The sequence below is a fragment of the Lichenostomus cassidix genome, chromosome 3, assembly GCF_008360975.1.
Source record: "Lichenostomus cassidix isolate B80296 chromosome 3, HeHo_3.0, whole genome shotgun sequence".
Lineage (NCBI taxonomy): Eukaryota > Metazoa > Chordata > Aves > Passeriformes > Meliphagidae > Lichenostomus > Lichenostomus cassidix.
The window spans coordinates 58,391,557-58,533,162 of record NC_139483.1 but is presented as its reverse complement, the minus strand read 5'-3'; the positions used below and the strand labels follow the sequence as shown (position 1 = coordinate 58,533,162).

Below are 141,606 nucleotides of genomic sequence, written 5' to 3'. Positions count from 1 at the left end.
TAATCTCTGGCACATTTTTGGTGGGAATCTCTTTCATTTCATTGCTCTGAGCAGTTGCACTTTTCTTGCAATTCTCTTTTATCTATTGCCCCTCTTCTTGCAGCTGCCTCTGTGAAGCCTTATCTGCCCTAGATGTAGATTGGTACAGTAATAAAAGTGGTGAGACAGGACTGAAGGCAAAATCACAGAGCTGAAGGACAGCTGTGAGATGATGACCTGTTGACCTGTAATTACAGTGGGCAAATTCCTAGCCTTGATGTCAGCGACAAACTTTCATTGGCATCAAAGGCAAAGTATTTTTCTCCTTGTACCCAGAATGTTCTTTGTTCCTATCTTGGGGCTGTAGTGATACATTAGGTATAGTATGCTTTGCTCACCTGAGTAAGCTAAGGAAAGGCACATAACATGGAAAACAATGAAAATTTTCCAATTGTATCCAATTCTACCTCATTTTTTTATTTGACTTTGCCACAGAAATTTAAACATACATTTTTTAAATCTCAGAATACTTTTTATTTTCAATATATTTTTCCCTTTCTAGATCTTCTGGTATTTCAAAGCAAAAAAACCCCACAAGTTAAAAACGACAGGATTATTTATTATATGTCAAAACAACTTAAAGGAAGAATCTTAGGAAATCACTGGTGACATCAAATGTAAAATTTTATTAGATGCTTCCAAGAATCATATCTTGTAAATGGAACAATGTCACATACTTTGAAATCCTCTTAATAACATGTACGTTGCAGTACTTGCTACCAGCACTATAGTATAAACTATCCTTTAATTTCAGGGCTTTTAGGAAGAGAACATTGAAGAACAAATTAAAGCAGCAGCTCATTCCAGCCCCGCAGCAGTTGTCTAATTCTCTAATACTATCTGGTGACATATACAACACTAAATAAACTCAATTCCCTTTACCTTGGTTTCAGCAGTTTTGACCTTGAGAGCCATTGACACATGATGAGTGAAAGGAAGTGCTGTTGCTATATTCCGTATGCCAACATTAGCAGGAAGAAGCAGCTGGTTTTCACCCCAAAAAACATTCTTATAGGTAAGTGCAGGACAGGGTGAGGTGAGTTGATTGGATTAAACTGACTTGAGACAGAAGACATCTGTGAGCTAAATGTAAGCTGCTGAAGAGCAAAGGGAAAATCCTGCTTGCTCATGCAACGTTTGTGCTTTTGTAGCTAGTCAGCCAAAGCATAGCTACATTAAAACTTGGCTATTTAGACACAACATTATTATTCTTTTCTACCTTTTAATTGCTTTTTTTTTCAGCATTCATGTGATCACAGTTCCTTGGGGTTATTATTACTTCCTACTTTTAATTATCTTTTACATTTTCTACCATTAATTCTATTGACTATAGATGTGGAGTGGTACGTTCTTCACAATGTTCTTTGCTAACATTTTTCTTCTGACTATCACTTTATTACATCAAGTACAATTCACATTAAATTAGGTATAATTAAGTTAAGAAATTACAGACTTATGTTATGACTCTTCTTTTCCTGAGCCATGTTTTGTTCTTTCAGTGGAATGAAATTCAGTACAGTTTAGAGCACATCCAACTTCTACTGAGCAATTCCTTAATGGATTCAAATTTGACTTTTTACAGGCACATTATGATTCAGTATGCTGTGTTATTTGGAATAAGAAGATGCTTCTGAAACTGAACCAAGAAGGAACTTTTTTTTCTGCTGACACTAACATAATATGTGCAAATTTCATTAGGGTTTTTTATGCCTTTTTAGTCATACAAAATAAATTTTATCTGCTCTAAAATGAAGTCTGCATTCGGCAAACAAGAGCTTTCACTCATAGATTTGATAGCTCCAGATTGTGAATACTGTCAGGGAAATTACTAGTAGTATTGTGAGAAATTCCTTCCTGTGCAAAAATAATAGCATGAAAATCTGTACATCAGTAAAGTCCTATTTTGAGGGCTGAAGTGATGACAAAGAAATAGACTAAAACAAATAAAACCCCCTAAACTAAGTTGCTTAAACTGTTGCAATAGCCACAAGTAGAAAACAAATGAAGAAATATTTGCTTTAATAATTAAAAAAATATTTGAAAAGAAGCAAAAGGATTCATTCAAAGAGTACACTATCTACCCCAAAGAATCAGCTGAAAACAGCCATGGCCCACAATTAATCTGCAGGAACCTTTTCTGTAGCTATAACTAGCAAGATAATTGACAAAGTAGTGAATTGCATTAATATAAGATAACTATTAAACATAATAAGAGTTACATTCACTGATTTACTTCTTCACAATGAGTTGGTTTAACCAAAGACCAATGATAGAAACAAAGTCAACAAGTTAGACTGAAATGTAGTGGAAGCTGTAGGCATGAATTTGTTGGGGAGATGGAGACGTTCTTCCCATTCCTATTGCACAGCTAAGAACTGAGTAAATACTCTGAGTGAACAGATAATACTTCTGTTGCACCCTTGCTTCAAGACTGTAAACACCTGAATTGTGGTAACCCAATGAACAGGATCAAATCAAACTTGGAAGTGGCCGAAGGTGTGTGTGACCCAAAATACTGACTAAATCATTCGCTGGTAAACATCTATAAAGATTTTGCTGTTAGCAACATGTTGAGGTAATGGAATAATCATTTTTTGTATTTTTTATTTTCTTAAAATTTACTGGGTCAGCTGTAGGAAAAATGACAACTATTCAGCAGAGAGAGACAAAAGACAACTTTTCATGGAAGTTAAAATAAATTATCTAATCTGGTCTCAACGAGCCCTACTTTTTAAATACACACTTTAAAAAAGTTATGACATTACAGAATTTTATTAGGACCATGAGGAAAAATAGTGCTCCAATAATTTTGAACCCCTGGAGTCTGTGCTAGTTTGCTTTATGGAAGCACACAAGAAACAGTCACTTAGGTAGGATGTCAATACCTGACCTTCACATGCCTGACAATTGTTAGTAAAAACAGTTATCTGACATTTGGCTTTACACCCCCCACCCAACACCCCCCCCCCCCCCCCAAAAACCCCACCCCCCACCCACCCACACCCACACACAACCCCCCCACACTCTGCCTCGGGGAGGTCGTTGGCCTCTGCTGCACCATGCGAATAAGCATCTTCCATGGACACAACGCATAGACCCTCCTCGCCTCCTTTATCACCGCCGGTTGTGGAAGCAGACGAACCAGAGCTAGCCTTGTGGCTCCCTGGCCGGTGACAGCGCAGTGTCCAGCCCTGGGACAGAGGGTTTGGAGCACTGAGGCGCTGAACCGGGCTGGGTAGAGAAGCTCTAGGGTAAAGTCTGCTGTAACATCCTCTAAACCGCAACACACATTTACTTTCTTTGTAGTGATACGTAATGAACAATATCTAAGACACATTCAAAAAACTGTAACAGCAGAAAATTGCAGAATGGAGAACACCTTTTGAAAGTAAAATTGATAGTTCTATAGGGCAATAATTGTTTTTAAGAATATGATAATGACAACTAATAGTACCAAGGCGATACCAAGTTCCTATCCGTGCCAAAACAAAAAGTCAAATATAATAAATGTAATAATGAACGGTGAGAAAAATTTTATAAAGCTCACAGCTAAGTTTGCTGCCTAATCTTACTATATAGGGTTTGTTTTTCTGGGTCTTGTCTTTTTTTAGAATGTTACCATTTACACCTACATTTTGTGATGTTGTCATATAGTATTGCAAAAATAAGTAACAATTTGAAGAACTGTATCATACAGCAATATTACAGGAATATCTCATGGAAAATAACAGGTGATTCATGTTGCTGTTGTGCTGATGGTTGGCTCTACAGCTCTGTGCCTTAAAAAGTAGAGCTAGACCAGGAATCACATTTCTTAGGTAATTCCAAAACCTGAAAGAAAGTTTTAGAATCAGAGAAATTATTAAATGCCAACTTTTAGATTAATTTAGTTTAGATTTATTATCTTGTAATCTTTAAACAAATACAAAGCTCAACCAAATGGATGCTGACTGGATTGTGTGGTGAGAAATTTTTAGTTTACTGGATGATGACATCAAAATATGTGTACTCTGTCTCCATCTGCTGATAGGGAAAAACTACATGTACATTGAGTGTGAGGCTTGAAGAGCTTGGCACAATAAATGGTGGCCACTGTTATTGTGGCCATAAGTGACTGGCAGGATCTATCAATGCAGTGAAGGGAACTAACATTTCTTCACTTAGAACATGTCATGACTAAATATAGCTTAATTGTGTCCTATGAAACACTTGAACCTACAGTTTGGCATTGGTCACATATGCATTGTACAGCCTTAATATGACAGCTTGACTCCCATATGAGAGGAGACAGAACCATGTGAGGTCTAAACTCTACCACCATGAGGATTAAAGCAATTAGATTCTTTCCTTCTTTAACCTCTGTTGCAGATGGATACATTTTAAGGGATGAGAAATCTGAGAATTAGGTGGAAGCAGGAATGTTTTTTGAATGTATTATTAGTTCCAAATTTTGTTGAATTGCTTTTAATAGTGCCCCTATACCTAATAATATTATCTAAAAGAACTTTAAATATCATTGAGTAAATAAGAGGTCAATTTTAGGAACTTTGAGCTTCTGAAAAGTTGTTTCCTTGAATTTCTGTGTTAAAGCTTACAAACTCTAAAATGTTCATAGCACCAAAAGAATTCAATGCAAAAATGGGTATAATTCTCTCTGATTAGCAAACTGCAAATGAATTGGAGTTCTTTCTAGAAATAATTAACCCCAATGAGCTACTTGTATCTAAGGAGTTGGCTTAATTAAAAACAAAAATAGTAAACAACATCTTTTGTTTTGTTAACTGACACTGTTGGCTTTGTGAACAAGTTCAATATAAAGCTTGAAAGTATTGGCAAAGAAACCAATTTAGTAGGCTTTATTTATTCAAACTAGAAATTAATTTTATTGTTTGTGAATGGTGTGGGATTGATAGAACGTAAAATGAAGTCTTCTGTTTATCCAGAGAGAAGCTATAACACAATTGCAGCAATGTAAACTTTTCACTCTGGCCCCACTGTATGTCTAAGAAGAAAGTTTAATTGTCTGTATTTAAAAAAAAAAAAATCAATATTTGGCCTTTCTGCTGAGAAGCTAAATGTGCTGACAAGCCTACATTTTGAAGATATTCTGGCATTAGTGTTAGTGGGAATTTTTGGTGAGTACAGTGAAGCACTGAAGCATCTCTTTAGGCCTAGGCCCAAAAAAACTGAGGAGCTGTAAAAACTGCTACTATGGTTAGAGAAAAATACATCATGCTGGATCAAATGCTTGGAGATAGGAAAAGCTGCTGCATCTCCATTCTTCCAGACCAAACAGTAGAAAGGCTGTGTAAGCACACACAGAGCACACATGTCACATATTTGTGCACTCACATCACATATATACATATATGTACATATATACATGTATGCACATAGCTCACAGATGGGCACACAGACCACTTACACACACAGACAACACCAATGGTCTCATTCTGCTCCCGGCATTGTCCCAGTAGGTTGGAGGCCCATTAGTGAGAAGATGTACTTACACACATGGAAAGCTAGCTGTGACCCAGCTCCAGGAGCTGGATCAGCACACAGTCTGCCCAGTAGTTGGTGTGTGGATCGCAGTTTGTCCAATTGGCAAGACCAGGACATGTTAGCCCCTGTGGCTGCAGCCCCACTCCAGTCTCTGGCCCAGACACTCACACACAAACACACTTTTCCACACCTGCTGCTTCACTAGTCACCTAAATCCCTCCTTTTCCAGCCTTTGGTTCTCCGCCTAAACAGCTCATAATAAGTACTGGGCAAACCCCAAAACCACTCTTCCCCTGCATTCCATACTATGTCCCACCCCTTTAGCCTGAAAGGTGATTCAGAGAGAAGCTCCGAGTGACTCATCTTGATGGGTTTCCCACCCGGGCAAAGGAGCTGAGGCTGTCCTCATAAAAATCTTGAAAGTGTTTGCTCCTCGCAGGATGTAATTTGTGCTCCCGCCTGCCATTGAATGTCAGAGCTCCCCTGGGCTTGCAGAGATGGAGCAATGGTTCTCCTTGATGGGCCTGGGAGCAGCCCACATGGTAGTGTTTGAGCTCCCCCTCTGACATTGCCTCTCACGGGTGTGCAGACAGGCTGTTACCACGTCATCTACCAGCTGCCAAGCCTGGCTTTCCACCATTAAAAAACCCCAAAATCTAGCTGACAGGATATTGCAGGTGATTTTTGAATGGCTGAACAGTTAATGGGATTATCTGTCGTATAATAGATTCAATTATAAATCACATACATCACTTGAAAGCTTAGCACGTAGCCACATTATACACTAGGTGTATACTGGTAACACACAAGGGCTGTGGATGCTCCTGGGCCAAGAGGCATGGCATGACTGGTGTCTCCTCACTCCATCAGACAGAATGCCCACAATTCATATGGGAAACATGACCAAGGACTGTGCCATCCTCACCATCCGTGTTACTCAGCATGGATAAGAAACTTTCCTGCTACCCTTTATTTCAATGTGCCATCCCATTTCAATGCCCAGGAATGTTCCCAGTCACTGTTTTAATTTTCTGGGGTAGATATAACTGTCATAGATGTCACTGTTTTAATTTACTGGGGTAGATGTAACTGTAGAGCCTCTACAAGATGACCTATCTCATTTTTGTTCATTGTAGGCAGGTGTCCCCAGCACAGTAATATGTGGCACTAATTAATGATCTCTTTTTGGTGCTCTTAAGAGAGATACTGGGATTGATTGGGCATGGAAACTGAACTCCTTTTTCATTTGCAGAAGTGTAGCTTCTGATTGAAGGGCTGATTCCAGCATGGGCAAGGTAGCAGAAAAAAATTTGCACTGCCAATAGCTATCATAAACCTGTTAATACAGAGCTGGGGGATTGCTGGGGAAGGACTATTGGGACACTTACATGTTCACACATTTCCCTTTGCTCTCTGAAGGTGGAGTTTAAATAAACCTGCCTCAGTGCTTTTGCACTGGGTTCTTAGCAAAATGCCGTAAATTATTCTGCATGCATGTGGTTCTGTTCATGAAGTATGTCTTTTCTGTTTATCAGTACTCAGGGAAAGGGATTGTTTTAGAAAGAGCAAGCTTGGGAGCAAGAGATGTCTGTACAGAAGAGTCAGGATAAATTATGTATTATCTTATTACATTGAAAAGTGCCACAAATTCATGATTTTTTTTATATCATATCTTTAGTTTGAACTCATCCTTCTAATGTGAGAAAATAGAGGAATTATAAAACTGATCTGATGTGGAATAAACCATATCCAGGGTGAATTTCCATCTGCAAAATTTTCTCATTTATCTTGATTTTTCTGCAGTCATATTTACACTGCATTTGCCTAGAAAATAAAAATGTGTGCTGTTGAAACAGTTGCATTACTTACACGCATGAGTTCAGCAGGTTTGAAAACGAGAGAGATGGCGCTGGGACATTGTCTCTTTCTAGAGAGAAATTTCTTCCATTTACAAGTAAAAAGATACTTTTCCCAGCCTTTTACTCCAAAAGCAATTTTGAATCTTCAGGTCAAGCACTTTAATACAACAGACAGCTTCTGCTCTTGGTTACACCTGTTGAACCTCATTATCTTCTGTTCTGCACTAATTACATATAGACAAACTCATTCACTTGACCTTGTTGACCCTGCCATTAGAACTTTAATTAACTCTTGTGACCATGATTCATGGCCCAGAACAGAATGCAAGTGACTTTATCACAACTAGGTTGGTAAATGAGGCTAAAGCATATTTTCAATGAATTGAGCATTTGTCTGTGATCACCGAATAGGAGGTTGGGTACAGATGCATTCAGTAATTCAATGAAACATCAATGTATATTTATATTTTCAACTACTAAAGTGTAAGCAGACATACCATTAAGCTCTGAAACATGATAAATTTTGTCATCTAAAGAATTTTTCTTGATTTTACTGCTCTCCTGACATTAGATCCTGCTGATATTTGTCAGAAAACAAACAAACAAAATTGTATTTATGACATCTCCAAAATGCATGTCAACAGCTCTTTAGTACAACTCCAGTTTAATAGAATTCATTATTAAATGGTTTTCTACATTTCTAGTAGCTAATGATATCCTAATATGAATTTCAGCAGACTAAAATCTTCCCTAAATCCATTTTTTCCACATTCCATTGCTCAAGTTTCCAGCATTCAGGGGATTCCCCTGCCAAATCAGTATACTCTAAAACTGGAGGACCTGTGTTCATAGCTGACCTTTTGTCACCCTTTGGTTCCTGTCACTCACTGAGGCTAGGTAGTGCTAGCTCTTGGCATGTCTTCTGGACTGACAGACATCAGTTGGCTCTCAACTATTTAATCTCCATCATTATGGAATTGGCTCCCAGTAGAATTTAGACATGCAGGACTCATATCTTTTTACTATCTTAAAATCAGGTCTAGGAACATTGTATTCTGATAACTGGGTTTAATTTTTTTTAAAGTTTCTTATGAAATTTATGGAGATCCTTGTGCAGAAGGGAGGGCAGAAGTCTTTTCCACTTTGAGTCAGAAGCAATTATAAGAGGATAACAGCATTATTCTATGTCAGGTACATTTCCTGTGTCACGATACATATGGTATTAATAGTCAAAGACTAGTACAATAACAAAGACCATTTAAGTACTACAAGCAGATAAATGTCCAGCCACTTTTAAGAACAACTGAATTACCATTAAAAGCAGGGCAAATAAACCCACTCACATAAATGCATAAGTACTACCAGGCCAAACACCACCAAAATGTACATCTTTTTCGCATTTCCTGAGCAGGCTCTGGTAGCTGCTTTGGGTTTGGAGGTACAGCATTTGATCTCTAGCTGTGACTAGTCTTTCTATTAGTAACTCATAACCTTAATACAAACAATCTGACTTGGTCATGTCATTGCTTTTCCCACATGAGCAGCTGCAGTTCCAGTCACTGAGACTACTCAGGTAGAGCCAGTTTGACTGTGTGAAAATTTTCAGTAAGAGCATTTCTTTTAATCCCAGAGAGAGTCTGACAGGAGCGGCAGATGGGTGAATTAGAAAGTGTCTAATCATCATATGTTGTTCCATCTTCTTTTATGTAAAATGCTACAGGTGATCTATATCCAGTCACGCTGTGCAGAAAGTATTAGCACAACTGGAAATGTTTTTGTTAGACAGCTTGAGTCAGGACATTTTTCCTGTCTGAATGTACAATGCTGGGTACACATGCAGTTACCCTTTGAGGCTTCAAAAGAGTTTTTACCTGACAATGTGTGTTTTCATTCGCCTCAGCTGATTTAACACACCCCGCTATTTAAAATAATCGCATACTGGTTTAAATTGCTGTCTGTGTTCAAAATAGTTGCCACTAGATGGCAAACTGATTGTGTGCAGCCTTCCACACAAAGGGAACGTCTCCGCTGTGTGCTAGGTGACCAGGTGAACGTATTGCATCAAATTTATCCTGCCCTGATTCCGTTGAAACCAGTGGAATTACACCAGAGAAACAGATGGCTCTTTAACCTTAGGTACTGAAAGCGCCTACAGTAAGTAAATATCATATTTGTTTCTGTTTGCTTGTTTAAATCAAGTCTCTTGTACTAAGCCTTTTAACTTCACATCACACAGGAAAAATGCCAGAGTTCAGGCCCATCATTCAATTTTAGGTACCAGGTATGTTCCATGGGAATCAAGAGGTAGTGAGGGGAACATACCAACAGAGACAAAAGAGACTTGAAAACCAAAATCCCTTTTTGTATGTGCCCAGTTATACAGGACCTGTGTAAATGCTCACATTTTACAGTGCCCAATCCTTCAAGTGCCACAGATTTCTGATTTAGAGAGTTTTGCATCCTCAGTTCCCACAGAGCCTCAGCTAGGGGCAGGACCTCTTATGATGTTATCCTTTCCTTTTCCCTTGTAATTTTGCAATAGTGGATGGCTTTTCTAAGCAGCTGCTGCACATTTCCATACACAAGTGCTATTTGTGGTCACTTATAAAAACTCATGAACACATTAACATACTCAAGATCTTGTTTTTATCCATTTCACATCAGTGACACTTCACTGTTGCTACCATAATGCAAGGAAATATTTGGTGATCTTAGATTAGAAACAATTGGCATAGGCCTTGTGTCTGATAGTATACTTCTCTATTGTTCATTGGTGTGACATCAACTGTCAGAGACAGAGATTCCTTTTAAAAGCAGGAGCTAGCAAAAAACTATCTTGCTTGCTTATTTTACTTTCTTATATTTCTAATGCGTGTATATATATGTATATAAAAAATATATATATAAATATATATATGTAAGTGTGTATCTAAATATTATGTTCTTCCAGTGTCATTAACTGATGTTGGTATATGTCCTTGATAAGTTTTTATTTGAAATCTGAGTTTTCACACATGTTATTTTGTGGATTAGCTTTTTCAAGATTTAACCATTCTTAAGGACAAAGAAAAGGTGGTGGTACTGTTATTTTCTGATGCAAAAGGCTGGCAATTCTGACTTGGGATTTTTTTTTTTAAACACCAGTTTTACCTTACCAGTGCTATGATATCAAAAATAAAATTTGGGTTCTGATTTAATTTCTATTGGTGTGGCAGATTCACAGTTTTAAAAAATACACAGAGGGTCTAGGACACATCAGAACCTCAAGCAAGATTCATTCTAAAAAGATATGCTTTAATCCAGTTTCTGAGAAGAAGTGTAGTAGGTCCACTTGGCTGACTGAATAGGTGTGCAGTTCCCTCTGGTTTTGCCAAGTCTGTGTCCAGTGAAGTGATGTTTATCACCACCCTTCACAGGCCTCAGGGATATTGTAGGCATCGCCCTCAGCGTGCCTGTTAAATTTCAACTGTGCAGTAAAGCAATCATTGCAATGGGATCTCATGCACAGGGCCGTTAGTTATTCGCCAGCAAGAATCAGCACAGCATTTTTCTGCCTCATGAGCAATTAGCAACGTGCAAGCAAGTTATCCCAAGCTTCTTGATAGTCCTCTGAAGGACCAGGGATCAACTCCACCGGAATATGGGACCTCGGGCAAAACAAATCCATGCTTTAAGGCTGTGTGGAGGATCTCTACTTTTCTTATCCTGCTTAATGTGTCCTCCTTATATAAGCAGATTTTACCAGACTTGGAGGTGGAGAAGAATAACCACCACATTAAATTTGCCAAGTACTGCAGAGGACTTTTCCTTCCTCTGCTGTGTAAAACGCAGCTCATCTTCCAAGATCACATCACCTATTGGGCTGTTGGCTCTTGCCAACAGTGGGCACAAGTGTTACCTTCCATGTCCTGTTTTCCGACTGTGGCTGACACATCTCTTACTCTTTTGGGCTCTGAAACCTTATTCATCTAACTTAATAGCTTAATTTTGAAAGTAATGCTGTAACAGGTCTGGCATAAACTTAATTGTATTCTACAGGAGGTAAAACTACAGGGTCTAATGGCTCCTTCTGGCTGCAGGCTGTGAAAACAAAAGATCATACCTGCTGGAACTTGCAACGTCACCTTATTGCAATGCCAAAAACAATGTTTTCAGATTTTTTAGCCAAAATGCCGGACCATTGACCTGAATATAAAGCAATAAGATTTTTCTTGCAAATGAACTACTGAAAATTTAGCCCTCTCATAGCCTTTTCTTTCATGTAGTAAGTAAGGGAATCCAGTTTTTACATTAAATCATCTCTTTTATGGTTTGAAGGAGCTCTTTTAAATGAAATTAAATTAATATTTAAAAATCTATATAGTGTCTCAGTTTTTTTTTAATTTCATCTACTTGTTTTCAGTACAAGACATTGTCTTGCTCCAAGGAAAATTGCTTAGAGAAAGCTCCTGCAATATTTTAGATCTGTAATCCAAATACAGTGGCATTCTCACAGCCTAGAAGGTTGAAGTCATTTTTCCGTAACAGATTGTTAACTTTTCCTATGAAAAAGGATTTTTTTTTTTGAGACTGTAAGCATTCATCCTCATACATGTTTAAAGAAAAGATTCCTTATTTTTGAGTGACCTTTTTAAAAGGGGAAGGATTGTCTTTGTTATGCTAACAGTTGTATTAGGAAACAGAGCAGGGTCTCATGAATTTTCTTATTTCTCCCTTAAAGTTTCTCTGTGGAATTTAGGAAGCCTTATCTTTCCTATGCATCTGCCATCAGTCTACAGTTATGTGGGAGAATAATATTTCCTGCATTATCAATTTTTTTGGATGTTTGGGTCAGGGGAAGGTGAAATGAGACCCCTTAATGCAAAGTACCACATTGCATATGTTCACAATGGGGAAAAAAGGAAAAAGGAAAAAAAAATTAGACAGACATAGAAAATGACAGGTTCTAGCTTAAGTTTCCACCATTTAATACTCCAAGTGAGTATCAACTTTAAATTCTGTGCTATCTGCAGTTCTGATGCAATTAGTGAATTTCTTTTTTGTTTTGCTTTCTTGTTTGTGTGTTTGCTTTTTCTAATTGCAGCATCATGAGCTGTAAACATCACTCCAGGTTTAGGGATGGCCTGAGCTCGATTTCAGCTAAATGGGGAACACTTAGGGTTTCCCTCATGTAACTCTTTGCCTTCAGTCCTCTAGCCTGAGAAGCTGCACTGCAAACTGTTGTGCTGTTAGGCATTCATCTGAGTGTGTAATACCTGAGTCACTAAAAGATATAAAAGACTCTTCTGAGTTTCATCCTCCCATGCTACTACAAAAAATACTCCTTTTCTACCCCACGTTTTTGGCTCTGTATCTTCCTACATGAGCTGTCATTTAATAAACTCTACTTGGGTATGAAAGGATCACAGTCTGTGTTTCCTGAGTTTGAAAATAAAATGAATACAGTACTTCAAACTATTGTTCCATTGAAATGAATGTCTACATGATATTCTACTGTAACTCCAAACTGTACTCTGATTTCTCTCCAAAAGTTGAAGTCCTATTTTAGTTACAAAGGTTAACCACATAGGTTTTTGTTCAGTAAATCAAAGCTACAGTGATTTTCTCATTCCATAACTATTTATTTTTTTCTTCTTATGTATTTAATTCAAGAACACAGTTGACCCTTTGCATGAGATGAATCACAAGCTAATCAAAATAGTGCCAAAAGCCCTGTAGGACTGAACTAAATGTTCAAGTTGAAGCAAACACATCCATGTAGTTTTGCATAAATAAAAGAGTTGTTTATTGAAACATTCAACTTGAAATATCTTGGAATAAACAAATTAAATTATGTTTCTCTGTTTGGAGGGTTAGCTGGACCTGAAGAACAGTTTGAAGTGAGAAGCATTAACTGTCACAGAATGGGAAAGCCAAAACTTAAAGTCAAAACTTTTCTGTAATATCCAATGCCCAACATGCCAAGGACCCAACTTCTCAAGCTGTTATGTCAGAAGCATTATTCCACCACAATTCAGCGATGACTAGCCACACTATTTCAAACTAGATCTCAGATCTTTGGGTGGCTCTCTGAAAATGTGAAATTAGTGGCCGTCTGGAAGTTACCTGCTCAGTATTATATAAAAACTGTCAGAGGCAAAGAAAGAACCTAATTTTCAGCATCTCCATGCAGGTGGCTTTCCTTCTAGCAATCCACTGCTTAATGCATTTCACACCTTCTGACTGCCAGAGTCAACGAAGCAGGGGCTTTGTAACCTTCAATACATAACCTTGTGGAAACCCAGAGGAGATTTCTTATAATGGGGTTCCCTGGGTAAGGCTGGGTTTCTGTAGCAGAAATAGTCTATCATCATGCCATAAGAGTGTATCATTATGCCTGTGCCCAAGGGTTCAAATTAAAGTTTCAAAAGCAGTGTCAATACCTGCATTTCCTATATGTTAAAAGTTTACATTTAACCTTGCATTGCACCTTTAAAATGCTGGTTTAATGTTTTGTTTGAATCTTATTCTTTATGCCTTTTACATTCCTGTCTTCTTTCCTACCCAATTAGTTCAGCTGAACCACTGACCAACTTCCAAACCATGAGTTAGTCCTCTTGCACTATTTAATCCCTCGTAGAACTGGTGTTAATTTTTGACCCCATCCCTTGAAATCTCCATCTAATTCTCTTCACATATTTGTCCTGACCCTTTGTCTAGCTAACCTCATTTCGCTTCCGTTATGCACCATGGTATTTTGCCATCCTCTAAACCTCACCTTCCACACAAGCTCTCAGTCCCAGTCTCCTGCATATACATTTGGCAATTCATAGTCCCACCCTCTCGCTCATCACACTCCTTCCATTTCTCTCTCCATGTATGTAATCACTAACTCCTAAATTTCACTTTTGCCTACACTGCATTCAAATTAATTTGCTTTCTCCTCTGCACTCTGTCAACTGAAAGGTCCCTGAGAGGCACACATTTTTGTGGAGCTTGCTTGTAATCACAGGAAGAATTAAGTCCCTGCAGCCTTGGGTACAACCATAGCAGACAGACTCTGCAGAATTTTCAGCTTAATATCTAGCTCGTATTTTCTGAACACATGCATCACAAAATTTTTCAAATGTAGATAGATTTGAAGAGAGAAGTTTGAATAATTCTCTAGCATAAAGCCCTCTATTCCTGTCAAATTTAATATTTTTACCTCAATAACTGGATGGAGTAAAACTTTTCATGTAAAACCCCACATTTTCAACATGGGCATCATGACACACTTTTTGTCTAGCTCTGTCCTCATAAAGGCTTACATTATTTTATTTGTAAATTGAGAAACAAACAAGAAAATAAAAAGGCTAAGGAAAAGCACCTGGTAAGAAATTTTTCAGTCCAAAGACCATTTGACAAAGTAACTCTAAGAGCTGTTTTGAAGTGAAAAATGTTGGGACATCTTCACTACACACTGTGCTATCAGATCCAACAATACTGTATACAGTTACAAGCATAGTGTATTAATTGTCTCCAGTGGAATAACTTCCAAGGTGCCAAACCTCAAAGCAACTTCAAGCTTTTGTGTTTAGAAAGATGAATAATATTAAAACAAAAAGGCATGCATAAAAAGTGCCTTCCAAATACTTTTTACCACCTTTACAGATTTACTCAAGGCTAAGGCCCAAAAGGTAGCAAAAATTATGGTGTTTATGCTATATATGAAAACTGTTACATATTCTTATATATGTAATACTTACATGCATAATAATGATGATAAGGTCATACTCCTCTCTGTTTTAAATTAGACTTCTCCTCACTCACTTAAATCCAGATTTCTCAGTAGCTATTCCAGACAGGTCAAAGTGGACTTTTTTTAAATTCAGCTTCTATTCATAGGAATGAGCAATTATCATATTAAAAAGTGAAATGTTTTCTCACCTTGAAGATCAGAACTGCTGATTTTTAAGCTACTTGACAAGACTCAGTATGACTTTTATTTTTTACCTCAAGATATCTGAACGGTATAATCCAAATTTTCAAAGAATCTAATGACTTGCCATCCAGTGGATGTTACTGCAAAATGTTCTGTGTGACTCCTTTGATGTATTTTCCTATGGCAGCTGTCTGGAAGAGCTCACTGCTCTGCTGAGTCCAAGAGCACCAATACTTCCTGCACTGTATCTGTGGCTATTAAGACTTAACCCTTTTTCCTTGCTCGTAAAAGACCAGGTGATTCACATCCTCACAGTCAAGACAGCATGTGTTTGGACTGCCAGAGGGGCATGGGAGATGTTCAGCTTTGCCAGGAAGCAGTGATTCCTGACAATTGGTTTATCAAAAACTACTTTCTTCTTTGTGATGCTGCTTGCTGCAGGATCTCTTCAGTTATGTTGGATTGGAGTAATTGGGGTGGATGAGTGGGGATGGGAGCATTACTGGAGCTGGGGAAATCTCCCAGCTGTGCATTCCAGACCTGGGCGAAACTCAGCTGCTCTCTCACAAGCTTCACAGTTGTGCACAGTCACTGCAAGTTGCCTGGACTGACACTATGCTGCATTGCACTGCATGAGCTTTGAGAGGTGACCAACAAAGGAGCATTTGAGCTGAAACGGAGACCCAGAACATTTGGAAGTTGAGAACAGATATAGCCAAGGAAATTAAATTTTTTAATGTGATCTGCAACTTAATAGATCTGCTGTTAAATGGCCATTCTTACACACACACACACACACAAAATCATGAATACGTTTGGAGACTTTGATTCAGGCTTGATCAATTAATTTCTTCTCTTCTGCAATTTTAAAACTATGTTTTAAACTAGATTACTTATGTATTCTATTTGCCACGTGTGAGATTAATTGCAGGTAAATTTTAATTAAGTGCAGTGAATGGTATGCCCTGGTCAGGTGAATCTGTCAACAGAATTCCTACTTTGCTTACAGATCAGTTTTTGAAATGTTTCCTTTAAGGAAGTTGTTAGTTAAGGTTTCACAAAGCCATTGAGTCTAATAGGAAAGATCTATGTAAGATCAGATAAATCTCTATTGCTCCCTGCAGTCTGTAGAGAGGGCTACCCACAACAGTTTCATATAAACACTACTGCGACATTGTTAAGTTGCTTCAATTCACATAGCTTATATTTGGTCTCAGAGATAAATCTTTTCTGACACCAAGTATATGTAAAACACAATGACTTTTATTTTCCTTAATATTCACAATGTCAGAGATATTGTCGCATCCTGAAGTTCCAGTATAATCCACTAAACCCATGACATTTTGGCCCCAGAAATAATCGATTTGTTTTTAGACTCGGGCAAAATTTTCAAAATTACATAAAGGTTTTTGAGCCCAGTTTACACTGAACATTACTGTGCTATAGATCTCTGTGGGCTTTTGACTGACCAGTCACTGAGTGGACTTATAAGGGCACTTTATCTTCTGAATTTTATTTCAATTGTAAAAACATATATAATGACCACACTGTTGCAATTTCACACAGATATACATAGAGAATAAGGCAGTCACATTGTTTGAGGGATCAGTGCCCTACTGACTATAGTGCTGTACTTGTTTTAAAACATCAGCATTGCTATCTTACCCTCTAAGCATATGAAATATTGGCATGATTTCCCAGTCTATCTGATCATATGTGCTAGCAGGACAAATCACCAATTATTATGCAGAATTGATCTACTAAATATCTTACTGATCTTGAAAGACTGCAAATTTCTGATGTAGGATTCTCTTTTAATTGGTCTATTTTGGAACAGAAGCAAGAAAACTTATTTGGATGGTTCTTCAACAGCTAGTGCAAGATTAACTTGTGGTCTTGATTAGTTTTAAGAACACTAGGTTCTACATAATGGAGAATGCTTGGGTTTGGCTCTTATTAACAGTCAGGTGAAATAGATTTGAGACAATGCACACTGAAATGAAACTCTCAGCTAAGCTCAGGTAGCAACTGGTGCCTAAGTTTGCCTCAAGTGGCTACTTTTACATCTGTGTTAATGCAGATAAGCTAACCAGTGTAAGAAAAAACAAAACAGTTTTTGCCCTTTCTGTGCTGTACTTGATTTATGTGTTATTGGTTAAGTAAAACTACAAGGGTGAAAATGCAACAGGGTTAGAAATGGTTTTCATTATAATTCCCTATTTTCAGTCACTCATTATTTAAACAAGTATTTTAGACTGGCATTTTCCATGCTTAGCTTCTACCAACATTAGTTTTTCACCTGTTAGAATATTAGGGACTAGTTATGAAGGAATAGCAGGGAAAATTTCTCTGTTATGAAAGAACTCTTGTGACATTAATAAATAAATGAATGCTAGAGACAATAAAATTAAGAATTTAAAATAGAAATTGGCATGGAAATATTCATTACTTTGAAGTACATCATGCTCTTACTGTGAAGAAAACTAATTCTGAGTTAACTGTTAAGGATTAATAAATAGGCTTTGAGCACCAGTAATGCAGGCTATAGTTAAAGAAAGGTGTTCTTGTTGTACACAGTCTGTTGGTTTAGGAACAGATATGGCTTGATAAAACTAGTCGGTGAGAATTTTAAAGTATTAAATATTCACAATTGCCATGTTATACTTCCATCTTTTAGCTTTGAAGAGAACTACAACTTAAAATATTTGGAATACACTGTGTCAGCTTGTGAATTTGCAAGCTGTGCAAGAGAGGGGTGGCAACAGCAGTTGTAAATACACATTGGTTTGAATTCCAGCCGAGCACCTACCTTGTCTGCCATGCACATATGCATGTGTCTGTTTCTATAAGCATGTCTTGACATATTAGCTACTACAACAGGAGAAGCAGCATGTGCAGTAAGTTTATATAATGTTTCTTATCCTATTTAAATCTGCAGCTGCTGATTCCCTGATGTGTGCAGAACTGTGCTCTGTAGAGCCCTATTCTGATGGGTTGTAGTAACTTAAACAAAATTGTACAGCACTGGGGCCTATTCCAGAAATTTTTAAAAAAATCTTAATTTTGCATAATATTTTTTGCATGCAGCTTCTTCTTCTTCTCAAATCATATCATCTTATATCTGTCTTCTGATACTAATGCAAACCATGATGCTCAGGCCTGAATACCCATCTTCACTACAGAACAGAGCCACACCAGAAGAAAAACTGTTCATGTTTGGCTCACATGCATGTAAACCAACATACAGGCCAAATATAACATGACTTTCTTTACAGAAGTTCATTTATATAGGTGCTTTCTGACTTCAGGAAATTATACAAGAAATAGCATGTAATTATAATATGATCCTGTTGTTATAGATGTGGGTCAATCTATTTTTATATGTTCTTATATAACTCAATTATTTGTTCTCAGCTGAAACTTAGCTTACATTCCATAGAGAAGAGCAACCATGTTACTTACCAAAATATTAAGTAGTTTAATATTAATAAATAAATAAATATAGAGTATGTACTACTCTTGCTCATTAAGATATATTTAGGTAATAGCTCCTTCTCATTGGATTGATGCTCAGAACTGTCTCATCCAAAACAGGTGAAGTCAGAAATATTATGAATGGAAAGACATCATCATCACGCAGGAGATAGTTTTTGACAAAAATTTCTGAGCTGAAAATTGCAATTCAGATATTCACATAGAATGTAATGTAAGGTGCATATCTGAATTCACTGTAAATTCAATAAAAGCGAAAAACTTCATGTACATGTTTGAGTCCTACTCTAAAGGACATTCTTCACCCCACTGGCTTTCTATAAAGCCTTAGCTCCAAACTCAGCACGTAGGAGAGAAGCCATAAGTTAGTCATTGAGAAAGCCCCAGGTGAGGTTTGTGCACTAGCAGTACACTTGCACATCACCATGACTGTAATTATTTCTGTGAGTAAGGTGAAGAATATGCATGGTGCTTTCAGGATGAACAAATATTTATGAAACTGCTACTTACATCCATGCGTCCCTGGATGAGTGGTGAGAGGGGAAGAGAGTTTGGAGCCAGAAAATCCACTGTCAGTTTTAGCCAGTGATCTTAAAGTCCTTCTGTGTTTTCTTGGGTGCTTGCAAATTCGAAATGTTCCCTGGGAACTCATCAACACCCCTGAATGCAGTATCTGTGCACTGCAAATCTAAAAGACCTTCAGTTATAACTTAATTTTTCCAGTTTAAATATTTGGAGCTTATGTAAAGAAGAGCAGATATGGTTCCCAGAACAGTACTATAATGATATTAATGCTTATACAGTTGATGTTCCCATGCTGCATCATTTTCTTTCTAAAATTTAAGGCACAGAGGATTTCAATTTGCAAAGAATTCCCTGGGGGGTAAGAAGCTAGGAGGGCTTGATGTAAAGTGTCACGTGAAGCTTATCTTGGAACATGTGAAAATGAACTAGCTTCAGCAAAAGTATCTTTTCTGAAGTTCAGTTCCTCTTGAACGCTTAAGAGCATGCATCAGTTCTGTTATCAGTGGATATTGAAGTCAAATCATGTTGTGGGAAACTGCAAATGTAAACCAACATGAGTTGGTTCTTCCACAAATAGGCATCAGCCTGCACAGACTACTAACATATACAGTTCTGTGCTCAAAGCAAAAAGAATATCCTGCCTGCTTTGTTGTGGTAGCCAGGAGACCGAGTTCTCCATTGAAACGTGTTTGTCGAACCTTGAATTCTATAGCAAACAGGTACTCCCACCTCTCACTATTGTGTGCAATTATTTTACTAAGAATATTAGTTCACACTTGTAATTATTTTCTAGATAATAAATGAGATTTTAGCAGATTGATTTACTAGCATGAAGGGTTAGCATATAGCTTAAAAGTTCAGAACAAAAACTCCCTTTTACTTACTGAAGCTACTATTTACATTTGCATTTACATATTCACTTACATATATAGATCAATGAGAGCACAATGCCCACTATGCCAGCACAGGAAATGTATGAGTTGACTCCACAAAGCCTGATGACTCAGGATCATTGGCAATGGAATATAAATTTCTAAGATTCTGAATAATCCATTCGTTGTCAGTCTCAGAAACAGGCCCCATTAATTCTCTGTTGCTTGTCAAAAGAGGGAAATGCTATTGCTGTGTATCCATATGACACAACATCACTGGAAAAACGTTATAAAGGACTCAGTTCTTGTTGTTCTACATGGGTTGTCGGACCTAACAGCAAACAGGAGATGCTTTGTCTGTTGCTTTAATTGCAGTTACATTTGGCAGGCCTAGTGGATACCTGTTCAGCTGCAATCCTAATTCTGAATTCTCAGGTAAAGAAAACCTCCTAAGAATGTCCAAAAATGCTTTGTTCAATGTTTGCTGCATTTCTGCTTTCCTTCGTTAACCTTTAACCATTGGCATCAGGCTTTTGCATTAGCCGCTGTAAGGAGAAATCTGTTTGCTCAGAGTAAACCTGTGCATTATCCCACATACATCAAGCATGTACTGCCTGTTATATGCAATCTTACACCATCAGTACTAAAAAAAAAAAAAATAAATGGGTGTTATTTACTTGTTTGAACACACTAATAGAGAAAAAAAATTGAAAATAAAGAAGAGTTTGCATGCATACTTCGAGTCATTTGCTTTTATGTCTAATACAAGCAATATTTGGGATTCTTTCCTCTTCATCTACTGCTGGACCAATTTATATTTTACTAGGAATGTCCACATGTGGCTGTGAGTCACTAAGTCTGACACATGTTGCTCTAAAATCTGTTCTATTGCTCTCCAGGGAGAGCAAGTTAGAGCAAGTTCTCACCCTGCCATTGTGTTTTAAGGACCTTGGATGGGACTTCCTCCTCTTTTCCCCATGCTGCCAGGCTTTGCCGTCCAAGCGGACCCACAGGATGAGCTATTTATTCACTTCCAGATATTTTTCAGCAGCAGTTATAGATCTAAAAATTCTACAAACAATTATTAAAATAACCCCTGCTTTTGTTGCCTATTTCAACAGAATTGTTTTCCACCTAAGAATTGAAGACTGCAAGCCTTTCTCATTCAGCTTCTGTTCCCAAGAGTGATGTTTGTTCTGTGCTGCCTCATCAACTTGCCTTCTTTGTGCATATTAAAAATACAGCCTTAGCTCTCAGAGTGACTACCAGCTTTTGGACGACAGGTCTGGAGTATCCAGCCTGAACAGACTGTCCAATGTAATGCTCTGCTGCAAGGCTGTTACAATCTTATCCACAGTTGGAGTCAAAGCCTTTCACTACAGCAAACCATAATGGCCCTCATAAGCAGAGTGTGCCCTCATACCCTAGGAAAGAACCTGCATGAATACAGTTCTGTGCCAAAAAGAGCCCTGCTGGGTTGCCCTCTTCCCCACAAATAACCAAGATACTGCTCATTACTATCCCTTAAAACTACATCTAGGAAGCTCCATTTTTAAAGACTGCAAATCCCGTTACCTCCAGTTTTGCCTGGCACAGGCTCCCTCCCTTCTTCCCTCTTTCTTTCCTTGACCCACTTATATACTGTTTGCCCCTTTCCATAGTACTTGCTGTCCTCTGTGGTGTCCCTCTTTTTTCTGCTACCCCCTCCTTTCCTCTTCCTCAGGACCTTTATTCTTACCCATTTCTTTTGGCCTATCCATTCCAGACTGCACAATCTCTGCTGTACCTTCATAGCTCTTGCATCTGGTGCCACCTCCTGCATTCTTCAACTGATTTAAGATTTGCCAGTGCTCCAAGCCCTTCCCCAATGTCCAACCCACATGTCCAAGCTTCTAATTTCATCCTTCTCCTGGTTCAAGAGTCCTCATCAATATTCCTAATTTGCATTTGACTCACTCTTACAAATTACTTTTTCTGCTTTTACAACTCATTATTCTGGTCCAATCCTCCCCAAATTCTTCATATGCAATACTGCTCTGGATTCATTCCTGAACTGACAATACCATAGCTTCCCTATCCGCCTTTGAATTTCTTAAGGATGAAGATCAACTCTGGAAAGCTCTGTAGTGTTGCAACTTTGTGAAACTAGGACTTTCAAAGGTTTCATCAATGTCTCAAAATGTCTAGTCTCTAGAAACAAGCTCTCCAAGGCTGCACCTACAGTGCATCCAGGGCACGTTGGGCTGAAACCTGTCTGGAAAACACTGCCATTTCTTTCAAGTACTCATGCTCAAGTTTCCTTTCCAGGAAAAAAAGGCTGTTGCACACCCAAATCTCACTCCAGTAGGGAATTGGGATGCAGCTAGGAAGGCACACATTTGAAAGCTAGGAAGTATTACTGGCTCTCCAGTTTAGCGTGACATTTGAATCAACTTTGATAATTATTACAGGATTGGCAGCAAAACCAGTTGATTCTATTGACAAAAAGTCTGTTGTTATTTCTTCACGTGTGGACATCAAGTTCTCTGGACAGGGAGACAGCATTGTTGAGAGGAACTGGAATCACCACAGACTGCAGTTTGCTTGCCTTAATTGGTAGATGAGCACATACAGCTTCTCTCTTCATTCCCAACTTCTTAAAGGTTTCACACTTCCATTTTCCTGGCTTAGTTTTATATCACATATACAATTTTTTTTCCACACAGTGATTGCCCTCAAGCCCTTTTTCTGTCCTCCAGGTTGGAGAAGAATCACATGGCAGACTGATGACTGCCACTGGTGAGAAAGGTCACACAATGAGCTGCACAGGTTACTAGAAGTGCGATAAAACACCCATGCAGGCTATTTTTGATTAACGAGGCCATCTTTAAGGTATGTTCATCTGTATTGTAGAAATCAAGACCTCAGAATACCAAATAATTTGCTAAAATGTAAATACTGATTCTTTTTCTCAGTTTATATAGATGCTTGCTGAGGAGCCATTAGATCACATGAACCCAATATGCAAACTGAATGGATAATGTACATTACTTTGCTTTTACCCCCTTAAATGGTACTCAAGATTTGGGATTTGAAAGCCATGTATATGGATGTTCATGCACATGCTCTTAGACAAATAATCAGTATTTGGCTACAGCACAAACACCTATTCAACGAGTTACAAGAATACTTAGAGAGAGACCAAATTTAGCTACTCCAAAATCTGTCATTAAACATACTGCCAAAATCATATTAAATGCCATACTTACATATAGAAAACAAGTGTTCAAAATTCTCTGCCTTTGGAATACAGATGGAATTCTAGTATTAAATAAAATGGCAACAGAATTAATGTTTAAAGAGCATATGTGAATAATGTTTAATCTATTTTTACTCAATAAATTTTTATTGACAAAATAATGGGTTTATTATACATCACAAGCTGACACTATGATTAGGGCAAGGATCGAAGAAGAGACAGAGAACAGAAGGTACCTTTATTAATTTCATAGGTCCTTTTATTTTAATCAAAGAGTTATCTGTTTGATCCAATAAAGCAGCTATGTGCTATTTCACATCCTTAGTTTCAGTTACTACTTCCAATGTACATCCTTCAAGGAGCTTTTCCACCTTTGTCATCACTTTCTGTAAGAGACTACACTCATATAATAGTCACACATATGACTATATTTCCCTTTAGGATTCTCAGAGGAAAGGCACAAAGTCTTTAAAGCATAAATAAAATAATGGCAGATAACTAGTATTTTCTTAACAGGGCATGTTACACCCTCTCCCCCAAAACATCAATATGATCTGGAGAATAATCTACACAGGTTGAGCATCCTAAAGAGTTTGAAACACCATCAAAATGTACCATTCTTTGAGTATCTTCTGCAGAGCTCAGCTAATTTAATGCTACAATAGAATAATCTAGTTATTTGGCAACTGTCTGACTTAAAACATTTCAACAACATTGAACATTGGGAACATTGGGAAATAATTTTCAAAAAAGTGCTGAATTACTTCAGTTACAGTTAATTCTTTGTTTCTAACACATAAATTTCCTCAACAAAGAGTTCAGTGGTGGAAAGTAGGAATTTTCTCATCCTTTATTATTTTCTGCATCTGTGTTTTAAAGAGTTAAAATGTATATTATCACTAATTATTACAATTAGGTTAATACTGTTTTCTGTAATTAGTTTCTAATGAACATATGTTTATTGATGAAAACTGCAGCCTTTATGCAATGCCATTTGAGCAGAAGGGGTGTGAGAAGTCTCATCATTGCTCATCATAAAACAACTATAATGTATTTTGCTTAGGCACCAATCCTGTGAATACTTAACTGTGAGCCCCATTTTACTGCTGTGAAAAAAAGTTAATTTAAATAGATAGAAACTGTCAAGGTAGGATGGTAAAAGCCCGATTGTCTGAACTGTTTGAACATCGGTATAGTTTAGGGGAGCAGAGTTGTCAACCTTGGTTCTTAAATATTTTAATGCACATTCTGAAGTAAATACCCTACTGAACAGAAGCTGAGGCTAGGAAGCCCCGTGAGAGACAGACCATGGCTATCCCGTGTCCAGTGTGATGCTGTCCCGTCATGGGGGTCATAGGGTAATACAGTATGTATCCATAATACCAAAAAGATTGTACTTAGTCTTGCAATTTGTATTTATTTCTATCGATATTCAGCTGATACGTACTACTGGCTGCCTATTAGTATTTATTATTATTTCTGTCCTAGTAACCTGGGCCAAAGTTGGAAGTGTAACCACAGAAGGCAGCATATATAAAAGCAAGACAAAGTTTGGTCATCTATCATTACTGGGATTAACAAAAGATATATTGAGATTCCATAGTTATTTTTAAGAGATATGCAATAATATGCCAAACTATAAAAACATCAAAATTTACTTTGCCAGTTTTTGCGTTTAGGACAGAATGACTTTAGGGAGATGCTGTGTGGTCTGAAAAAAATATTTATGATTAGTATAATTAAGATTGTGTTCTGTGTTGTTTTATACTTCGCCTCAAACTACATATATGTATATACATTTACAAAAGTATCATATATACATCTGGTCGAAATTCTCCATCCTCCCTCTTCCGCAGTACAGTTAGGCCTCATATAGGTCTATGCTATGTAATGTCCTTTTGCCAGCAGATCTCCTTGCAGGTGAAGTCCACCCTGGGAAATCCCATGCAATAACAAGGGCCTCCAGTTTTCACTGTTTTCTTAACCAGTGACAGAAGGTAAATGAAGATGATATTTGTCTTTAGGAAGACGGGGCACCCATGGAGAGCATTCAAGCAGGTGGCACATCTGAGACCAGTTTTATTTTGTAAGCTGGCTAGGTTGTAAACGAGATGAGGCCCATCACGAGGAATGTGTCCATACCGAACGCACCCCGTATTTCGGGAGCGCAGGAGGAGCCTGCTCCGAGCTGCCCGGCTTCAGACCATCTCCCCAGGGGTCCCCTCGACGGCCGCGGCGGAGGGCAGCCCCTCTCCCGCAGGACTCGCACTTTCCTTACTGGTGCCCAGCTGTTGTGCCTCTGCCCCAGGTCAGTTCTGCGCAGAGGATGAGGCCAAGAGCCGCAGACAGGCTCTCCCCGGTCCCCCGGCGCCCACCACGCAACCTCAGCAGCACCTGGCGGGACCCCCGAGGACCGGACCTCTCCCTCCCCGAAAAGTGCAAGGCGTTATTTTTGAAAGCGCCCAAAATAGCGCGCGGCTGCTGCACAAGTCTCCTTATTATTCCTCCAGCGTCGGCAGTAAATCACGGGGAGGATGCACCTCCGCCGGAGCCCTTGTCGGCGGCCGCGTTTTGGGTGAGGGCGATGCCCGCCGCCGGTGGCGGCTGCCGGGTGCCGGCTGCGGGCGGCCGGGGCGCAGCGGCAGCGCAGGCGAGGGAGGAAGAGGAGCCGCGGCGGCGGCGGCGGCGGCAGTTTCCCCTTTCCCCAGCCCTGGCTCCGCGGGCGCATGCTCACTGTGCCCGCAGCCCTGGACCATATTTGTCAGGACTACTCGAGAGACGGAGAAAGAGAGAATTTGGGGGGGTAAGGAGCGGCGGGTTCCGATCTGATCCGCAAGCCGTTTAGGGAGCCGCGATGGCAAAGGCTGGTGACGGGTTTTAATTTTCCCCCTAGGTGAGGATGAAAGTTAGAGAGAGCGCGAGAGATAAAGGGAGAGACGCACCTCCTCTCCCTCCCTTACGAAACGTATCTGGGGAAGGGGAGGGGGGCTTCTCCCCGACCACCTCGAGCAGAAAGGATGGAAGTTAATGCCGGGGAAAGTGGGCAAGTGACTCGCAAGTGGCTGGGGAGCGGCCGGGGCACCGGGGATCTCACTAAATCATAAGTGTACGAGTGTGAAAGAGGAACAAAAGAAAGAGAGAGGTGCCTGGTATTTCTTTTTCTTTTCCCAAACACATGAAGGGAGTACATGTATATATATATGCGCTGTATATTTATATACATACACGGGCACGCACGCACGTATGTGTATGTACATATATATATACACGGGGGAGGGAGCTGTGGAAATGTGTTTGGGGGGGCCTTTTTTTGGGGGGGGGAGTGGGTTCCGAAGGGAGGGGGAAGGGAAGGGGAGAGACATTTTGCAGACTTGCCCCACCAATGAGCTTGTCAGTTGGCTCCATTTAATGACACTTACGGGGCACCGCCGCGCTGTTGGGAACAATGTGATGCGGGTGCCGCGGCCGGGCGGCGGGGGGGAAGCTGGGGGGGCACGGGTGTGCGTGTGAGCGCCGGGCGGGGAGGGAGCGGAGCGGAGCGGAGGGAGGGGGCTCGCTGCCAACCCGAGCCCCCCCTCCGCAGCCCCGGCTCTTTGTTCGCACAGGCTGAAGGACGGGGAGAAGTGCGGGCTGCGAGGGGGCAATGCGCAGCGGAGAGGGGTGCGAAAAAGCCCCGGGTTTTTCGGTCGGAAGCGGCGAGAGGTGGCGGCTGCCGGGATATACCGGTTGAATGTGCCGTGGGTCCCCGTGTGCGAAGGCCTCTACCAGCGCGCAGCGGAGAGTTTGTATTTTCCGTCGCTCCTGCACTTTGTGTGATTGTGTGCGAGAGATATTTAAAATATAATCATCTCCCAATTTCCGCCATTTTGGGGAAAGTTTGCACACACATACACATTCAAGAAAAAAAAAAAGGCAAGCTTGTAGCAATTTTTTTTTTTTTAAAGAGACGAAAAAAAAAAAGTCTTTTGCTCGAGTGCTCAGTTCCTGCCTCTGTGCGGTGCGTGCGCCGCGCTCGCTGCGGCAGACATGTGAGGCGGCGGGGGAACGGCCCCTGCCCGCTTCGGGCTGCGTGCGGCGGCGGGGGCCGGCGCCTGTCACCGCCGCCGGCTCCGCGGGCCGGCCTCGGGGGGCTGCCGGGGGCTGGCCCCGGGCTGCCGGCGGTGTGTGTGAGCGCACATACACGTGAGTGCGTATTTTGCCGACGACGGGGGCAGGGAGCGGGGGGGGAGGCAGGGGCAGGGAATAGGACGCGGCTTTTCTGTTAAGTTGCGCGCTCTCGCCTGAAGTGCGGCCGGGGTGGGGGAGCGGCCCCCGTGCACACGCCCGTCTCTGCCTCCCCGTCTCCGCAGCCGGTGCATATAACAACAGGATATAGGCACACTTGTTCTCGCTAGCGCGTGTGGGGCGGTGTTTTTTCGGTGGGGGGGCGGAAAGCGATTTTTTTTTTTTTTTCGGAGGGGGGGAGGGAGCGGCGGCCGACGGGAAGGCGCTCCCGCGGAGCGGCCGCCCGCCCCCGGCCGGGGCTTGGGAGAGGCTGCCGGGGCTGCAGCGCCCGGGGCGGGGGGCGCCGCGTCGGGGCCGCAGCGGCGCCCGCTCCCCACCCCCATGGTTTTCCCCCCTCCCCGTCGGAGCGGGCGCACGCGAGAGCGTGAGAGAAAAAGTTGCAGCGCGGGGCCGGGCGCTGGTGGCTGCGGGGCCGGGCGGGGGCGAGCCCTCCGGGGGAGCGGCGTGTGCCGGCCCCTCCCGCGGGAAGGGGTGACTTCTCCGCCGAGGGATGCCCGGAGATCGGCTGCGAGCGGCCGACGAGCGAGCCCCCGCAGCCCCCTAGAAAAAAAGAGAGCTCGCCCCCCTCCTCCTCCTCCTTCTCCTCCGCGCTGGGGGAGGGGAGGAGGGAGGAGAAGGTAACATTTTTTAAATTTTTTTTTCCTTTCCAGTCGGAGGCAACCTCCTTTTCCCGGATCCCGGTCCCGGAGCGGGAGGGGGGGCGGCGAAGGGGGTGGGGGTGGGAAATAAAAAAAAAAGCGAGGGACCCGGTAAACAAGCAGAGTCCCTCTCTCGTTGTGCAACTTCCTCAGGAACACTTAACACCCAGTTCCTCTCCCACCCCCGCCCGCACCGCGCTCGCCCCCACCGCCGCCCCCTCGCCGGGGCAGGGGGGCACTCTTCCCCCGCTCTGTTTAATTGCCCGGGGCGGAGGCGAAGGAAAAAAGGCAAATTCGGTAGGGAAACGCAGAGACTCGAGAACCGCTTTCCCCGAGCGCTGCTCCCGAGGAGCCGGGCGGGCGCTTTTGTCTCGGTGGTTCTGCCCGAGCCTGGGGAAGACGCGGACCTGAGCCCGGGTTTTCTCCAGAAAGTTTCAAGTGCAGCAAAAACACGCCGCAAAACTGGCCAAGGAGGGACCTCTGCTGGTAGGCCGCGGGCTGCCGGCGCCGGGGAGCGGCGGCCGCGCCCGCCGGGCCTCGCCGCAGCGTTCCGGCCGCCGCCGCGCTCCGCCGCGCCGGGCGCAGGGCAGCGGGCGGGGAGCGGCCCGGGCGGCTCCGGGCGGGCGCTGCCCGGGCTGCCGTGCCCCGCCGGGGGGCATGGCCTGGGCGGGAGCGGCGGGGGGCGCGCCCTGCGGCCGTGTCACTTGTCCCACTCGAGAGCGCGGCGTGAGACCCAGCGGGTTTTAGGTTTGAGGAGCGCTGCGTGGGTAGGAGGCCCCTGGAGATGCGGCAGCCTCCCTCGGGGCGCGAGGGTCACGGCCTCTCCCTTGTCTTTTAATTACCTGTGCTTAGCTGCGCGGTGTGAAAGCTTTACAGCGAAAGGCAGCGTGAGTTACATTTTTAGTTTTGTTCTATTCTTAATTTCTTCCGTGTAGTTGAGTGGCACTGGACCGATCGTATTTGCTGTTTCTACTCATGAATGGATGCTCAGTCGTGGGTGCTAAAAATCAGGTGGTGAGCATAAATAAAGCTCATGATATAAAAAGTTCAGCCTATGTCATTTTAGGAAATAGTCTGTGCTCGGGATTGTAACACAGTTTTCTTAGTGCAAATTTGAAAGCTGTTTGGGAACCGATGCTTTTTACTGAGAAAGTTACCGCATTCCCAGAAGTGTATATGATGAACATCTGTAAGAGAGAAACTCCCTGAAAGTAGTGGCTGAAGGCAGCAGAGCTTTCCACTTTAAGCTGGGTGGTGCCGGGTAGACGCTTTTTCCTGGTGAGACTTCAGCAGCTTCGGCTGTGGTCCAGTTGGTCTCATGAACTGGTGCTCTAGTGAAGGTGGCTGAAGCAATCGTCTTGGATGGTGTTTGTTGCCAGTTGGGCAATTGTAATAAACTCTGGTTTAGATTGCTTTTGTGGTGTATGTTTCACCTTCAGTTTATTGAGTTTTTGAGTATTGCTTTAAAAGTTTCAGTAACTTGTGATGACTCCTTTTCCTCTAACTTGTTGAGTTTTGTTTGGCATCACCTGTTCTGTGAAGAGAGATGGTTGAGTTTTTGCGGGCTGTTCAATTTGCTATCTTGTTTTTTTAATACTGCTGGTAAGGAGGATGATGGATTGTGAGTGATGGGTGTGAGGAATCAGTGATGAGCTGGCATGCGGCTTACTGAAGAAACTGATAGCATGTGTGTAGTCATAGCTTGTTCGTGCTTCGGTAGTAGGACCGCTCGTCACAATGGGAGATGCCAGCAGCTCTTTATGAATGGCAGAGAAGGGAAAATCTGTAAATGCAGTGACCTGCTGAGTGTATTTAGGAGCTAGAAAAGGTGAACTAATTGTTTATAGACAGCAGAGCTTATGGAAGCTGGTAATAACTGGCAGATGAGGAAGAGAATGGCATGAGTCAGACAAAAGGGATGCTCAGATGTATGTTGAATTGACTTTGGGTAGGAAATAACAATTCGAACAGATCGGGTGATAGGAGGTGTGAAGATTCGGTGCAGGCAGTGTCTGCATAGGGGAAGGAAGGAGGCACAAATAAATAGAGAAGTTTTCGGTAACTTCCTGTGCCTGCAATTTTAAGCAATTAAGAGAATTTAAGGCATAGGATTTCAGAGTTGTTGTATGCAACTCTTACTATCTGAGCAGGTTAAATCTCCACTCAGGCCTGCACAGACAATAACAGAAATAAAGGAGTCATGAAAGCTTTGCAGAGGAAATACTTTTCTGGTGTGAGGTACAGGCTGTTTATAAACAAGAAAAGGCTGTCGGTGGTAAATTTCATCAGATGACAGAATAGCTTTGGTATTGGGTAACTATTGTTGTTATGGTGTCTTGTGGATATTTGAAAATGAGGCAGTAGGTGAAGGCTGCGTGTAGTTGTTACCCAGTCTCTAGCAATGGTACAGCAATAACTCTGGTACCTTGCTGACAGAGACCAGGCTCGGATGCGGACAGCATGAATCTCCTTTAAGCACTGGTGCAGACTCAGGGTTCATTGCATTTTGTAATGCATTTGTGACCAGATTCTTCCTGTGAGGGAAAAAGGTTTAAAGCCAAAGTGTTGGGAAGCAGGAGCAAACATACCCAGTAGCCCTAGAGAATCCAGTAGTCAGAAGAGTAGCAACAGGTAAAATAAGAGTAAATAATGCTAAGGGGACATCATCAATAGGAACTCTGGTCCTTTTTCTGTTAAAAACATTGAGTGGCAAAGAATTTTAAGATGTGTCCCTTTGTGAATACATATAAAAGCTACATGTCTCATCTTTAAAATACCTTGCTTGTCATAAACTTCATGAGCAACAGGCAAAATAGTGAAATTTACTCAAAAAACTTTTCAACACAGAGAATAGAAACATGGGGCAGGACTAGTGAAGTAGTTTCCAAACAATGAAAAACGAGATTTTTGAGGAAAATGTGTAATTGTAAATACTTCTTTTAATGAAATATTAAAATAATAAAACCTTTAAAAAAGTACAAGAAAAAAACATATCAAAATATGGTGGGTAGCATCAAAGAATTTTACCATTTCCTGTGCTGTTCCTGTTGTGGTTGTTTTTCTTTAAGCGATGAGTCTGGTGCAAAAATATGAAGGGTGAGAAAAAGGCAAGTGTGGGGTGTGCCCAGCTCAAAGATAGGACTGTGAAGAGAAAAGGAGGGCTCACCCCAGTAGGTTTACAGTCAATTTGCTTTGCTTTTGCTTTCTTGAAGCTTAAACTTACTACTGTCGTCAAATATAGGGAGCTTACACTGTGAGTGGTAATTCCGCTTCATGTGGCTTTGGGAGTGTAACAAGTCAGTGCTGGTAGTATTCACATTCTTACATGTTAAATAAAACTCAGCTGAATATCCACTTGTCCCTGGTGTCTGGAAGTTGGTGTATTTGCAGCTCTGGTACACTGTGTTGTTCCCTTCAGATCCACTTTGTTTTCCTGATTTAGGGTTAGGGAAGATGTCTCCTTTTAGCTCATGGGTGCTACCCCAGGCAGCCTTGGAGATGTGTAAATGTATACAATGTTAGGGCAAAACCGCTAACCTGTTGCCTTTGTTTCTGAACATCCATCAGTGCTGGTGTCACCCACTCCTGTGGGGAAGAGGGACCATGGCTTGGCTCCAGAAGGATATCATCTCTCTTGGGATCTCTATTACCCTTGGAACTCTGTTTTGGTGTCACTCGCTGTGACCTCCCCTAGCTCTGTGTGCAAAACTGTGTGCCCAGTTTTGCTTCTCCTCCTAAGAGCTGTCAGCTGGGGAGAGGATCGGTATGGAACAAATCTGCTAGGCTGTCTTGTCACAGCAGCTACAGAAATCCTCAAAAGGAAAAGTAAAAATACACAGGGATTTATAAGAAGAAAAGACAAATTACTGCAAACATGTTGTGCCACTCTGGCAATGATGACTGGTGGCTTTACTGCTGAAATCTGTCTCTGCTGCCCAGTGACCAGTGTTGAGCTGACCCCACTGGTTAGAAATTGTAGACATTTCACAGTTAGCATCTTAGACTTTAAAAATTTGGGTAGCGGTCAAGTAGTTTTCTCAAAGCATTGACTGGAAGAAAGACTCCTGTAACTACTTTCTGATGTATTCAGTATGTAACCCTATAATTACTTCAAAAACTACCTATAAGTTAATTGGCTTATTCTGTCCTGTTTGTTTGCTTTATATCATTAGACAGTCTCTCACCAGATTAAACTATCAATTTTTAGTGCTGTTATTCTCAGTATCTCTGTGAGGTACTTATTTATCATGGAACCAATTGGTAAAAATGAAGGTTTTTCTAAAAGATGTATCTTAATCTTATTTAACAAGCATGTTTATTTTAATGAATTTATTGTATATGTCTGAAACAAAGTTAATGTTGAAATATTAATATGCAGCACACTTCTGTTATGACTGTGAAGACTGAGATACAGGTACATCCCTAAAAGCGGATTTTGGAGATGCTTTTGGAAGATGACTTCTCCAAGTTCTTACTATTATCTCCTTTCCTTCGCATCAGCTGGCATTCACTGACAGGCATTGCCCCATATTCATCTAGTATTTTTACTACTTTTCTGGCAGCGCAGCAGCAGAAATGATAGCAGATGAAATCATTATAGAAGGAGTTATACTAGTTCAAATAACTACATCAGAGCTTTAAAAACAAAAAATAAAATGAGTAGATAAGGCATTCTTTAGTTTTCTTTGTTCTGAGATTTAGATGTAAATGTTGCAATGATTTCATCCTTTTTTACTACCTCATTGCTGTAACCATTTTATTGGTCTGTATCTCCTTTCTTATTATCATTAGTAGAGGGATATAGGCCTATCTGTCATCTGTTCAAACTCAGAAAAGCTGGAAACAGATACTTTGTTAAAAGTAATTCCTTTTTGTAAATTAATTTCTATCTGCATTGCCCTGTGACCTTTTCATCCCCACCAAGAACACTTCTGAAGGCTACAGAATGTGAAACGTATACAGATTGTGAGTTTGACGCTGAGTTAATTTCAAAAGGAAAGCAATAATGAATGTCTTTAGACGTCTTTAGAATGTGTCATTATTGCTGTTTGTTACCTGAGGAAAGTTTCTTCGCTGCAATTAAGTTAGAATTTGTATGTTTTCTTGAGACAAGTATGCTCTGAACATTTCTTTTTCCAATTTTTTATTACCTTTCATGGCTTACTCCCTGCCTAAGTAGGCTAGACTCTCAGTTTCCCACCCACCATGTAATTTTTGTGTCTATAATGAGACTGGCACCATGGGACATGGCAACATCTGATGGAGCAGCTGTCCTGTCCGATGCTCCTTGCTCCGTGGTGCAGCAGCTGCTGAGAGGAAGCATTTCCCCACAGCCTTCCAAGTCTTTTCCCGACTTCTGTCATACCTTCTGGAAAAATCATTGGAGCATGTTTTATGTAATAAACCACAGGAGGGTTGAGTGAAGTGTCCTCTGAATAGGATGATAATGTAAGATGACTTAGAGACTTCAGTCAATGCAGAACACAGCTTAGTGTTTGCTTAGCCAGGCTAATCTTGGGAGCTTTTTCCACCAATGTGCTTGAACCAGCATGTTTCATGTCCCTAAAACTTCATGGGTATCTGGAGAGATCCAATTTTTCAGGTACTCCTTAGCAGCCTGGGTCTTGTGTTCTTGAGGGAAGCCCTGTGCCTCTGCCACTGTGCTGCAGTTCAGTTTGGGGGAAGCCTGCTTGAATTGGTTTGCAGTGGTACTTGGTGGGGCTGAGCTCTGCGGTGTCCTGCTTGCAGATCAAGCAGAGATCTCAGCTGTGTTGCAGGAGCTTGCCCTGAGGTAGGGTGGGGGATTTGGCCTGGGGGTGATTTTAAAGGATGAGGTCTATGGCTTTGGGGAATTTCTCAGTTTTCACTGATTTAATGACTTTTTTAAAATGAATTTTTGTACATTGACGTTACGGTTTTCAATACTTTCTCGCAGAAAATTACCTAATGGTGGGGAAGACACATTGCATCATGTGGTTGTTCTTCAAACTTGTCATGTGAAATACGTAAATATTTCTCAAAGAGCTTTCTGTGAACCCTGCATGCAATATGAAATGACGGAGAATGCAAAAGCTTTCACTCTTAGCGGTGGATACTCCTGTTACCCTGTTGATGCTGTATAGTTGCTGTAGTGTACAGAAAGTACTCATGGAGTAAGGTATTGCTCAGGGTTTTAAAGACTTCTGCTAGAAATGAAGATGAAACTAAGGAGAAATACAAGGGACTTCACATTGTGTATCCCAAACCAGAGTAGTACCTGTCTGTAGTGGTGATGTTACAGTCACTGATACTATTTTTCTGATGAATACAATGTAAATTCAATTGCATTTCATGCAACAAAGTTAACTAAGAATTTTCCTCCTCAATCTTTAAGAAAAAGCTTCTAGATGATCTGAGTTTACTTCTGCTTGGTTTGCATCATTTGCATCATTTTGCTGTTATTGGAGTGAACAAATAGCACCTTTTTTTTCTTTTTTTTTTTTTTTTTGTGAGAAGTCAAGATTTCCAGAGAGTATTTGCAGATTCAGAGTAGATCCTATGTTAGAAATTAGATTTTAGAAAGCAAGGTTAAGCTCAGAGAAAGCTCTCTATCTATTTGAATTTCAAACACCAATACTTGCAGCAAAAGTTTGCAGTCTCCAGACCTGGTATGAAGCTTAGAAAGGATTCGTTTAAAAGTTCAGAAAGTTTACATTTCAAAAAGTTTTGAAAGTGTGAATTTCAGAAGTGGTGAGATTTTGCTAATAGTTCACAAACAATGACAGCCAATGTTGCCACTAGTTATTTCAGCTGCTAGGCGTAGGGCAGAAGTTCTTCAGAAACAAAGTTAATAAGTCAGGTTCCATATTGAACAAATTAGGTGCCAGGCCACAGATTTAAGGATTGCTGGGTTTGTGAGAAGTGAGAAGGAAGAAGTTGGTGGAACTCCCAACTGGCTGCTAGAGACACTAGCAGTTCAGTGCATCTGGTGGTGTCTTTGTGGCAGTGACAAGTGGTGAGCTGAAGCCAGGGGCCAGAGACAAGGGCTATGTACTTCTGTAGCTTGTGCAAATTTTTTGCCACAGAAGGGGATGTCCAGATGTACTATTTCTGAAGATAAATATTATCTTCTCTCTATTCACTGTTCTGAGAGGAATCCAGTAAAGTCTTGCAAAGCAATAGGTTTCTCTGGTGTATATGTGCTTCTCTACATGAAAATAAGTTTTTACAAAGGCAATTCAAAATTTAGTCAAATTTTATGGAAACAGATAAAGAATATTGAAGTGTCCTGAGTCAGATGGGGAAGCTGACAGTTTCAAATTAATTTTGAAATTTTAATTTGAACTTGGGTAAAGCAGTCACATCAGCATGTTATCCAGTATTAAGGAAATGCAGTTCTGTTAATCAGTGCTTAATGTATTTATTATAGGCATGCACTCATGTCTTGCCTTTCCCAGAACAGATGTTTTTAAGTGTACTTGAAATGTTTTCCTCATGTCAATTTATTTGCAGTTTAAAATTTTTCTTTTCTCTCCAGTACAGCCTCATTGCCTCCTAGTGTGGGAAACAGGTATTATTTTCAAAGTTTTAAAAAGATTTCCCCTTGCTTTTGTTACATCAGTGTATGTGAAATGCATTAAACCAATTACAGAATTTTCAGATAATTTTTTTTTGTTTGTTTTTAGTACATGCATCATGAATGAATCTGCCTCTAGTGGAAATGGTCAGGAGTTTGATGTATTTAGTGCAATGGACTGGAAGGATGGCATAGGTACTTTGCCAGGAAGTGACCTAAAGGTAAGACATGTAATTTTTTCAATAAGTGAAATAAAAGTGTTAAATGACAAAAGAATGCATTTGAAAAGCTGGTGTGTAGGTATCTGCTTTTATGAATAAAACATGAATCTGCAGTTCTGAGTTAAGAGACTGTAGCCTGTTAGGTTTTATCTCTGGAGTTTCTTGATTCAGTTTGTGGTGCTGGCACAGACAGCCATCATCCCCGTAGGAAGGCATAAATTAGCACTGCCTCACTATACAGACAGAATTAATCAAATGCACAAAATCCCAAAGAAATCTCAAAAGTGTGAAAATTCAGTCCACTTAGAGCATTATATTACTGTATCACTAAGAATTTTCATACTGTCAGTGACTCTCGTGGTCTTACATTCTTAGTTCTTTCTATTTCTAAAAATAGTTTATTTTTGCTGTGCTTCGGCATGTGGGTGCCTAGAAAGATGAATAAAGTGAGTACTTCTGGGCTTGGTACAGTTTAGAAATCTGAATTATATTGGAGTAGTAATTTTGCTTACATTTTTCACACTGGTTGAGCTTCCTGAAGTAAATTGTAACTATTTTATTGTGTTTTCAAATTAATTTTATTTATCTCACACTTTTTACTGTGTCGTCAGAAGGTGTCCTTTGCTGTGCTTGCAGTTTTGGTATTAGAGACTATCTTGTACCTATTTCCTGTTGACTAAAGTCACTATTTTCATATCATTCAAACTGATGTAGTTTGCTCATAGTTTGTTTTGAAAGGAATCTAAAAAGAAAATCTGTAGCATTTAAAACAACTTTTTTTCTTTTGGTGGCTGATAGGATTTCTGTTGTTGAAGTAAAGAGTCAAAAAATGTTTGAAATTCAAGACATACATGTTGTGGACGTGTTTTTCTATTGGTATTTAGGTTGTTTGTTTGATTTGTGGTTTTGTTTGAATTTTTTTTTGTTTTAGTCACAGAACAGTGCAATAAACTTGTAGAATAATTTGTTTTGCAGAGAACTTCAAGCCACCACCCAGACTGAGTACCCCAGACCTCAGGGTTGCCTCAGGGCATGTTAAATCAGGTTGCTCAGGATTTGGTTATCTCCAGGGTTGGAGATACCACAGTCTCTCTGGGCAACTTGTTCCAGCATTTGTCTACACTCATAGTAATTTTTTCCTTTCATGGATACATTGTTGGAATTTCTCCTTTTGTAGCTTATGCTTGTTGCCTCTTGTCCTTCTACTGTGCACATCTGAGAAGAACCTGGCTCTTTCCCCCTTTATATCCGCCCATTAACTGCTGGAAGACGGCAGTAAAATCTCTCCTTCTGTTCTTAAGACTGAGCAAATGGATTCACTCAGCTTCTTGCTGTCATGTGCCACAGCCCCTACCAGGTTTGGTGGATTTGCTCCAGTATGTGAATGCCTTTCTCCTGCTAGACACAGCAGCCTGCATATGCTCTCATCAGCATTATTAAATGGAGGAGAATGATGCATTCCCTTGTCCTGCTGGCTGCCCTCTTGCTCAGGCAGCCTGGGGTGCTCCTGGCCACCTTTGCTGCCAGGGCACATTGCTGACTCGTTCAGCTCACTGGTTTTCTGCAAAGCTGCTCTCAGATAGCCAGCTCCTGGTCTGAACTAGTGCATGTGGATGCTCTGTTCCAGGTGCAGGGCCTAGTGCCTGCTTTGGTGGACTTGCATGGTATCTTCTTAGCCCATTTTCTTCAGTATGTTGAGGTCTATCTGAGCAGCAACACTGCACTTCGGGTTATCAGCCATTCCCTTCAATTACATAGTTTGCTCTTCCTGCCTGCACACATAGGGAAGCCTTTCTTGTTGCCTTTGCTTGTTTATTCTCTGATGGAGCTTTGGATTTCCTAATTCTATCACTGTACACTACAGCAATATCACTATATATCTTGTCTATAAAGTTTCCTGTTCCACATTCTGCTTACCTTCTTTTCCTTTTTGAAAAAAGTCAGGAGTCACTAGTCATTCATGCTGGCCTTCATCTGTGTTTGCTTAACTTCTTGCACATTGACATGCCTCATTCTCCTGGTGTGAAGTCCCTGGAGAGGGAGACAGACTTCCTGGGCCTATTTACCCTTTAAAACAGTCTCCTATATGATCCTGCCAAGCAGATCTCTGGACAAGCCAAAATACGCCTTTTCTGAAGTCCAGTGCTGCTGTTTCCTTTCGTTGGCTTCTTTCAGAATTTCAGACTTCATCTCATGGTGATGATGATAGCCAAGACTGTGATCAGCTTCTACATGCCTGAATGGTTCTGCATATTTTAAAAGAATCCAGGCTTTTAAAATTAAGCAACATTGTGTGAAAGGGAAGTGTAGTACTGGAATATTTGAGCAATAGAGAAGGAAACAGTGCAAGAAAATATAATAATCTCATAGAAATCACTGGTTTCTGCTTTTTTCAGTTGTGGTTACCCTATGTCAAACAAAACTGAAGCAAAGTTTGAGTCACTAATTAGTAGAGGAATGGGAAAGTTTCTGTGTAAAGTGAGGGGAAGGAGCTGGGAGGTAGCTCAGGGTAACTTCAAGAAAACATGTAAGAAGATTCTTAACTATGTCCTTTTCATGAAAACATGAGCTTCATTTTAAAGCTGCTCTTTTGTTTCGTTTACATATTTATTTTAATTTGAAAACAAACATATATTTGATTCTTGGACAGAGATTCTTTCTTTGATCCAAGCATTAGGAAGGGTGCATTCAGAGGTACAATAGTAGTCTACCCAGAATGGTGAGAGATACCGAGTATTGGCCTGGCAGCTTCTTTTTTAGGTTATTATCTGGGGGGTTTGTTTGCTTGTTTGCATTTTTTTAAATACAAAAGCCAGGGGTTGAAGAGAAGAAAGGGATGAAATTGAAATGGAGCCATTTTAAGACTGACTGAAGGAAAAATATTTTCTAACAATGCAGAATTAGCCTGAGGAGGTCACTGTACCAGGGAGCATCTAGATTCAGTGAGTGGCTAGGTGTTTACATGGATAACAAAACAATTTGAGCTGTTAAAATAGTAGGGACTTTAAAGCTTCTATGATAATTGCAATAACTCATATTTCAGGACTGCTTCTAAATACTGATGGTTAAAAGGGTGACTAATCACTTGAAATTGTGATCACGGAAGGTATGTTATGCTCTTTGTGGAATTCTCAGAATGGGGTGAATGAGGATTATTTACCTTAACTGTCCTGACCACACAGTATTTTACTATTGTGTCCTGAACCTAAGGAAAATGACATTACCTAGCACTTGCTTATTGTAAGCCTGCATGTTTCTTTCAAAAATTATAATAGACTTGTTTCACTAAAGGTATCAAACCATTGTCATGTATTTACATCAAAATGCACTCGAAAAATATGGTGAAAACACTGAAGAGCAAGATACTCAAATGCAAATATTCTATTTTTACAGCTTGGAATGTCTGAGGTGTTTTACAACAAATAATAAGCAATAGCTTAAATATCAATTGCAGACAATGTGTTGCCTAAATTCTCACATTTAGTCTTTCCCTTTGTAAAATGTTGGGGGAAAATGTCTTTGAACCGTCAGATTTGGTTAACTATATTAAGCATATTAAGTTAAACCACTACCAAAATATTGAAATACTGATTTTTAATACAGACTTTTTAGGGAGTTGTGTACTTGAAGTCTTTATTTTTAGTCATATAAATCATACAGCATTTGCTTGTCTTTACTGCTTGCATGATGAAGCTTCATGCTTATTTTAACATACGCGTGTTTTAAGAAGTCTCTTTTCTTGTGTGCTGTATTAATATCCAGCCTGGGATTATCAGGCAATACTTTTTAGAACCACTTCATTTTTGTGAATATGAATTCCTGAATGACTAAAAGTTGGTAAAACACTATTCTAAGTAGAGCGAAATGTTTCTTGAAACATTTAAAAATAACTTTTCCTTAATTTCCTCAATAATTTCTTAAATCTAATTTTTTTATGATACAGAAGAACATCTAAATTAGATATAGATACTTGGATGTTTTGTTTCTGTTGTGAAGTCCTATAGGCAGTTTCATGCCTACCAGACTTCAGTGAGATGAGCTGCACCAGGGGGCACTCACTTCCCAGTCTAACCAAAACAAGGGAGCCAAATCAATACCAAGCTTCCATTCTCAGCCATGCCAGTCTCTTATTCCTGCATCTGTTTCAATACCACTAAAATGCTGAAAGTGTTCTTTTCCTATGACTTTGGGCACTGTTAATTGTTAGGGTTTTGTTGCTTGTAGTTGGAGAAGGCTGTGGGAGTATGTTCTCATACAGATTTTGTTAAAAATCTTCAGCAAAAATAGTTAACACTCCTTGAACGCTGCTTTGAGCATGCTGTGTGACAGATAAGTAGTGAGTAGTTGTGGAAAATGCTAGAATTTCAAATTACACAGGCAGTAGGGAGAATTAAAAATTGTACAGTATGATGCTCTGAAGACTGTGAACAAAAATTTTAGCATTGTATATTAGTTCTTTCAAGATGTTTAAATAAAACAGAAAACTTGAATTCCAGTGGAATTTAAAATAGTTTACAAATTACAGAATGCCTTCATGTGGCAGGCAAAGTAATGTATGCTCATCTGAAAAACATCAATGCTTACCAGTTATTCTGCATGGTGTGAATGTAAATGTGAAATACTCCTCTTTTCTCTCCCTCTTTTTATTTTTATTTTTTTTGAATCTCTGTGCTGAGTGCACACAGTAACACCATGGCTTCAAGATTTAAATATACTCATTAAATTGGAAAAGCTGTAATAATTTACAGTCACTTCCTACTGCAGTGACAGAAGTTTATGAAGTACTTCTTAATGCATTTTCTAGTGCTGTGTTTGGAAAGTGAGCAGTTATATACTGCGTGGACAGAATTTTGGTTGTTATTTCCAGCTTGCCCATTGTGCTTGAACATAAAGAAAAAGAATTAAGATCTGATGATGAAAAAATTAACCTGTAAATAAGGTTGGGCAGCAAATATTGTAGAAAACAAACTAGAGAAGTGAAACTGAATGGTGCAATAATGGCCAGTGGTGTTCGGTATTTCCAGCAGTGCTGTAAAGAAGGTCACAATGATTTGGATTGCTGTGCTCTTGGATGCAGGGGTGCAGCAACTCAAGGCAGTAAAGTACATCCTTCCACCTGCCTGTTCTGAAATTGCTTTCAGGCTTGCCTGAGGTAATTAACAATTTGAGAACAACTTATTTTCTCACACTATTACAGAAACATCAATAGTATCTCGGGCAGTAACTTAGTACAGTGCTTCTTCAGTGCAAAGCTGTTTCTGTTATCACATGGTGGCATGTGCTGCACTTGGTGTCTGGAGAGGCAGGACAGTCTGTGAGAGTGGTGTCCCTGGGGAACATCAGCTGCTGGTAACTGGTGAAATCACTGCCTGCACTGGGAAGGTGCTGTTCCAGAGAGAAGATGGATTCTCTGCAGGGAAGTTGGTAAGAAGTACCATAGCGAGCAGAAAGCAAGGTAGATGGGCACTTTCTCTGACTATGTGTGAGCCCCAGCTGATCTACCTAGTGGCTTGGTCCTTTCCTCATGAAATTAACTTTATTCTGTTGCAATTTAATGTAATTCATTAGCTCTTGCTCTGCTTCATTGCCACAGATTTCTGGTTGAAACTTTGCAATGTCATAAGATGACTCAACCTTATGTAAGAAAAAAAAAAAAACCCAAAATGGAAATTTCACTATTAAAATTGTTAAAACTGCAGAGGCAAGAAATTTAGGTTTGCCTTTGGATCATTATTTGGGTTTCCTCATGTGTAGTCATGGTAGTCTTCCCTTAAGCGATCACATGCTATTTTACCACAAAATCTCCTGGTACCATTTGCTGTAGATGCTGTTAAACTTGTAAACAACAGGGCAGAGGGTTTCAGGAAGGAAAAGGAATAGCTTTGTGATTATTGCAGGTGAATCCCACACAGGAAAGCTTAGCACTTGCTTCTGCCCCAGCCTTCTTGCGCAGTGCTGAACAACTCACTGGAACCAAAATTTTGGCAGGTAGCCATTTTTTATTTGTTGCTAGCTTGGGCTTCCCATGAGATATTAGTGTTTTGTATTTAGAAATATTCTGGCCAAAATAATTTGGAGCCAGGGTTGCCTTGTAGGTCAACTTCTGGATCAATAAGCGTCATCTTGGCAGGCCTTGACTTCTAGCTCTGTTGCTGATTTATGTGTCACCTTAAGAAAGTCTGTTTAGCTGCAATTTCCTACTCAAGTGGAGATAATAAGGCAGACTGAGTTTGCAGTGTAGAGAAATCAGTGGGAAGCCCTCTGGTACCAAGATAATTCTTGAGCACTTGAAGCAGGATGGAGGGGTTTGGAAGAGCCTGAGGAGTGTCTAAGAATAAAATAGATAAACATTACTGCAGACAAGACTGAGGTATTGGTATATGCTGGGAAAATGTCAGTCTCTCTTGCTAAACGTACATGTTTTTTGATGGTACCTTAAGCTTTCCATTCAGCAGTGATGAGAGAATGTTCCTATTATTTTTATTTTTGGAAGGATATGATTTGATAGCAATCCCTTCCTGCCTGTGCCTGTCCAGGTAGGAAAAAGCCCTTTTGGGTGCAAATTGCTCTCTCATCTTTGTTACTTAAGGATTAGCCTATTGCAGTGTTACTGAAGCATCTTAAAACCAATCCAAGATTGGTGGATGTGCTTGACTTTCTTGCTGACAGCATCATTCCAGTGAAAGTGGGTCTGGCCTTGCCCTTTGGTCGTGGTGAGGAATTTAATCTCTGCTGTTGATGATTTAGGGAGCCCTAGATACCTGGGATCCTATTTAAGTTCTTTGTCTTTTGCCTTTCTTGCAGAGTTGCAGTGTGCAGGCAGGATCCCTTCTCATCATTAAAGAAATGGAATTATCAGGTGCAGGAGCACATTTCCCTGAAATTCTCTATCCCTGAAAGAGTCAAAATTTTGTGAAGAGACAAGTGTAAGGGATCACATGCTTACTGAGTGCTTTAAAATAAGTTGGGAGCAGAGTACTCAGAAGGATGAAGAGCTAGCAAGAGAGGGCTTTTTTTCTTTTTTAAGTGGCTGAGAACAGAGATTTTGTTTCAGGAGTTATTTGGCACTGTATTGTAACAGTAATTGCTAGACTGCCTAAAGCTTTTTTAGATACATGTTCTTTGCTGTTGGTTTGTTGTTTTTTTTAAAGAGAATAAACAGTCATTCTGCTTTCAAATCATGCAGAGTAAATAAGACTGGCTTTACTGCTTGAAGAAAGAGTATAAAAATACCAACAGTTGCCTCATTTTTCTGAATGCTGTCCAGCCCTTGCCTGGGGCAGGGGTTCTGTGGAAAGAATAGTATGTGATTGTGCATGTAAAGAGTGTATCACACACACAGGGAAGAGGGATCTGGTTAAATGGACAAGCTCTGGCATTTAATAACCTATTCAACTTAAGTAATACGTAAAAAATAGTTCGGCATGTAGCAGGATGTGGTTGGACAGTTCAATGGTGACAGGCAATTCCACTGCTATAAAGAGACAAGAAGCTGTGAAATGCCAGAAAAGCTCTGATTTTCTGCTGATGAGCAGTCCCACTGAAACCCCTGTGACTAAATGGTGATTAACATCAAGAATGATGATAACATTTTGCTAGCCAGAGATCAGAATGTAGTTCTTCGGCTTGTATCACTGAAGTTCCAGGTGTCAGTCCTCTTGAGAAACTGCTGTGTAATTCTGCTGCTTCAAGCTTAGCTGCTTCATAGGCATAAAGAGCATCAAGCGTTTACCCAATTTACTTCTGTTTTGGATAATAAAAATTTTGCAGGTTTCTTCTGAGTGTGTCCACAATCACTGTTGAGGTGTCAGGATATGTTTTATTGCTGAAGTTACTGTCAGAATGCAGCAACAATTGTCTTTATTGCAATAAACTCTTTGTCCTTATCTTGCCCAGTAGATGGTAGTGTTGGCTGATTTTTCTAATTTATTTTAAAGCTGTGCATTAACATATGTGGGGGTTTTGTTTTTTTTTTTTTCTTTTGCACTTCAGTTGTTCTTCCTTTTTCCCCATTTAATTTGTCAGTTCTCCCAAACAATAATTTTACCATATATAAAATGATAGCAACCTTTATTCTGATTTGCTGTCTGTGGGAACTGATGAGATCTTTCACATTCTTAAGAGGGCACAAGTAACAGCAAACACTGATGGTCTGATTTCTGTTGCTCTGAATTGGACATATGTAACAATGGGGACTTAATTTGACACTAGATTGTATTTATTTGTTCCCAACAGGTTTGAGTTTGTAAGAATTAATCTGCAATATGATAGACATTTTGCATTGTTTGCAATTTTTTTTCATCCCATGTAGAGAAAAATGCTCAAGAGCACTTTTATGAAATGTGGAGAAAGAGAACCAAAAGCTCTTTTAACATTTAATTACCCCTACATAAAACTGCAGCATATTGCAGCCAGCAGGATAAGGCAAAGAACTTCCATTAGAAATGGAAATGCTCTGGAAACCCACTGGAGGAGAGGCAGCAGCGGTCCACTTTTGGTGTTATGCTTTGTCGTGTTCCCTAGGACTTCCCTGGCTCAGCACAGTACAGGGTGGGCCAAGAATAACGGGCTGAACAAGAAGATTGAGCACAATTTCATAAAAACAGAAGTAGCTTGTGCTTAGCTTAATAAAATCAAGTTTGAGGAGGTACATAATTCCTTGCTTTATCATATACCAAGACAGTAAATGTTAGGGTACTATGGCTGTGTAATCCATAGGGTGATGTGGCTTAAGAGAAAATGGGTACAATGTGACTATGAATACATGGAAATTGAAACACAAAAGGAGGTTTTTCAAGAAAGAAATTCCGGAATGTACTTTCAGTCCAGTGACACTGGTAACATAAAATCTCGCTGCTTCTGAAACTACTATTTATGAAATACTTCATGTGTTACTATTGCTTGCAATAGACAAAGGCTTCATATCAGTGACTTACGATAATTGTTCCAGTCCTGTGCAAATTTTCATACAATTTTAATTTTTTTGAAAATGTTAATTGAAAGTGATTTTGGTCCATGTAGAAAAACTTGGCACGTGGACAGGCAGAAATGGTTCAAAAATTATTGATAATGTTTGATTATTATTTATTTAAGCCTTGGCTCTTTCCTCAGTATGTTTGTTATGTGTTGAATGAATATTAAAATGTTCCTGGAGATAAAATTAACAGTCATATAAGCTGAAATTTTAGTATTGTTTCCCGAGAATGTGAAAATGTATTTCAGCTCTGACTGGAAGGAATCTCTAATGGTGTTTAAATGGAAGCTACTGTTCTTAAAGTTACTGTTCTTGTGGAAACTGCAGACAAGGCAGCTGAGTAAGCTCTGTGTTGTATATTTACCTGCTAGCAGTTGGACTCATCTTGCCAACTCAGTTACAATATATTTGTGTAAAAAGAATTGCAGTTGCTTGAAGCACATGTATTTTTGCCCTCGTTGTTCACCTATACATGAAACTTCAGAAGTTAAATTTTCTATCCAAATGTTGTATTTATTCCTGTTTATCTTTCTGTGAATTTGCTCAGGAAAGCGTTGAGGTTTCTTTCTCTTATTTGTTGCTGTCTGATCTTTTAAGACTGTTGGCTCCATAGGGTGGGACAGAGAATTATCTTAAGAGGTTACTTAAAATTTGCCAGTAGGCATTTGACAAAAGTCAAGTGGATTAAATTTGTACCCAACAAGCCTTATAATTTTTTCTCTTTAAAACATTGAAGTGACAAAAATCAGGGTTTTTATGAATTTATTTGTAAAGTAATTGGTAATGATTAGCCTGACTTAGTTTCCGTCAAGAGGAATTTTACTGTTTGATGCAATGAATGCAGATTTAAGGGAAATCCCTTCATCCAATGCAAGTTTCTGTATTTACTTGGGGAGTTTTGTGACTTGAAAATAAATTTTTAGTTCTCAGAAACCTATGGATCCATCCTCAGAAGTTAGCTCAATGGCACTGTTTCTTTCCTTCTGTGTCACCTGCTGTGAAATTTCAAACTGTCAAGACACCTAGGGAAGTGTCTGGGATGACTGTTCTTACTGTATTTTGGCTTGGAGGAACTACTATGATGAAACCTTTACTTTTAGGTTTTCTGTTGCCTACTTTCTAAGTAGAAGAGACAAATGTGTTGAATTTTTTTCATAGACATATAAACCACCATTAATCTAGATCCCTTTTTGTCATGCTTCCAGCAGTAGACACGAGTTGGCATGTTGCTCTGGCAGCTCTTTTCCTGTGATGACTTTGTGCAGCATGCTGCTTTGTACATCTATTTATATTGTTTTTAAGCAATTAACCTTTGTCTCAAGTTGTTTATGTCTTTTCCTCTCCCAAACTAAAACCAGAGTATGGCTCCCCAGGTCTGAGGCGTTGTTCTGGTTAGCTGCAAGGAGCCCGGCGGATGCATTAGCACTGATGCTGTTGCTGGGGGAATAGGGAGTGAGAGCAGATGTGAATTCAAGTTTGCATCGAAACAGGGGCCAGAGGCCTCTGACACTGGTAAAGCGGAGGCTGCAGGCAAAACCAGGAGTTACAGTGGTCAGTGAGGCAGTGTCCAGTTGGACTCTTGTGCCCTCCCGCCTGCTAAGGCAGTAGCAAGCTGTTACTCCGCATCACTGAGACCATCTTAGCATGGTGGCCTGACTGTTGAAGAGCTTTTCCTTAGTGGTTCAGCTCTTGCTGTTGTTAACAGCCTCCAGGGAAGGGGTAGCTGGGAGCAACCTTCCTTACAGTCATCTGTCTTCCATTGTTTGGTGCCTATCAGTCAGTCCTCTGGAGCCAGAAGGGCTGGCAAGTCACTGCTTCACCTGGGGTGATGCCCTTACATACCATGGGAGGCCGTGGTGAAGGAGGAATGTGTGTGTGGTGTCAGGGCTGGACGTTGATCAAATCATGCAGAAATATCCCAGGTATTTAGGTATCCCAAGACTGTTCAGAAACACCTTTGGTGTATGTATGGTCCAGCTGATCTTGTATGAAGGTGTGGGAGAGTGTTTCCTGTTCCCAGTCGGCTGCTAGGCTGCAGCAACCTGCAGGTGTCTTGGTCCATGTTCACAGCTTGCCTGCTGTGAGACAGCTCTTGCAGAGTTGGAGCTCTTGAAAGCAAGGAAGGTTTTCCTCTGGCATCCACCTGTTGCAGAGGCAGCAAAGCACCAATAGCAAAAATGAGCTTAACCAAAATAGGAACAAGACTGAGTCCCTAAGTCAGCTGTAAGACTCTGCCAAATAGTAACTCTGCTGCTTTGTTCTGGGTGGAACAGCATGGATGTCTCTCCACAAACTGAAGTATCAGCACGTGGTGTTTACTGCATTTGGTTGCCTTTCAAAGTTGACCTCGTGGTATTTCAGTCCAGATGGATTTATCAACACTTTGTCCATGCTTTCATATCTGATGTGAGCATAGCTGATCACAGGTTAGAATCTTAGCTCCAGACATCATATGGTTGTGTGAGGGCATCTTCTTGCTTTCACTCCCCTGAGCGTATTATTTCTTAGCTGTTCACATTCCTTAGGAACTATTGGCTCATTGCAAATGGTAAGGCTGCAAGGACTGTATTACTGAAAGCACAATATTGTATTATGTGTATTTGGGTGTCACCTTTGCTTGCAGCCAGAATGGCTTTTTTTCAGTACTGTACCATAGCAGGGTCCAAAGTGAATGCGAGTGATGTGTTCAACAGCTTTTGGAGGCGCAGAGAGGGCCAGTGTAATGCCAGGCAGTTATTCCCTTTCTCATTTTCCCAGGGTAAATTTGCCTGACCAGAGAAATAGTAATAGGCTTCATGCTACTGCCTTAAAGGAGTATTCTCTCTGGTGAAGCTTTGAAAGACTCTCTCAGGTGTAATTTTTCCTGTTGAAAGCCGTTGGTGAGAGTACCACACTGATAAAGACCTGTTCTCTGTGGCGAAGGCACCCATTTGCTGTTCAGAGCAGACAGTCAGGGACAAAGCACTGCCTTGAGCTAAACCCCTGCAAGCAGCTGGGCCTGCAGACCACGCAGTGACTGGGAAGCTATTTTCATGTGGTAGTGCTGTAATCACTACGGCATTGGGAAGAAACTTTTCTGCTGGCAGCAGGACTGCTATAACTCGTGGTGCTCCAGTGTAAGCACAGCATGTGGGGTATTGTTGAGCCTTGTGTCTGGCTGACAGTAATATCACATTCAGCGTGTAATTAAACACCTCATAAACTGCCTTGAGATGTTTGTTTATGTGCACTTTATAGTGGTGAAGTACTGTGTTTTCAGAGGATGCTGAAATTTCTGTACTCTGTGAAGCATTTGGCGTGTGTTCATTCAAGTCCCTTGTCCTCAGAAAGAATACTCAGTGTCTGGAGTGTGTTATTCTGCTGGCAATGAAAAACATATGGTTAGAAATTCAAATTCCCATGAATTTCTGTTCCTGATTTTATTTGTGTGTGTAAGTTAGATACTGATCTGTATGTGGAGGCATCTGTATCAGTATATATTGCAAATTAATATTTATAGATATCAAAATGAATTCACATTTGACTTGATAGAAACAAGAAAGGCTTGTTTTGAATTCCACGGGGATAAGCAGAAACACATAGAAAATAGGCAGTGTGGTGAGAACACCATGTAAAAACTATATTGAATAGAAGATAGTCCAAAAGACTTCTAGTAAATTTTCACTATACTCTATGCCATTTGCTTTGTCTTACAGTTTAGAGTCAATGAATTTGGGGCCCTGGAAGTGATTACAGATGAAACTGAGATGGAAAGTGTTAAAAAGGCAACTGCTACCACAACCTGGATGGTTCCAACTGCTCAAGAAGGTCAGTTAAGAGGCAGTAAACATTTTCTGTGGTAGACTGTAGTTTCTTTAATGTATCAGTTTTCCTTAAAGCTTGCCTCCAAAATAAAAAACCAACAACTTACTTGGCTTTAATGGGTGCAGTTCATCTCTGATGAAGTAACCTGTTTCTTGGGATGTAAATAAGTATGAAAACTAATTTATTTCAAGTTAAAAGGAAATAATTCCACTGGTAAACGTCTGAAGTTCAATTACAGACATGATTTTTTCCCTACAGTAATTTTCTCTAAATTTAGAATTGGTATTTTTCCTCCATTTAATGTGCGAAATAGTAACTTTCTTTAAATTATTGAGAATTTTTTAGAGGTCATTTTTGTTGAGCTGGTTCTCCAGACTGCCCACAGACTTTACTAACTGCCTAGAGTTCATTTGTGCACTGCAAAATGCCTTCATATGATCTGCTCAGCTGCCATCACCGATGTCAGTGCTAGATGTGGAGTGTGAACCCACATAGATGCCTTGCTCCTGCCCACAGTGCTTTTGTGCAGTATTAAAATCAGTCTGTAGAAACAGCTTATGTTTCTCTTAAATGATGACATTCTAAGAATTGTAGTATCTGTCTACCAGATAAGGTGTTTCCTCAATTTAAAATACTGGAGTAAGAAACATCTGTTTTGTTCAAGGAAGGTTGATTTACATGGTCCTAAATTACTGCAATCTTTTTACACTGACTCCAGTAATTATGGAGTAGTGGGAAAGAGAATATCACAACTGGTTTTGCAATTGTCTACAACTACCTAGTTTTTTCCTTGTTGACATTACATTACATCAATGTTCTTTTAAAATATGCATTAAGTCCTTTGAAAAGCAGACTTAACAATTTTTGTTTAATAATCAGCCCTATAACGGTGAGAAGCAAAGCCAGTGATAGTTTTCCTTTGCTGCTCCGTCGCCATTAGATCATAATTGTCGTGTAGAACATTTACACTGGTGGGAAAGTAGTCTGGGCCCCCCCCGATGTCTGAAGCTCCAGACCACAGTTAATGTGTTCTGTAGCAAGGCTATGATTGTTAATTCAAGTTTCAAGTCTGCGATGAGAGCAGCAACATTGTGATAGTGTAGTAGCTCAACAGGCTCTCTGCTTAGACTGAGAGATCACAGTTACTGACAGTACAGTTTGACAAATCAAAACAAAAAAATTGTGTTTCTACTGAATTCAGCTGTGTTTATGGACACATAAATACATCAAGTAAGAATTCTGCTACTGCCTTACACTGTTCTTGATTAATTTAGTGTTCCCTAAAAGTAAAAACATTGCTAAAATTTTCCATTGTGAGAGGAAATAGTTTTTTTGAGTCACTTATGCTGGTGTGTAAATATAACACACATTATATATTCTTCTAGGGGAGATAGCCTGCATGCAAGAGTTCATTTGACTCTGCTTTCAAAGACTGTACAGTGCTTAAGCAAAATAAATAGTTTGTGACTTGAAATTTGCCTTTCAGGGAGGTGCAAAGACAACAACCTGCTTTAGAGGTTGGAGTACTTGACCGTGCTTCATACTTGGGAGGCAAAGGATCTGTATTCTCTCCTTGATATAGCCTCTCCTAGGCTATATGTCTGTTGTGGGGATATTGCAGCTTAGGATGACTGAGTAACTTAGTATTTGAAGGTTGCTTTGTTAAAAGTTCTGTTATTTTTCGCTTCTGGTGGACCTCAGGGAGGCTGAGCAATAGCTGGTGTTGCTAGAGACTGCAGAATGCAGTCAGTGATTTGCTTCCAGAAATAATTTCACCTAATGAAAGGTAATTGCCCCCAATCCTTTTCTCCCAAATATAGGTATAGGCGTGTCAGCAGGAGATGCGGTCATGGATTCTGAGCAATGATGACTCTGAGCAGTCAGTGTGGTGCCTGTCACAAAATTCAGTCCTTCTATGAGCAGCCACATCAAGCAGTGACAGAATTATAGAATCAGTGGGTTCCTCTCTCCTGCTGCAACATGAAAACCCAACTTGCTTGTCAGTAATATGGACCTCATACAAACACGAACTCCTAGTTCTTCATTCTGACAAGAGTGGTGTGGCTGATGTTTTTCTGTTTGCTTGGCAAGGTTTGCTGAGGATGGTTGGAAATGTATCGCCTCTACCTAAGTGAAGTTAACTTTTGTCATTGTGCAGCCTTTTCAGAAAAGACAGGGATCCCCACAAGGTTGAAGGAAACTGCAAAAGTGGATGGACTTGTTTTCTGTGAAAACTGTTACCACTATGGTACCATAGAAGAATTTGTTCCTGAAGGGAAATTTTGCAGCCAGAAATGTGCCCAGCAAGTAAAAAACAAGTAGGTGCTATAATGAAGCATAGAAACAAAGAATTTGGCATAAATGCAGCATGAGAAAATGAAGTGGTGGGATAAAATGTTCATGGTGGGACAAAGGGTGATATTGAGCAGACAAATTTTGGTGTCACCATTGGTTTAAAATGTTCTTTTCACTGTTTTTTGTGTAAATGCCGTAACAACATTTGGTTTTGTCTAACACTGACATTGAAGGCAGTCCTTTTTACTCAGAGTGTGCTATGTTCTGCTGTCAGATGCAAGCAGTAGAACAGTCTATGGGATGCATGAATCAGTGTCAGACTCCCACCCTGTTTCATAGTCTTTGGAATTAAGATAATCAGTAATGAGATGGTTGGGGTGGTAAGTTAATTATAATTAAGTGCAAGAGCTGTTTTATAGATGACAGTGAGTGAAAACATGAGCATACTGCAGTTTCTCAGTTAATTTTTTTCAGTTAGTGCATTTCATTTCATCATAAAAGCATGTTTGTGTTACTATGTCTATTCTGTATTGCATATTGCTAGATTATGGCAGTTTTTAACATTTATGATTTTGTACATTTTCCTTCATTTTTAGCTAATTGCTTCAAAGTTTTCTGATCTGATTTCTTGTTTAGCAATTTGTACAGTCACATAACAGCTTTCTCCAATTGGATTTGTCAGACTTAACAATTACCTTTGCCTTCCTATCTCTAAACTGCCCTGCAGTCTTAAACATTTCACAGTTTGCTTCTCCAAGAGACTTGATGGTACATGGAAAAAGACACACTGTTTAAAACATGTAGAACTTGTTCAGCATAAGCTGACAGCTTTCCTTTTGCAGTTGCTATTGTGTGTCTTTCATATTAATTCTTTTGACAGACTTAATTTTCAGTAGTATTTCTAGAATATATTTGGTATAATACTGTGGGACCCACACATTTACTTGCTTTTTTTGCTTGTTTTATGAATATGAAAAGTAAATTAATACTGGCTTTGTGTCATTGTCTTACTCTTGTGATAGAGAACCAAAGGAGGAAAATCCCAGCATGGAATGCAATGGGGAAGATGATTCTAAAGGCATTCGGAAAAGAAAAGCCAAATTACCTCTCAAAGAAGAGTCCCGAGATAATGGGGAGAAGAAGGAAAATCCTGATGAAATTGTTAGTATGCATCATAAACCCATTCCTGCAAGTATTTTGTTAGGAGTTTTGCCTTGTATTGCAATGTCAGTAGCTACATCAGTCCATAAAGAGAAGTGACTTCATCACTCTGTCAGAGCCACAATAAGTAGTTTGTTCATTTGCCAATTTAATTATGCCTCAGCAGTAAATTGTAATTATTGACAATGCACTGATAAAACTGTTTTTATCTCTTTTCCCTTCTCTTTTAAGAACAGAACAAAAAGAATTTAAAGGAAAAGTGATGCTAACCTAGACTTGCCATGTCTTCAGCATAGAAAAACAGAAGTACATATTTCCCAACACCTGTTACTTTGTCATTCCGCACATGAATAAATAACTACAGACCAATAATTTATTTACAAAGAAAGCTACACTACAGTTAAAAAGGGAATGCTTTGCATTTTCTTAGTGTAATTTGCCTTTGTAAATCGTAGCCAAAAACTTGGTTTCCTCTTGTGTTGCAGTGTATTGTGCTTTGGGGCACCTGTTGAGTTTTTTCCTTTTGGATTTATTTTTCATTTTAGAGAAAGCTTACCACAGTGCTTTCCCATAATGTTTGTTTTCCTGTAACATTTGTTTTCTTCCCAATAGCTGTGACACTACCTGGAGGGAGCACAGTTTTCAGGGAGAAGGGCAGAGTTCTGCAACCACTGAATTGTCAAAAGGCTGAAGACACTAGAGTTGTCAGGAGGGAATTTGCAGCTCTTTGTGTAGCAGTATCTTAGGCAAAAGTTAGGGGACACCTTCTTGTCGCCATGCATCTGCCCTCCCAGAGAAGTACTTACTCTGCTCAGCTGCTCAAAAAACTGTTAATACACAAACAGTGAAATAAATAAAAAGGATTAGTGCCATTTTGTATTTAATAAAGGAACTGTACAATTGAAAAAAAATACACAAAATCTGTAGATAGGTTTTTCTTTAAATTATTTTGGAAGCATGAACATACCAAAGATACTGTTATCTATCTACTACTACTATCTACTGTTATCTCAGCAAGGCCTGCTGAAGGCTTCCTGATCTGTCCCTGGGTCAGGCAAGACTGACTGGCTGAGTGCCAGGTGGTGAGAGTCCTTCTGCCTGTCATTTTCTCTGTCTTTGCTGTGATTTGTCACTGATGGCTCACTTGGCTTCTTTTAGACATCTGCATGTTTGTAGGTAGGAGAGAGCTGGGTCAATAGTCTTTTAAATGAAGTCACAGCTTAACCTTCAGTGGTATCTCAAGTTTTCTCATACTAGACCTCTAAGCTAATGAGGTTACTGTACTCTTTTTTTTTTTTTTCCTAATTTAGGAGGACAAACCTGAAGGAAGGATTTTGAGAGTCTCACAGAGAGCCAGGAGAAAAAGAAAAGGGGAATTAACAGTATTGAAACAGAGTAAGTTAGACTATGAAACAAAAATCTCAACCATCAAATCTTTAGGTAATATCCAAATCTTATTGTGAATTGTCAGCATTGTTTCACAGAATTCGTATTGCCTATTGAATTTTTTTCAATACTGTAAAAAGACAGTGCCAGTGTTATTTATAGCAATTAAATTTTAAGGCAGCATTTTTAGTGAGTGTAAATGCAACTAATGTACATTCTAGGTTTTTGCTTTTCATCCCTCTAAATGGTGAGAGTATTAGAGGGAATCAGCCCCATTGAGTTCCCAGATGTTGAAAGACATGTATCAAGCAGAAGTGAAAGTTTACTTTTGTTTCCTTGGGGATCAATTTTACATCTTCATTATGTGCTGGAAATAGACACATTTATGGAACTGTTTAGGAATAATTGCTATAATCAATCCAAAGGGACATACACTGCATCAAGCAGCATAATAAAACATATTTTAAACGAGTGCTGTTCTTTCAAGCCTATTTGTATGATAGATAGTTTTAGGAAGAATTGGAGAATCAGCTGCTATTATACCTCACTGGTACACCAACCACAGACCTACATCTTGCCCTCCAGAGTGCTTCTTGTGGTAGATGGGGAGACATTAACAGAGGTTGCCAGGCCACTGATCAACACAGAACTCCAGTTAGCTCTGGTGTACACTAGGCAGATGAGCTACCAGTTGAAGATGCAACAATAAAAGTTATGGAAGATCCCCCTCCCAAGACAGAATTACTCCTGAAATGTTTCTACAGTTGCTTCTAAGGCTGAAGAGATAAGAAACATGTGAGACACAAGCACAAAGCTGATGCTGTGGTGAAATCACTGCTGCCATTGACAGAATGGTCATACAAATTTTTTCTGTTGGGTTTTTTAAATATTTTTATTTGGGAAAGAATCAGTATAAAAGTATAAACCGGTATAAAAAAACACTCTGCATTCAGAGCCAAGCACAAAACCCTATTATTGTGCTGAGCAACTAATTTCTTATATGCAATAGATAAAAACAAGGTAAATCCCAAATAAAATGAGTGTGCTCTAATAGTGTTAAATGATCACTGTCATTCTGAAATTTCTTATCTTTTGGTTACATTATCAGCTTTCTTCAGGAGAGGTTGGCATTGCTATTGTGGTTCATGTTTTAATCATAAAAATGCTTAGCCAGACTGTTACTTAAGGGATTTATTTCTGCTCTGAGTAGCCCACAGTCTGGATCAAGCCAGAATCGTAGTGTGGACTGTGATGAATCCTTCTGCCAGTTTGAGCTTATGGTCTGAAATGCTAAGCTGCCTGCGCAGAGGAGGCATTTTAGGTGGAGATCAGCAGAGCAGAGTAGAGGTGTGTGAAAGTAGATGCTTACATGGCCAGCCTCACAGGCTTCTCTGTTCACACAGAGCTGTGCTCTTCTCTTCTCTTCTTGAAATTCCTGGCTATTGATGGTGCAAGTAGTGCCTTATTTTCAAGGCCAAAAAAACTGTGTGACTGTAAGCAATATTGCAGTTACTATGCAAGTGTATGTGAGTGTTCATGCTGTATGAGCAAACCTGAAACTGGAGGTTTCTGTCATATGCTAATGACATGATGGGGACAGAAAGCACTGGTGACAGTTCTGAGAGCTTGGAGGAAATACTGTTAAATCACTGCCTTTGTACCCAAAACCATCAAACTATAAAGTGATGGTTTATAGTTAAGATGAGATTAAGGTGCGAAACATACTGAGTACTGCTAAAGAACAGGGTATTACAACTGTGATGAAAAAAACCTATTAGGAGTGGTGTCCAGTTGAAAATGCTTTCCACTAAAAGAAGTACATGGGGGGAAAAGAAGCCCCTTAAAATACTGAGTTATTTTGTGATTTGAACTCACTCTTTTACACATTTGCAAATTGTATATCTTAATGCTTCTTAGGAGCAATAAGTAAAAATGGATTAGAGCAAGACTTTGTAAGCTGTTCTTGTCAGCTGAAGGAGTTTTTTCTTATTACTTACCAAGGTTTGAGCTGCTGGAAATGTTTCTGGACAAACCAGGAACCTTCATGTTCCCAGTGCCTTTAAACTTAGAGAGCTTCTCCTTTTTCTGAAATAAATTCTGAACAACACCATGAGTGCATTTCATAAAATGTAGATTTGAGATAAGTATATTTTAAGTTTCAAAATGCTGTGGGGCTTTTTTTTTCTTGAGACAGTAACAGCTACAGAATTATTTCACTGTTTTTTGCTTTTTTGTAGCTGTACCCTCTAAAGGAAGGCAAACATGGTGTTGGGCATCCTATCTGGAAGAAGAACGGGCCATTGCAGTACCTACTAAGCTTTTTAAAGAGGTATGACCTTCTGAAATTGAAGTCAGTCAACCACCTAAGATCATTAAATTTCTAGGAAATCAATAAACAAGAATAATTTGAAGATTTTACACTTTTATGGGGGAAAACCTGCATGATGAAAATAATGCTGTGTTCACCAGCAATTATGAAAGTAGTTATCTTTCTCTGTTTTTCAGAGAATTCTGTTTTTGTAAATGAGTGCTGTCAAATCAGACTGTAGAAAGCAGATGCTTTTCTAAAATCTGCAAATTCTAGCATTTCCTTCTAATCTCTGAAGCTAGAAGTGTGATACATACCCACACTTTTTCATGCCATATCATTTTCTTTAAATATGTTTAGAAAGGTGGTACAAAGGTCATCTTTTGCCTTGTTGCTTTGGTTATATTACCTGTCTTTTCTTCAGCTTCTTCTGACATTATATTTTGTTACTACATCAGATGCTACTTTGTCCTGTTCTCCTTTTGCCTGTCATCTGACTGGATGTCACGTCATCATGTCCTGCTTGTCTTTTGCCTGCTATGGTAGCCTTTGTCATTTCAGTGCTTTCATTAGTGCCACCTCTCTTGCTTGGAAGAGAGCTCTGTATCCAAATCCACAGGGTTTCAGTGCTGTCATCTTCTCTTGCAAAAACCTGGTGCAACGTGAACATGTCTCAGCTGCTGTACCCCTTAGATGTGTTACTTTTTTTTTGACAATTCTGCTCTGATTTGTATTCTGTTTCTTGCATTAATTTCTTTCTGTATGCTTCATACTTCAGCTATTAAATCTTTTGTGCAGGAATTAACTTTTCAGCTTACACATGCATGTGATGCTGACCTTTAATTGGTGCTTTTAGATGCTATTGGGTTAGAAGAGTGAAGAACTGGGAGTGAGGTGTGCAGAATCCATAGACTGTAGGTGCAAGAATAAGTTTTCTGACTGTCTTCAGTTATATCCCCCTGTGTTCTATATTGGTTCAAAAATTAACAAGAAAACAATATGGATAAGGAGTGTCCTAGTGGGAAGGTGGATTTACAAAGCGTTGTTCTGCCTGTCTGAAGGTCCATGAAATGCTGTAGCAGCACACAGGCTGATATTGGCTTTGCAGGGTGCTGCACATGGTGGTAAAGTCTGGAGTTACGCAATGTTTCCTGTCTTTTTCTCCACATTGTGCCTTTCTCATTCAGTGCATCTTAATTTAGTAGTTTCATTCAAAGTCTTTAGCCCCTGGGTAAAGCTTGATTTAGTGTGCAGTATTTAAAGTGTTTAGCAGAAAGAGAATTCTTAATAACACTCGGGATTGTCCAGGTAATATTTCTCCATTTTACAGAGGAACAAGCAAGCCACATAAACAGATAGGTTAAAAAAAACCCAAACCAAACATCACCACTGTTTATGAATCCTTGAGTTGTGTTTGCATTTTGAGAATTATTCTTTTTTTCTTTTTATTTTACCAGTTCAGGAGCAGTACTTTTCACTGTGTTGTTTCATACCCTTAGTTAGGAATAGTCGGGATGATGGAGAGTCCTTGCCATTTCCTGGTACTTAGAGTGATTTCTAAGGTGTGTCTCACAAGGTTTCCCTTCCTTCCAAGTGGGTGATACCTCTCTGAATGCCTCCCTTGGTACCCTTCTCCTCCCATTGGGTGCAGAAGTACAGCAGTTGACTTGGGAGCATGTGTTGCTTTTAGACAGAAACAGAAGGAAAAGGGAACATTCAGGATGCTTTTCCTGTTTTTTTCTGTAACCATTTGGGACATAAAGACTGTCTGGCTCTGAATTTGCTAACCTGTGGAAAACTGTTTTCTTCAGTTTTTGTCACTTATTTTTCTGATATTCCCTCCAATTTAACCTTGATATCTGCTACCTTCCTTCCTCTTTATGGAGGGATGCTGATGCCTTCTGGTTGAAAGCATCCATCCTGCTTAGCCTTGTTTTCTCTTTCTGTTTTTTGAAAGATGTTCTTCTGGGTTCATTGTAATGTGATGTAAGGGTAGTCATGTTCCTGTGATGCAGAAATTCTCCTGGAAGACTACATAGTCTGGACTCAGCGTATAAAGTATAGCAAATAGGCCATCTCTATATTCAAACAATATTCAGTATTTCTGCCTTTCGGTTAATCTTTCATGGCCTGAGATGTGGAACTGAAAAGGCAAAATAGAGAATCATTGTTGTGATTATTATAGGAATACACCAGCAAGGTGTCAGTGTCACTGTACAGGCTGAAAAATAAATAAATAAATTGCTAAGATGTTTTATTGACAGTGAAAAAGGTTGGACACAAATCATGCCATCTTCTTTCTCTTGACTCTCTTGCTAATTTTTCCTAATTTTCTTACATACTCTCAAGTTTTAAGTCATTCTAGTTTTTCAAACAATCATCAATTTCTCTTTTCCTCTCTATGTTTATGAAAATATGAAACTTAATCTAAAGTGATTTATTAGTTCTTTCAGAAACATGAATAGTAAATAATCCTTGTGCTATTCCTTGTAAAGATACTGTGTGTTATACTGCTTCTGGTGTGTTTTCATAAGTATTGAAACTGTTCTTTTCCATTGCAGTATCAGTCTTTCCCATACAACAAGAATGGATTCAAGGTAGGGATGAAGCTGGAGGGTGTGGATCCTGAGCACCAGTCGATCTACTGTGTTCTGACAGTGGCTGAGGTAAGTAGAGGCTGCAAGCAGCCATGCTGTGGGGTTCTAGCAGAGACTGAAATCAAACAGCAGCAACTGAAAACCCTCACTCTTACCTAACAGGCAGACAGAAACTATACGTAGGAAGATGGCCTTTAAATTAATAATGCTGTATTATTTGTGCCTGATGGACATGTAAAGAGTGTATTCAGGGCCAATGCAGCAGTGCCTATTTAGACATTTTTAACATACACAGGTGTAGAAAACAGTGTTAGACTAGTTGGATGATGTGTGGTTTTATCTGTAATCCTGTAGTTTGTATTTAAAAGAAAAAAATTAATAGAAAAGTAACATTTGCAGTTGCCCCATTCACTTATACAAATACCTAAAAGTTTCTTGTGTTGCTGTTGTGCTACAATTTATCTAGGCTGATCACCACAGGAATTGCTTGTATTGCCATCCTGTGCAAGTTAACATAAAAACTCAGTTTTTCTTTTTGTTGTGGTTCGTGAAATAGTTTTTCTGATTAACAGCTTCTTTGCTTTCAATAGAGAACCTTCTTCTCAGGTATATTTTGCATATCTTTTAAACCTACCTTTACTTTAGTTTTTGCCTAGTCTTAATGAGTTTTATTTCATTTTTGAATTGCAATGGGGCAACTGGAAGTTATGTCAGTACAAATTAAATGCAAAACAGGGTGACCTGGATGTCAAGATTTTTACTGATGACTGCAGTACATTAATGGCTTTTGACACTCAGGAATATGTGGAGAACCTTTGCACAGAGAGAGTATTGTATCCTGTTTTTCTCTTCCTCTCAGTGGTTGACTTATTACTTCATTAAATAATGAAGTTCTGGAGAATACCTCCGCTGACTTCTCATCTTCAAACAGTTCTCAGTATCTCTCTGGAGAGTCTTTCAAACACACTTATTGTTCAGTGCTCCCTTGCATATCAGTTAACCAGGATAGCTTGAGAACCTCATTATTTGCACTTTGTCCTGGGTTGTATCAGGTGTATTCATGCTCTTCTGTAGGGCTTATGTTATACTCTGATGCTAGGTTGAACCATTTTCAGGTTTTTGAACACTACTGGCATATCCAGCTTTTAGTTAATTCTTTTGACCAGAAGAGGAGGCACTCAGACTGAGAATAGTTTTGCCTTTTAATTCTTTCCCTTTTATCCAAGGAATTTATTCATCTAGTGTTGGATTGAGCAGAAGTAAAAAGCTGACTGAAAACGTGGAGCTATTATACATAATATTGAATGGAAGCAGTTATGTGTAGGGCAAACATCTTAAAACATTGTGTTGTATGTTGTCAATTCTTGCTTTTAGGTTTGTGGCTACAGAATACGACTCCATTTTGATGGATACCCAGATTGTTACGATTTCTGGGTGAATGCAGATTCTTCAGACATTCATCCTGTTGGATGGTGTGAAAAAACAGGTCACAAGCTTCATCCACCTAAAGGTATTGTTTAGTTTCAATCTGTGTGTCTTACGTAGTTCTGAGACTGAGACTACCTGTGTAATGCTGTAATTTTTTTTTTTGCAGAAATGTCTTAGTTCATTTAGTCAAGAGCATTTGAAAGTAGCAAATTAAACAGTGACTCTTGCCTAAAATTTCAAGTTCAAAAGCATACCCCTTTTATTCAGTGGAAATTCAGAGAAACCAAGTAAACAAAATGGACCATAAGAGTAATTCATAAGTCATTAGGAAAGAAAACTGAGCAGCAAACCTAGACCCCAAATGAATGCTTATTACAAGGAAAATGGCAGCATACTGGTGATATATATGCTTAAACTGAGGTCTCACAGCCAGCTGAGAATCCTTTAGTGGAAGGTCTTAGTTCATTTTTGCTACTGCATATTGATCACCGTTATTGTATATGTGTCAGTACAGACTAATAAAACCTGCTCTTTCCACAAAAAGTAAGTTTGAAACAGGGACAAAAAGAGGAATGAACAGATCAATAGGGAGAAAAAAAAGTAAGATTGCAAGCCTGAAAGTGTAATTTGTACATGGGTTATGTAAATGGTATACAGGTGTTGAAATGTGTGTAATTTGCTTGCATAATTAATTTCATCTCACATTATGCAACTCTTCTTTTGGCAATTGGAGGGCATCTGCCCTGGATTGTACCATGAAAAAGAGATAAATGTGGTCCTTTTGGAATGCGGAGGGAGTATGTAGGGATGAAGGGAGCAAGTCCTGAAGTCAGGCAAGTGAGAAATAAATGAATGTGCTGTTTCAGTGTACACAGTGAGAGTAATATGATGTGATTTAGAAAGGAAATGAGGAGTGCAGAGTCAAGAGGATGTGTTTGCAGAGACCTATAAAACTGTGGATGTAAGGGCTCAGGTGTGGAAAGTGAGAGTAAAACCTCTGGAAGTGTAGGGGCAGGGGACCTGCCAGTGTGTGGAGAGGATGGCATTTCTTTGGGTGAGCTTTGGAGAAACATGAGCTGCTCTTCTGAGTGTTCTGCAGCTCCACTCTGTGCTGCCACTTTCCTTGGGACACAATTCTGCATAGCTGCCTGTATAGATACAGCAGTTTCTTGAACATAAATAAGAATTCCTTAGAAGGTTGGCCTTTGCTTATGTAATAACTTCTGTGTAGCAAAATGGGTAGTCCCCGGTTAGAGTGTTCCTGATGTTATTACAGTGTGCTTAGTAAGTTTTGTATCTGTGACAAGGGTTTGTCACCTTTTGCATCTTACATACCTGGCTTAGAAAGCTTTTGTTACTGTGAATTATCGCTGCTGGAAGAACTTTGTGGGGTTCTGCTTTTCCAAGGGGAAGGTTAGTATGCCAGTTGTAGGTTGTTGGGTCTTCTGTTTTTATTGGGTTGGAGACATTGTTTATGTTTTGCTGTGGTATGACATTTTAATGATTTCTGTAGTGCCCATTGCAAATCGTGTGGATGCTAAAGCCAATGCAAGTATGACATAGGGCACAGGATTTATATAAAATAGCACCTCAGAGGCGAACTCAAAGGTTTGTATTAGTAGCCTTTCATTTTCCAGCTAAAATGCAAATTTATGGCCTTCATGGTATAAACCCTAGATAAACCTGTTGGTCAGACTTGGAACGGGGTGCAGGAGGGTGGGGAGTGAGGAACATGAGAAGGGAAGATTATTATTCCAGATGTTTACTGATACATATTTCTATCCTTGTTTCTTAAAATGGAAAGGCTGGGTAGCTCCTAGTGCTGCTGCAGGCCAGGCCTTGTGCTGGGATGTCTTCCATCCCCACTGCAGTAGAGGCAATAGGTGGCTGCTGCTGGGCTTCCAGCAGGCCTAGGGGAGAGAAGCGTTCTCTGGAATCAAACTGGGTTTCACAGAAAGAAAAAAAGGTGGTGTTACAGGACACTATTCAATTTGGGTAGAGAAGGTCACTTTTTTATCTCACAGAGGCAAAATCTGCAGCAAGAGAATGGAGGTGCATGTGTATGTATATGTGGAAAAATTCCATGGACTGTTCTATATCTCCAGTGAATAAATCACATTGACCTTTCGTCTTGTCCTGAGAGATGAGTTAGGAGCTAAAGATCTCCCTTTCTCACTTGGTGACAAGAGGACCTACACTGCCCAGAATTTCTCACAGTCTACTAGAACCAATTGTTTTTTCATCAACTTTGTCCTTGTCCCAGTACCTGTTTCCATCACACATGCAGTAGGTGCAAGCTTTGTGTTGTCAGCTGTGAGTTTGGACTTTAGGTTTGAATACTCTCCAGAATTACAAAGGGAAAATTAAAAGCCTCAGTACCGTATTGCTTTAAAAATGGTTTCAAATGGTCTATAGCTACAGTGCATCAAGACAAGAGGCAATTGGAGTATAAAGAAAAGTATCATTATTTGGACTTGTAGGTTAATTTATGTTGACTAATATTTAAAATGAAAAGTGAGAAAGCCCTATGCAGAGAAGGTGAAGATAAAGTGCTTTAAATTTGCGGTTCCTGGGATAATATGAGAATCTTGGGTTAATCAAAGCAGTTATCTCTGGCATATTTGAGTAATACTTCAAGTAGTGAAGAGGTGACACATTTCAGTAAAGGCAATCACTCACTGAAATTTGTTGTGGTTTTGGTCCTGCTTTACTGGGTTGTAACATATTGACTAAAATAGATGTTTCTATAACTATTACGTAACAGAAAAAGTGAAGGAGGATGTCTATTTGCTTCCAGCTCCTAGTATTGTTTTGTAGATTAGAACTAGAAGTGGTTTATTGTAGATTATTTTGTGCAGTTCAATATATTATGAATTATTTGTATTTTTTTGTATTTACTTGTTCTTTTCCCCTAAGAAACTGAATATTAACAGAAATACAGATTTCTTTCCAGGTGTGGTATACACAGAATAAAAAATTGCATAAAGTCCACGCAGGGGCTAGTTTGCACTGTAAATGCATGAAGGGTCCTGGGGCATTGATTCTGTAAGCAACTGTTTTGATATAACCTAGGGGGTTTGTTTTAAAGCTAGTAGTGATGATGCTATATTAGTGATAGCCTGGTGATGTAATAGGGTGAAGTCTGGAGGAAGAGAATTTTTTTTTATTGGACTGACTGGCATTGTGGGAAGAGCTTTGGGATCTGTATGTCTTCTGCTGATTCTGAAGTAGAAACAACAGACAGAAAAGCAGCTGGAGAACACTTGTTGGTTGTGTATGTGTCAGTGAGACCAACAAAGGGAAATTATTTGGAACCTGTAAGGCAGACAAGTGGCAAGATGAGGTTTTCTTGGGGAGAGACAAAGAGGTGACTTGTAGCCTGTGCTGTGTCTGGAGATATTTGTTCAAAGGGAAGAAGATTGTAGTATAAAATTGGTCTCTTATTGATACATGCACCTTGTGTCTCATACCTATCATTTCTTGCCCTTCTTTTATGACCCTCTTTTAGGATATAAGGAAGAAGAATTCAGCTGGCCCTCCTACCTAAAGGCATGCAAGGCTCAAGCTGCTCCTAAATCCCTATTTGAAAACCAGAATGCAGTAAGTACTCACTTGTTACTAATGGTGTAGTTGTGAGTATGCTCATGTGTGTGGTAGAGACTCATAGCACGTTTCAGTGATGGCAGACTTGAGACCTGAAATTTAAGACAAAAACTTTTACAACAAAGTGAGCAACATTCTCCACTGCAGCTAACCTCTGCAGTTCCAATTCATTATTTTTTCCAGTGCATTCAGAAACAGTATTTTAAATTAAAGTTTTATTATTAGGGCTGTGTCTTGCACTGTAATGCTGTGGAACAAGAATGGTCTTTCAGAGAGAGTATCTAAGACAGAGTTAAAACTAACACATTTGATTTTAGCAGCATGTTTAGGACTCATTTTTTCACAAACCACAACTCTCTATGTTTGAGCATCTCTCGTGTCAGCTAATTAGGCTGCTACCAGTCTGTTGAGACAGCTAATTGGGAAACCTGGAAATGGCGTGAATGTATTGATTGTGGACACTGGGGAGATTCCTGGATTTATAGTATTTATCTTCAGTTAAATGTCTTTCTCTATGTAGACAGTGATTCCGTCGGGATTTCGAGTGGGGATGAAGCTGGAAGCCGTAGACAAGAAGAACCCGACTTTCATTTGCGTTGCCACGGTAACAGACATGGTGGACAATCGTTTTCTGGTTCATTTTGACAACTGGGATGAGAGTTATGACTACTGGTATGATGTTTTTGTTTTGTATCCTAGTGAGATGTATCAGAAATGTGTTAGCTTTAAGTGCTGTTTTCTGTGATACTTTCCAGACTGGTCATAGAGTTACCATACCAACTTTTGTAAGTAACTCTTTCTAGATTTGTAACTATGGCCACTAAAGTATGTCTCAATGGCAGACTGGAGAAATTAAATTTACCATGTCAAGTTGCACATAAAATGTGCTGAGATTGTGCTAAATGAGTGCTCATGTGTGCTGCTGCATCTGTAGTTGTGGATTGATGTCTCATTTGCGTTACATATTATCCATGAGATTGATATCTTTAGTGGAGAATATGCAGCATGATGACAAGACTAACTGTACTTGGAATTAGTTTTACATGTAGTTGTAAATTGAAGGAAGGGCTGCATTTATTCATAAAGTTCTTGATCCTCTCATGTTGTTGAAACCAAATCATAGTCATCTTCTATAAGGCAGCAGGATAGTGGCAAAACCTGGGCTTAGTCTTCTGTGTTTTACATTCCAGTGAAAATTGGGATCCTGCTATCATGATGTGTGTTAGAGATGACCTTTCTTCTTGTTGTGTGGTGGAGGGGCTTTGTGTGTATCTATATAGGAAAGTCAGTGAATGGAGTAGGACATACTAGGATGCATAAAGATAATGAGGGAGATTTAGGCTGTCACAGTGCAGGTTTGCCTTTGCACTTCGATCTTCATTTGACAGATCATTTGGAGCAATCTAGTTTACCTCACAGTCTTGGAAGAGTAAGATACTGCAGAACAGGTAGAGCATTGAATATATCCCCCTCATGTCTGTGATTCAGCAGTGGCAACTTAATTGTGTAGCTGAGCTTATAAAAATAAATGAAGAGTGTTTTCTTCATCTGTATTCGATGACTACTTAGGCAATATGTCAATGAGAATGTCAAAAACTACTGAAGTAACTTCAAAACTTTGTGAGTCCATCTCTTGAAATAATAACTTTTCGGCCAGCATGACAAATAAACTGAAGCGGAATTGAGTTATTGAAGCAGTGGTGAACCGTCATTTAAGTGAAGTCAAGAATTTTAGACCATATGAGTCAAAGACCAGAAAGATTAGTAATTACTTCCATGGAGAAGTAAAACAAACCATACATTTTCTCCACAAAGCATCAGGAAATTGGGGACTGGGAAAATTTGCTCTGGATTTCCTGATATTTGAATGTTCGCTAATAACAGATATGACATAAATTACTAATTAAAATGGCAGTTAGGCAGTTAGGGAAAACACAGTGTGATATAACCTATAGTTTGTTCAGAGGTAGCATTGGTATCTTTCTGAAATGCTGCACTGTATATATTAGAAATGTCCTGAATTTCAGACTTGTTAATATTCCAATGTCAACAGGAACTTTGCCCACCAATCTTTTCAGATGAGCGAGAAGCAATTCTTAAGTACATAACCAAGGTTTACGTTTGTAGTATTAGTTATAGTATTCTGAAGTGGATTTTCTGAATTTTGTATGTAGAATACATGACATAAAACCCTCTTAAAGGATGAGGAAAATTTGAAGTGGAAAATCTATGGGTTTTCCTGTACATTTTGAGAAATCATTTGAGCTTTGTTTATACTGAAGTCAAGCATAAGTTTTGTTCTTCTGGTGAAATTTTGAAATATCTTTCTGGAAACAGCAAGGAGATGCTCCTGGAAGTACTTTACATGGAAATTAAATTCTAAGTAATGTGGCCTCCTCTCAGCATTGCATTGAGAAAAGTGAATAGAGAAAGAAGGAAAGAAAATGGGAGCAAAGAGTAGCAAATGAAAATTGCAGTTGAATGTCCGACCGAAAGAGAGCTTGAAAATACAACCTGAATGCATCCCACTTACATTCTTAATTTTAGATACCAGGTTTGTAGGGGCCTTAAAATATCTTAGGTGGATAAATTTCATGTCTACCAACTGCTGTCTGTAACTAAAAAGGAAAATGTTTTTTGAGATAACCCAGAACCCAGCCTCACAGTTTCCCTGTGCCTGCATGTAAGTTTCAAACTCAGAATTATAATGAAGGTGAAATGACTTATTTTGTGCATGTTGGCTATTTTCAAACAAGTACCTCTTTTTTCTTTATACCTTTTGTGTTTTATTTGGAGTAGACTGAACTTTCACATTGAGGTTAAAAAAACCTTTCCTATTTTTGGATACCTGAAGGAGAGTTTACTGATTTTACTGACTTCAGGCAACAGAAATCCATTATCAGCACCTGAGGGTTTTTAAGCTTAAGGCTTTCAGCCTGAAGATACTCTTTCTTCCTCTCTTTCTGTGCATTAGAAAATATGTTTTTGGTTGAAGATAAGTATGCTGGCTAGAATTAGTCATTACAGGAGCTCTTTAATGCATCGTCATGATGCTTTCAGTGTATTGTAAGTCCTATTTAATTTTCCTTTGATAGTGGCTTTTAGATGGAAGAAAAGTGAACGAAATTGCCAAATTCAGGCCTTTACTTAACGAAGGAGAATTTTGACCTGTATGCCATAAGCCTGCAGGTCCTTTCCATCTGCTCCATCTCTTTTGATGAAACATAATACTTATTTGAAAGCTAAAGGCATTCTCTTTCAGTGGAACTTCTGAATTTTCTTACCATTTTCTGAACCTGGAAGTAGCATTGGGAATCTTTGAGTATGTCAAAACTGCAATTTAACTAAAGGTCCATCCTGTATTCCTCCATTCTCTTACATCAGTTTCGCTTACACTCAGATCAGTGTTGCCTCTGGTTCCTAATTCTTTTGTGACCAAATGGAAACACAGCCAGAGCTCATGAAAGAGGTGAAAGTGTGCCAGCTTGTTGCTGTTTGCCCACAGGAGAAGTGGAGCAATGGCGGTGCTGGATGTACTGCAGCCCAAACTTGCTGCTTCAGAGTTCTCTGGGTGCCCTCACTCACCCTTGGCTTGGTCTGAATTCCCCTGCAGAGAAGGAGCTACAGTCAGCCTTTGGGATCAGCTTACCAGGAGTGTGTTAAAATACATTGCCATGCATTGGTCATTGCTCTCTTCCTGTCTGTCTTGCATTGAAAAATTATTTCTGAAGCCTCCTGTGAAAACAAACTAGCTTTTGATTTTTGGAACCATCTTCTGATCTGTATGACTTTTGGAACAGACTGGATTTTGGTGTGAAACTAAGTAAGAGGCCAGCCCTCTTCTCCATCAGTATTTACTACTTCCCTTGCAGCCAAGTCCTTAAAAGTTGCACTCTGCTTGTTTCATTTTTGAGATAATTAACTTTGCTTCACTCAGTCTTTGAAAGGAACAGTCATTTTGGAGGGGTTTTATTATGTCAAAAAGGAGATAAAACAATCTTAAAGAACCATGAGTCACAGTGCATGCTTTTAACTATTTAAATGGATAATGAACCTATATCTGACCCTAAAGCTCTAAAATTTCATGTGAATCACCATGCAGCTTTCTTATCAGGCTTTAAATATAAAATATGGTAATGTTTAATGGTAATGTTATGCCATCTCTGGATGCATGCCATAACCTCCTGGATTACGTTTTGAGAAGTCCTGACCTAAAATTATACCAGCTTTATACTTGTCAATGATGAAGTATTCTCAATTATGCACTAGATGGGGCTGCAGGATGGTTTTTATGTTTTTTCTTTCTTTTTTTAATGCACTGTTAGATGACTGACATCTCACAATCAAGAACTTGTACAAGTAGCATTCTTTAGGGTATATTATTATTTGTGGGTGTATGGCGCATGTGTGTATGAGTGGTTTTTGATAGATAATATTTTCGTTACCGAGACTGTTTCTACACTTAGTAAAGTGAAAATCAAAATATTGAAAGGTTTGTTTCCCAAGAGGGAAAATCAGAAATCACTTCAAAACAGAAAATTGTTACAAAACACAACTTACTCTAAAGACAACACTGACCATTTAATAAAAAAATCTGTCCAGAGCTTCATGTAGAGACCTATTTTGGAAAATACTTTTCTGATATAATTGAATATTAATTTTTCAGCGGCAAGCACTGTCATCCATCTCTCTTGATCTAGTTATAATGAGCTGTATATGTGAAACAGATTTCTGGGAAAAATTACCAGGAGACGTGAAAGTCATCAATAGAAAGAATACTAAGTCTTCTTCCATGTGTGTCTTCCATTGGGATGTGCTCTCCTGCCGTGAGTTAAGGGCTGTTGAACCTTACACGTGTTCCTCTCATGCGGTGGTGCATGCACCAGGGGATGGTGTCAGCTGCCCTCGGTTTTCCTTATTGCAGAACTATTTCCTGGCCATTTACATCATGTGGCTCTTCCCTGCTTTGATGTTTTTTCTGTAAAGATGTCCATAATGCAGCAGGCTGTCACTTGTTCTGTCCCTCTGTGTGGCTCTCTTATAGGTTGAGCTGGTGCTCTCTGCTGCTTTTGGCTCCACTTCAGAGCTTGCTGGATTAGCTTCAGTTTCCAGTACGGATATTAGATTTCTTTTTCTGTCTGCATGTTCTCTCACAAGAGAAAGCATTGTTCACAAGTGACATGAATTGTGTGGACATTGTAATCTTATTTTATTAGTCGAGCATGCATTTGTCACGTTCCTACTGCTTGGCAGAAGGTGGTGTTAATGCTCTGGTATTGTCCAGGGACAGGTAGTTTTGGAGGTGCAAAATCCTTCAGCTCCTGCTAGTGTTGGTAATCTTTTTTGGCCTAGCAAGCATCCTCACAATTCATGGATCATCATGTTTTATGAGGCATGTGAGCTGGGTGATCTGCCTTCTGTTTTGGAACAAAGGAGATAAAAAGCTGTGGGATGTGGCAAATTGATTGTGAAAGGTCAGTGTGTGTAGCCTTTAGCATTCCATTTGACAACTCTTGGGCTTAGTCTGATAGGCTATTGTTGTTCTTCCAAACTAGATGTATGTCCATTAAATAACACACATTAAAGCATAATAGTTTTATTTTAGATTGTGTGTGACTTTTACTGATCTCTACTTTCTATTGTTAAATGAGCTGTTAGAAGCTTAAAGACTGTGTGAAATCAGTAGGTGAAGATGAACTGTATGATCTGACTTTGCTGTAACAGGGATCTTTCTTTTTCCTGAGCCCACTGTGGTGGCAGAAACTTCTTATGGTCTTGTGTGTAATGACTGCTTTTCTTTTAAAGCAAATCAAAGTTTGAAGATGTTTCATAGTGCTATCTTGCAATGCTGTTGAATCACGTGTTGCTGTGTGTTTCATGCTCACTGTAATGTCAGAGCATCTTGCAGGAATGCATCTTTTATTGCAACATTCCTTGATCATTTGCTTCTTCTTGGATCTTCAAGGCAAGAAGTGTGTGCAGTGGCACTCACTTTTCAGAATTTAATTAAAATGTGTGTTCAGACTATGCTGGAAAAAGCAAACCAAACCAAGTGCATTTAGAAGGTTTGTCCTGGTAAGCGTTTTTACACATCTGCTTGATAATTTTAATCATAATACTGGTAATACCATCCTGGCCTCAAACATGGGTCTTGTTCCCAAATTTACCTCAGGAGATTTTGAAAATAATTTGTGAACTTTACTTCAAAACATTTTAGGAATTGAGAGGATATGTCTTTTCAGTGCAGAAGTATACCTCATCCATGTAAAACTCCCAGGGTGGGAGGCATCAAAGAGAGGAGTGCTGCCTCGTGCTTGTTAGCTTCTCTTCATAGTTACTGTAAAGGGAAAAGAGGTGAGAGAAAGCATGAAGGGCTCACCTTCTTTTTTTTTAATTTGTTTGGAGCAAAATGTTTCTAGGAGTCAGGTGCTGAGTTTTAACAGTGCCAAATTGTCACAAAAGTTCTTTTGCTTCCTTTTATTGATGGCAACTTCAGCAATTTAGAGAGTACCTGGTGTGATACTATAAATACTAAACACTTAGCTTTATATATCGTAGAAGGACAAAAGGTTGGTATTTTTGAACTGAGTTAAATCCTTGGCTATTGTCAGAACCATTACGGAGTCTAAGATAGGTTTTATCTGCTGGGAATTATCTGATTGGCATCATTACAAAGAAATACTAGCAGAACTGTTTCATATATATAACCACAAGATAATTATATTATGTTGGCCAGTATTTTTCATCATTAGTGCTTCACTCTGTTAAGGTAGAAGGCTAGAGGAGAGCTTGTTGTGAAACAATGTTTTGAGGCACCCAACCTGCATTTCTGTTGTTGAAGTATATCCAGAATGAGTTTTAGACATCATACAAAATTTTTTTCAGATTAAAAAAATTGTTATTCCATATATTTAAAATTTGATGTACTCCTTTGTTTTTCTTTTATGCAGCACAGATTCAAAACTGCAATGTGGTATAGCCTGGAGTCTAGTCTACAATCTTTTCTGTTCTGTGTTTCCTTTTGCAATCCCTACAGTATGTTTGTGTTCCAGATCGGCAGACCTGGCATTTTGAATCTTAAGACTATGGAGTGCCTGCATAATTTACCTTTAGTTTCTTTTTCTTCATACACAGTTCATTGCACCCTTTTAGGTATTGCACATTATCAGCATGTGATATTTTAGAAGTATATAAATTAGTATTGCTAATTAAGGGAACTTAATTTGAACTTCCAGCATGCTAATTAATACCTTCTGGGTAGATACAGATAATGATTATATTATAACACTCACAGAGAGCAGCCTGCCAGTGTTCAGATATTTTGCATTAGTAACTCAAGTTGAGGGAAAGTGGAGAGAATACTTGTTATTCTCCAGCCTAATAACAGAGATATTGACTTCAGAGAGGGATTAAATAGAACCTGGGTAATGAGTGGTTTGGTATTTTACTCAGTGATTATTGTATATGAAGGATGTGTCTTCATGCGTGGTTACTCTCTGCTTGTCTTCTTTTCTTATTAAATATTTACAAAGTGTTTTGGAAACAGCAGGAGGAAGGCATGGTGTTTCAATCTAGGCTAGTGCTTGGCTGCTTAAGGTTGGTTTCTTGATCCTCCCTGGGGAACTGAGAATGAAGGCCTTAGCCACTTCAACTTTCTCTGCCTTCAGTTTGTTGGTCTCACTGGGTCCTAGAGAGTGGAACACTCCCTAGGCCAGTGGAGAGATTAAAATGCTGGTGGGATTCTCCAGAAGAGAGAGAGGGAGTGCAGCTGGAAATACTTAATGTCAGCTACTGAAACATCTTTTGGGTTGGGAAATAGTGGAGGAGATAGTGCACTTTAATACTGAATTTATGTAACATGTAACTAAAGAAGAAATTGGGTGGAGTAGGTTCCTGAGAGAAGTGAGGTCCTTGAGGGCAGATCTGCATGGGTATTACATGGTTGTAATATACGAGTTTTCAGCTCAGTAGTGGCAAAGAGCATGTTTGCACAGCATAGTGCAGTGCCATGCAGAGTGGTGTTGGCCTTCTGTGTCAGCAGCATGTTTCTTAGTCATCCTGGCTACATAAACCCTTAAGTACTTCATTAAAAAAGCATTGTCAATTTTTCAGCCAACTCAAAAACTATCAGTAAGTATTGATGCAGACACAGGGATGGTGCATGTTTCACAGCAGTATCTGATAGCTTTTTACTTTCCATGTAGATCAGTCATACTTTTGGCCTTTACTAATAATACTGAGTTATAATAATTTCAGTATATGCATTATTTAGACTGTGTTTTATTGTGCAAAATGTATTATGTTATGAAATAATATGTAGTAAGGATCTATAGTTCTGTACCTAATAATTTAACATTACAGAGGGCTTAAACAGGTTTTCTCTTGCCTGCTTTTATATCAGGGGTTTTTATTGTAATTTGTGTCTTTCTTGTTTGTTTTTGTAAGAGGGCTTGATAGCTGGCACCTACTGCCGTTTTCTTCTGTGCACAGTTAGCTTACCCAGTGAGCACAGTGAGAGGGATCTCTCACTGCTTCAGACAGATGCCAGCACGTGTCAAGTGCAGCTCACCCTGCCTCTGTTAGTCTTCTGTGGCTCTTGTGGCATGCCACAGGCAGCAGCAGTAGTGCAAAAAATGATGCACTTTGCAGAAAATACAGGAAGTTTTTAACCCTTGGAGTAAGATTGTTTGATCAGGTTTTTAGAGAAGTTTGCAGTCTTGGATCACTAATTCTTTCATGTAGTTTGGGGCCTGAAATGCTTGTTTTGTTGTTCTTCGGGGTTTGTGTGTTCTTGCAACCAGCCAACATGATTGTACCAAGAGTCTCTGCTTGTGAATTTTTCACATTCAGCATTATGGCTTCTCAGTGGAGATCTACCACTAATTTAAAGGACTTGATTTTTTTTTTTTTTTATCTTCCAGTGAAATTGTAAATAAAGCCTTATCCTTGTATAGGTGGCAACAACTCTGTGTTAGATGTCTTTATATCTTCACGTTATGCTCTAGGCATAAGTTGAAAGTGTCATGGGTTGTTTGGAATTCAGGTCTCTCTTGTAGGTTTTGGTTTGTAAGCATAATAGGGTGTCTGAATAGCTGAATTTTCAGGCCCTTTTTTCCTCCCCTTCCTCCAGGTGTGAAGCAGCTAGCCCACATATTCATCCTGTTGGATGGTGTAAAGAACATAAAAGAACTCTCATCACCCCACCAGGTTTGTGTCTTGTTACATGTCTGAAAGATTTAAGGAGATTTAAGGTTTATAGTCAGCTAGCATCATTAAAATTTACAATAATCTTTGTTACCTTTGCTGATCTTTTTCTTTCTGTATTTAGGAGTTAATATTTACAGAGTTGTAAATTTTCTGACAGGACTTAATATACTGAAAATAGAAGTATAAGACATGTTAGGTGTCAGGAATGCAAATGTATACTGGTTTAGTGAAGAGACATCTACTCACAAAAGATATCCATTGAAATCTAAGCAAGTTTATATTTTTGGCTGAATTCTGAAAATGCTGATAAAGCAAATTCCAGGTGTATGAGGTCATTGCATAAGAAAAACATCTTCATGTGAACTGAGTATGCAAGGTAATGGGTTGATAAGAAAATTGCGTTATGTGATTACAGAATCAAATTTGTAAGGGGTCTTTGGAACGAGGGAGGGCACTATGAGAGAGATGATGTAGAAGAAAGGAAGTGTGTTCCTTGGTGTGAAAATTGAGACTGTTTTTCAGGACTGCTGTGTATGTCTGGATGACCTAAATTCCCTGTTGCAGAAATTGGCATCTCTGGTCTCAGAACATGGAAAGTTTTAATTAGTGAAAACCGACTTTGACGAAAATTCTAATAGCCCGGAATCTTGAAAAGTTGTAAGCAGTGTGTCTGTCAGGAGGTTAATTGCAGCCTATTATTCAGTGAATCCCTTGTAAAACAAATTAGAATTGGTTTTGTTCTGTTCTGCCTTATGAATAATAATGTTTAGACTTCAAATTAAACTTCTGGTGCAGAGTAAAGGCGAAGGACAGGCACTCCCTTTTCTTTAAGAGCCAAGCTCTCATTGTGTTTAGTCCATAGGGTGTTTATAAACATGTATTGTAAACAGTTTCTGAGAAAGGCAACATCTTCTTTCATGATGTCTATAGATCATTTATAAATGTCTAGGGTATTTTGTTAGAAATTTAGTTTAAAATTGCTCACTAAAAGAGTAACAAGTAGTCAGGTGTGCTCAACTGTGGTACAAAGCTATCATTTGTTAGACTGCTTACCAGTGAATGACTGTTTATTATGTGAATTGATTTTCTCAATTAAGTGGGCAGATATTTCCAGTCCACATTATTTATATTGCAGAGGGAATCACAGAAAATTCTCATATCCAAAGCAGTTGTGTACAATAGGTAGTTAGTAGTGTATATGAGAGGATTGTTGGCTCTTTCTAACCTGTATAGTGAATTTATCAGAGACAATTTAGAAGAGCCTTTCTTGGAATTATTTTTTAAGTCCAAAGCATAAATCAAAATAGTATTGTAAAAGTGCTAGGCACTCTGTAAATTAGACATTAACTTCATTTTTTTGCACTGCTGTGTTTAATATTGCTCGTATTTCTTCTGTGCCAGATTATCCTCACGCTAAGCATTTTTCTTGGGAGAAGTATTTGGAAGAAACCAGTTCATTACCTGCACCTGCAAGGGCTTTTAAAGTGGTGAGAAAATGTTTAAAATTTTTTGTACTTTTAAGTTCATATGACCGATTAGTTTAAGAAGAGAGTATGTATATGATGTTCCTATGTTTTCAAATGTATCCAGTTAATTAGTTGCATAATAGGCGGTTTATTTTTATGCAAATTTGCAGTTCACTGTTAGAAATCAGATTATTATAAATCGCTATTAATGTGTTATTTTAATTATTGTAAATGGGATTAAATGCTACAAATATATTACTAATGAGTGTAATTTGCTGTGGAAAATTACTGCCTGCTTATTACAAATAATGAGATAGCTACTGAGTCATGATAACATATTTTGAAGATTTGTATTTCTGTACTTTTTATGTGGTGTAATAGATGCAGTGTAAAAAGGATTGTAAGAAGTTAGTCTGCTTGTCCGGCTAGTCCATTGCCTCAGGCAAGAACTTTTTTTCAACACCCTTTAGCAGACTTTTTCTTCTACAAACTTGCAACTGGGGCACATGGGCAGCATCCATGGGCAGCTCCCCAGCTTAACTATGGTCTTTGTGGGCAACATCCTTTTCTTTTGTCTTTGTACTTGCAAGTTTCTTTCAGCGATCTTTTTGAGCTCTTCATTTCAGTGATGGTCACTAATGCAGAAAGAAATTACACAGTGGCTTGAGCTGAAAAGAACCTTAAAGATGATCTAGTTCCAACCCCTCTGCCTTGGGCCAGAACACCTTCCACTAGACCAGGCTGCTCAGAGCTCCATCCAGCCCGGCCTTGAACACTTCCAAGGACCAGACATCCACAGTTCTCTAGGCAACCTGTTCAAGTGCCCCATCACCCTCACACTAAAGTGTCATTTCCTAATACCTAATCTAAACATGCTCTCTTTTAGTTTGAAACCAATTCCCCTTGTCCTGTCACTACATGCCCTTGAAGAAAGGTCCCTCTCCATCTTTCAGTTTGGTCCCCTTCAGGAACTGGAAGGCTGCAATTAGGTCACCCCTAAGCTATCTCTTTTCCAGGCTGAAAAAACCCCAATTCTTTCAGGCTTTCCCCATTGGAGAGGTGCTCTATCCCTCTAATCATTCTGGATTGCTGTTGGGAGCCAGTGTCAGGTGGCCAGTGGCTCCCAGCCCTTGTCTTCACAGCACACTGAAGCACATTTGCCTCAGCTTTTCATATTAGGGACACTAATTCTAAGTAACACTTTGCTAAGAGCTGGATTAACAAAAGCCACAATGTGGTGTTCCTGGGGTCAGTAGATTACCAGAGTTTATTAATGACCTGCAGTTTATCACCCCAAGGGGTGTCTGGCTTAATAATGTTTCTCAATTTGACATTCTCAGCATGAATACCCTGAGCAAGGATTAGGAAGGTATTTGGTTATATCTGAGACAGTAGCACTGTTTTATATTGTATTATGAGAGAAAATTGAGTTCTTAAGTTGCAGCTGAAGAAAAAACACCAATACTCTGGGAAGTCCTATAGGGACAGATACATTATTTCCTAAAAAATTAGCGTAAAACCCATAAGTTGTGAATATGTTCCTTTAAAATGTGAATAATTTTGCTTTAGTTTTCATAACTGCAGATGACAAATGCAAAATCTAATACTTTTACCAAAGACACCATTTTTGTCAAAATAGTATTAAAACCACAGGCATTTGGTCCTGTTTGTTACTGTTATACTGTGGATTAGTTGTGTTTTCAGCCGGAGACTGAAAAAGAGTTTTATTCATGAAGCGAAAATACATACTAAAAAGCACAAATATTTTTCCTGTAGACAATTTCATAGACATTTCAGGTTGCTGGTATGTAATGCTTTATAAAATACTGCATTGAAACTGTTGGCCAAAATCTCTAGGAAAACTTTTCTAGAGAATTTAGGAAAAAAACTGGTTCAAAAAAAAGATTCCCATTTACTTGGGTGGCTTGAATCCAGTTCATTCTGGGAGAACCTGGAATCCTAAAGTAGTTACTTTGTTTCACTAGATTAATAACACTACTTTGAATTATGTCTTTATGCTTGAATTTCTAGTAGAGGGAGGGCAGATTTGAAAAAATAAAGGCAAAAAGTTTTTGATGGATTATATATATTTTACAGCTGCATGAGATTTTGAGGTTTTGTTCCGTTTCACATAGTGTTGGTCTTCTTTTCTAGAAACCTTCTCATGGCTTTCAGAAAAACATGAAACTTGAAGTGGTTGACAAGAGAAATCCAGTGTTTATCAGAGTAGCAACCATTGTAGATACTGATGACTATAGAATAAAAGTAAGTTTCTCTGACTTATTGTACTATCTTGCTTAAGTAACTGATGAGGACTTTGTAAAACCAAAATCCTATAGTTGTAAAATTAACCATGGAAGGAAATGGGTGGCATTGCTCTGTCCTGCTAAGCTTTTGCTCTTGCTTTTCACTAATTAATATATGTATAATTCCTTTGGAATGGGTTGTTTTATTGTTCTTAGTTGAGCTGACATGGGTAATTAGAGAGCAGAGTTGAATGTATTGGAAAATTGCTTTGGGAACAGTTGATAGAAGAAAATTGTCTATTCTGTCAAGAAACATGATTATTTAATATCAAGTGTCAAAAGGCTGCTTTGATATTTGTATTATGGACCATAAAATATTTGGTCTAGATTAATTGAAGCTGTCTCTGTAAGCTTGCAAGGGGAAGGCAGAGATATATGTAAGATACAAAACAAATGGCCATGATCTCTTGTCCTTTTTCAGTGATTTCTGCAACTCTGAAGTTTCTGTTAATTATGGGCTTTAGATTGGATTAATCTAAGTTAATGTATTTTTAATGTATTTTACAGAAGTTGTATACTTGAATTAATTATTTTTATATTGTACAAAACCAGTTTCCACTGTGAACTCCTTAGCTATTGGAAGGGCTAACATATACCAGATATCCAGTTAGAAAGACATGAAGGATGTATGTGTGCTGTTTTTACAGATTTATTAGGCATATCTGTTATTTCAAGTAGGAGATGCAGCTGACATTTCATTTTGAATCATCTGAATTAACGGCTCCTAGGGAGTCATCAGAACTAATATCTTCACACCTACATGTTTTGTACCTTAAGTTGGACATGCAAAACAAACAAAAAAACCCAAACAACACAACAAAACAAACAAAAAACCCAAAAAACTCCAAACAACAAAACACCCATCCCAAAATAAAGACCCACTCCCCAGTCTAATTTATTAAATGACAGGATCTGTAACTTCTAGGCTAGTAATTTGACTCCGTAGTGTATGTTGAAAGAGCTCTGTACATATCTCTGTGTTTGTGCATCTACATGTGCGCGTGAGAGATCCAAGGATTTACTAGTCCAGAGGTCATGCAAGACTTGAAGATATTTAGCTTTCACATGAAATAAAAAAGTGTGTATAACCCGTTCTGGTGTTTTCCTGGCAAGTCACATACTTCATTTTCTCCTCAGTTTCAATTCTTTGTCCTGAATAGTCTGATTCTAGTAAAATTGTGTGTGATGGGGGGGATTGTTTGTTTTTTATAGATAAATTCCATTTTTTCAGTTCTTCACTTCCTGCTCTGCTGTTCTTATATCCAGTTCAAACAGGAGATTAAAAAACATTTGGATTTTTGTTTGTGTGGTTTTTTGAGAGATGTAAAAGACAGAAATTCATGCTTAATTTAAGTATTAATGTGAGAACTGCTTTATTCCTGGGATTTGAGCGTGATAACACAGTAAACAACCATATAATGGTTGTTTACTCTTTACTTTAGTGAGAATATGCCTGGGTCCAGAATGTAATGTACATGTATTTTCTGTGTAACAAATACAGTTTTCTGAAAGTGACTTCTGCAATGGACATGTCATTTCTAGAGATTACTCAAGTAAACAGGTTTTATGGAGAATATTCCTGCTCTAAAATGTACTATTTTCCATTTTGTATTTTAGGTTCATTTTGATGGCTGGGATAGTATTTATGATTATTGGACTGATGTTGACAGCCCTGATATCCATCCTGCAGGCTGGTGTGCAAAAACTGGACACCCTCTTCAGCCCCCACTCAGTAAGAGAAAGCACACTGTAATGTAATGTAATGATGGTAAAAGGCGTGTGTGCTGTGCTGTCTTTTTTCCCTGCCAGTGCCATTCAAGGAAGAGAAGCCACTACGATATGCAAAATAATTGCAAATGGGACATTTAGTGTAAATCAACAGTCAGTAATTAATCACTTTTTAGTAGATGGCTTTATTGACCCTCACTGCAATGGAAATACAAGAACCACAGTGAAGACCAGAAGTAATGTGAAAGATCTGTTGTGTAAAATCCTGGCCCTCTCAAAGCCAGTGCTGAAACTGCTGTGGCACTCAGTAGGGATAGGGTATCACTCTTAAGATCCTTTGTTCACATCTCTCTTGATGGTTAGCATGCATTTTGGCTCAAAGGAGTACAGACTACACTGAGAAGGCACTGCTTTCAAATGCTGTGGCAAATCCTCAAAAACAACTAACTTCCTTTTCTTGTTCAGCTGAGCAGAGAGGGATTAATGGTGCCTGCACTGAAAATAAATCCAGCAGAAGCATGGTACCAATAATAACACTGTATTTACCAGCTTGCTCTCTCTGGTGGATTTTGTTTTACTTGTTGAAGAAGTGGGAGGTAAATGATAAATGAGACTGAAGGTTGCAGGGAGAAGAGACTTTATGGTAAATATATCCCTGCCTAGGCCGCTGTGTTTCTGGATAACAGCAGTGAAATCACTTTAGCCAAACTTTGAACAGATGAGTTTTTAAGTGAGTGCTCTTCTCTGAGATTTGTTTATGTAATGACTCTGAGGTATTGTTTGCACAAGTGCTGAGTGTTTGCAGCTGTAACAAGATCAGAAACAACTGTGCTTGGAAAATAAGAAATGCTGAGCAATGCCAAGTACTCGGAAAAAAATTAAATGTAAAATAACTGGGATAAGTCACATACCGTGGGAATGTCTTACCTGAAAATCAAAGTGCCTCAACTCAATGTTCCTAATGTCAAGAAGAAATGATTCCTATCCAGGGTGTGATCAGAGTGTATTCATTAGTTTTCTGAGCACTCCAGAAGTACAGTGATGACTGCCTGTTAGGAAGTTAATCATTCTGCCTTCAGAGTCTGAATAGAGTGCCGTAAGTGCCAAAGCACAAAGTGAATAATGAGGGGAAGACAGGATGCCGCATATCTGCATCTTGATCTGAGATGTGCTGTCCTGTGTGCTGAACAAGCAGCCCAGTGGGAAAAGTAGTCTGTGGCCACATAAATAAAACCTGTATCACATGACAAAAGAGCTGAATCAGGTTGCAACATTTCTATTATGTGAGATTGATTTAGAAATAAAAATCTTAGCCTAGGTGGGAGAATAAAATTCATAAATTCGTTTTTGAGGAGACTTTAAAAGAAACAAGGTACAGGTACCCATCACATAAAATACATCATCTCCTCTCGATGGTGGCTTGGGAAGCACTGTTGATCCCTTTTAAGTTGTGACTGTTAGCAGTAACTTTTGGTTATGCTACAAGAATCACGATGGACAATATGACAGGAAAGGAAGTTGACCATCTATTAAATAGGAAAAAAGTAATAAGCTACACAAATACCTATAAAATACAGTGGGTACTGAACAAAATATTATTCCAACAATATGACTGTTTTACTACCATATAAAATATTATAAAAATATTAATATTGTTTCCATTTAAGTTAAAAAGCATTGCCAGACTTCTGCAAGGGTTTCATAAGGAGGGAGGAAAATACTTTACAAGATAGTTTCTGCCTCAGTCAGTATAATAGGACTTTTAACGAGATCCCTGTCTTTAACACTAGAAGCTTTGTGTGAATGCTGTGCAATATTAGCAGTATTAGTCTAGAGCAGTTACCAATATTCATATATTCATAGTATTTTCACATATAATGAAGTCATCCTGATGGATTATGACCTTTTTGATAGCAGTTAGGAAATTAAGAGCCATGTATTGGTGTTGATTTTAATATAGTTTCTCAGTGATGCAAACAGCAGCTTCTTCCATAAACATGAACAACCACTTGCAGCTCTTCTAAATTACATTTGTAACGAGTTTGAATATTTTAAGTGAGAACATTTATAGGGAGCTAGTTTTTACAAAATCAGAACATCAGTGAAGCAGGACTTCCCTTTACAGAAACATCCCTATTCAAATAACTCTTCCTCTGAGTGCACTTACTTGTTACATTATAAGAATCAATTTTGCATAAAGGTAGAATAGGTGAAATTCCCTATTCTCTCACCCATTACACTCTTTAAAGGTTATAGAAGTCTTTGGACTTCAGTGTAGTCATAATGTAACATTTGTATAGTTGGAACATTTCATAAAAAAAGCTTTTGGACTGCTCTAATTATACATAATAGTTCTCTGTCTTTCATTATCCATCTGTGAGCAAGAATCTTATCTTTCAGCTAGAAAAATCTATTTAAAATGACTTTTTCATGTCTATATTGTTATCTGCAGGGGGAGATACAAGTTCATGTACTTTTCAAGAAGAACTGGTACTAGAGGGCGACAGTGTATGTTTGCAGAGGTGCAGCAGGCGTTCCCAGTGTCACATACTGGAGTTCTTGCTGTGAAACTGTGGGTTGTGTACTATGTTTGCTTGGACCTCAAAGCTCGTTTGGGCATACATGCTTTAATGTCTCTGCAGGCATCGTTACAGGTTGATGAAAATCAGATAGACACATAAATTCAGAGAAGTGAAAACGTCAAAAATCTCATGGCTTGGTCTTTTTGGCAGTATTTTCAGCCTTTGTTTTCACATCTTGTTTACTGGAAAACTTCAGCTAAAATGTGTCAGTGCACATTACAAACACATCCCTTGTCTTCAGGAATGGGGATATGGTAACTTACTTTTTCTGTGGTCTTGCAAAATAACCAGGTTCTAAATAAATGTAGATATAGTAGAAGTGAAATCTGATGTCATGCAGCTCCTCCAAGATTTGTGTTCTTTATATAGATCTAGTTCTGTTGTAGAGATTTACCTCACACAGAATAAAATTACTTCTCCAGTGGATTAAGTTTAAATCCATCATGCTTTTACAGAATGCATTATTAAAGTACTTCTGTTTACTTATTTCTTCATGCTTGCTACAATGCACTGGTATTTGTGCATATTTATATAGGTTTTAAATATTAAATAATTTTTTAAATCTCATTTGTAATTTCACCTGGCATGCAGGTCCCTTGGAATTGGTGGAAGCTTTAGAGCATGGAGGGTGTCCTACAGCCGGATGTAAGGGAGTTGGACACATTAAAAGAGCAAGACATATTGGCCATCATAGGTATGTTCTGTGAAACTGATTTTATTCTTTCAATTGAGGGATGTGTGCAGATGTTTTTTTTTAAATTGTTGTTCTCAAGAAAACAGATCAAAGCTAGAAAAAAAATAGGAAATCTTGTAAACCTAAATATGCAATTATTTCAGTTGCCATGGTGAGCATGCTGAAATAAACATTAGCAATCTGTAACTTCATTTCACCAGGGTGTGCTAAGATTTGTCATACATTACTTTTTGTCACAATTGGTAGATTCAGTTACTCTGTATTTGGTCCTATGAGGATTCCTCAGCTTGCTGTCCAGATTGCTAAATGTTACAGACAGATATGTATAAAGCAATAACTTCTGAACCTTTTAAAATATGAGGCCACTGATTTTATTATGGCTTGGATGTTTTTGTTCTGCTTGGTTGGCAGGGGTAAGGACTTGCTTCTTGGCTTGGAACAATGCTAGTAAGGAAATTCCGATTGACATATTCCCGAATGAGAGCTTGCTGCTTCTGTTTAGCGTTTCTAAAAATGCTTTGTTGAACACCTTCTGGAGTATAATATAGAAATATAGATATCTCATCCTAGAGAGTAGATAACATTAGCATGGGAGAATGGAAAGGAGGAGACAGAGAGACAATGAGAGAGTAAATGGAAAACATTTCCCAAGTTGAAATTTTATTATTTTAAAAATACTTAGAGTGTGAGGTGAATCTAGACTATTTCAGTGAGGGATATACAAATAATACAGTATGTTAAGTTGAGAATTAAGCATCATAAATATCATCCAGTTACCTTGTTTTCAAATTAGAACTTCCAGAAGTTGTCATTTTTCCATCACACAGTCATAGAATTCTCAAATGTCATGTCACTTTGTTCTTCCTGCTCTCTCAATTGGTTAGCGGATTGCTCTTTGGTTATTTATCTATACATTTTTAAAAGTATCTTTTTAAATTACTGTGATTGAAGAGTGAGCTCTGCAATCTTTTCATGTTTTTGATGAGACAATTATGTCCTGTTGACTAGAATTATGCTACAAGGTTTTGATGGTGTGTTACCACAATGAACCATGGGTTTCAGCCTAAAGTTGAAACTTAAAATAAGAAGAAAAAAAAAAAAAGGAAGTGAATGTGTCTGAAAAGTTTTTCATTTGTGATCACTCTAAATAAAGATTGACTCTAAAAGTTCTAATGTTTTAGATGGAAGGGATGAGTAAGGGCTATATGTCTGTTTACTCTGTGTAGCCTTTGCTTTTATAGCTACATTTTCCGTGCTATTTAAAGATTGTTATACTTACTCATCCTGAATATTAAGAAAAGAAACAAACTCATGGCATTTCATTGTATTTTATTTTTACTGTAGTCTTAGTAATCGTGTTATATTATTTGCACATTTACTGATAGTTCTAGGGTATAAAAATATAACCAAGGAGATTTTGTTGATCATAAGACAGATATTTGCCATTTCATAGCAAATAAATTATACCAGTAAGTATCTTATTCACTAGCTATTGATTTGCCCTCTGTGCTGATATTCTAGTTCTGTTGTTTTGTATTTCTGAGGAAAATTATGAAATATGTTATTCATCTGGACCCTACAAACTTGAGGGTCCAGGTTGCCCCAAAAATTCTAACCTTGTACCACTTCTTTTCTCCTGAATTAACAAAGAGAATTTGAAATTTGTATAATTTTCCACATCAGGTAGCATTCCCATGGCTCTTTTATCTTGGCAACCCTGAAGTGTATTTAACCATGCTTATCCTTTTTTTTCTGATGAAGTGCAATGCACAAATGCCTGTGCGCAGAAAAGATGATAATTTAAAATGCTAAGTAGTTCTGAAATAATTTTGAGAGCTTGTTCCTTAGGAATCAGATGAAAGCCTTGGTGATTAATTACATAGCAGGGGTAGAGCATTTACTTTTTGGAAAAGCTGATGTTAATAAGGACTTGGTATCTAGCAACAGTTAATCTAGGGTTCCGTGCTGTGCAGTTGAAACAGCCTGATGTACAGACCGTTAGCATTGTGCAGATCACCTACATATTTATGATTGTATACTCTGAAGTTTTATGCAAGCAATAATTCTCAAGTTCAAGTAGTAATGCAAAGAGGTCAGTTGTAAGTTGTTCATTAGAGTTTTGAGTCAGCCCTTTATGAGCGAAGATTTTTGCCAGAAACTTCAAACTTCACAAGTGTTACAGCTAAGTTGAAGTGAACTGAAGTGCTGTGGTAGAGGCTATGTTGTAAGACAACATTTGTATAAACATGGAAACCTCAGCTCAACAGGACATAACATCTCTTTGTTCAGTGTCTGCTGAAGTAATTATCAGCTGATTTTTGATGGCAGTCTCAAGTTTTATTTTATCTTTCTATAATGTCGTTGGCACCAGCCAAATCAGTTCTAAAGTACACTTGATTCAGGTTTAGACTGTTGAAGCAGCTTTCTCCTAAAAATCAAATGCTTTGATGATAAACATGCGCTGTAATTTGTGAAAGAAAATAGTTGTATTGCTTGTTTTGAGACTACTTAAAAGTGTTTTCATAAAGTGTGAAGTAAAGAGATCACTTAAGAAAATCCATCAGCACAAATAGAGGAACACATCCCTCTGATGTTGTCTGAAGTTTTGTGGCTAATCATGTATGACCAGATAATGTGGTCATCAGGACATAGATTGCTTTAGATAGTCTAATCCATCCATTAGTCCAGGTGAATTTTCCTGGAGCTCTAATACAACCTCATCCCTTGGCAGTGCTTGGCAATAACTTGCACCTGAAAAGCTCTGAGTAGCTGGGGTCGGTAACATTTCCAACCAGTACAGCTAAACCAGGAGACCTGTCTGTGGGTTGATACAGGTTTGCAAAATATTCCAAGTGGTCATAAAGACCACTTAGAAGTAGTCTTTAGAAGTACTTCATATGCAAGTTCTTAAACTGAATGGAGTGCTGCCTTACTCTTCTTAGGTATAGCTGAGAGTATTCCTTCTGGATTCTGTGCTTCAGGACATTTGCATACTGCTGCAAGATAGGAGCATCTTCAGATGTCTGGAGAAGACTAAGGTCCATGCCTACCTATCAGCAGCCTAGTTTGTCCTCCTGGCCTTGAACTTTATAGAAAATAGATGTGTATGTAACTCCATTTAGAGATAGGTCTTGAGTGTGATAGAAGAGTGGTTGCAAAATAACCACGGGTGGGATATGCTGCTCAACACTTCTGTTCCATCAGACAGTTCTGGAAAGGGCTGGTTATGTAAAAACCTCTGTTGACTTGAAAATACCAGGCCTGTGATTAGAATGGCACATTGCCTTTTTATCTATTCATCTTTCATGATTCAATAAAACCAGAAACTTGCTTTAATGCTCAGTTTTTACTCAGTGTATGCAGGACTCTAGAAACAGTGTCTCCCTTTCCTCAGAAGACTGTCATGGACACACATACTGCCAGCCAGTCTGCTGCCAATTCAGTAGTGCCCTGCAGACAGCTAATTGTTGTGCAGTGCTGATCCTTCAACATTTAGAGAGGGCTGATTGCTCTCCTGTGCGGGGGAAGGTGTGTGTCAGGTGGTATTAATGTGAGTGTTTGTTTGCTGAGGCAGCTCAGATGGTAATTGAGATCTTCGTGTTGGGCTGGTTTCAAAGCTGTGGAGCAGTGCTGGAGGGTGTGCAGCCCTGTCAGGTGAATAGCAGAGGTTTCACATTGAGTACCTGCTGCTGCTTTTGATCCTGCCTTTCTTCCTGAGCCTCTGGCAGACCTTGGTACCCCCAAGCCAAGGACATCTGATCATTTTGGAAACTGACTTTTGAACTTCTGCTGTTTTCAAAATGGTGTGCTAAAGCAAACTGTAAGCTGGAGCAGAAACCCAGTTTTAAGGTGACAGAAGAGTTAAAAATCCTTATTGAATATTAAATAACCTAAACATCAAGACTTCTGAGCCCTTGAGATGAGTTGTGTTGGAAACTTCATCCTGTATAAATCAAATACTTCTATTATGTAGGAATAACAAGATTAATTTTTTTCATTCTCTGTAGTAGACAAGTTAAACTGAACTGAAGGCTGGAGGCATTGAGATTCAGGAGGATTTACTGATTGATCCAAAGCCATACACAGGTTCATTCATGCTGGGTTTTGTTGTAACAAAACTAAGAGTGGAAACCACGAGGGTTCTTTTTGCCTCGAGTAACAGTAACATCAAAGGACTATCAAGGAGTTTTTTAAAAATGACACAGCAGCTTGAATGATTAATTACAGAGAAAAAGTCATCTGAATCTAGTGTTCCAAATCGGTAATATTATAACTATTGTTGACTAAAACTGTCATTCAAATTCATTTTTCCAGAAAATACTTACAGAAAAGGCAGTATATGAGCAGGCAAGTTACAATAAAAGACTGAATTTTGAGGCTTTTTGTTGGTTTTTTTTGTTTTGTTTTGTTTTTAAAGCCTATTAGTGGTGCTGGTAAACAGAAAACCTGTTGCAGTCTGCCAGTCATATTGTCAGATTTCATTGTGGTGTAAGGCTTGCTTAATAATGCACTGCTGAAGTTAAATACCACATTGGTAGTGTTCAATGTTTTCTTGTGACTGCTCAGAAGCATTGTCTCAAAACACCCCTCTGAGCCTTGGAAGTAGAAAGAAGATTACATGCTTTGCCCTGTAGCAACAGCAGAACTGAGATTAGCCAATATATTCATGAATTTCTGATAACTGTATTTTATCACAGTGGTATGTGTTTGTCACAGCAAGAACTTAAATCACACTAGCATTCGTGCCTTAAAACCTTTTTTCTGAGCAGAAGCCTGTATCTTTCATCTTGTGTTTCATTTGAAAGAGAATAAAAGGCATCTTTGTGATAGATGCAGCAGCATAAGACATCTGGCAGAGGCTAGTCCTAAGACACACAAAACCAATAGGGTGAGAATAAATGTAAGTAGACATATGTAAACAGATTTAAAATAAAATGCCCTGTTCTGTTAAAGTAGAAATTAAAGGTGAATGCTCCAAGTTAATTATTATTTGTGTGTTTTGTTCCATGTCTCTAAAAAATGTTATTAACAAAAGCATACCATACTTCAAGTGTAGTGTTTTATAGCCAGTGGGCAGCTGGACTCTACCTTATTTGGATGTGTAAACAAAAGATGAAGAAGGCAAAGATGACTGTTCTATGCTTCATTGGATCACCTGGGGATATGGCTGCATGTCCCTTTAAAGCACTCTACAGACTGTTATAGATCAACATCTGCTTGGAGTGGCCTTAAACAGGGATCTCATCTTGGTTAGAAAAGCAGAAAATATTCTATTTTTTTTTCCTCCATAATTCAAGTTCAGCATAGCTACTCAAGGATTTAAAAATGATAATTAAAAAAAAAAGTTGATACCATCTTGTTTTCGAATGAGCCAGCTGAAGAAATCAGACATGCGGTCAATCTCCTGTCTTGATAACCCCAGCAAGGTCTGGCTGACTTGGCCGTAAGGAATTTTCTCCTTTTATGCAAGTGCTGAGAGAAATGTAATTCCCACCAACTTTTTGTTCATGTTGGCAACATCAAAATTAGATCACCAATATTGGTCCAACCCCATTCTAGGAGCTGTTATATACTCATACTGAACCCAGAGCGTCATTGGTAAAGGAAAAGGAGAGTGTACAGCATATTTTGAATAAAAGGCCTTTTTCTTTTTTAATGCTGTGCTTTTAGAAAGAAAATGATTGAGAAAGCTGTTGTTTTTCTATTTATTTTTGTTGTCTGGAGGTGGCAGGGCATATGGCTGTCAAGGTAGCCTTGTTTATATTAGAGAGCTCTCTTTGGAAATCATGCATGTCACTATCAATGAAACAAGTAAAACATTGCTGCGATTTATGGAAAGATGGGTAGTTGTATTCTTGAAAAGAAAATAAGCAAAATTCCAGAACACAGGCTTTTTACCTTTTAACATTATAGAAGTCCTTGTAACAATACAGGTGACTAGGAAAGCATAATTTCAGAATATAGTTAGTGTCATATCTCATAAGACTTCAATAGAGCATCATATTTAGTACAGTGTCTCCTGTATCTCACATAGAGTTTTGAAAACTTGAGAGTGATGTTATTCACTGTTGTGACATATATATACTATTCAGAGTTTAGGGTATTACCTTTGATGTGTTGAGTATGCAGTCTGGCTGACTAATCACTTGAACACTGCAGAGCATTCTTCTAAAGAAAAAAATCCTGGTTCAGCCCCATGTGTTTTGGTTTGTGTTGCTGTTTTTCCCTTTCCTGCTTCTTCTGCAAACACGGGTTTTCTTACTTTTGTACAACTTTCACATTTGTTAGAGTAGTATTTACAAGTCATATCAATGCTCAGTGTCAAATTCTTTCCCTAGCAGGAGTAGGGGGAAATAAGGAGTGTTGAGCATTAAGAAAGACTGTGAAAATACCACAGTCTCTCAAGGGAATATCACGAAATGGCATTTGCAGCGATGGGGCACTCACTGCAGTGAGGGGATGTGCACCATTCCTCATGTTGTGCCCTTGCAATGCAGCTTCTGTATAGACATTACATAATAGACACACCCTCCTTCACATGAATAGGTAGCCATGGTAATAGAACTCTATTTGGAGTGACATGGGTAAAGTCAAAGGCATCCTGTGTTGTATGCATAAATGCCATTAGAACTATGAGATAGCAGGCTAGACATTCATCAAGCAACTTTCCACAATGAAGGTTGTAATAAAAATTAATGCAATTTGTGTTATACAAGTTGCTATCAAAAGGAAATGCAAAGTTGAATTTTTTTAATCAATGGATTTATTAACATTTTGAAGTATGACTACTTACAGCATTTTTTTTAATCTTTTTATGAAGTTATTGCATCTACTTCTAGAGAACTCCAATGTCATTTTGTTTGAAAAAAATGAAATCAGTGGTCTGAGAATAAAGAGTCATTTTTTCTTCTTCAACTTCTAGTGCAGTCAGCTGCCCATATTCAGAGATGAACTTGAACAAAGAAAGCCTCCTACCTGACCGGTTGAGTGGGGAGATGCCTGCAGCCAGTCCTATCCCCAGAAACAGAAAAGTGGAAGCAAGTGAAAGATCCACCTCTCCTGTAATCAAGTAATTATGATTGAGGCGATGTCTGTGACTAACAGCAGTACTTTATTTCTGCGTTCTGCAATGCAAATTGTAATTGTGCAATGGCTGAATGATTTCAGAAGGGCCTGCGTATTTATCTACTTTTTCATTTACAGGGAAGAAAAATGGTTTTTTGAGTGCTTATCAAAAAGATCATGGAGCTGTCAAAGACTGATACTAATTTACCGTCTGTGGTTTAACAAGAGTTTGATTTAATCTTCAGTGTATCTAGACTACTAAATGGTTAATTGGAGTTTAAAATTGAATGTTGACCAGTTGTTTTCACTTTAGAAAATTATTTGTGTTTCTTTTGTTTGCTGTAGTGGCCTTATTGATGTGACTGTAAACTAATGTTGCTCTTTAAAGAAGAGCCATTATTCTGTCATTACAGTGGGAGTGGGGAATCAATTTACTGGGACTGAGTTTTGCAAGAACAATGCTGAAGTTTGTGGCTGAAGCGTTTGAACAGCAGCACTGGGAAAAAACAAAGGAGTGTGATACCAAGATGATTATTTTCAGATGATTATTTTATCTCAGAAATTTGCAGATACTGATTCCTGTGTGTATTTTGGGCTATGGGGAAAAATAGAGAGTTTAGGAAGCAAAGGAGAAGAAGAGAGGCTTTCCATTCTTTTCAAGGACTATGTTAATGTAAATGTGAAAATGTGAATGTTTGCAGTGAGATGTCCAGTTCCCACTGTAACGATCACATATTTTCTATAGATGATATTTTAAATTGCCTTCTCAGAGGCAGTTTCAGCTTCATGCTTTAAAAACCAAAATAGTCCACTGACAAAGAGTTCTGCCTGATTTGATTGTTCTTATAAATGTAGGGTTTTAGAAATCTGACGTGACTTAATTACTCCCTGGCAGGTAGCCTGAGTACCATTACAGTGAATCCAGCAGCAGTTTGAGCAGTGTCCTCAGTGGCAGGGACTGTGTCAAGTGCTACTTTTTTCATTGTCCCAATTAAGAGGCTGCATATAACATTTTAAAGGCTGCACAGTGATATATCATGGGAGAGAAGGGTTAGGAGGAAAATAAGACCTCAAAGTGTTCTCATGTTACAAATACTAGAAGTGGGTAGCTTATTATCAAAAATAATATTAGACAAATTCTGTTCCTGTTGAATTGCCTAATCATTTTACCATTGATTTAAGGGAGAAAAGAGTTCTGTATTAGGATATCTGAAAATCCCAGATATACAGTTTTGTTAGTGGCAAGTAAAAAACTTCTCTGTGTTTCTTAAACAAAAAAACACCTTGTATGTCTTAAGCTGCACTAAGGACTTTTTGTCCATAGAGAAAATAAATTAAAGAGCAGCTTAGCTGCTTCCACTTTTAAACATTTTGTTAATTTGTTTAAACAGTGACAGAAAATGCCCCAGCCCTGGTCACGTGGGTATGAAATCTTCACCTCCCAATCGACCATCTGGGAAAACTGTACCAGAAACAACCAAGCTGGAAGATGTAGAAAGTAAATCTCCGTGCAAGAAGCCCCCATTATGCAACGTGAAAGAAAAGAAGGCACCTGGGTAACTCTCAGTTCCTTTCAGAGTATTGGTTGGTTGGAGTCAGTCAGTTTAAAATGCAACCTACCAGGCAATGCAGCCCAGTGATTTGTCTGTGGAATTCTAAGAAGCAGTGGGGAAGGAGATGGAAGATCTTCAGCTCTCTTCATCTTAGAAATAGAGGGGATAGGAATATCCCAATGTATACAAGAAATAAAAAATGCATGTCAGAGGGAAAATACAATACAGATCAATTACTGCAAATTGACATCCTTCTTCCTAGGTTTGTGTACAAATATGTTATTGTATATGTACAAATATGAACAAACATGGAAAAACTAAAAGTAAGTCCTTTCAGCATCTAGCATGCATTTTTGACAGAAAATGACATGACATGCCTTTTTCATACCATAAATTTTATTCTCCAGTGCAAGTTTGGAAACCATCTTTGAAGCTAAAAATACACAATCAGTGTTTTCATGGGGATATGTGGAGCAATAGGATTCCCTACATTTTTAATTAGTCACAGTATCGCTACCTTATTTTATTGACCATTTTCAAACAGAAAAAGATGCCACTCTGGAATAAGAGGTGTCATTTGTTATATATTTACATGAGCTACATTATTTTGTGTTCATAATACGTGAACTGTTTTAGCAATGATAGTGTCTTGAGAGACAGTCTAGAGAGTTGGTATTGTATGGTGAATACCCTACAGTGAAGCTGATTATTGAAATGTAACTGTTTTCTTAAGAATTTGACTTTGCTGATCCTTATGGGTCCCTTCAAACTCAAGATATTCTATGAATTGAAGCCTCTGAAAACACTGCAAGATTTTTAAAAATTTTTTTTTAACTTTTTTTCAAATTAGACTAACCAGATCTGGTAGTGTTTTATGATTTTCTTCCTTTTTCCACTAAAAATTTTAACTATTATTATTTGTTTCCTTTATTGCAAAAAACATCTGTTAAATTAAAAAAAATAGTGTGTAGCTTTTTGCATCTTTTTAGATTTGGCCAGCTTTTTTATTTAAAATGTTCTTTCATGTTATTTCAATCAGGTTGTAATGTTCAAGTTATTTCAGAAAATATCTACTCCGAGCATCAAGCAGTGTTAATATAATTTCTATACTACTAATAAACAGCATTCACTAGTCATACTCTAGTGAATTTAAACAGAAAAGAAAAAGATGCCTTCAAGTATAATTTTGAAATAAATTAAAAAGTAGTTGTTATTAATCATTTTAACCATACTTATAATAAATTCACATTTTTTAAAAATATATTTTGGCTTTACAGACTATCTTTTAAGATTAATTGAAGAAAAAAATTTTTGTCTTTTATTTTTTTCAAGGGTGTTACCTTTGGAAGACTTGACATAACCAAATACATCTGCTATCTGTTCACTGTGTTGAGTCATTTTCATTAAGAGAATAAGTCTTGTGCCAACTTCGAACTACCTAGAGACTTTGCAGTTTGCATTTCAACTATTTCAATATACTGATGACTGTCTGCATTTTATCATCTAGCTTTCCTCATTCGTTATGTATACAGCAAAGTCATAGAGGACTTTCAGCTGAATAATATTCCTTTGAAAAAGGCATGAAAAATGATGTTCACAACATTAGGTATATATGAACTGCTGGGCTTATAAAATATTGAGCATTTGGTTATTGCAATACCCAGTGGATCTTTTTAGATGTGTATTCAAAGTACACATGCATAATTGAAGACATAGATACACACACTTGTATTCTCTTTAGTTGCTGAGCTCATGGTGTGGATTTAATTATGTTTGACTTCAGTTCAATTGTGTATACCTTCACATTCCAGGTAATCTTTTGTTTCATAGAAGTCCTTCATTGAGGAACTGATGACAAACGAACCCAAACATGTTTTATTTTATTGTGTTAAATCTAAGTGGTACTCAGCTAATATCCAGTTTCACTTACTCATTTTCTTTTCTTCTTTTTTTTCTTTTCTTAAAGCTCTTGATGCATCAAACTATACTAGAAAATTTTGGTTTGCAAAAATATAATTATGTACATAAATACTGCAGTGTGTCCCTCTGGAATGTTCCTGAGATTAAAAGTCAAGATGAAAATTACATGCCTATAGCATATTCATTTTTATTTTGAAAGTATTTACAGAGTTGCGAAAGAATTTTACTGTAATAAGAATTCTGCTCTGGAAATCTTTACAATGAAGGAAGGTGAACACTCAGGCTTGGGAATCAAATGATACTGGCTCTTAAAAGACAAATCAAATATTCTTCCATCCTCTTCCCCATAGCCTTCAATTCATGATGCTGTCATATTTAACTAATGACATAAAATTTCTGGATGTGTGTTGCTATGAAAACTGCCCTCGAGAAAATAGAGAGGTACTTGTTTCCTCACAGGTTTTGGTGATCTCTCTTCCTTATATTGAATTACAGCTATAATTTCCTTTGCCTTTGGAATTAATTGCACTAGTTTGTAGCATGTTGCTTTAGAAGTTTTCTGTGTTTGTGGAGTTACAAAAATAATTTTAAAGTAAATACATCTTTCTGAGGAAGATATTTTGTGGTACAAGAAGTTGTGCCTGCTGTACGCATTCCACTGCTATTGCTTGTCATACCATTATGTTTTGTGTCCTGTTGTACTACAAAAGCTGGATTTTCTGATGTGAGGTGATCATTTTGCACCATTAGCAGTGTGATGGTTATATTTCTGTGGAAGTCAGTGAACTCGAAGCTCCTACTTGATTTTTTCACAAATGTTTTCTTGTATATAATATAGAAATGGTATTTAGCAGTATAAATGTAAACAGTGGAATTAAACAGGTCTGTTTCTTCTGTGGATTTGTGTTTTGAGGTTAGCTAATCTTGATGTCTAACAAGATGTTAGGTGTAGATTGGCTTTTTATCTGTAACATTTGTTAGGGGGTTCTTGTTGTCTGCTTCTCTGGTAGGTAATAAAGCATCAGTTCATATAGTAGTGGGATTTCTTGTAGTCTTGACTCTTAAGAATCATTCTGTCTGGTGCCTGTTTTTAGAAAATGCTCCTCATTATATACTTGGTATCGCTAAGTGCTCTGTGTCTGTGATGGGTTAGTAAGAATTGGCTGAAGTGTTCTGGAATTCTTAAAAGCAGAACTAAATGGACACATAATGTCAGCAAATTCATGTCGTTCCGCATCTGTAAGAAACCAGGCTGGAAATACCTTCTGAAGGCATAGTTTGAAAAGGAACTGGGGACTGACTTTAAGATGGAAATGCTTACACCCACACCCATGTTGAGAAATTATCTTATTTCCCCATCTCTTGCCCTATTTTTCTCAATATGGGGCAGACATTCCCTTTTTTGCAAATGTTTGGGCTGGCAAAGCTGAGGGAGCAGCTGGATAAGAAGTAATGCAAAAGCAGATCCAAAAGAATAGAGGTATTTTTGGTGGGATCATTAACAACTGCACAACAGGGTGTCAGTAACTATACTGATAAAGAGTTGATGTTGGGTAGAGATGAAGGTTGGGCAGAGAAAAAGGAGTAGGTGTTATTTCAGACAGCTCCTGAAAATGGCCTGCATAACCAGTAAGGCTTTATAGGATATGGAGCTATATATGTGGGTTTCACTCTCCATCTTCTGCTGTGGACACATCCACGGCCTTCATTCATATATCTTTCGGTTTCAGTTGTGAAGTCAAGTGTGTTGGTATGGTTTGTTACCTTAGTTTGCACTATTCTTGAGCCTTCTTTGCAAAGTTTGTGTCAGTAATCATGCCATCTATGTAAATTAGAAATTAGATATTCTCTGTTTCTTTTTTTAATGATGATTCAACATCCTTTGTGTGGGAATCCTGGTGTTAATAGCATTGCTAGCAAGAGATGTCATCATGCTTAGTGATTTTTATGATATATTAATAAAAATTGAACTTCTTACTTTCCTCAGTGGAATACTACAAACAAAGGACGCCATAAAGAGCAAAGAGTGTGAAGATGAGGAGACAGAAAATAAGCTGCTCATTTCAAATGAAATTAAAGGTAAATGGACAATACTTCATTTGTTTCAAATTAAAATCTGCAGAGGTGAAGAAGGGTGATGTTTCTTGAAATTCTCATGAAACTGCATTACAACTTCTTGTCCACATTCACTATTTGTGTCCAAAACTTTCCTGACAGCAGCATTTTTAGTACTGTGTTTCTTTATCGTGTAATCATCGCTGACTTTAAAAATAGGTTATTAAACCAGTCTAAGTTGTAAAGGTAAAACATTCACTTATTGCCTCGAAAGTGTATTGAAAGTTAAAGCATTACACACGTAATGCAAAGTTAAGGTGACTTACCCAGCCCAGCCTGAGTCTTGTTGAGGGTGATGGCCAGGCTGTGGCTCCTCGTTGGTGAGACAAGAAAGATCTCATGTTGTCTCCAAAGGTTTCTTCCAACACAGGCTTTTCTTCTGTTCAGTGATTCTGTGTGGTTGTAAGTACTGCTGTATCAAAATTCTTGGCTGCTCACAGATCCAGTTGGACAGATTGAAGAAGCCATTAATTATTAATTTTTATCCTCATTGTTTGCACAAATCCAGAACATCACAGTTTTATATTAGATAATTATTTTACATGTGTGAAACTTAGTATGTCAGGCTCATAATTAGACTGAGTCAGTGCATTGTTTCAGTGCAGCTTTTGCTGCAATAATTTTATTAATTCATGCAAGGTCAATGCAAAGTTAAGTGTCTTCATCTCCTAATCTTAATTCCTTGAATTTTTAGATTATTTTCTTCATCAGTTTGTTGTGCAACAGCACAAACTTTGTAAGGCTTTCATCAAAATTTACAGGACTTGAGTAATTGTGTTTCTTTAAGAGCTACATACCTTACCTTTATAAATGAGCTCATCACTGTAAAACGCAGGAAATTCTTTGAGACTAGTAGAGTTTGCATATAGGTTAAATTAAGGTAGTGGTTTATTTTTAATTATTAACCTCTGATGCATTTCTTTTATCTTAAGACGTCATTTGTCTGCCAGCACTTTTCAGATAGATCTGAGGCACACTGATGAGTGTGTAAAATTTGAGAGATTCCATCTGTTGTAAGTGCTGTGACAAAGCTGTATTAGTGTTTTGAAACATGCTGTAGTTCAGAATTCTAGAGAAAATGAAGCATTAAAAGAAGCAAGTCTCTAAAGCAAATAGAAGAGAGGTTTTGTTCATTTTAAGTATTTTGTTTCAGCAGGAAGGCAACTGGCAGTTTTGGTGATGACCTTTGCATTATAGGACACAAACCAAAAATTCAAATATTTGGGAGAATTTTAAATTGTCTGGAATTCTTCTTTTAATTCTCAGAAAACTGTGAAGCATTTTGAGTTTGACAGAATTGACTATTTGGATAAAGTTACCCACACTAAACCTAAATTTCCTTTTGTCAGTGTTGTGGTTATATCTCCGGCAGGGCTAGGGACTTTTATTTTTAATCTCCTTCATCTGGTTGGGTAAATTGGCACTTTACATGCTTCATTTGTGCTCTTTGCCTTACCTGTGAGGCAGATACTACACAGACTGAGAATGGTGCTCCCTATGCCTATACCTACATGCTGTTGTGTGTACAAATGTTTAAAAGTGTGAATAAGGGGTGTGATTTGTGTGGTATTTTCTTCACAGAGTACTAGACTCTGCTATTTGTGTGGCACTGTCAAAATATTACATGTTTTGTGAATGAAAGGAAAAAAAAAAGCTGAATACTTATATATTCAACTCTTAAGAGACTTTTTCTAGAAGGAAAAGATCAGAGGATGAGGATGGGGAGGGGATTCGATGGAATACTTAGAAAGATACTGTTCAGTAAAATACACTTTACATTCAGCATAATTGCTGCCTGACAAGACACATTCCTTTCTCACTGAGATTTTTATTAGTATTGGAGGCTCTAAAGAGCATTTGCAAAACAACAGGGAAGTAAACAGACATTTAGAGAACTCTCTTTGAAGAGTGAGAGTGTACTGGTAGTAAAATATTAAGGAATCTATTTTTAAAAGATTAGCGAGTAGGCTGACACTGCTGGCTAAATGGCTTAACAGTCAACTTCTGAATAATAGGCATTAATATAAAATAAGGATAAGCCTTGAAGTAACAAAAAATTAGTCTAGAAGAGCAGAACAATGCAAGCAAATGTAATAACATCCTATGTTAGCCATGTTATAGATCAGCCCCACTGTGCTGGCAAAAATCTATAATGGGAATTTGTGCCATAGTTGTTGGGCACAAATGTGTGAAAACTAGAACAGTAAGGATTGAGAGAATTTGTGCTTAACAGCACCTTCTCAAAAATGGAAGTAGAATGGAACTGCAACAGAAATGAGCAATCCAAACAAAAATAGCATAGGGATTTGTGAGTAACTGCATGAACCATGTTATTAAGGAATATTAGGCATTAACAGCATACTTCATTGGCTGTTCCTTCAGAAGCGAATTTCAGAGGTTTTCCACAATTTTAATTGGCAATTGGGAAACACTCAGGCCTGAGTTCATGTAACAGGCATGTTGCTTTTGCACTTCCAATGGATCTAAAATAACAGGGATGTCATACGCAGTTTGCCATCACTCAAGGCTTGCCTCTTCACTCCTTCCTGCTGCACACATCTACAGCTGCTGCTACTCTCCAGACAACAGCAGCATGTGACTGAAGACACCCTCCCAGCAGTACATTACCTTTGAGGGCAGTGGGATGGGAGATCATTCCTTCCATTATGGATGAATGAGATAAAAAGCAGCACAGAGAAGTTAAATGTTATTTTCCAAATAAAACCGTAAGTTAAAGTGGAAGCAAAGAATTTGCAGACATTTGCGTTTTTTCCTCAGAGGAACTGAAAAACATTTTGTTGTGGATGAGCCATAAATGTTGTGTGGGCTGGAACTGTATAACTGATTCACTTGGAATTTTGTAGCAGTGCATTGCTGCTTTTGATTTTCTAACAGCTCAACCCCAAAATTAAGTTAATTCTTGTATTGCTGTACAGCTATTAAATGTGGGTGTGATTTATTGTACCAAAATATTTTAAATTATTTGACCTATGGTGTGTTATGCTAAAAGCTCCCATGGCATAGAATTGTGTTGCATTGAAAGAGAATTTTTCCATGTAAGAGTAGTTATGTTTGTAGAGAGCCAATATAATGATAGTCATACTAGTGGAAGAACAGTCATGGTACTCTGATTCTGTTGTAAGCAAAACTGCTTGTGTGGGGAGGCCCATCTGTATGAATAGAAATGAATGTGCTTTTACTGTGACTGATCTCATCACTGACTGAGGGATTTAATTCTTGTTTCTTGCTTCCTGTTGCTGAAGATGTTGAAGAACCCAACACGCAGAGGCTTCTCTCTCAACCAGTTATTGTGTCTTCCAAGTTGCAAATCCCTGGCCTACCCTTGCGCTGGGAACAGCAGAGCAAGCTCCTGCCAAGTGTAGCTGGAATCCCAGCCAGTAAAGTTTCAAAGTGGAGTACAGATGAGGTAGGTTCCCTCTTTACCTCCTGTTTTACTACCACTGTCCTTGAAGGTTTATTCAGAGCTTTAGATTATCCCCGCAGATTAAGAAAAATACATGAGTACTCAGAGGATTAGACTCAGCCAGACCTAATGTAACTGATCCCCAAAATGCCCATTCTGCTGCCATCCAGCCCTGGAAGCAGAAAGATTGATTCATATGTGTATTGATACAGATAAATAAATGTGTGTTTATGAATATAAACATTCACTATGTAACACTGCTTGGACAGACAGAGTCTTGTCGTCGCTTTACTTTCAGAAGTACCTCTGACTATTCTCTGCACCTGAGGCAGTTGGATCTCATTTAATCAGAGAAAAAAAGAAGCTTGACTCTATGCACTTAAAGAAGGTGGAACACCTAATATGAGACTGTAAAAACAATAGATAAAAGACTGTCAGCCTTAAAGACTATTTTGAGAAAACATGACTCTTACTAAGTCTCTTGTTTTATACTTTGGTGACAGGTCTCTGAATTTATACGAAGTTTACCAGGATGTGAAGAACATGGCAAGGTGTTTAAAGATGAGGTGGGTGAATTTTATTTCAAAAAGACAGAGACAACAGAGCTTGGTAGAAATACATATAAATTAGTAGGATGAAGTGTGTGGAATCATAGAATTGTCAGAGTTGGAAGTGATCTTTAAGATATTAGGTCTAACCCTCCAACCCGGCACTATTGCTATAACCCCTAAACTATATCAACCAACACCAGATCCAGATGCCTCCGAAACATTTCCAGGGATGGTGACTCCATCACCACCCTGGGCAACCTATTTCAATGCCACAAAGTCAGATGCAAATGTATGGAAAATTAGGTTGGTTCTGAGGTTGTAAAAGTAAAGAGGAAGCTAGCCAAGTGTCAGCCAGGTGCTTTCCCAACTTTTCTCCTGCCAGCTGAAATTACTTATGAACCTCATGATTTACCACTGTACTCTTGATCTGGTTGGAGGAAATTTATAAGCATGTATTTTATTTTAGTTCTGCAGGATGTAAATAAGTAAAATAAAGCAAAACGGTGGTTCGAGGTAACCACTTCTTAAAACTCTTTGCATCTTGTCTGAGCACACTTAGCTATTGATGCTCTTCCCCCTCATATAGCAAGTTATGAACATGATTTGAGTGAGCAGGAAGTGAGAAGATCTGAAGGTTCTGATAAGGTACAAAAGGGCATGTCCTCACCTTTTTAGCGTGCCAGGTGTGCATTTCTGTCATCTGAGAAGATTAATGTTCCAAAGCTGCCATTAGGAATGGATAGAGTTTTTAGGTGAATTAGGCCAATATAAACTGGTTTGGGTTTTTCTTTTCTGCTCAGAGGTTTGTTATTCCTGTTAATGCTTCGCTTCAAGAAGGCTGTTTGATTATAGATGTCAGAGTGAATACTTCAGGTGCTTATCCGAGCCAGACGACCTAAATGGGCAGAGTCAGCCAGCCTTTCAAGTGAAAAATAATCGTGGTACTTAGACTTGAGAAGGCACCTCCTGAGGAAAATGCATACAGATGGCCCTGCTAATCTCCTGCAACAGAAGTTTTCAGGCTGTGCTGTAGATTGTAATGACTATTGCAGCTGCATATCAAAGGGCCGACAGGCTGCATCTCTGGGCATTTTACACTTGCTCAGATGTCTGGCATTTTACTATTCAAGCCTAGATGGTCGCCTATGTCACTTAGGGTATATCATTAATGACTTAAAGAACAGAAGTTGGCATATTGCTAATCAAGTCAGCAAATGGCAAATGCCACGGAGATGGATGAATCCTTAACACTTTCATTCTCAGAGGTGTGAGAAAATACTTTCTCTCTCTAGGATTCAGCATCTCAGGCTTTGTCTGTGACTAGTGAATTAAACCTCCCCCACTGAGGTCAATGAGGTCATTGAGGCATGGGCTGGCTGACGTCAGGAGGTCTTTCAGTAGGCAGAAGATGCTGGTTCAAACTTCTGCTGTGGAAATGAACCTTCATCCTGCTTCTGTTAAGACGCTTCAGCTTTTTAGTTGGGCACCCCCAAGTTCACACACTTCAAGTTCGGAGCCCACTAAGTCTGGCTTTGTGCACGAAATGAGTAGAAGGTATTTGTGGGTGACCACATGATGCTGTTGTGACTGCAGTGTTCCTTGAGTGCTGGGGTGTCTTGTGCAGCATGTCTGATTCAGAAAACTTGTTTTCCAGTCCTACAGAAATTTAGACTCTTTTTATCTCAGATTTGTGTCTTTAAGGCTAAGTGCTCCCAATTTAACCACAGTTGCATATTATGCATAGCTATCCACTGAAAGTTACCTATAGATATGTAAGTGACCCGAAGTTTACATAGGAAATGTTGGCACCATTGAAGCCCCTGGAAGTCAGGACCCTGGGGCTCTTCGTGTTCAGATTTAGCATTCCTGCTGAGAGGCTGATTTGCTTACAGGAGACTGTTCATTTATAATGTTCAGTAAAACAGCAACACTACAGAAAGTAGTGGCAGAAAGAATATTCTGTGTTTTTAAAAGCTCTGTTGTGTTTGTGTCAAAAAGGCAGTTTTATTAGCCTGGCCCCTGTTTTCATCTGGGATCAAATTCATTTAAATTTGCTATTTAGTGAGCAGAAAGTGGTGGCCTGAAGGGGATTCCAACTCTGTAGCTGGGAGCGAAATCCAGAAGCTTTCCCTATGGATGCTTGCATAAAAGGAATAGCTAAAATGTTTAAAAGCATTCCTGTGCTTCAGTATAGTTGAATTATACTTAATTTACCTACTTTACTTTTCAATAGGTTTTATACTGTCAGAATGAAAATAAGAACTGTTTAGCTAAAAATAAACCAGATGGTTGTTTTCAAGCAGGAAGAAGATCATCCTGTTCTCTTGGGCTAGCTGATCTGTCTAAAGGTTGAAATCAAAGCTCTTCTGAAAGCATTTGAAAGTGCTTCTATTCAGCCAGTCCTTAACTTTGTCTGAAATTGCTGGGACTTTTCATGTTTTCTGAAACGTTTATACTGCTGCACTGTCAGACCTATTAATAGCTTTGTGTGTTTTTCTTTTAAAGCAAATTGATGGAGAAGCATTTCTGCTAATGACCCAATCAGACATAGTCAAAATAATGAGCATTAAACTGGGACCAGCCCTAAAAATCTTTAATTCCATTCTGATGTTCAAAGCTGCAGAGAAAAACTCACACAATGAACTTTGAAGATAATGGAAAATGTGCACGAACCAGCTTTCTCCACTGGAGCTCATGTTTTATTCAAAGCACAAAGACTCACTAGAAATGTTGAGTAAGGACTCTCAGAAAGGAAGAAACATAAGTTCAGCACTGGTGGACTATTTATATTCTCCTAGAGCCAGTACACATCTGAATCCTTCTGGGAAGTGTTCAAGCTTTTGAGAAGGTACCGTGTAACAACCGAGTCAGCTGGTCTTATTTACCAAACTAATGGCGCTAATTCTCCATGGATGGTTAGGATCCCTAACTCTCTCTGGACATCAAGAAAACCTTCATTAATTATTTATGCTGTATTATATAAGGGAACGTTAATATTTTCTAAGGATCCTTGAACTGTACTTCATGTACCCATTTTACTTTTCAGAAGCTTTTACTTCATTCTATCAAAATAAAAACTGATTAGCCAAAAATTAGGCTACAGGTAGCCGGATGAGACTGTTATGGCTAATGTGTATTTGTGCCATAGTTTAAAAATGAAACACTTAATGTTACATATGTGACACTTTATGCTACAGCATATTACTTTACAGATAATAAAACTGTCTGTTTGCTTGTAACAAAACAAACCTTGTTGGGGTTGAAATTATGCTTTTTTGATAACTGAATGTTTTTACTTTTGCACGATTACAAAAATGTTACGTGAGTTTTGCCACCAGCATCTTTAATGTATTTTATCAAAAGACCAGTACAGAGAAGGCTGCAACTGAAAAATAAAGTTTGACTTCATAGAAGACTTTTTGTTTATGCTGCACAATACAGTCCCAGCCATTTACATGGGAGCCTGCTACAGTCCTTCAGAACATGGAAGAAAATAGGAGTATTTTGAGGCAAGGAGATTAGCAAAAAAGAAATTACATTCGTGTCTGCATTTCCCAGTCTTCAGCATAGTTACCACAACAATGGAGAAAAACTGTGCTCAAGCTAGGTCTGCTGCCCTGGCTTCATATTCAACAGAGGTTTGTTTTGCCAGTGGTGGGAGAATTATTTCACCCACCACTTTCTAGCTGAAGACTCTCATTTGTAAATGAATAACATAGGGGGAAAGGCAAAGCACGAGGAAAAGGATACTTAAATGCTTTAAGGTGCACCAGCACATCCTAGGTGTAAAATACATGCATTTCACTGGGTCATTAGCAGGCTGCAGAGTCACCAGCAGGTACTGAGGTGAGACAACCTCCTTTCTTGGAGGATTATTGTAACGATTTGTCAGGGAAAGTCGTTGCACTTGGTATATATACAAGTAAGATGTAAACCAGATGCACTTTATATGGGAGAAAGCCTAGCTACCTCGACACTGAGGACTGCTCCAGAGTGTTACTTTTGCAAGAAGAGAGAGAAGAGTTGGATCAGGCTTTTTGGCAGCCCTCTGTTTAGTGCTGCATTGGCCAGTTTCTCAGCTTTAGAGCTGAGAACAAACAGAATATTTCCGTTGCACAGAGCTGGGAGAATGTTACATCTTCCCACGGATTTTGCTAGGCTTTTCTTTGGCTGGAGTTCTTAAGTTTTCACTCTGTGTCCCTTCCAGATCGTGTAGGTGACTGGTACCTGCCATAATATGAGGTGAAACAGGGTCAGTATGAAGTAAGTTGCATTGCTCTGTTAATTTCCTTCCATAGCATTGCATAAATAATATTTTTACATTTTGTTCAATATTTGTACATTCAAATTGCACTCTTATTGTACTACAATACAAATAAAACCTGAACTGGAGCCTCTGTTACCTTTGTGTGTGCCCAGGATTCTCGGATGAACCCAGCTGCTCCTGATGGGTGTGGTGTGGAGTAATTCCTCACTTCTGCTGAGCGTGGCCAGGAGTTTTAAAATACCAATTTGGCTACCGCTGCGTGCCCTCTCCCGTAACACTTACTCCTAAGGCTCACATCCCCCTGGCTGTTACAATCAGAATCCCATTTATAGCTCTGGGCTTTGTCACTGGCAGCAACTGAAGTTGCACATGCAGATCAGTAAAATGCCAAATTCTTCTGTTTTCTTGCATTCTGTCCTTCCATGTAGTGTATTTTCCTTTACCCTCTGTGTTATGTGCCAGGTCTGTAGCCTGCAGTGATAACCAATGAAGAGATTTGCAGCTCAACAGAGATTACTTGGGGATGTTAGCACCTCCTTGAATTTTTACATACAACTACTTACCAAGGACTGAGTCTGTGTTGTGTTGGTGGTAAGTGAGCCATCACACTGGTGAAGGTTGTATTCCCTGCATTCAATGTGAAAAATCCTAAGCCTATGGCAAGAGAGTTTGGCCATTAAATGCAGCCATCTCCTCTCATCCTGAAGGATCTCCCACTGTAATCACTGCCTTGGAGTCAGCACTGTACAGCCAAGCTTTAACGAAGCTTTTTTCATCTTCCAGGCTGTGTGCTTGTGTGTTTAAACAAGTGCTGCTTTGCCTGCACTGACGTTTTTTGAGCTGGTGGGAGGTTGGTCTCTAATAGAACGTTGTGTTTTAATAAAAAGCCATTTTTTATTTCTAATTAATGCAATGGGTCCTCGCTGCTGGCTGCTGTTCCTGTCTATCACCAGACAAAGCTCTTGTCCAAAGCCATGCACTGCCAGACAGTATCCCCTGGGATTTTCAGACATTCAGGAGTTGAGAGTGTTGACAAAAAGAGAAGGCTGTGGAAGAAGAGAGAACCTCCACTGTGTGTGGGTAGACAGAGAGTCACCACGTGGAGCAGGCTGATTTGTTCTGGGGAACAAATTCGGAAACAAAACGAGGCGTTCCCGCTCCAGCACCAAAGCTGTGGTTACCCATGCACATAGCAGCATCCCAGAGAAGTCATTCTTGCTACTTTGAGAGCTCATCTTAGAATCCCTATTTAGTAAATTCAGGATTAATGTTCAAACAAAACAAAATGTTTCATGCAAGAAGAAAGCAGTGAAAAGTCATCATCTTGCAAATTAAAAATTGGGCCCACCATTTTAAATGACCCAAATTATTATATTAGGCTCTCAACAATCATAATATTATGAAGTAATGGTAATAAGTAAATGTTTAATTTGTGCCTTTTCAAAACATTAGCTGTATTGCCATCTAAAGCAGCAAAGTGCTCACACTGGCTCACAGTGTTTTTTAATTCTGATAATTGAAATACTATCTGAATTTGTCAAATGCTCCATATAGAGAAATAATACGTAACACATGAAGTAATCTAGAAAATTTTATTCTCTCTAGAGTGCTCTAAAGTCTACATTAATGAAACTGCTTGAGTTTAAAATTTTTTTAAGTAGCCAGTACAATAAAAAAAGAAGGGCATTACTAAACATAACTTTTAAATATACATACACATTCACTAAAAAGAATGGCACAAGTTGATTTATTTTTACAAAATATCAAATGCTCCTGAGCGGAGTGCTGGTTGCACCATCAGATACTGGATGCTTGGGTGCCTCCGGCCCTGTCTTTACTAGGGTGGGCAAGGATGTTGGAGTCCTCACTTCAAAGACCAGGGACTCCAGGAAGTTTAGTGTCCTGTGGATTCTCCTTGGGCAGGGAATACTGAACACATGAAATGCAGCCACCAGTGCAGCCAGAGCCATGGTGCAGTCATCAAGCTGGGCTAACTCCTCCCTTTCTATGTACAGGGCAAACTCGCATGAATTCACATCAAAGGGATTTTTCACTTTCAACAGCGGTGTCATTGCCTTTACCTAAATTTTAAAAAAGGATATTGCAAATGATGCCACAGCATTGCTATGGTGAACAGGTCAGAGAATTAAGTAAGCCTGATAACACTGCTTTGACGATAGGTAGTATTTCTGTGAGTATTTCTACTCAAAAGACAGGCTAATGTCATTTGTTCCCAGGAACTAGTCTGAGCCACCAAAAGGCCAGGTGATGTGCCTATCAGGTGATAGAAGAAAGAGAGACCAAGGCTGCTGGTGCTCTGTCTCCTACCTCCTTGTTCACTGCAGCAAACAGACTGGAATCATCTCCAAAGACCTCTGGCAGGACTAAACACGCAGCAGTCATTTTCATATCTGTCAAAGGCAAGAATTTACGATAAATTACAAATGAAAACTTCCTGTCACTGCACTGTCATCCTGGAAAAACAGATTGCAGCCTATGTAATAGTTAACAGCTCCGTAGTGGAGCTTTTGTTCAGTCCACTTTGAAAAGCAGTTTGTACCATAGTGAATATTTAGACACCTCAGCTGGTAATGGACCCAATCATTCACGAAACTCTGCTATTCAATACTATGATTCAATTTCTCTTACAATAAGTAAGTTGGCCTTTGGTTGCTTTTAGTCGAGTTTGTGAGCTAAGTAGTCTTCCTGCCCCCACTGTCCTTCCCCAAACTCCTCTCTCCCCAGTAAACTGGATGTCTGGGGAGTCCTATTGCCAGAGGACTCTGCTTTGAAGGCTGCAGTAAAAGCTGGTGCCACAGAACCTCCTGGCACCTGATATTCCTCTGGTTCCTCTGTTACTGACTGTAACATGTCTTTGTAGGTCAGGCTTCTGGTGTCATGTGTTTCACTGAACTTACCTTGCCATGCATTTATTATCTAGGTGCCAGGTCAAGTTGTTTTTGAGAGAAAAACAAAGAAGTAAAGGCTTTGGGACTTTACTAAGATATGGGTCAAAATCTCTGTGGATGCATTGTATAAGAAAAGAAGAAATTAGTTACTATATCCATAGATTTCATTGGCCAAGGCTATGAACAGAAAGTCCATAAAGGCTTTCTGGATTAGATTATTCGTTGAAATACTTTATTCTCTTGTGAGTACTTGTGTTTTTAATCTTAGTGAAGGAAACCTCCAGTATTTTAACCTACACTGCTTGTGTCTTTCAAAAATGACCTGGCAATAAATGGAGTGAAACTGCAATAGGAAACGCATGTATTCATATAGTGTACCCTTGGATTGACATCCTGGCATTATGCCTGTTTGATAGAAAGTGAGTCTAAGGAGCACTTCTCAGAGAGGTAAGTTTGGGCATAGGCAGCAGCAGCAGCAGAGGAAGATCAGCAATTCTGAGTGACTGCTTGAAGGGTTTTGTCCCTGCAGCACCACAGCCTGTGCCCTTTTCCCTTCAATGTGTCTCTGCAGAGATGAGGTGCCTGAAATGGTTAGTGGGAATTACTTCTTTAATTTTACTGGGATGAAGATTTTAACCATAGAAACTTGCATTCTAAAGGAAATTGTGTCTTTTTATCTGCCATTTCTAAAGCAGAAAATTGCTTTTCTGTGGGTATTTTTAGAGAATAATAAGCACTCTTCTATATATCTCAAAATACATACTTCTGCTCATTTAGCAATACTTATTTTAAGGTAATTACTAACCTTATCAAACCTGCAGTCTTTTATTCAGTAGGAAAAAAAGTTTCAATACTTGACTGACTTAATTTTCCTACTAATTTATTAGCTTGTATTCTCAATGCTTCCCCATCACTACATATTTTCAAAGAAACTAACATTTAAAAAATATTTTGCATTACAATTGAAACTAGTTTAGTTACATAAGTAAGAACAATTAGCTACAACACAACTCTGATATTCAGAGCATAGGAGATTTGTACTGACATTTCAGAAAGTCTTCGTCTGTGTGCTGCTTCAGATTTTCTTGCAGCATAATGTTAATTGGATTATTCCTCACCACATACAAGGACAATATGTTTTCTGAATAAATCTCCAAAATCTCGGCTGTTTTCTTATAAATGTCCATGTGTGTGAGAAGCTGGAACTCCCTAAAAAGCTAAAAGGAAAACAAATATTTGATATTGCAAATCTTAAAACCAAAACTGTAAACAATGCATGCACTTTGAAGACAGGATAAAGCTAGCTCAGTTAAATAAGATTATAAACTCGAGAGGGTGATTTCATTTCTTTGCAAAGCAGGGAAGAAATACATCAAGGAACACCAAAATACTTCAAATAATCCACTGAAGGTGTGTGTGGCACCTCTAACACAGAGCTGGTGAACCTTTCAAAATGGGATTAGCTGCAAAAATATGAGTTAGATTAAAGAGAACAATGCTGATGCATACCTTGCTGGAAGCATCCCATAAAATACATTAAAATACATGCCTACAGATGTATCACATCTATAACAAAGAATTCAATGTCATTATTAAAAATAGCTCTGTTACCTGATAAGGGCATCTTAAGAAAGGAAATAGTCTAAGAATGTCTTTTAAAGGTGCCTTATCACTGATCATCTTTCTCCGTATTTCTATTGTTTCATTCATTCTGTTATCCACTTCTTCCCAGTTCCTCTGAGTTTTCATATATTCTTGATTAAGCCACTTAATATGTAAATCCATTGTGCTGCCTTTAAGATGAGCAGGTTCTTCCTATCAAGAAATGAAGGGCAGAATTTTAACAGATCAGCCTTTTTATCTGATTATTTATCTTTTTTGGCTCATGTCATTTGATGTGACCTCTGTGATTTGAGTGTAGTCAAGCTCAGCAGAAAGTATAGTGTGGTTTCAGTTCCAGCTCTCTGAACCTACACTCATATTCTAATAGTTAGACTAAGGTCTGTTTTCATATAAAACTGTACCTATCAGCCAAGTCCCCCAAGCTCAAATTGCATGTTTGAGGCTATTCATGAAATTCCTGTTTCTGTGTCTGGTTTGTCTCATTGTGGTTTATTAGAAATAAGTAGGCAGTTCTAATGACAACTCAGCATTTAGCAATATTAACTCTGTATTACCAAGAGAAATAGTATTTTCCTCTAACCCACACAGGTCCTAAAAGCAGGAAAACTGACTTTCGCATTTATGCAGCTGGAGTTTTTTTGCCCCCGAGGAGACCAGCTGACCTAAGAAAACTCTTATTGAAAACCATTATTTGAGCAGTTTGACTGTTAGTGTTTTCAAAAGTATTTTTGTACTTGAGGATGGTTAACAACCTTCCTCGAAATTATCTTTACTGTCCCTGATGTAATTCCAAACCCAGTAATTACTAAGAGGAGGGGCTATCCAAAGCCCCGACGGGAGTAGCCTGAGTTTGTGTAGCTTCTCCATCAGAGGGAGCAGTGAATTTGCTCATTGAACCAAGCTGAGGGGACACAGAGATGCACAGTCAGTACAGTTACCATCCTCAGGCTGCGTTGCCACTGGCTTTTCCTGTCTATTGTCACTGATGCGGCTGTGACTACACTTATGGGTGGCCTGTGGGTCAATGCCAGAGGGAGTTGAGACACTTCATATTGCTCCCCAGAACATTTCTGACACAGAGCTGTGAAACACAACATCCCAAACCACTTCTCAGTGCTCTGCATGTGCAATTAAACTTTCCAGTTTAATTAACATCCTTCTTTAAAATCATGCATGTGATATTCCAAGAATGGTTGCACAACGTACATAGCAAAAATAACTGTCTCCCTCCTAGTATATATCCGTGGATTCCAACAGCCATTGGCATCACAGAAGAAAATAAGCTCTGAATGCAGGACAGATACCTAACATGACCCCTGCAGGTACTCCCTGGCCCTTGCTAGGGTTCTGCATCAGCACAGCCTGCACTCTTTCTAATAGAGGATTTCAGTCTTCACTCTGTTATAAAAGTGATGTTTGTTTGTGACCAGCTTGTGCAGGCATTCCTGGCGTCTTCCCCAGTGCACAGGAACAGAGGTGGGGGATCAGACAACTTAGTACCATACCATACCATTCCCCTCTTGCCTGGGAAGGGTACTAGGAATATCCTTCCTAGTATAAAGGATGAGTGTATGGTGGTACTTCCCCTGAGTTCTGTCAAGGCTTCACCACACTGGGGTTTGTCAACTCCCAAGGGTTATGTCTTTATATTTATTAGCCTTCAGTAGATTTTTTTTCTCCTTCAATTACTTCTCCCAGTCATTTTTCCAACTCTCATAAAAACATATCTTCCACAAAATCCTGCCTTAAATTTGGCACTTTAACTGTACACTGTCAGAGGAAATGGATTTATTTGTTTTTCTCTTGGTACTTCTGCCTTCTAATTATCATACTGGATTTGAAACCTATTCACCACCTCCTTGCCACTGTAGTTTTATAGACATGTCATATTTTGTCCTCAGCCATCTCTTTTCCAGCTGAGACCATCCTAAGCCATTTAATCATTCCACATATGAAAGCTGGTCCATACTTTCAATTATCTTTGTCTTTGCTTATTTTCTAATTTCACTGTAGCCTTTATGAAATAGGCACAGTATGACTTAAAGTGATTGTTGAGATGCTGGGACACCACAGGGGCATACAGCAGAATAATGCATTGCCTTTTGTTTCTTTCTTAAATAATTCTGTGTAATCAACATATTTTTTCTAGACTGCTGCTTAGGATTGTGCCAAATCTTCTTTGGCCTAGTATAAAGATAGCATTTGTGAATGGTACTAATAAGCTCAGAGCCCATCAATATAAGTATTGTTAGGGCTGGGTTTTCGTCTTGTGTCTTATTTTTCATCTGTCAGAACTGAATTTTATCTGCTGGGATTTTTTCCCCTGGAAATCAGTAGCATGGAGTCCTTCTGCAATTCTTCAGTCTTTGTCTTTAGTATCCTTGGTAGCATCACAAAATGTAATCTGCCAGCTATTCTACTTTTTCCACATAATTTAGAAATATACTGAACTGCTTAAACTATACATTCATAATCTTTTCCATTGTAAACCCCAACTATTTCTGCATAGCCTTGTTTGTTCTATCTTTTACCTGCTTATCCATTCAAGGACCTTCCTGTTTATCCCCTCAGATTATATCCTCTAAGAGCCTCTGAAAGGCATGCGCTAAAATCTCTTCTGAATTTAAAGTAAACTGTATCAGCTGGATTGCCTGTGTCCTCAGGGTTGGTGAATACTTCAAAGAACTAATGAATTTGTGAAGAATTATGTTTGTTTACCGAAACTTTGTTGATTCCTTACTAATGTGTTCATCTCTTGGGTCTGCATTACAGTTCTTGCCAACTGGGGCAGTGAAGACAGAAGGCTTCTTGGTCCATATGTTCTCTAGCTCTCTTCTGAAACTCTAGAAACTGGCATCAAATTATCTACTTCCAATTATCTAGTATCATGTTTCATGACAGGAATTGTGCATTGCAATTAGAAAATTACCTGTTTTATCCTTGGGCAGGACTGAAATTTTTGCACAAATACTTGATCCTGGAAATGCTCATTTTAGTGAATTATTCTGTTACCTCTTTACTGACTTGCCAGTCTGAGACAGATGCCCTGATGCTGCCCATGAAGAATGGTCCCAGTTCAGATCATCTGAACTCATCTACTGTGAATCCATGCAAAATCTGTCCAGTTTTTCTGGTATGGCTTTATACTCTGCCAGCCCTCCTGTATCTAGGGAGTACAGCTTGAGCACTCCTGCCCCTTAGCAGCATCAGGCTTCTTGCTTCTCACCTGGGTGAGAAAGCCTTTATAACCAGTGCAGAAAAGGCAGAAAACCACGAAAAGAATTCTGTGTACATCTCCATCAGATCACTCACAGTCATTAGAGTTTTGTTTTGTTGCTGATGTGTCATTTCTGCAAGCTTCCTGCATCAGCCTTTGATGGTTTCTGGTATGTAATTTATATTGGTTACTACTGTGAATAGCAGCCTAGTATTCACACACTCTCAACTGGGCCATCCAGCTGGTCCTTACCCTGCTAGCTTGCCCTAAGCAGGACAGGCTGTCCCTTGCTTCACCATAACCACTGCACAGAACCAAGGGATGACCCATTCTTGTCATTCTAAAGATGCCCACACTTTCTTACATATGCAAACTTGGACAGTTGTTGGGGCTTTTTAAGTTACATTTCTGGTTTTTACACTGTGCAAGAGGTAGCTTGATGTCTCTGACTCCAAACAGCTTTCAATACTGGTTTCTCCTGTGCGTCTGCTTTCAGGCCTTTTGCCCATAAAGCAGGAAATTCTTCAGGCAGCTGATGTGGAGCATGGTGGCTCATTCCCTGAGGGCCTGTCACCTTCAGTGTCTTATTTGCAGAGACAAGAAAGCAAAACAACCACAGACTCACTGGGTTGCTTAGAAACAAACACCAAGAAGTTGTGACCTTTAAGCCAGCTTGTCTCCATCCCCCTTGTCAAGGCAAACACTACTCAATTTGATGGATTTGCCATGTAGTCAGCTCTGTCCTAGAGAGCTAGTTTAGCTAATAACATTATTAATTAGCTAAAGGAGACCATTTGACATTTTTGTCAGTGGCAATGGCATGCTACCAATAGAAACATGGCAGTAGTATAAGCAAGAATTGCTGTCATACCTATCCATTAGGGGGAAAAGTAGCAATGGAAGGCCAAACTTTGTAGTGTAAATCATCTATTACCTGCAAGTAATACGAGCAGAAGTCAGTGTTAGAATTGGTTTTCTTGCAGTGTTCATCCTGCTTAGAGCAATCACTACCTGCAAGCTTTCCAACTTCTTAGTTCGTGAACACATTGGTTTTTAAGATAAGTGGAAAGGTGGGAAGTCTCTTTCTTTTAGGGGAGATAAGTTATCTCAAGTGTGATTTAAAATATTTTATAGTTACCTTTAACATTGCAGGAAGAATCTGGGTTTGGGAAGCTGGTTACTGAACATGCTTCTTTAGAGAGGACTCTAGATCCTCTGCACTTCAACCATCAAAGCAAGAAATCTAGTTACAGCACCGCAATACTTCCATAAAATTTGACCATAAGGTTAAAGCTCAGTTATTTCAATACCATTCAAAAGCAAGCATATCTAGACCAAAGCCAGGGTCTCTTGTGTTAATATCTGAAGAAGCCACAGCAGACTGTTCAGGATATATGCTGGACAGAACTAAAAAAAATACTCATTAAATGAGGAATCCTTCATTCCTGAGGTAACCTAACTCCTCTGGCCAGTTTTCAATTGCGTCACCTGTAACATCTATTTCAGTTGCGACAATAAGAATGTTGATTGGTGATATTTAACAATTTTTGTATACAGAATTTTGTCTTATTTAGCAATATACATACTTAGTTTAAAATGTAAAGGATTTCCTTTCTTTTTAAACAATAAAATTCTGATTTAAAAAAAATAATTCTGAAACAAATGAGAATTTATCTCAATGTCTTTAAATAAGAAGCTCCCTTTTCATCACTCATGAGACACGCAGCAGAACAGAGAAAAAGGCAAAAGGATGCAGAAAGGAAGTTAATGAAGTAAGCAGAGGACACCCAGTACTTGTCTGTCAGGGTAACCTAGCCCTAGCCTGCAGGAGGGTACTGCCGAGGCTCCTGCTCATTCTATTGGATTCACACTCAGAGGGTGACAGCAAAAGGGAGCCCATTCCTTAGTGCCCATGCCTGCAAACACTCTTGACTTCTTGGCAGCCACACAGGTTGTAAGGCTCTTTGTGCTGCAGATCCCTTTTGACAGTGACTCCCCATCTGACATTCACAGTTCTACTTGGAACCACATACAAGTAGATTGTGTTAAGATGATCACATTAAAACAAGAAAACATACAAACATGAAACTACTAGACTCCAAATCCCCAATTTCTCCGATCTCCCTGAAGCAAAGAGGATAGTCATTTGGTTGGAGGCAGATTTCTAAATAAAGGCCCAATTCCTAAATGTCCTTTTGATGGATCTTGATTCATCCCAAGACACAAGATTGTATTAACACGTTCTTCTAAGAAAGCCCCAGCTAGCAGGGCACTTTCATAAAACAGTGTCACACACAGCCAAGGCAGTGAAACTGCTACATCACTGTGCAAGGCGGAAGGGAGAAATTCTTATGCATGATGTGATCTCCAAGGTCTAAGCTTTCAGTCACTGTTGAAAGCCAGCATCATAAATCCTAAAGGACATGAATGTCAACACCAAAGTAACATGACTGCCTAATCACAGAGTGATGAAAGTGCCTCTGGTGTGGACAGCAGACACCTCATGCTCTTTACATGGGTTTACACCAATTCCTGAATGGTAAATGCAAACTAACTGTTGCTAAGGACAAAGATCAAAATCTCCTTTTTGAAACATGCCAACAGGACCTACTGGCTCCTCAGTTTGAGGGAGTGAATTCAAATAGGAGCAGTGGAGTTAAAGAGATAGATATGAGGACACTATTCCATGCTGTCAGTCTGCTCACTGCCAACCAGTGGTCCAGGTTCCTCACCTGGGATGCTCTGGGAATGTTTCTTTGAGGCAACACCTTTGGATGGAGACTAATCTGCTTGCTCAAAAGCAGTGTAAAAAGCATGTGATGGTAGTGAGAACCATCTCCTGGAACGACAGTGCTGTGCACTGTTCAGAGGTGTCAGAAGTGTCAGGTGTCAGCACTGAGTGGGAGGTCCTTTCACACCATACACTGGGACCAGAACGCTGACAGGTAGTAGTGTTGGTACAGCCATTGTCTTTCATTACTATTGCTCTTGTCAGCTCTGAGCAGCTACTAATAATATTTTTGGGAAAAAAAGTTTCAAATTTTCCTTGCTAGATGCCAATGCATATTCCAACTCACACCATTGCTAAGAGCATTGATGCTGCTAACACTTCTTGGTTGCTGAGTCTACCTGCATTAGTTCTCATCAACGCTCGAGGTACTTCCACAAGAAAGCCTGACAGTAGTTAGGACTGTTGTTAGGAATAATTGTTGCCATTAATTGGCTTTTTTAACTTCTTCAGGGTGAGAAACAGCTTTCACGGTTATTTAAGCGAGCATAATCTGAATCTTTTTTCTTGATTTTTGAATACTGAAAAGTAGGTCTTGCTATTTTGGAACACATACATACAGAAGGCATCATAAAAGCAACAGTGTATAGAACAGTTTTTAATACCACCCTTGTAAGGGACAGTCCTTTTTTCTTTGGTGACAATTAGGTTCATCAGAATGGCACTTACTATGATAAACATTGGGGGTATTTTATATCAGGAGGAGTGATCAAAATAGGCTACGACAATTATAAAGCGAAGATCTGCTCAAAAAAACCCCAAAACACTGGAGACTGATCTGGAACAAGTATGAATCTGAAAGGCAGGCTGTAAACTGGATGCTGCTCAAGACCCATTTTCTTGCTCTGGATGGAGGGAGAGAATTGAGAAGGTGTCACAACTGTGCCTCACCTCTCTCATCCAAACACTGAACACAAAGATAGGTGAAGCAGCACGGACAGGCTGCTTTCGAGTAAAATGAGCGTGTAACTATCAGCAGGATCCACACTGACTCATACTGAAATGAGATGTTTAATTAAAGCAGGCTTTGCTTAATTACACATAATTACCCTTTTGAGCCAGGCAGGCAACTTCAGACCTAGACTTACATCCCAGTGCTATCCAAAAACTTTCCAAGCCACATAAGTCAGCCTATTTCTGATCACAACAACTGCTTTCTGGTTTTGTAGGTTGCATAAGGAAAATGAGTGAAATCTGTTTTCCTCTACCAAGGGACAACCTGTACTTGACAATTTCACTCACATAACAATGGAGATACTGGATGACATAAATAAGAAGGTGAAGTGCAAGACGTATGCCAGGGATTTGTGTTTAAAGCTTTTGCTTTGACTTAAAAGCATTTTAAAATATTAACTAAGCAACACTACACGCTCAAAGTTTGATGTATGCACATCAAAGTTTTAGTGGAAAAATCACATTACAACAGTTCAGTACAGCCATTGAATGATCATTTATATAAGCATGCTCACATTTTCTCTGTGCAAACATTCAAATGCTTGATTTGGAGACCATTAATCTTAGAGGAAAAGTGCTATTACCCCTGTTTCATCTGTCTATGGCATTCTCAGTATAGAGGCACCCAACTCTGTACCTGCCGACAGTGCCATAAAATTGAGCCAAGAGAATTTCTGCATCTCATGCACAAGCTGTTCATCCTATGAGAATGTTACAGACATTTGGTTTTCTTTTTCCCTTGCTGTTGCTGTTCCCTTATGCTGTTGCCTCATTCCTCCCTTTTTCTCCAGCCATCACTTTCCAAATCCTATTCTTTCTAGACTCCTTGCAATCTTGTTTCAAGTTTCTGACTCCTGCAGTGTCATGGGATCATTGACAAGCATGATGTTGGTTATCATCTCAAAGAAAGGCATATCTCTAGGAAATGTCTAACTTGCCAAATTTACCTAATCTAAGGTAAAAGAGACTCTGTCTTACAGGGTAGACATCACTTAATCCTGATTCCTCCTTGCATCAGAAAAGGCAATTTCCAGATAAAACCAACAGGGTAAATGTCACCATTCTGGTACTGCATGGTACCACCAAAGCAAGCACATATGATGTGCCTGCTGGGTCAGGGGTCTTCTCTGCTTTACATCTAGTCCTCTTGGCACAGGATTTGCATATTCACCAATTTCAAATTCCTGCTTATCTTCCCTGTACAGGAATAATATCAATGATGTCCAACTTTGTGTGTTAAAGTTTCTGCAGAATCCTTCTGCTTCTCCCAGTCTACTTACCCATCAAAACATTTCTTGTCTCCATCCCATTGACACAGAAAAAAGATGGCCTGCTGGTGCCCCCTCTCTGAATTGTTTTCATTATGTTATTCCCAGCTCTGCTGGGTGTAGCAAATACTCCCAGTTACCCTCAAACATCTACCACTATCTTAGCTGACATCCTGTCAGAGTCTATTTTTCCTTTTCACACCTAACTCCAAATTTATTTGTGTGACAGCTTCAGAGGAACCCTGATGACCTCACAAACAGCCTGTCATAGGATGTAAAAAATCAAAGGCTTTAGAAGAGGGACTGTACTCTCTCTCCATTTTTATTTAAGAACTACTAGCAGTCCTCTAGCCTATTATATTCCCTTACAGTTCAGATAATTTAAGAGACCCTTGGGTAGGTAGTCCCTTTGATGAGATATTTTCTCATTTAGTGTCTGGGATGGATTGAAGGAACTTAATCCAGTTGCATAGATACAGCTATTTAGTGGCATTTGTGCTATCATAAGGGTATCCCAAAAACCTCTGAAGTAGCAGAATATGATACAGGACCTATGGGAAACACATGCCTTTCTGGATTGGCAGTGGAGCCATGCAGGATATCTGTGGGCTTTTTAATTTCTGTATCCAACTTACTGAATTGATTGTGAATTCTTTCCATGAACAGCACTGCTCAAGACTGACAAGATTTCCAAGCTTAAAGTTCTGAAAGGAACAATTTTCTCTTTGGTCACTAGCCCAGGAAGACTAAGATAATATTTGAGCCACAAACTCTCAAGATATGCAAGATAATGATCACCTCTGACCACATTTCCCTCTCCATCATCTTTTGCCTTCTGACAATCCTTTGGCCAAGGAACAGGAAGGTCCTGTCTTTCTATTTCTTCTGGCTCCCCCAAGTCTAGGGCCCTTCCTATTACAACTGGCAGGAGGTGGTTTCTCTCAGAGCCTGAAGGACCATTAACCAAACAATTCCTTAGGGCAGAGGAAGGGGGTTTTGATGCTAAAAAAAGAATAAGGAGATCAGTCAGAACAAGCCACTGGATGGCTGGTTTAGCAGTAATCCCACCCTGGCTACAGAGGGGAGACTGGCTTGATTTTCTTATATATTTTCACAGTGTGATCACCCCTCTGGTGGAAAGTATCTTCCATTTGCAGCAGATGAAGGTCATTATCACTACAAAGCCCTCTCCGCTGGATTATTGGAGCTCCAGGATATTTGTCTGACTGTGGAAAATGGCTGAGGAGGATTCTCACACCATAACCATAAAATTTGTTGCTTTTGGAGGATTTCCTGATAAAATTCTGAATAATCCTCAGGCACAAAGGCTCAAATTAATGTCTGTCAGGCACAGTCCAAGCTTCTTTCCCTGGTGGTGCAACCTGGTTGATATTTGTAGGGAGCATCATTTAAATAAAAATCTCCTTTGGTGACAGACATCTCCAGCATGGGTTTATGTGCTTAGTTACCATCATCCTACTGCCCTGCACTTGCTCAAGACCTTTCATGTGATGCTAGTAACTCAAAAACAGAGTAGCTACTCTTCAATCTTGTTTGAATATAATGTTCTGTAATGAGGAACACATCAGCAGATGTTTTAAAGGAGCTGGAGGAGAAAGACAGATGTTGCACCTGGAAGCAATGCCCTGCATGGGAGGCCAAGTATGCTTGAGCAGCTTTTGAAGGAAGAATGCCTGCTGGAATGTAATGGGGCTTGGGCAGACCAAGGGGCAGACATCATCTGGCTCAAAACATCACAGGAAGCTTGTACTGGCAAGCAGCTGGATTTTCACATGAAGAAGCAAAAAGATTGGTTAAAGGCTTTTATTAGCAATAACTTTATTACTCTTTTCATATAAAAATTAATGCCAGATATTACAATGAGACATGTCCTATCAGTAAATAACATTTTTATCAATTTCATGCCATTAACAATCCCAGACTATACTGACACAAAGCACCCATGACAGAGTTACAGCTTATGACTGCTCAGAAACTGAAGCTCAATATCGAAGTCAGCAGTGTGACTGGTAAGTAGGTCATGTGTTGGGAACAGATGTGCTCTCTCATCTGCATAGCTCTGCCAGTCAGCTTTGACCTGTAATGCCCTAAATGTCCTATTCTGCCTATCTAAAGGAGTGTGGTGGCCCAAAGGGACTAGGAATCCTTCACTGACTATTCTCCAAAGGTCTCCTTAACCTGGAATTCATTTCCCCCGATTTTATCCTAATTAATTCTGATGTGTTGGCTTCTTGTTCACACAAGGTTGAATCATTCTTCCAGTCTTGGAAAAGGGATGAAGACAAGGGGATCTGGCTAATGGTAATTTGAATATCATTTGGGTTTGCCTGTGGTATTGGCTTCTAGATCAAATACTTATTTTTTGAGACTAAGACACTTTGTTAAACAGTTTATATTTTTCATAGAGTAATTAGTGCCAAGGATTGGCAGGAAAGTGCCTTTATGTGTGTTCCTAAATATACAGAATGAAAAACCCCACACTACTTTGGTTAAAAATAATATTAAACATTTATTCAGTTTTGCACATATGTAGTGACATAATTTACAATCTGAAAGTCAGACATCTCTGCTTTCAATGTAGAAACATTTAAAACTAAGGAAGTTATGATTCCCTTAAGCTTATGGAACTCATTCTGAGGCCTTAATAGTGCCCACAAGTGTTGATTCTTGCATTTATACCTGTATTTTATATATATATATGTTCAGGATACAGGGAAAATGAGAGAAAGAAAGGAAAAGTTGTTTAGGGATATGCAGCATCCTCTCACCACCTTTAAGTTTAACCCTTAATTTGCTTGCAACACTTAGGCTAGCAAAAAAAGGCCTGGGCCTTTAGAAGAGATGTAACATCCTTCTTCAACTTCTAAAGCAAACAAGGGTGACCAGTGATGGCCTCTGTTAAAGACAGTGGTGATTTCTGGTCTACAGATACACAGTGCACTGCAGTTACACCCTTTCTATAGAGAAATGAAGTTTAGCATGCAGTCCCTACAGGGTCACTCCAAAGCCCTTCTCAATGAGCTCATAAGACAGAAAAGACCCACATGTGCCCTTTCCAAGCTTTAGCAGGTAAAGGATGTCTAACTCTTAATGCTCACACAAAACCAGAAACCTATAATGTCTTATTTACTCTGTGTGACTGTTTATTGCTTAACACCCAAGTTACAGGTTTTTACTTCACACATTCTGCAAACCCTTCAGCTAAAGCAGGCAAGAAGAGAAGTGTTTATTCCTGAACACATTAACCCAAAGGGAATAAGCAGAAATTACTGAAACTTCTAAAAACCAAATCAAATATGTATTTGCATTTTGTATAGGAAACTACAGCTACCTTCACACACAAGGGCAATATATGCAGAAATGCATCCAATAAGCCACTCTTGCTCCTCTAAATACAGAGTCTGGTTAACAGCAGGATGGACATGGACAAACTAAAGACAAATATCTACTTACACATCTTCTTTATCACATTCTTACAATTGTTTAAATTTTCCCATGTTTTAATTGCAGCACAAAGAAATGTGTGGAGCACTGGAAAAGCATAACTGGAACCTTGATGTATTTATGAAAATACATAAATTAATTGGTGTGCTTCAGACACTTACTGGACAGTGATAACTCTGAATTCTCTGACTAAAGGAATACAAAACAACTGCACATGTAGATTTGTAAACATCCCTGTCTATGTCACCCATCAATACAAAGATATTTTATATAAAAAGTGCAATGAGGCAGGAGGATATGGACATTAGCTACCAGCTCAAATACCTATTTGAAACAACATGTCTAATAGCTGAAGCCTCTATACAAATTCTTATTTGTAAAGAGGCTTCATCTATTAGACATAATTCTCTATTGTTTTTCACTCTAACTGGAGGTATATAACCAAAAGCAGAATAGAAATATTGCATAAAAAACCCCAGAATTTTCTGTCCAATTTACAACAACTCTAAATGACAACAAATGTGCAAGGCATCCAGTATCAGGTTTAGGTCTGTTGTTGATACCTAGTTTTCCAGCAATGGAAAAATGTCAAGGGTCTGGCAATATGACAAGCTCTATACAAAATGAGTTTAAATGGGATGAGATCAGTTCTCCCCCTTCTGGCTGGTGGCCTTACTATCAACAGAGGAATTGAAAGACTTAACAAAGTTAAGCACCAAAAATCTTACCTCTGCCTGCACCTGGACATCATCAAGTTTATTTTCAGCAAATGAAGATTTTCTGGTCTGTCCTCTCCTGTGGCCAAACTTGGATTTGTTCCTCAGGACTTGCTCATCATCCTCAATGGGTCTCCGCACATATTTGAAACGATCTTTAAGGGCTCGTTTCCACAGCAGCTATGTGGGGAAAAAATACATTACAAATACCTTTCAAGAATTCTCCCTGTTCCTAAACCAGGTCACTTTGTTTTATCTAACTCTACAGAAAAAAAGTTTGCCATTAAGCAGAAAAAGGCTCACAGGGAGGCACCACTGGTGGCTTCAGGATGGAAGGAAACAAAAGCACCTGTGTTAAATGTCTCTGTGGCAACCAACAGCTGGGCTAATGGCACTGCTGTGTCTTACTGAGGATAACACTAATTGAGTCCAAGGGTTAGATCCATCCAAGGCTGCCAGTGAAACTGCAGTGTGTTTCCCTTCCTTAGCTCTTTGTGCTCCACTCATGACATTGGGTTGTGAAACCACATAGTGCAGCAGATCAGCTCACAGATGCCACAGAAACTGTGCTGTGGGGTTTTGGGGGGATTTTTTTGTGGTTTGGTTTTGGTTTTTGGGGTTTTTTTTAGTTTAGTGTACGATTTTTCCTTTGCCTCTGGCAGCATCTGACCGAGTGCACAGTTGTATGATTACTGTATCTAACTGAAGGAAGTGGGAAAGACACACTGTGGCACTACCTTTTGCTGGGAGCCTACTGTTATAGTGGATCAAGTATATTTTTAAACTGAACTCAAAACTGCTGAATTAAGAGGATCATTTAAGTAGGTTCTAGCATTTGTACGACGCCTCAAGGTATGTAAATTGCAACTTAAAAACAATTCTGCACTGCAAGCAGATGCAGTTTCTTGTATAATGCAGCCATTCACCAATCCTTGGCAAAGACAGAGCTTACATGGCCCCACTGCTTCTGCCACCATCATGTATTTCTTTATTCAGTTACTGAAAAGTCACTTCTGAAACCTGTATGGACAGCAAGCTCCTTGTGCATCCTTAGGGGCCAATGGCCATTTACATGTGGCCCAAAGCTGGATGTCCCAGGGCAGGAACTAGCCATGCCATCTACTGACACCCAGGGAAGCAATTACTGAGCAAAGGCTGTTAAACACATCTGCAGGCACAACCTGCGGTTTTGAATAGTTTTGTCATTCCTCAAAATCATTAGCTTATTCCTGTTATTCAGGGGTATTCAAGAGTCAGAGAGAAAAAAATTAGTTACAGAAGTGGCTGTAAATGATGGGATGTGGAGAGATTCAAATATCTGTTAGTTCATTTTCTAAAATTGACTCCAATATTATACTCACTTAATACTATACTCCAGCCTCTGCCCAATGACATGCTAAAACTCAACATAAACAGAAGAATGATGGCCCTAAATTTCTTACTAAAATGGTGTCATTTATTAGTCAAGGTCACATGATTTGAAAGGTTAACTTTGGTGTAAACCAGAATTCAGTGGAAGTAGACTAAGTAGTCCAGTATCTCTCTTTGCAGTGAGTCTGACCTGCTTGCCTTCCTCACCCACAGGGTTCCGATGAGAAGGTCTCTTAAGAGATGGAGGTGAAGGCAGCCTGACCTTGCATTTCTCCTGCTGAGCTTATTGTTCCCACTTCCCTGGGGTGTTAGTTGACCTACAGGCCCTCAGTCTTACAAGCAAGACCTCCATTAATGGTGAAAAATTACAGTGGAAGAGCTGTGAGAATACAATGCCTCTGGTGTCTGCAGCCCTTCTTGAGCAGCCCTGGGCCAACCGGGGCAGGAGTGCCCTTCCTAGGGGGACACTCTCTGCCACCCACCTCTGTGCCCTTACTGAAGCATCCTCTCACTGCCAGTCACAGCTGAACATCCAGGAACTGGGAAAAAAACAAGCCCATCTGCCTTTCTAGTATATAAACTTGAGGCTTAGGGTTCTGCCAGAACAGAAGTCACATCACCACCAGCCTAAAGATGATGATTAAAAATAGAGTACAATTGCTCACCCAGTCTTCTCACAAGGCATATTCCAAGCCTCAGTATGAGTATTACACCTCAGCATCATTTTCAGAAGCAGTAAGGTGATAACATGCCTTGAAAATCCCACTTGTTATCCACGTGAATGATTAAGGTCCCTAAATACATTTACAGTTCTGGCCCTATGCATTTTGATGCAAATATCCCACCATTATATGCTTAGCAAAATTTATGACTAACTTGCTATTTTAAGGCTGCTAAGAAAGAAGCAAACAAAAACCTTAGTTTAATGCTTCTCTGAAGTGTTTAACAGATGTTATAATATTTTAAAACATGATCATCTCAGAATATATTAGCAGCCAACAATTTAAGCATCCCTGTAGCTGAGCTGCATGCAATTTCTTTCTTTTGAAGATCTTTATTTGGCTAGAAGATATTTTTGCTTATTCTTTCACATGAAAGAATATGCTGACACCTATACAAGGCTTTAAATATCCCTCAAAGTTCAAAACTTTCAGCTGTTTCATCCTACAGTCCCCCAATAAATTACAATTTAACTAAATCTATTTCTGTAATAAGATTGTCATAAACTTAGCCAAGTCCCTTCTCACATACCTATTTCCAGAATGAGACTCCAAGCACAAACATTTATGTGGCTTCCCTAGTGGGTAATGCATCTCCCAAAACCGATGCTTTTGTTAACATTTTTGGACAAAAAGCTTTATTTCCATTAATTTCCCTGCCCTCCCCTTCTTCCCCAAACACCGCCCCAGGAAGGTTTACCTTCCTGGTAAAGGAGCAGAAGGATTAACCTGTCTGACATAGAAGAGAAAGGATTACATGCAGATTAAAAGCTGTAATTTACTAGTAAATAATCATTTTGTGTGCAGCATTTACATAAATCAGGCATGTCAGCACTGGCATCCTGAGTTTCACAGGCACCACGGCACCCCTCAGCAGCCACGAGCTCAAGGGAGGTGCTTATGCAGAGCCCGCTGGAAAGTGACATGGATGAGAGAGCCCTCTCTCTTCCATCTTCATCTCATGTTTGCTTGAAATCATGCCATTTTCAAAAGGTTGGCTGAAGGAAAATTGAAATAAGGGAAGTGCTTCTTTCCAAATTGTTGGGTTTAAGCCTTGTAAAGAGGACAAATACAGATAGATAGAATATCCTGCAAGTTGTCAAGAAACAGTGCCATGCCAATTTGCTTTTGACTGCTGTGTCTATGAACTTGGCTTTTTCTATATAAACTATTTGTCTGTAACTTACAAATGTTGCATTGGTTACAATATACACCACAAATGTAATGGTTTATCTCATGATTAAATGAAGACTTTTATTTTTTAAATGTTGTATGTTAGTTTAGGATAGCATTGTTCTATAAGTAGAAGGAAACATCATGGGAAAAGTTCCTCAGGTAGTCGCTTTAAAGCACTTTTTGCCAAAAGTTAATGTTGAAATTAATTTCATTCCAAGTACTCCACAGACTTCTTAAATGAGTTTTCCAGTTAATACAATTTTTTTTGTAATTGTTTAGAACTTCAGATAATTTTTAATCCCTGCTTCTAGACTGACCTCATAAATAACATTCTTAAAATTCATAGTACGTAAGTGCCTTGTTCATGACTTTATATGTAAATGAATTTATTTAGGATCATAATCATTGTCCTGATTATATTGTATTGGAAATCCATTGAAAAAAGGTTGATGGCACAGATGCATATTTTTTCAATACTGCAAAATTTTTAACTGAGAAAACAGAATTTTGAATAATCTATTGATAAATCTTGAAACCACAAATTTTTAATGACCTCTCATTGCAACAGTATAAGATTGAACAGATTAGACTATGTTTCTACATAGCATACACATTGTTTAAATTGTTTTTTATAAATAGTTTGGAGTTGTAAATAGTAAGCGTCCACTATTTTGGAATAAAACCCCAACCAAACAAACCCACAAACAAACCAAAAAAATTGAATATTCAAAGTTTCACAAGTAATTTTTTTTCCTGTGATGAAAATTCTGATGCTAATTTAGGTGTTCTTAAGTTTGGTTTTTGTTGTTCCTCTATGTTTGCCAGAGGATCTTTCCCTTTCCTAGTTGTTATTTCATTTCTGCAAAAATGTTGCAACAAAAGTGAAGACCTTTACAGTTCAAATCGTCTCCATCCATGTACATCAAGAACATCAAGTTCTTTACACTCTGATTTTCTGCGCTTGGCCAGAAGAAAACATTAATTCTGGAATTCCAAGATCTCTCATGAGATGAGTTTTCCCTTTTGTCATCCAGGAAGCCCAGCTGCCTCTGTCCCTGCCCAGCCACACCACACTACATGCACACTGGCCAGGGAGGAACCCAGAACAGCTCCTGCTGCAGCCTTCCAGCAGCCAACACACATCCATTTCTGGAGGAGGGCTGCAAACTGCCACACTTCTGAGTTAAAGTTAAAACCACACCACTGGCAGACCTTCTCAGGACATCTTATTAAGAACTACTGCAGTCTTCTGCAGAGCCCAGCAGATGCTCTGGCTGCTCCTCCTCCCCCCCAAAGGGTAAGAAATTGCTTTCCTTTTAAGCATAACTTTAGAGTTAAACTGAATGTAGGGACTGAGACATAGCACAGCAATAAATAACAAGCAGTAAATGAATGTCATTAACAATACAGTGTTATGGAGCATTTTATATGGCAGAAAGGAAAATAATGGCAGATGCATGCTCCAGCACACCAAAGGAAACACAAAACTTGGTACTCCAAACTCTGCTTAGCCCTTTTGGTTTTTAAAATGCATACAACAATTTCTTTTTCCTGAAACTTTGACAAGAAATTAAAAGTCTAAATTATCGAAAACAGGCTTGTTTGTATTCTAAATAAACCCAAATAACTTTATTACGCTACCAGTCCTGGAAACCATTATTCTCAGAGGCTAGCCCAGCTGAATTGCTGTGTTTGGTGTGTCCCATTCTCCCGCCTTACAAGATACCAAAAGAGGGGAGTTATCTATCAGAAACTGACATCTGTGCACATCTGGCCACCCAAGACTGTCTTTGGAGTCCGCAGAGAAACAAAAACTTACAGACTGCTATTCCTCTCTTCCCAATGTAGACACCAAAACCACATTATGAACTGCCTCCCCCAGAAGCTTATATATAAATGTTATTTAACAAAGAATGCAACTAGCATTTTTGTTTAAAATATTAGTCTCATGTTAGTTTTCTTTTTCTACATTTACCTATCAGTCCCCTTTACATCTGAACTTTATTGATGGTATTTTAATTTACCTCTTAAATACTTTCAATATGCTATTAAAAAACTGTAATAATAGCAACTGTTTAATTATTATAGATAAACAACTTTGAGGTATTCAAAACCTCTAGTAATCAATATTTTACATCTTAACTTTTAATACTATTATCAGGAACATGCAACTATAGTATCTTGATAGCCAGAGGGAATTTTAAGAGAAAAGCCTACAAAGATTTGGCTTTTTTGAGCTGCTGAAAATGCTTTCCGAGAAAAAGAAGAAAGAATGGTTGTTGTCAATTTTTTTGCTGTTCATTTGCTTCTTAAAGGTATATTAATTCAATTTGACTGCAAGTCTTGTGATAATGCATATATTGTAGGGTTTGTTTTAAACTATTGCTGTTGTAATACACAATTGACTCAGGCCAAGAAAATATAAGTATTTATAGCATTTATGATCATGAAGGAAGAACAGAATGTCTAACAGTAGGGCCAATAAAAATAGTAATTCATTCTCACACCCTCCTCCATACTTAAGTATGCAGGAATACACCTTTAGTGCAGTTTTTCCTGTCTCAGCCCAGGCAATGGAGAGGGCCTGGCTCAGAAAGTGTTAGACTAGCAATATTGCAACCTGCTAGTTCCAGCCTCCCTGCTTACTTATTGTAGTTATTGCCAGGTATGCTTTCTAGTAAGCACGAGGGAAAGATCAAAAGATAAATAATGATGACTCTGAAGTGTCTGCCCCATCACTTCACTTCTGCCAGCCCCAATTCTGGATCCATCTGGCAAGTTATGACCATTTCCCAAAGAGCAGAGTTGTAAGTAGTTTCACCCAGTCTATGGCCCTGCTGCAATTAAAGCCCTTTGAAAACCTAGCTTAAGAATCTCTGTTTAAAAACAGTTTTTAAAAGTTAAAGGCTGTAAAATTGTTTGTGGATCAAGCTGAATATCATTCCAGCTCCTTGTCATAAAGAAAGCCAGATGAAGCCATAGCATTACTCAGGACCCTGCCCAAGTGCCACCACTGGGGTATTCAGAGAGGTATCCTGATTAAAAATGAGGGTAGACTGTTTCTCTCTGGTCCTTTTGCTCCCTCTCTGCTCTTTGAGATGTGTTTGTTTTCTTTAATCCTTTCCCTTCAACAATGCCTGGGCTCAGGGGAGAACCAGAATAGTAACCCCTTAAGCCTCAGCTTTTTTTTATTCACAAAATTATTTTGCTTTCTGCAGTAATGGCACGTGAGATATATATTTATACATGTTTAAAGCTAACAGTCCCCACTGAGGCTCACAAGCTTTTACAAGATGCTATAAAAGTATCACATGGCAAGGCAATGATGTGAAGTGAAAAGGTGACCACAATCCTCTGAGACCACAGACCACAGCAGTGGAAGGAGTTGACTTAAATTTGAACTACATACCTTTGAACTACATTTTTTTCAGTCTTGTGACCCAGAATATCTGTTCTGTTCCCACTGATATTCCAGAAAGTGTTTTAAAATATTTTTTAATTAGACCTAGGTTCATGATATATTTAAATCCCTAGTATTACTGCATGTTGTAGTTTCATCTGACACACAAACAATCATAAAACATTGCAAGAGCATCAGTCACATGTTACTCCTCATACAAACAATTTTCAAAAGAGTAGGCTTCTTTGTTTTTAAAAACAGAAATAAATCAGATTTAATTTTATCCTTGGGCACAAATTAGTCCAGAAAAAAAATGTACCCAACAAACAACCAGGAACTTCACTTACAGGTCTGCATGATTTCACGGTAGCTTTGAGGTCTGGCTATACCTGGATTAATCTCTAATTAATATAATGAAATAAGAATGTGATTTGCCAAACACAGCCAAGTGAAGCTTACAGCTCTGAATAGTGGCAACACATAAGAAATTGATATTGATTTCCTCTGAGCTAGATTATTTTATTGTGATTGATTATGTGGAAAAAGCCCACAATACTTACAAAGCCATTCCCATCTTCATCAAGGAATGGGTATGCCTGGAGCAGAGCATTGACAACAATGTTATATTGCTGACTGTTTGGATACCTGTGCAAACAAGATGGAAATGTAAAAGAAATATTTGGTTTTCTAGACAGTATTAAACACTGAAGTCTATAGTGATCTACATTAAACTGACTATTTCTCAGGCAATCAATTGCCCTCCAAATAAAAAAGGGCACAGCTTAAAGGCTCGCATGCAATCTTCCTATTGGTTTCAGTAGGTTTCAGGCCCTTAGCCTCCTTTATTTAAGCAAATATATTAAAGAATGGCTTTACATCCATTTGAAAATTTACCTCTGCAGACAACAGCTATTGCTCCCAAATAAATTTAATGGTGTTTACTTACAGTGATCCTTCCAGGTATTTTGTCATGTCTGCTTGTAAAAATTCAATAATCCTTATTCTCATACTGTGATCAGGGCATTTATTTTCTGCTAATATGCACTTGACATCATAAGGGAAGTCTGGCAAAGTGTAAGAACTTGTCCATTGCAATGTCTTGTATCTTGCAAAAAGAGATTTCAGATTTTTTCTGTAAAAGAAAAGATTATATCATCATGATCACATCTTTCTTCTATGGAAATGCATGCAGGGGGAAAGAGAAGTACATGGAAAAACTCAACACAAAGCAAAGTTATTGCTATAGAAATTCAAGGCTTGATGTCTTTGTTTCTGCATAAATAATACCTACAAAAGCAGCAGTCAATACATAGAGAGTTAAAAACTAGATGTCAAATGTGAAATTTTATAACCAGCAGACAGTAGGAGGTGGTTTCTAACTGAAAGAAGAAAACTGAGTGGAAGTCACTGGGGTCTTGCTATTCTTGCAAAGTATCTTTATCTGTCTTCATTTATAATATGTTTCCTATTCTAGTAAAACAAACAGCTTAATTGAATGATATGCTATACATGACATTAGTTAAGGCTGTCCTTCCACAGGGGAAGGCAAGGAAGGGATGAAGGCAGCTTTCCTCAGCACATGTCTGGAAACGTAGCAGCCACAGCCCAGCAGCTCCTGTCACAAGAACACCATGACCACTGTTTACAGATGTCACACCCCAGCTGGGCTGAGCCTGAGGCAGGTTGTCACTGCTGGCTGCCCAAACCCTAATTCTGAAAAAACACAGGGAAAAGTGGGTCCCAATAGGCAGTTACAGTCTCAATACCTTCTTAAGGAGGTTGGCCTGTAACTCTCAAACTTTCTGACCTGGTTATGCTGCCACACCACCTTGGCATCTTTTAGCATAGCTTGTGATCTATAAAAAACTCTACATTCATGATATAACTGCACCAACCCCAACACTACCACAAATGACAATGCAGTGCTGAGAAAAAAAAAAAAGAATTTTACTCACAGCAATACAATTTCCCCATGCAAAACAGGCACAAAATGGTCAGGTAATCTACTGCTGTCTTTCCAAGCTCACCAGATTTCATGGGACACAGATGGTTAACAGTGGATGCAAAGTACAGTGAACTTCTGTTAGTACTTTGCAGTGTCAAAAGAAGAAGTTGTGCAGGAAGTGACAACATATGCACACATGGACATACGCACAAAGGACATTCATGTCCTTTTGTGGTGATAAATTAATAAACAAATAGGAAAATAAAACCCAACTTAGATTCTGAAATCACTTGGAAATCCCTTCTATGCAAACAAAGTGCAGATGTTCAATCAGTGAGTGGCTCCACAGCCTTTAATTTTGCATCCTTTACTTTTGCCAGCTTTACTGATGAAAATGATGTAGCACACAGGCTGCAAGTTACTACATACAGTTTTCAACATGCTACCACTTAAACTACCTCAAAAATGGACAGAATTTTAAAAATTTCAGTACTTTCTATCTGAGCACCACTGAAATTCCTTTTGTTGGTAATAGCAGTGAAGTGGAAAAGCCGTTTAAAAAAGTGGCAAGATTTAGCAGGTTCCATTCAGGGAAACTGGATTATACTGTTACCTGAGAAAATAAAATTTTCCTGCAGTTAGGATGGCTAATAACCAGGGAGTCATGGTAATTCTGCCATCCACCAGTCCCTTCACACTTGCCACTGCAATAAAAATACTCCAAATTTCATTTATCTTCAGCCTTAGCTAACACAAAATAATTTCTTGCCCTTCAAACAAGATCCAAAAATTCCTCTGGCCTCCACAGTGCATGAGATTAAATATTTTACTAGCTTTAGCTCATCACTCATCACTGTTGGGAAGTAATGTTAAACATGTGTTGTAATATTTCAGAATGAAAAGCTTGTTTGAAAAGAGACACGAATCCACATAAACCTTATCCTCAGAAATGCTCTCATGCAAGCTTGTTTAACTAAAAGAACAGTTCAGTTCAGCTGTAATGCTCTTCTCCACAACCAAGGAAGGTCTTGGCTCTATACATAAATCCCAGTGCTCATACAGTTTGGGATTTAGGTACAAACATATACATACATAGCCTTTTTCTAACCTTATCTCTTCTAGCTAACCTGAGGCAGAAATTAGATCAAAATCTTAAAACTGTAGTTATCAATTCAGACAAAGCACACTGGTCTCTCTATGCTTAGCTGCAACATGGAACTGCATCCTAAGAAGCATCTCCTCAGCAAGAAACATCTCCTCAGCAAATGCACACTATTCACAGAGCTTTTACCACTCAGATTTTGTAGATTACCACTTCAGTGTGCTCAGTCACAGTCCTGTGTCACACAGCTATCTCTTTCTTCGGCTCCATTGAACCTTACACTGCTCATGCACAGCATGTTTACTGAGACATGAAGATATAAAATGCCATTATTTTGGGAGGAGCCATTTGTCCATTTGTTTCCTTCAGATGGAAAAAAACCTCCACAACAAATCAACCAATCAAAAAAACAAATACCAAAAATACCCATAAAGAACCCCCAAAACCCCATCTACTGGAATTATATGACCCCCTTTTATAATTCCTGATCCCAGGCAGGTTTTACTGCCAAAAAGGCAAAGAGTTACACACTTGCAGCATCACCCAGACTATTCAGGGAAGGTTTTAGACTACACTGGAGAAAACATCAGTGAGTAAACACAGTATCAAGGCTCCAAGTTCAGTGTCCTGTGTAACAGCACACAGATGTGCAGAGCTACCTGAATTAGCTGCAACAAGTCAGTAAAAATAATCTTGGTATCAATATAGACAGCTCAATCAAGAAAGCTGTGCAAAGTGCCACAGAGACTTAGAAACAAGATCAAATACTTGATCTTAATAAGACTCTGTTATTTTAAGCTTCTTGAGCATCCTGGTAAGAAGGACCAGTTTCCTGCATCTATTTAGTTCATTTAGGGAAAAATGTGATTTACAGGCCAACTGAGCATACACATAAACAGGCTGTGTGCCACAAGCTTTTCTTACTGTCTGCTAAAGTCCATGAGTGAGGCACCCATTGCTACATCTTGTATCAGCTCAGATCCCAGTTAGTCAGAGGACATGGCAGTCAAGAAGAAAATTGCTGACGTCAGTGGGTTGTTTCCCGTTTTTTGATTTCCATCAAAAGGAAGAAATTACCACAGAAGATGAAATACCAAATGAAACTTCTCCCCCTCTCAATAGTCAGACAAAGAAGGGCTCTGTTTTTCTATTCACAGTTCTGAGATCTGAGTTCTGAGATCTGTGCCTGAAAGATCCTCATGCCATTCTCTCCATGTGCTTCGTTGTAATTTCCAACTTTTGAGCACAAATGCAAGGTTTCCCAATTATTCCCTAAAGCCTGGGATTTGCAGTCTACCTAGGGCTTGATGATGGCTTACAGTTCTTAGTTCCCTCTAAACACCATCGCAGGTGTCCTTTAGACTGCAAAAGAAGTTACCTGCAGCAGTGTTAGCTTCAGCAAGGCTGGGATGTGGGAGTTCACAGACATGCCAAAGCCGACCATTTCCCAGAGCAGCTCCCGCTTCAGCTTCCCCTGCAGCACCCTTTCCATAGAAATCATCACATTCAGTACGAGCACGAAGTTACAGACAAAATTAATCCATTTCCAAAAATGTTTGCCAGATGCAGACACAACCTTCTTCTAGAAGGAGTCCAGATTTTTTGACAGTTTGCAGTCTGAGGAGCTGCATCACATAAGTGAAGGCTTTGAACTTCCACCTCATGCGAGGGTAGCAGCAGTAGGTTACAGAGAGGGGAAGAAAAACTGCTCCTTGGGGAATCTTACTGACAAAATTGCCAGCTAAATCAGGCCATTTAAAAGAAACAGTTTACTTGTATTCACCTCTGTAAGATATCTTACACTGTATCCAAAGAGTTTTATGCATTTGTGGTTTTTTTGTTGTGTTGCTGTTATGACTTTGCTACACCTTACTAAAGCGACGCAGTTAGTGTGTTCTGCAAGTAATTTGTAAAATCTGATTCATTTCTGGTGTGGGAAAAAATAAGATATAGCAATTTATATATTTTTTACTGTAAACTTCTATGGAAGACTCACAGCACCATATCAATACATTTGGCTCTGATGACTTGAAGTGCTCCAAAACCATGAGTCCAGTTGTCTTAATTTCCAATACACTGAGACAACAAGCACAGACAATAATATTATGAGTCTTCTAGGTCTTTTAGCTTTTAAGTTAGTGTTCTTAAGTATCCTGCTGCAATGACAGAGACATGAATTGCTGACTTAAAACAAAAAAGAGTGGCAGAAATTCTTGCATCCACATAAATTAAAACCTAAACTTAAAGAACCTCCCCCAAGCACTAAACAAACCAAACCAAAACTCACAGATAAGATAGTTTAGGGGAATATGGAATGATAATTGAAGTGAAATTATCAGAAATCATAAAAATTAAATTATTTTTCTGTTGCATTATACCAAAGATATAATCAAAGCATCTGACATCTGTATTTCTGAACAAAATAGACAGGCAGTACTTTTGTCCTAGTATTGACCATTGTCAAAGTTTTAACATGGTTTTTATAAGTCTGCTTTTCATGTCTTTATGAGCTAACTGAAAAAAAGATCATTACATATACCAGAAATCATTCTGATGGTATCAAGAATAAGGTCTTCCCATAGAAACTAGGAAATTCTTAAGCTATATAAAAAAAGCACAGTCCTGCTGAGTTTTCGCTGCAGGACTATAGCTACATTTGTGTGTATATGTATGCATATAAAAGTAATATTCGCTCTCAAGAAAGTGGAGCAAAATCATTTGAAGTAATTGACTAAGTGACAATTTTTCAGGCTCTCTCTCCTTTCCCTCTTAAAATTTTCTTTCCCTTCTTATTTTTTTTGAAGCACAAGCATAAGTGTGTTTCTTACAAAACACATCAAACAGATCAACAATATTGATGTACAGGTAATAGGGGAAGCAGAGGAAGGAGCTCTCTAAAGATCATTAACAGAATGACATACCATAACTAAAAGACACTTCAGATGCAGCTACCCAGCAGTCAGGGCAGTTTCTGTAGCCTGAACAAAATAATGTGGGACTGCCCTAGTTAAAAACATTTCTTCCACTGAGGAAATGAATGACCCATGCAGGCCATCATGGACACCTTGGATATGGATGCCAAATTTGTAAAGGTAAAGATAAATCTTCCAATTGGTTCTCCTTGCTATCAGCTCAAATCGATGCAGGTGCCAGCAGCAATGTTCTGTCAATGCTCTCAGTAGCTTTATCGGTATATGAACACTTAGCAGGCCCAGGTTTAGTGGTCAGTGCCCAACATCTTCCAAACTCACTGCAAACAGGGAAATTCAAACCTGTTGGGACTGGCTGGAAGATCTGTTGTCCTGCTTGTGTTCTGAGCAAATTACTCCAAGGCATTCAGACCATAAATCTTTTACACAGCACTCAAGAGCTACAGAAAATATTTTCATGGGAAAAATAAATGTACAAATAAACATGTACCAGGACATCACTCTTGAGGCAAAACAGCTGGACCATCATAGTGGAAACAGTGGAAAAGGGATACATTAAGGATGTCATTTTGCTAAGCAAATATGTTGAGGGAAGGCAGACAGAACACATAAACCAACCAATAAAAGGTTGGTTTTCCACAGCAGTATCAGGTATTTACAAATAGTAAAAGCCTCAGTCTTAGCAACAAGATAAACCTCAGGCTGTCAGGAGCCATAAAACTACTAGTTCTCCAATACAGAAAAGCAGGAATATAGGAAATGTATTTACTGAATTGTCCTCTGTAGCTATCTTGCTGTCTTCACAAACAAGCACTGCTTCAAGATTAATCTTCTTGGGAGATTAACAAAAAGATTGGCTTTTTTTACTTCTGTCGTTGCTAGCAAAATATTATTCCATTGGAGCAGCCTGTAAACCTCATCTAGTTTTATGTATGCCCAATTTCAATAAAAGAAAAATAAAATTATACTATTGCTTCACCCACTTATTCTTTATTTTTGTATTTTTATTTATGTTTAGACAATTTTCTTTGATATTTTGGTAATATTTAGTAATATAGTGCACTAAACACATTTGTTAGGACAACCTACACAGGAAACACAAAGAAACTTGGAGCCAATTTGCCAGCATTAATAATCCATAAAAGCACCCCTTATTCACTTCCAGCAAAATCATGCAGTTATTGGAGCTGTGGCTTCATTGATCTTCTGGGAAAACAAAACCAAAGCCGAAAACAAAACCAAAGCCAAAAACAAACCACAAAACCCCAACACCATACACAAATTAAAACAAACAAACACAAAAACCCAAAACCAAACTGAAAAACCAACCCATAAAGTTTTGCTTTTTCAGAGTGGATAAAATTAATGAGGAGACAGAGCCTATAAGTATAATCCTGGCCAAACATCAATAATTTAAGCTGTACATTGTGCAATGGTTACTCTGATTCACACAAATCAGAGTTTAAAAGTCTTTATGCAGCACAAGTCATCATTAATTAAAAATAAGCAACCTTTAGAAGCACAGGCTAAACTTCGCAGGATCATGTTAGTGGTTTATTTCAAGTGCTCAGTGATTTGGGTTTGTTTGCTTGATAACAATGCTGACAGGATCCTTGGAGTTTTTGGGAAGTTCTTTTAAATAATGGAAGTACCATGACTTTGTTTTAAAAGCATTAAATCATGTCCATGGGGGATATGATTAGCAGACAAAGCTTTGCAAACAAGAAAATAATTGCCTTGAAAGACAAAAAGGACTCTCTTTCAACACTGACTGCCCATCTCAAACAAGAAAATCATGGGTAGGAGAAAAAAAAACAAAGACAAAACCCCATCACCTTGTCTTGCCTCCAGTTTCTAGGGAGGCTTATTTTGATAACCAAGGAAAATTAGTGATTCCATGGAGAATGGAATCAGCATGCCTACCTTCCCAAGTGCTATATTTAAGATGACTCAAGCACACAATTTTTCAATAGCCATATTCCACTCTGTAATGACTAATTTTCCAGATTGCTGTTGACAACACATCCTTAAAAGATGATTCTTAAAAATCAGATAAATAAAGACAAGCCTGTATCTTGCCCTCTGCATGAGGTAACACAAAATAGTGAACAAGGACTGAGAATAGAAACACACCATCAGGCTATTTCATTCAGTCAAATTCTAATAAATTTCTGTTCTTGCCGTTTTCTATATACACCTGGACATATCTGAACCTGACCGCCAGTAATTAAGATCACTTCTTGTAAAGTGTAAATGAAGCACGAAGAAGTGTTTATATAATTTTCAAAAGGTAAAGAAAATGTAATGAATATATTATAAACTCACTTTTGCTTTAGCACTCTATGATCAATTAGTCCTTTCTCGTTTTCAGTTGAACACAGATATTTCTTCTGCTCCACAGGACCAGAATAATTTAATACCTGTCTGTCAGTAGCCCTGAAAGAACAAAGGAAAAAAATTCACTGTCAGGTCTTGTGCAGCTTATAGAAAAGAGGAACTTTAGGGTTCAAAAATACCAGTGGCAGAAATAAAAAAGAAGAAAGATTAACATAATGGATATGTCATGATTTTACATGCTCGTGCCTCGTAATCAATCTCTCAGTTCAATTATCAAACTCTGACAACTTAAAAGGAAAAATACAAATAGTACTGCCTGCTTGTATTCTAACTACTACACAGTTACAAACCCCAAGAAAAATCAGCCTTCTCAGAGTAGCAGGACAACTTTCATCTTCATAACCTGGCATCACCTAATCTCTGGGGAAAAACTAACCATTACAACATACAAGGGGAGAGCTAAAAGAGATAATTACACAGAAATTCAAGACAGTTTCTATATAACTAGAACCTTGAAAAGTTATTTTTTCTGGAGGTTAAGTCCAAAGCTTCAAGTCAGCTTGGCATTACTCCAGCCACTCTAGATTTCCGAGTGCCACCTGGTCTTACTGTGCACTCTTCCTGGCTATTGGCTCCAACTCTAGCTCATCATTAGCAACAAAACCTCTAGATACACACTTATGCTATGTGCCAGTTCAAACCACTGCTTTCCATTTAACCTTTGTGTCCACTTCTCTTCCTCGTCATATTCCTATTATTTCTTCTTCTGGCAGATGTGTTGGTACAAACCAACATCAACAGTTTTACCCCATGCTGGGTGAAAGGCAGGACTAAGACATACCATTATGCTGACAAGAATTCATGGCAGTCATAAACTACTTTTTTTTTCTAAACTTTGTCTCTTCCAAACATCTGAACTCTAAAGATGCTCTAGGAACTGTTCCAGCCTCGGCTGCACTCAACACATGAAAAGTTGTTATTGGAAGTTACGTTAAAGTTTGCCAAATTTATATGGGGAGTTGTCCCTTTCCATGAATCAGTATATTTCAGCCATGCAGTTAAAGCAAAGAAACAAATGTATGTTCTCTGTGAAGCTCTTAGAAACAATCGGTCATGAAATTGGAAGGCATTTTAATATTTAGCTGGTAATGTCTATTGTGAGCTCCTCACACACACATAAGCACAGTTTCTACTGCATGACTGAGACCACTTCCACTGAACCAGTGACAGACACAAGATGCTGTTTCCCTGTCCTAATCCAAACCACTGGAGATGTAAGCCACATTTGGTGTCCTTTCACAAATGTATTAATTCCACACGGAAAGTGTTCACCTATTGCGCTCAAAACTCCATGTCCAGCCAAGGACTTTGTTTCCATTTCTAGCAGGGAGGAGAGCTCAGCACAATTCACCCACACTCAGAGGACGTGCTAAGGACTCCAGGATAAAGAGGTGGCAGGCAGGAGTGCACTAAAAAGCACTGGGGATAGCATTCATGGGAGAAATAAATAGGGAAATACTGCTGGCAGCTCTTGGAAGCTCCAGAGTGACTTCAGCTGACCCAGAAAGACTGTGATGAGGATGCTTTCTTCCCTGCCCTGAGCAATGCCTTCTCCACCCTGCCACTGGTCCTGGCAGGGTTAGCTAGTTCTGGGAACTGACTTGACTGAGAAATAATTGTGCAAAACAGAAAAAATGGTTGGTGTTCACCTGGGCTCAAGCATTGTATGATAAGGGCTCAGAACATGCAAACTCAGTTTTCACTGAGTTTGCAAATCTTAGCATGGTCACTCTGATCACTGCAATTCAGCCTAACACCACTGAGTGATGGAGGAAATGTGAGTTCACATATATTGAGAACTACTGGAACTATGAATTTTACATTTGTCCAAAACAGTGTCTCATACACTTTAGTCCTGAGTCCTTGAACTAGATCAAAAGAAATTATTCTTACAGGATTCTCTTCAAGATGTACTGAACAGACAAAAATAATTTTGAACTACATCACTAAGACATCTAAGGCAGTGTTAAGAAAAGAGTCACAGCTTTCTGCATATGAGGATAGAACTTTTAGTTTTGTAACAAAATACTTTTTTCACTATAGGAACTTTTTCATAATTTTATACCCCAAACTGCACATAATATATTGACTTTTTACTCATCCTAAAATACATGACTGAACGCATCTTAAACATGCTTGGATTTTATTCTGTCGTTCTTGGTGACACAGAAAATATTTCAGAAACAGCAGCTTATTGACTCAACTTCTCTCTAAATAGAAGGATACCAGCACCTTATTTTCCAGGAAGGAGACTAGATAAGGAAAGATTTTAATGTAAATTATATTCACTAACATTTGATATTTTAAGCATTTAAATCTTTTTCTGAGTCTGGAATACTTCACAGCAAAGCTGTTGCCCTCATGCTACTGCAACTGCCTGCCCCTTGTGAGACACCATGTCTCGACCTGCAAGAGCTGACAAGCACATGGGAAACAGTCACATCTGAGACACAGTCTATCCAAACATCCTTTGTCAAGGATGAAAGCTAAATATCCAAAGCAACATTCTAACTGCCCTAAGCATCAGGACATGTTTTCTTCTGAAGCACCCTGCTGAAATCGTGGGGTATCCACCACACTACGGATGAAATACAGGTTGTGTGTGATGTTGTGTGTGACTGTTCCACACACAACAGTCTTCCCAGCAGACACCTGCTCTACCCCTAAAGAAGGAGATTCCTATAAATCAAATAGGCAGACCCTTGGTACAGAGGACTGAGACTGAGGACTTGGTACAGAGGACTGAGATTGCATAGTTCAGGCCTGTGACAGATCATACACATAGTGACACGATCTTCCTGCAATCCCCTTCCCTCCAAAGGTGAAGGAGCATTTACCTAAGGAGTTTCACAAACACTTCACAAGGATAAGAGGATGTACCTAAACGAGCAATGTAGTTCTGCTCATGAGCTGAAGTTGTCTGGCAATAACTCAGTTGTTGTTGTTTATCATGCTTTTATTTGCACTGTAAACCACCTCAAAGTACACAACCTGGACTCCTTTTGGATGAAGGCAAATGCTCTGCAGTTCTGATCCTACTGGGATTAATTCTACTGTGACTAATGCAGCTTTAATGCTAGAGTCCTTTCCTTTGGAAAAAGCATTTTGCATCCATGGCAAGCCACTCTCTACTGCCAGGATTCATGCGTTTAGAAGGGACCACGCAAAGGTCAGGATTTCTCCCCTCAGCCAAGACATTCAGAAAAAAAACAATCCTGAAAGACTTACAAGTGATCAGCATGGAGGGAAAGGATGGGAGAATCAAACCAAACAAACCCTTCACCCAAACACCCACAATGAAAGCATCCCACAAACTCTGCCCCCTCCTCCCACCCCTAGGAAACTCCAAATGAAGAAAACCTGCTTAACCAAAACCCAGAACACAATCATTGAGGACAATCTCCCTGGAGTCTGATTTCTAAAAATCTACTTAGTTTTACAATAAATGTCAATAATCCCACTGTGGGATTATTAGATGCTTACATCTGGACCAAATCCTAAATTTCCTTTGATAAACCGACTTTCAATACCCCTGTGACACAAGTGCTGTCTCTGGCTAAATCAGTATTTTACTCCAAGACTTGTAGGCATTTAAAAGTAAGTTCTTCAAAAGCTTAATATTGTAAACAGAGAAAATCTTTGCTATAATGGAAGTTTGACAGTGCTTCACCCAAATGAAAACTAAGTCCTGGAATTGGATATGAAAAAAAGTTTAAATTAAATAATGGTGTGTTTCAGGACTATTGATTCCCTGTTTAAAACCACAAGGTTATAATCTAATTTTACATTTCACATGTAGTTGCAGATACTCAAAATATAAAAACCAGGTACAGCTGAGGAGCTAGTAAATGCCAGTTTTAAAATGCCATGAAAAGAACACAGCTACACCCAGACTGATATTTGCTGTGCCATGAACAAACTCACCCACTGATTACTTCTGGAAATTTTTGAGAAGGTGTTTCACAGCAGTATGTGAGGGATTCCAGCCCACTATTTTGTTGCTGGTATTTTTTAATCAGGTCCATCAGCACTGCCTGGTGCCCTATCTTCTTCACCAGCTGCTGCACCATACGATCATTCAGAGCCAGAAGAGCTGCTCCACTGACTTCTTCTTCTGCAGATTGAAGGAGATAAAATAATTACTGTAAAATAGCTTTATAGTTCCAGTTACATTCTATGCACCTAAAAACATGACAATGGAGGACAGGTCAAAGGTAAGGATGCTTTGTACGGCTGACAGTCATCTTCAGCTGCCACATCCTTCCCCAAGCAGTGCCAGGAAGCAGTGCCACTTCCCTAAGCACTGGCCAGATATCTTCCCCTGACAAAAAGCCAAGTCCAAAACATACAGAAGCAGAAAGGTGACTATTTGAATGCTTTAATTCAGGCCTTGCTTGAACCACAGGAGACTGTTACTTGCTAATGAAGGAAATCAAGATTTTTAACAGAGTACACAAGAAATAAGCTGTTCACATAACAGTTTCTCATGCACTCTTCTGTAGTATTTATATACTCAGTCATAAAACATTTACACACTACATTTGCACTACTTCAAAAGATTTATGCAACATAAAATAGGCCCTGTCAAGACTTCTAAACTGCCAGCTCTGATTTGAGGTGTCTCTATTTATATACAGGCTTAATCTCATCCTCTAAGATTTTTCAGAGACTTAGTTATAAATCTGTAGACTTATGTAGATTTATCAGATCTATGTCAGTTCTCACCCTAATAAATTTCTATAAAAGTCTGAAGTTAACATATACACACATGCCCCAAATCAAAACAAGGTAGGCAGTGCCAATTAAATGCATAGCAAGAAATACTAAACAAACACTCCCACGCCCCAAACAACAAAAATGCTTACCACGGAATTTAGGAACTAGTTCTCCTAAATTTCTCTGTTTCAACCAATTGCAGACTTGCTCAACCGACCAATTTTCCATCTTCAGTTGTTGCAATGTTAAATTTCCCTGTGAAATGAGAAGAGGGGATTATTTTTAAGCTGAACTCCAACATTTCATAGGAAAAAAATGCACTTAGGAAACAATATATCTACATGCTCTGAATAAAATTTGTGAAAAATAATCCAGGTAATGCCTGTTGTATGTGGTGGTTTCCTTGGATCCCTTTCCTCAGCTCCTCTCCCGTCCCTGGTTTCCCTCTGTTCTGAGGCAGCCTCATTCCTTATAAAACACGACCTGCTCCCGTACCATTAACACCCAGGTTTCCACACAGAGAAGAAAAAAAGGTGTGAAATTCACCACCACCATCAGGCTCATCAGGAAATGGCTGACATTTTACAGAAGGAAAAAAAAATAAACCACCCCACCGCCAGATAAGAGTCTGTCACATCCATGCTCACAGTCAATCAAGCACCTTAACCCTCTCTGCACCACCTTGCAGGGCAGGTGCCCAGCAAATATTTAACCCTGCATTACCAACAGCTTGGGACAATAAAGACAGAAGGGAAGAGACTGCTCCTCCTGTTATTTGCTGGCTCCTTTCTCCAGCCTCCTGTGGTACCTGGGAGGATGCAGTGGGCACCCTGGGGAGGCAGAGTCTCTGGGGCAGCCGGGATATGTGCATTGACCCTCTGGATGAATCCTGCAAATATCTGTGCTCCCTTCCCGAAGGACTCACTTGGGTGATGAGAGGGGTACAGCACATCCCAAAACCAACTCCGACCCTCCCAGAGGAAGATTCCTTGTAAACACACAGCTTGTTCCCCACTGCAAACTTCTCTGCAGCAGAAAACTCTCCAAGGAGAATTTTCCTATTAATGTGTTTTAGCTCTACTACCTAAAGGAGCACCAAGTGCTCCATAACCATGCTTGCAATCCTCAGCAAACAACATTATTGCAGTCAGTTTTTCAGACAAGTATACAAGTGCCTGGCATCGTTAGCCAAACACGCCCTTCCATACCCTGAGCCTGCAAACTCCAGGCTATTGTGAGGATTCACCCACACAAACCTCACCAGCATCTGTGCTCAAAAGAAAAGAGAAAGAAAAAAAACTCCTTGAATAAAAACATTTCAATTTTCATCCTTCAACAGCAGAGACCCTCCAAAAGACACACACTTCAGCCTACCATCTTATGCCAGTCATCTTCAGCAACTTAAAAGGGTTAAGTTTAAGAGGAATGCCTTTCTGAATTACATGATGGGATTTAATTTGATATGACAACAGTAGCCATACAACTCCTCCCCTAGGCTAAGCTACAAGAACAGGGTGTGAAAAGTCATTATTTGTCGAGAACTCTGGTGTAAATTAAAAATCACACCTTTCTGTCACACTTCTTAGTTCCTTGCAAAGAGTAGGGCAGGAAAAAAAAAGTCTCCAAAAACTTGAAAGATAAAACTGGGTGCAAAGCAAAAAGATACTTCCCTTATCAACCAAGGAGTGTAAAAGGAGAGAGATACATTAAAATGTTGGAAAGGTCACTTCTTCATCCTATAAGAAGACTAACACTCTAGAACTATTCTTCTAAAGCAGGCAGGCAGATACCAACACTTTAAAAAGTGTCAAGCAAACTCTAGCCATGCACAACAATATGCACAATTAGCCCACAGCGGCTAATTCTACAGCAAAATGGCCACTTGCACATGGAAATGCAGGCTGCACATTTTATAGAGGGAAGTGATGATAGTTGAAAGGTTGTTCTAAAAAAGATCAGATAATACTCATTAATGGTCATGAAATATAAATAGTTTGAAATGCCTCTCAAAAGTGATTACATTTACTTGCATATGCTACCGATAAAGCAACTAGAAAAAGAGCACACCAATCTTCCAGCACCATTATGGAGACAATAAGAAGGACTGAACATAGATGCTAATATATTTGTGTTTATCAGTGATCCTGTTTATTACAGGAGCATCAAAAGATTATCCAGTGAAGGGTTGCCTGTGTTCACTGTGGTGAAACGTGAATATTTATATTCTTCAATCAAGTCTTATAAGCCAGAACAACAGAAAAACAATAATAGTAACATTTTAAAGACAGCAATTTACAGCATAACTTTAAATCAAATTCAGAGCAGCTCTAAGTGTGAATGATGTCTGT

General features: G+C 39.0%; 3 protein-coding genes across 10 annotated transcripts in view; 1 reads left to right on the top strand and 2 right to left on the bottom strand.

Annotated features, from left to right (window-relative positions):
• Window positions 1–954, bottom strand: part of TMEM244 (transmembrane protein 244) — an 8,488-nt gene extending 7,534 nt beyond the window's left edge. The window contains exon 1 of the mRNA XM_085057402.1: window positions 922–954. Within this exon, the coding sequence (XP_084913528.1) occupies window positions 922–954 (33 nt within the window). The remainder of the gene's footprint in view (window positions 1–921) is intronic.
• Window positions 955–26,141: 25,187 nt separating this feature from the next.
• L3MBTL3 (L3MBTL histone methyl-lysine binding protein 3) lies at window positions 26,142–102,687 on the top strand. Of its 8 annotated transcripts, none has more exons than XM_085055970.1 (22): window positions 26,142–26,233; window positions 36,017–36,128; window positions 48,798–48,909; window positions 51,065–51,224; window positions 52,224–52,362; window positions 53,673–53,757; window positions 55,986–56,077; window positions 58,618–58,722; window positions 60,028–60,163; window positions 63,590–63,681; window positions 64,205–64,356; window positions 72,815–72,891; window positions 74,293–74,378; window positions 76,512–76,622; window positions 78,281–78,395; window positions 81,565–81,667; window positions 88,590–88,736; window positions 90,124–90,288; window positions 94,193–94,284; window positions 97,584–97,747; window positions 98,248–98,310; window positions 100,801–102,687. In XM_085055970.1, exons 1-22 carry the CDS (start codon window positions 26,157–26,159, stop codon window positions 100,942–100,944), a joined length of 2,529 nt encoding a protein of 842 aa, XP_084912096.1. In that variant the 5' UTR covers window positions 26,142–26,156; the 3' UTR covers window positions 100,945–102,687. The 8 variants fall into 8 exon arrangements, with proteins under 8 accessions (XP_084912096.1, XP_084912095.1, XP_084912098.1 ...); XM_085055969.1 differs by having other exon boundaries at window positions 53,673–53,802; XM_085055972.1 differs by having other exon boundaries at window positions 26,184–26,323; window positions 53,673–53,802.
• Window positions 102,688–104,145: 1,458 nt separating this feature from the next.
• On the bottom strand, window positions 104,146–139,512 carry SAMD3 (sterile alpha motif domain containing 3). The gene is made up of 10 exons (XM_085057401.1): window positions 139,408–139,512; window positions 138,467–138,656; window positions 134,471–134,581; window positions 127,115–127,300; window positions 126,729–126,813; window positions 119,515–119,682; window positions 107,083–107,286; window positions 106,517–106,688; window positions 104,891–104,973; window positions 104,146–104,643 (listed from the first exon to the last, which is right to left on the bottom strand). Exons 1-10 carry the CDS (start codon window positions 139,484–139,486, stop codon window positions 104,326–104,328), a joined length of 1,596 nt encoding a protein of 531 aa, XP_084913527.1. The 5' UTR covers window positions 139,487–139,512; the 3' UTR covers window positions 104,146–104,325.
• Between the last annotated feature and the right edge of the window lie 2,094 nt (window positions 139,513–141,606).

Excerpts from the sequence above, each read along its gene's own strand:
- L3MBTL3 (XM_085055966.1), top strand. The coding sequence starts at position 28,036 with ATGGTTTTCCCCCCTCCCCGTCGGAGCGGGCGCACGCGAGAGCGTGAG. Across the intron at positions 81,668-88,589 it reads AGACATATTGGCCATCATAG|TGCAGTCAGCTGCCCATATT; the intron begins GTATGTTCTGTG and ends TTCAACTTCTAG. Across the intron at positions 90,289-94,192 it reads AAAGAAAAGAAGGCACCTGG|TGGAATACTACAAACAAAGG; the intron begins GTAACTCTCAGT and ends TACTTTCCTCAG.
- SAMD3 (XM_085057401.1), bottom strand. The coding sequence starts at position 139,486 with ATGGAAAATTGGTCGGTTGAGCAAGTCTGCAATTGGTTGAAACAGAGA. Across the intron at positions 126,814-127,114 it reads AAATACCTGGAAGGATCACT|GTATCCAAACAGTCAGCAAT; the intron begins GTAAGTAAACAC and ends TTGTTTGCACAG. Across the intron at positions 119,683-126,728 it reads ATGAAGATGGGAATGGCTTT|CTGCTGTGGAAACGAGCCCT; the intron begins GTAAGTATTGTG and ends TTCCCCACATAG.